The sequence below is a fragment of the Cavia porcellus genome, unplaced genomic scaffold, assembly GCF_034190915.1.
Source record: "Cavia porcellus strain 051 isolate PalLab524CR breed Dunkin Hartley unplaced genomic scaffold, mCavPor4.1 scaffold_5, whole genome shotgun sequence".
NCBI classification, from domain to species: Eukaryota; Metazoa; Chordata; class Mammalia; order Rodentia; family Caviidae; genus Cavia; species Cavia porcellus.
In genome coordinates this window covers 23,613,056-23,755,777 of record NW_026947488.1, presented here as the reverse complement: position 1 = coordinate 23,755,777, position 142,722 = coordinate 23,613,056, and the positions used below count along the sequence as shown (strand labels likewise).

The following is a 142,722-nucleotide window of genomic DNA, read 5'->3' as shown; positions in this document are numbered from 1 at the left end:
AAGCAGGCAGTCGTGAGTTCGATCCCTGGTACCAATTAAAAAAAAAAACACACAGATGAAATTCAAGAATTTTCTTCTTTTATTTTTCTTTTGACTTTCCTTTTTTTCCCGAGTAAGATATTTTTTGTTAAGCAGTTTGAATAGGAGGAGAATACTAGGTTGGTTGTTATTTTAGGGACTGGGGTGTAGCCCAGGAGCACAAGTGCCTGCCTGGCTAACAAAAATAAATAAATAAATAAATAAATAAATAAATAAATATGGAAAGAAAAATAAATTAATAAATAGTTAAGTAATTTGTACTTGTTAATCTTTTATAATTTCAAAGTAGTTGTTTATTTATATTAATGTAAATTTGATCCTTCAGGAGTTTAAGTAAAGTATGTGATTGGGTTCCAATTTTTTCCTACATTTTTAACTTTGTTATTGCCATTATATTTTTCTTCACTGACTCAAAATGCCACCATTTTTATACTCCAAATTCACAAATGCAGACTTCTTAATCTTAGAGTTAGTACCACACCATTTTAATTGTTATAGTTTCATAACATATTTTATTATACCCTAAAGCTTTCTACTTCTCTTCTTTGCATAATTTTTGCTTCCAGAACTTGCCTGGATTCTTCATTGATTTTTTTTTTTTAATGTGAAGTGGAGTCCTGTAGTTAAGAAAATTCAATTGTTATTCAAGTTGGATTACATTACATTTATAAATTAACACAGTGAAAGTTTACATATTTATGGTGATTTCTCTGTATGTCTCAGTACTCTGCCCTGGCACGCTCTCTCACTTTGTTTAAGATTTCTTTTGTGTGCATTTCCAGTGAGTGCTTTAGGAATAAGAAGGACACCTGGATGAATAGAAGGATCTAAATATGCATAAATATATGGACTGATATAGATAATATATGGAAAATATAGAAAAATGTCAACTGTAGAATCAGGGTGGCAGCTATATGGTATTCTCTGTACAACTATTTCAACTTTTGTGTAGTAAAACTTTTTTACAACACGATATTGAGGGAAGAGAAAAGATTTAGCAGTTTTCTTTCAAGCCAGGCACAGCAGCACGTGCCTGTAGACTTGGGGGCAGATCTGGCGGGATCTCAGCCCAGGAGACCATCGGAGGCAGTATGCCGAGACCCCACCCGAAGATAAATATACAAACAAATAAAAAGGAAAAAGAAAAAAATTTCTTCTTACAGATTTTACTTGCTTCTCACTGAGTCAACTTCTTGTTATTTTTATGATAATGAAGCTTCTTCTTCTGTATTCTAATTGGTGCTTTATAAATATGAGGCCTGGTTATTTCTATATTTTGCTTTATTTTTTGGTCCTAGGACTAGAGTCCAGGGCATGCTAATGTGTGCTCTATCATTTAGTTACGCCCCCAGCTCAGTTTCTGTATTTTAACTTTCATAGCTACCCGCTTTATTGAGTTTCTATTGCTCATAATAGTTTCTCACTTGATTCTCCCTCCCTGCAACCCAGCTAAGTGAATGGTTATCTGAAGCAAGGTTATCCTTCTCGTTTCTTTTTAATCTGTGTACTTTTTAATTGTTCCTTTCTCTTGTCTAATTGCACTGGGCATTATCTCCATGGCAATGTTAAATGACAGAACTGCTAGAAGACATTTTTGTCTTGCCTTTAACTTTAACATAAACGCTTCCTTTGTTCCCAGTGCTGGCTTTTGAGTACATGTCCACTGTCTCCTGCGACTGGTTAAGGAGACTCAAAGCTTATCAAGGAGGCTCCCAGATCCGTCACTGTGAACGGTCTACTTAAAGTTGACATCATCCAAGCCAGGTCCCAGGAATATGTCCATACTCCTGCCCCAAACTCACCCCATCCTGACCCATCCCCATCTCCACCCCCCCCCCCAAAGGAAATAATTCTGGACTGGCACGAAGGGTTATTCTTTAGTCCCTTTTAGGTTTAGCTCTAAAAGCCAACAGATAATATACTTAAATCACAGGCCTTGAGGGCTGACAGATAGTCCTGACAATTGCTCGCTAAGGACTGGCTAGGAGGTGTCGGTTAAACTGGCGATAGCCAATGAGAAGCCCGGGAACACCCCCTGGAGGAAAGAGGAGTCCCTCCTGGGAAAGTCTCTTGACTCTTAAAAGGAGACACAAGGAAGACCGCCTCTCTTTCTTGGGGTCTGAGCACGTGAGGCTGGGGATTTCTCCATCACTGGGGCTCCATGAGGAAGCTGTTGACCCCTGTGGGAGGCAGAGATGATCAATGGGAAAAGCCTGGGACTCTGAAGACACAGATGAGCTAGTGGCCTAGCCAGACATAGAGCCACCGCTACCCCTGGACTGCTGCCACAGATAAGAAATCGCTCACAGTCAAGGCCACGTGGGTCAGTCATCTCCTTGCACCTGAGAACACCTTCTGGAATCCACTGGAGGGCTCCAGCTTGACATGACTACAGCTGTCGTGGGTGTAAGTGCCATTTTGCCTCATGATGACCTTGACATGCACTCCAAACCGCATGGAACAAACACAGTCATTGAGTCAGTCCACTGAGTGTTTTGTGCTGGCCACTGGTGCCAGGCTCCTGTAGATCTTAACATATTGATGGTTTAGAGAAAGCCCAGGTACACTCTACTTGGCCAAGCCCCACCAGCTGAGCATGTAAACTCCTTCCTCCTGTTCTGGGGTGTGGGATGCACCCCAGAACAATCTTGTTGATCCCTACAACATGCTTCTGTTCCTAAGTCACTAATAAGTTACAGTCCTAAATTTGTCTGCCCTTCTCTTCAGTGTCAGCATTTTCTGCATTTGGTGACTCAGGTGTTTCTGAACACTCACCGTGCTGGTTTTTTGTCTCATTGTGTTCCCCACACTTTGTCCTTGCTATTGCTGGGTGACACGGGGAAACCAGCCAGCTCCATCTTCCTACTGAGATTGGTCAGATCTTTGCTCAGGGTCAGACCTCTTCAGGTGTTTTGACTTGAATTCAGAGGCAGGGTTCCTATTCACCCCAACACGTGTGTCTGTCTGGGGCAGTGGCTTTCACACTGTAGAATGCACCAGTACGTTTTGTTTTAACCAATGAATATGATAACATTAGCTTATTGGAATACTAACACCTGGGCCCCACCCCAGAGTTTCTGATTCAGTAAGACTGGAACAGAGCCCAGTAATTTACACTTCCAAAAAAATTTTCCCATGATGGTGATGGTAACTGGCCTTGCACACTAAAGTTTGAGAATCATGAGCCAAGGACCCATGAGAACGTAATTCCCCAAAATGAAATCACTACTCAAGGGGAGCAGAGCAAAACTATCACCTCCCTCAATGCATTATTGCATCCCAAATTAAAAGCACTGAATTCTATCTCAACCAAAATCTAAAGCCTGTTTCATACATATGGCTCCCAAATCCTCTCCCTGGTCTATCTTGGGGAAGCATCACTTGCTCAGTGTTTATGGTGCATCAAATCAGGGACAGCATTTAGCCTTCATAGCAATCTCTTTCTGAGGAAAATGACATTCAGAGAAATATAAAGGAAAAACTTAATCAAGGTCACCCAGCTGGTAAATCAAGAGGGGCCCAGGGTTTGAATCTGGGTTACAACCCCCCCCCCCACTAAGAGGACTGCTGCTTAACAGCCTCTATTAATCAGCTGCCCTTTGGGGCTCAAGACAAATTTACCTGATTGTGCCTCATCTAGTTCATTTTTCTCATTTGTCCACAAGGTCCCAGACTCCTTGAGTCCCCCTTATCTCCTCCATCTGTAACAGCTCTTTTGGGGTCCTCAGCCTTGTTCTCAAACAAGAGCAGGCTCTGCTTGCTGAGTTCCATTTAGTATCTGCAAGTGTTAACTGTGGGCACATTTTAATAAAGGCCATTTTCTAGGCTGTATCTACATAAATGTTCCAATTTAATATGCAAATCTGCTGCAAGTGATTTAGGGTGTGCTGGGCCTTTATTGTTCTGGTTGCAGTTATGTTGATTTAGCCCATAGCTGTATGGTTAATAATTCAGGAAGCAACCTTATTTTTAATCTCCTTTTGTCTTCATGCTTCATCCTTTCCACATTAAGGACTTAGGCCTGCATGAAGTTGTGGTTTAATAAACAATCAATGTTTGAATAAGTGTAGCTGCAAAAGAACTGCATCCAAATGCCAGGGAAGGCTTTAAATTCATGATTTTCAAAAACTTCTTGGAAGAATTCTTGCTTTTATTATAAGTATATTGACCTCCTTTATCCTTACCAGTGCTTTTTGTATTATATTTTATCTTATCAGATGTTTACATTGTTAGACCAGGTTTCTTTTTAAGTAGTATTCTCCTGGGATATCTTTTTATATCCATTTTCAACATTTGCTGTGTCATTATCTTGGGTATATCTCATACAGAGGTCACTGTTGACTTTGATTTTTTTAAAGAAAAATTTCATCTCATAGTCTCTACTTTTAGTAGGTAAGTCTAATCCATTTACATTTATTGTGATTAATGATTTATTTGCACTTCTTTTTTAAAAATTTTATTTAAGGGCTGGGGATTTAGCTCAGCGGCATAAGCACCTGCCTTGCAAGCAGGTGGTCGTGAGTTCGATCCCTGGTACCGAGAAAAATGAAAAAGACAAAAAAAAAAAAAAATATGACTAAAAATTTTATTTAAAGAAAGACTAAACAAAACGGAAAATGGGTAGAAATAATACATATGTGCAGAGAAAAAATGAACTAAGAAATCACTAGTTGATGTTTACATACTGTCCTTTTACAAATAGTTGTTCAAGATACAAAAGTGGAACATATAAAGTGAGAATTCAAACAGCAAGACTGCAAGCAGTTCTGTTCAACTGTCCAACAAAAACTTAGTAATATGGTTGTCAATCCTATACACTTAAACATACATGCAGTTATCCATATGTTCAATTATGTTGAGATTGAACAAACCCAAGCAGGCTAATATCACTCTGAACAAAGAATAATACTATTGCTGGGTTTCACATTATGCCACTTCAGGATCAGCACTGGGTACTTTAGTGTCTCTTTTTCTTCAAAGTATCTGTTCATTTCATCATGTGTCATAAGATCAGTTCTCATAAACTGTTTATAGATTCTACACATGCATGAGTCTTAACATGTATTTCTATCCTTCCTATATTAGAGGGAGAAACAAAACAAAATCAAGACAAAACAAAACATATTCCTATAAACACATGAAATGAAAAAGAAATATAAGACAAGAAGTTGTACAAGGAGTTCTACCATGGTTCCTGTGTTGTCTCTTGTTATCTTCAATAGAATTGGCCGTATCATTAGACATAGTAAAATTGAATATATCAGTACATAACAGTATTAATAAAAACACAACTTTGTATATAGTATAAAACTTCAAAAATAGGCAGTTTCAAACCAGAATGTGTATCACAGAGTCTTGTCATCTTCAGTGTAGTTGCCTATACTCTCAGACTTGATACTATCAATCATATCAGTTTTGAATAAAATCTGTCAATACCAAACAGCAATCAAACAAACCAGTTTTAACTAAGATCAATCATGATAAAACAGTATAAGTCATACTGGGCTCCAGATTAAGATAATAGGAAATTAAAGATGATTATTGTGCTATATCCTGATGTTTTTGCCCTCAAGTCTAATGCAAGTAGACAAACTGGGACACAATAAAATCTATCTAAGCAGAGTGGTGCAAGTAATGTGGGATTTAAACCCTGAAACATTATTAACAATATCTTTTTTAAGACTCTCCTTCCCCTTTACTTCCCCAGGGTACACTGTTCATTTTTGGGTCTCACCAAGACCCTTGGTTTTCAGTTGGGGGGAGGCAACCTGCTATTTACCTAAGTGGTTCCAAACCTTCTCCCTCCTGGATTAGACCTCTAATTGTATTCCTTTACCTATTAAAGCTCATCTTTCCAACCTTATCCACAAATACTGGTCTAGTTGCCCATATTACTCTCTGGTTCTCTGTCACACAGAGCATGGTTTTCTCATATTTGATTTTCAGTCCATGTACTTTTTCATGTTAATTATATTTCTTTTCTTTCTTTTTTTTTTTTTTTTGTCTTTTTCATTTTTACCAGTACCAGGGATCGAACTCACGACTGCCTGCTTGCAAGGCAGGTGCTTATGCCGCTGAGCTAAATCCCCAGGCCCTAATTATATTTCTATAAATAGCATCTCAATGGACCCTGCCTCCTGATCTACTCCACATGTGGTTCTTTTTTTAAAATTTAGTATATCAAGGACATCTATATTAGAGATTATAACCAACCTTCTCTGCCTCATTTCTGTTATGCTCTTTTTTTTGCCATCAGTTGTCTACTTATCTTCTTCATTCTGTTTTCTGCTCCATTCATTGAGGCCTCTCTGCCACTGTTCCTGGAATCCTAGTACTTTTCTCTCGCTCTAGAATGCCCTGCAGTATTCTCTGTAGACTTGAGTTGGTGGTTGCGAATTTCCCAAGTTCCTCTTTGTCTTGGAAGCGTCTTTTTTCTCCATTAATTTCTAGGGATATTTTAGCAGGGTATATCAATCTGGGTTGGAGGTTATCTTCTTTCAGGGCGTGGAATATTTCGCTCCAGGCTCTTCTTGACTTGATGGTTTGTGTTGAGAAGTCTGCCATTATTCTGATGGGCCTTCCTTTATAGGTTATCTGTTTCTTGTCTGTAACAGCTTTTAATATTCTGTTCTTATATTGAATTTCTGGGATCTTGATTATTGTATGCCTGGGTGTAGCTGTGTTTTGGTTGTAGGTGGCTGGAGTTCTGTATGCCTCATACATCTGAATGTCATTTCCTTTTCCTATGTTTGGGAAGTTTTCCTTAATTATTTCTGTGAATAGTCTTTGTAGTTCCTTTGTTTGTATCCCTGCTTCTTCATTCACATTCTTTATTCCCAAGTTGTAGATCCTCTTGTCGTCTTCTAGCCTTTGTATTATTACTGTTTGTTTCCTTGTTACTTTTTTTTAATTCACATTGTTGGTCATTATTTCCTTGTTATTTTAAAAAAGTTTTTCCTTTCATAATCGCACATTGCAGAATTGTCCTCCAGTTTGGATAATCTATCCTTAGTTTCTTTCAAGCTGATTTCCTGGTAATCTCTTTGAATCTGCTTCATGTATTCTATATTTTCTTTATATTCTTCATCAAATGGTTCTCTCCTTTGTTTGAGTTCCTCCCTCCTGTTTGTGTCATCTTGAGGGGTGCTTAGCATCTCTTTTATAATCTTCTTATATCTTGCTTTATTTGGCTAAATATTACACTTTTGAACTCATCTATGAAGTCCCAAAGATAACTCTTTATGTCCAGTGGTTCCATGTCTGATATTGCATGTTTGCTGTTCTCATTCTCCTTTGTATTTACCTGTTCTGAGTCAATGTTCTCCAGGTTGGGACCTGGGGACCTTTTGTTGTTGCTTCCTCTTCCCATATTTTGTTTTTTTCCAGGAGGCCCCAGTTTCTTTCTTTGTTGGTTATAATTCTTCTGAAGCACGCTGGCTAGGTGATCCTTCCCACTGCAGGCTACTAGTGAGTTGCATACGCTGCCCCCTCTCCTCCAGATCAGTCAAGCTGCTGTGGCCTGCACTGTATTACTGTGTACCGCCTCCCCTCCAGGTCAGTCAAACTTCTGAGGCTTCACTGTGTTAGTGTGCACTGCTGCTGTAGGGAATTGATTTCGGATAACCTATTGGGTCTCAGCCAGGTAGTGTGACCCAGGCCTAGCTCTCTCCACCAATCCTGTTCAGGAAGAGAACAACTGACTGAAGTCACTGGTGCCTCTTGTACTTGTCAGTCCTTCCCAGTCCCAGAATGTCATCTGCTGGAGCCCCCCTTTCTGTGGAATGGCTCCACTCCCGTCACTCACTACAGGTCGATGCAGGCTCGCCGCTAGCTCGGCTGTCTGTTCGCTTCACTGACTCCCGACCTCAGTGTGACGGCATCTCCAGTGAGTCGAAGCGGCGGGATCTCGGACGGCTCAGCAAGTTGCCCGCTGTGGTGGGAACACTGAACCTTCAGCTATCCCAATAATAGCCCTGGGACTGTATGTTTGATTGGCTCTTCTCACCTTAGCTTCTTCTTGGGATGAGAGAATTCATCTCCCTCTGTTTGGGGCTCCCCACCCTGTATTATGTTGAATTCTAAGTTGACTATCTCAGGGAGCTTCTGGAGCCAGCTGTTATCCATCTGCCATCTTTGCTCTGCCCCTATTTTCTACCACCTTATTATGTGTATGTTCTATCATTAGGAGATTCTCAGGGGAAGAAGGACTATGAAAGTTACTTTCTCCTTTCTTAATTTTGGAAGGATCTGCTTTATTGCCCCTTCCTTTTACATCTCCTCTGATACACCTCTTTTAGGGGTTTCACTTAAAGTTTTAACAGATACTTAACTATATATTTCTGCAACATCATGGTTTCTTAGTATCTCCATTTTCCTCCTAACAAGACACAACATAACTACCAACTGAACTGGCCAGTTACTTCTCATCTTCTCCATTATTGTCTAGAGTTTTACTTGTACTATTTATCAGTAAGATAAATCTATAGGCCCAGCAATGTAGGTCAGTGGTACAATGCTTGCCTAACTTGTGTAAGGCCTTGGGTTCCATTCCTAGTACCACAAAAGTAAATTAATAAACAGCCAGAAATTAATTCTATTTACCAATATATTTGATTAATTTCTGTACTTAATGTTTTCTTTCACTTGTCCTTCTGCTGAAGTACATGCTTTAGTAATCTTTTCAGTGAAGATACGAGTGATAAATTCTCTTAATCCATGTAGTGCATAAATGCCTGTAATTTGCATTCCTTCACTGTCCACTTGTCTCTATATGGAGTAATAAGTAGTTTTCCCTCTTTGCATGTTCAGGATATTATTTCTTTCTAAATATCATCCATGGCTGCTAATGAGAAACCTGCTTTCAATTCAACTGGCATTTCTTTGTAGGCAATTTGTCTTTATTCTCTTGTAACACTGAGATTTATCTCTTCGCTATTGATATTCTGCCCTATTATCACCATGTTGTGGTTGAAATTTACTTCCCATTATCCTCTTTGGCACATGGCATATGTTTTCCATCTGAGCATTGACTTTTTGATTCTGAAATAATTTCAGCCACCATGTTTTAATTACAGTATCATATAATCTCCGTTATATCCTGTAGTCTATCCACCTAGAATTTTTACTACACATTGGAACCTTCCAATTTCATCACCATTAGTTAACTGATTTTTAAGATTTTTCTGTCTCACTGTTCTGCTTTCTGGGTGAATTACTCAGGAAAATCTTTCAATTCACTAATTGTTTCTTCAACTGTATTTAATATGTTTATCCTACTTACTTCAATGATATGCTTTATTTTCCACATCCCTCATTGTTTCTTTTTTGAATAGTTATTTCTTTATTGTTTCATAACTTCTCTCTTTTTATGTCATTCCTTCTTTTACCTTTGTTCAGTTCTTAAGTTTGTTTTAAAGTTAGTTCCCAAATGCCCTATTACCTGAGCTTTCTCCAAGTGAATTCATCGGTTAAGTGCTAAGATTGACTATCTTTCTTGATATCCATTGTATTCATGCGCTTTAGAATTTGAGTATGCTGGTTGATTTGAAGAGAAACATTTCTGTCCTTTAGCTTTCTCTGCACTTGCCTAAACCCAGCCCCTTGGGATCCCAGTTTGAGAGCAGGTTGTTTTGGCAGCTCAGGATTCCTGGTCTTTAGGATATCAGAGATGTCACAGGTACAGTTAATTGGTTAGGGTGGCTTGCTCCAGTCCCAGGTGCCAGACCCGTGCCTGCTCCCTCTGGCTACCTAAGATATGGTTTCAAAATGAGTCTAATGCTAGATGTCCAGCTATGTTAGTTCCTCATTTACTTTATAGGATTTGAATTTCTGATAATGGTTGACGGTTTCCAGATTTGCAGCTTGGAAGACTTGGGGTTACATCCCTCTTTTATTTGCATGTTTCTATTCCATTTCATTGCTTTTTAATCCTTATTTATGCATAGATTTTTTAGAATTTAAAAGATAAAATTATCTTTATTATAGAGTAAGACAGAGATTATTTTCCCCCATTAATTCATACTTTAAAAAAAAAGCATTGGTCTTGTTGAAGTATAATTCACATGTGAAAAGTCACCAATTTAAGTGCATAATTCAATGATTTTTGAGACTATAACCACCATTACAATCAAGCAAAGAATATTTTCCTCACCTCTGAAAGCTTCCTTTGTTCCCCTTACACTCATTCCTTTCTCCAGCCCCAGACAACCACCAATCTGCCCTGGATAGATTTGTTTACATTTCCAAGAATTTCATATAAATGGAGTCATACAGGATGGAGGCCTTTGTGTTTGGCTTCTTTCACTGAGCACAGTGAGTCTGAGATTCCTCATGTCGCTGTGGATACCCATGGTTCTTTCCCTTTTTGAGTAGTATTCTGTTGTAGGAATGTATCACAGATTGTTTATCCATTCTGCTATTGATGGACATTTGAATTATTCCCAGTTCAGGGCCATTTTATACAAATCTTCCTTGAGCATTCATATAGAAGTGTTTTATGTGGACGTTTTTCATTTCTCCTGGGTAAACACTGAGAGCAGGATTGTGGGGGGTAAGATACATGTACATTTAACTTCATCACAAACTTCCATGCTGTTTGCAGAAGGCGGCACCATTTTGCATTCTCATCCACAATGGATGGAAGTCCCCGCCGACCAGCAAAGGTTATTTTTTAAAGCATGAGCTCAGTGCCATCTTCACTGGAGGTGACTGTAAAGCCCTTCAGGACAAAGTGCCAGGAATGGCAATGAAGGCTCTGCGAGGCACAGACTCCACGCATTCTGTTGCTTGCTGTGTCCGCAACGCCTGGCACAGGGCTTGGCTCTCGGCACCCGCTCAGCAAAGGAGTCTGTGAATAAAAGATTTGTCTCTAGCAGACATTACCAGCTTTTAAGTGTTGGGTCAAAGGCGGGACTTACTCCATCTCAGCTTGTCAAAGGAAGTTTTGAGGGTCCTGTTTTCTCATTCCCCAAATTTCATGAGATGCTTTGTTTTGAGCTAGCTGGAAATTTTAACCATTTATTGCAACAGCTACTGACTCTCAGTCTGGATGATTGTGCTGCTTTCCCACACTGGGTCTGTGCTTTATCCAGCAGGAATGAGAAAAAGAACACAGGAGCCCTCTTTAGGGATATCTGCCTGAAGTTCAGATTATTTTAGTTTATCTGTGCAGAACTGACTCACATGGCGGGAACCTGGAAGATGTGGCCTTTATCCCGAGCAGCTGTGTGCCTGGATGAAGACTAAGGGGTATTCCACGTAGAAGAGGTGGAGATGGGTGCCTGCGGTACTGCCTTGAGCCTGGACTATATTATTATGCTGTACTGTTCAGAAAATGCTCATTCTTCAACTCTGGGGAGAATACTTTCAATTCACCCGTGGTGTCCAACCCTTGGCAACCTTGTGTGAAGAGGAATTGTCTTGGGCTGCATATGAAATATATAATATAGTTAATGTATGAAAATAGCCCAACCTCCTTTTGGGGGGGCTGTTTTGTTTTTTTGAAACAGGATCTATGTATTCCAGGCTGGCTATGAAATCATGGTGATCTTCCTGCCTCAGTCTCCCAAATGCTGTGATTATTAGCATGCACCTTCATGCCTGTCCTAATATATATTCTTTTTATTATAAGATCATACTATTTATTTTAACATATAAAAAATGGGGCTGTGAGTTGGACATAACCTCAGTGAGAGCGTACCACACCAAAGAAAACCAGGCTGCTGGGAACAGGAGCTGTGTCTCATCCCTGCCCTAGACTCCCTAGGCCAGCACTGTGACTCCTTTCTAGGGGTTCTGTACACCAGCTACAGAGGCAGAGAGCAGTGGAAGGGTGGGATCAGCAGGTGGGCATATCGGGCAGTCCTCCCCAGGACTCTAGCTGCTGCCTTCTGGGTGGCTTATTTAAGGAAGGGCCGAAGGTCCTATAGCTAAGGTGCTACATCACTTACTAAATTTGGGCTCAAACCTGTGATCTCTGTGGCTCTGTCTTGCAGGGTTGAGAGTACAGGTATGTGACACCACAGCCAGCCACGCGGGCGTCTTGTTTTAAGGATGTTTCACTGCGGTTTTCTCCTGAAGCAGACACTCGAACAAAGACTTGAGAGCAAGTAGTTTATTTGGAAGGCAATCCCAGGAGGCAGCTGTCGAGAAGTTGGGGAGAGACAGGCAAAGTCTGTACAGTCAAAGGGTTACATCTCTGTGCACAGGAGAGGCTCAAGCCTATCAAGAATTCTGGGGCCCTGAATAGAGTTTGCAGCTCAAAGACACCTTGCCCAAGGGATTGGGGAGCTGGAGTTTACTCTCATCAGTCATTGGCTGAGGGCTGTTTCCAATTCCTGCTTCATTCTCAGCAGACAGAAAGCCCCCCTCAGCTGTGGAGTCCCATCCGTGGTGTAAGGCCTGAGAGTGTGGGCTGGGCTGAGACTTACACACTTGGCTCCCAGTCCCTGCACTCCCCTGCACCTTGCACACTTTTCACACTGGTCTGTTCCTTCTTCCTCAGACCTACCGGCTCTCTCCCCACACAGAGCCTTGGCTTGTACTGTTCCACCTGAACCACTCTCTACTTTTTCCCTTCCCCCTTCATCTGTTGAGTCTTGTGCAGTCTTCAGATCATGGCTCAAGATATCCTCTAGATGAGCTTCTCTGAGGGACCCCCACCCCACCCCAGGACAAGATCAAGCCCTGCTATTGCATATTGTCCAAGTTCCCTGTCTGACAAGCGTGTTACTATGTTTGTGAATCAAGTTGATCAATGCTGTGTTCCCCATCAGACTGAGAAGGGATCTTGCTTGTGTAGTTCAGTAACTCACAGTAGGTGTTCAATAAATATGTATTGAATAGTTGAATGAATGAATGAAATCCAGCCAGATTGGCTAAAACTTCCAATAGCCAGAGAATCTCCCAGTTAAAGATCCCAGGAAGAGGAGGCTAATTAGCAATTCATTAGGATCCATTTTCAAGTCTGTAGTCAATGCTAATCACTTGTTTGTTTAAAACAGGAAGTTTTGCACTCATTAAATTCATTAGTAAATGAAAATGTTTCTAGGGAATTCTGGCCTCCCAGACAGAAGTGTAATCTCAAGGACTGTACCCTCTTTTGTGTACCCGTCCCAGGATTTGGCGAGCAGGTGCCCAAAAGCTAGAAATGCCCAAGGAGGCTGCAACCAAGTCCTCCCTTAGTCTGCTAAGGAACCCGCCCTCTGAGTTCAATTTTTGTCTCTGTTAAATGGACATGATATTCAGTCTCATGGGTCGTGAAGATCACAGGGAGCTGTCGGATCCTCAGCTCCCACCTTGATGTTGACCTCCCAGACAGCTGGTGGGGGGTCTAAGTTGAGAATGTAGCTACCTGGCAGCCCACTGGTAATTTAGCCACTGCCTTGATCTCTACTGCTCTTGCTAAAACGGAGGCTCCCCTCACTCTATAAGTAGCTCACGTCGTGTTCTCCTTCGCCTCAAATCAGCTCACTCATCTGCACAGCAAGAGTAACTGGATAACCAACACTGCCTGCTTTTGCACACGTGGGAACCGAGCTTGGAGAGAACAGGTGCTTACCCAACTCCTCCCCACACTGAGCTGCTGCCAGGAGCTCAGTCACCCATGTCACCCTTGAGGCAGACATGGTTGCCTTCCAATGCTGTGCACCATCAAGTGGGTCTGCTCTTTCCTGGTCTCATTTTAACCTGTACTCCAGCGGGAACAGAACTGCTATCTCTGAGTGATAACTACCAGCTTCAGTGCCCAGGGCTTTGCATGCATTAACTCACTGAGTCCCTCAGTAACTCCACGGGGGCGAGCTTCTATTATTATTCCCATCTTATGGAAACCTGACTTGTAAAAGGTCATGTGGGTGGTAGATGTGGTAAATGGCAAAGCCAGGGTTCAACCATAGATCCAAAAGGAGCCCTAAAGCAAAGCTCCAGAGAATAAATTCCCCATGGCAATGCTACACTGAGCAGCACTGATTCCTCAGACACCCATGTTGTGTCCACCAAAAGTAGGGTACAGGCCCAGCCTTCAGGACATGGCACACAGCAGCCTCTCTTCCCCAGGCCTGGCCTTGTCTTCACCTGCATTGCCCACTGCTCCCACCGCACCCCAACATGAGCGACACCCCAAGTGTTATATTATTACTGGAGTTTTAAGGCAAAAGTATCAGTTTTATGGATCTGACAGCCCTGGCTCAGTTTAGTCCCTCAACTAAATCATGGATGAGCAGCAGTGAAGGATGGAACAGAAGCTTTACTCAGCAAGGCCAGGAAGAACAAAAAAAGAGGTTCAAGATCTCTCTTTGAGGGGCTGATAAAAACTCTGGGGCTTTATAGGAAAGGGGAACAAATCCAAGGTCAGGGGTTTGCAGAGCTAGAGCACAGGTGAGCCTAGTCCAGCAGTGGTCCCATTGAGCCGTGTCGCAGGTCTGGTTCCACGAGTCGCTCCAGAGAAGTCCTTAGGGCTTGAGTGGCAATTTAGTTCCCAAGAGATGACTGTCCCTGCTAAGCAGGGTGACCTCATCATGGGGTGTTTTGTCTGTGATTCAGCTGGAATTCAAGGTGACTTCAGGTTTAGGACAGTAACTGAAGAATTCTAGGCACCACTCCAGTGTTCTGGAGTGTAAAAGCTGGCATCTAGATGTCCCTGAAAATCCTAAAAATTACTTTAGTTATTCTTAGCTTGTGTCTACAGTCTTGAAGGGGGATGAGATAGACCATGTAAATTTAGGGCTAACATATTGTATGTTACTGGTTTTTAGATAGAGACTCTTTAAGAGATTAACAGGCCTGTGTGCAAAGCTGAGCAGGGATCTGATTCAAAGTTTTTGGTAGTAGTGGAAACTGATACAAAATAAAAGCAGAGATGCCAAGCTCCATCCAGCTTTTAGTCACCACGGGCATCTGCAGGCCTAGCTTCCAAGTCCCTGCTAGAGTGGGCACCTTGTACCCGCTTTTCTCTCTGCACTCAGATCCCCACTCACTCCTGAAAGGCAGATGCTGCAACGCAGCCTTGATGGCCTCTCCTCCATGAAGCTCCCGGTTTCCTTTCAGTTCAACTTCTGTGCTGCCTTAGTTCCTTTTCTCGATGCTGAGACAAAATACCTGGCACCCATAAGTTAAGGGAGGAAAGCTTTCGTTAGCTCACAGTTTGTAGAGGTTTCAGTCATAGTCGGCTAGCTCCAAGGCAAGGTGGCATGGAGACAGGCACCAGAGAGGAGAAACAGGTCATGGCAGGCAGAAGGTAGCAAAGCAAGCAAGGGACCCTAGCAGCTTCTTTCTGTCCTTTTTATATGCTGTCTAGGGTACCAGGGTTGGGGTGGCCCCACATCAATCAGTGGGCTGATTTAGTAATCACCTACCTGAAGTCTAACATTGCACCATGAACCAATCACACATTCTAGATTCAGCCACCTCAGGACAAGCCCCACCTATCACTGTGAGTCTTTGGGAAGACATTCAGACACAGGCCATAACACGTGCTTCATCGTCCCTCTTGGATAGCACTCCCTTCTTCAAGGCACTCGGTCCTTCGGAGCATTTCCCAGGAACCAGCCAGCACAGGAGCCTAGCACTCTGTCGGTCGGGTTCTCACCATACTCTCAGAAAGTACTGGTGTGTGTGTGTGTTTCTGGGGATAAAACCAAGGCCCTAGTGCATGGTAGGCAAGTGCTCTGCAACTGAGCCATACCTTCAGCCCAGGAGGTTCTGGTTTTATTCTTATGTCATGTAGGCTCAGCATGGTGGAGACTTGCCCGAGGCTTTATTTACAGCATGGTCAGCATTCAAACCCAGGGCACCTATCTCCAGAGTCTTCAATGAGCTGCTGTGTGTCTCCTCCCAATGCAGACTTCTGGCGCTGTCTCCTTCCCAACTCTCTGAGCCTTGCTTCTAGGAGGCAGCATTACATGTTTTTGTGTCTGGTCAGGTACATATGAAGCCTTTAAAATCACTTGTGAATTAAAATTTCCAACTAGGAGACTTCGACTCCCCTTCTATAAACAGGTGCAATTGATATGTGATGTTAGGAGCTTCGTCTTCATGCTTAGGTCACCCTCGGGTTCTGGCACCTGCGAAGTCAGCAACCAAAGACACAAGCGGTGGCCTGTCCGCGGTACTGAAGACGAGGGCCCGTGTACCCTTGGAGGAAGCAAAGGCTAAAGCAGCCTCAGAGGGAGCTGCTGCTCGGGCTGGGCCAGAGGGCGAAGTGCGGTGCTCTAAGAGCACCGGCCAAAGCCCTGACTCAGCTTGGGCAGTCGGGAAAATCTCGGCGGTGAGCTGTCTCTCCAGGGCACAGGCGAGCTGCGTGAGGGTGGGAGGTCATTTCCCGCATTTCAGGGGCTATGGGGTGGCGGCCTGCGCAGGATAAAGCACATACTCCCCAGCCCTTTGCTTAATCCGAGTGAGCACTGCCTCCCTGCCCAGCAGCTCTAGTTCCTCTTGAGAAATGCAAAGCATGAGAAGGACATGACTTTAGGCCCCTAACACTAACGTGAGCTTCCCATAGAATTACAGACTCACAACGCCCTCCCATCCTAATGACAAGTTACACATGCATTCGGTAAAAAGAAAAAAAAAATGGGAGTAAATACAGGGTACCTTGCTAAAAGACTTCTCATCACCAATGCTGTTCCCATTCTTAGAGGCTGCCACTTGGGTGTCCTTAAAGAAGAAGCTGCACATAAAGAACCCTCCTTCTGCATAAGCAGCATGACTGTTCCACCCACTATTTCGTTTAATACTGTTTCTTGGAGCGGTTCAGAGCCAGCCTTGTTCTTTTCAAAGGCTACATGGTACACTACACGAGTTTGTGAGGCTCTCATTCAGGCAGTTTCTCTGGATGGACTTTTAGGTTATTTCCAGACTTTTATTAATGCAAACAATGAATCAACAAACACTTTTTTCATCTTTGCACAAGGACAAGTCAAGCCCTCAAAGCAGGATGGCCAAGTTGAAGGGTACGTGCATTTCACACTCGCACGGTTACTGCCAAGCTCTTCATTGTAACGCTGCACAGCGTGCACCACTGCCATTCAACTAACCCACCCCATTCTCCCTCAAACCCTTCTCTTACTTAAAAAATTTTTGTGTTTAAGTTAAGGCAGTGCATCACAGCCCTATTTCTCCATTTTTGATGTACCACTCCTCAGTAGAATTCAGCAGAATTTCTGTTAGGCAGGGGGGCAGAGGGAACGTTTCCATGTCTTTTGGGTGGATGGCTAAATCCTATGCCCGGCTTGTTTCCTATCTTTTGCTTTCAGTCTAGGAGATAGTAATGTAAAAAACACACAGCCGAAAGCCTAGCATGTACAGTCATTCAATATTTGTGAGGTTTTGTAAATTAGGAACAACATAGCTTATGCACCTCTGTGTGTGTGCCCTGCCCAACTGATCTCCAAAAAGTATGTACCAATTTACACAACTGCTTCCCACACCACCAACACTGTACTACTGGATCACAGATGTTTTGGGGGTACAACGATGCTTGGAGACTGCTCCACACTCTTTACCTGGAGGCTGGAGATGGGGCAACTGAGTCTCAGGGAGGAAAAGGGAGTACCTAAGGTCATCTCTGAACTGTGCCACAGTCTGGTTCCTATTTCTGGCCTCCTCCAGGGACAGGGCCACTGCTCAGGACAGGAGAGCAATGAGTGGGGCCCACGGGGGTAAGGAAGGATACCCAGGATGGGGCTAATGGGAGGCAGATGCCCCCAGGTTTGCCTCCACTGCACACCTGAGCCTCGGAGAATGCAGTGCTTTATTTCAAGAAACTTCTGACTCTTTCCTGTTACTTCTGCTCCAGCCACCTCCCCCCAGTCTCCCCTTGGAAACAGCCTTAGAGATTCTGAAAGGTGCTTTCCTTACTTCTGAGCTTGCCTGTGTGGGAGGAAGCTGAGGACGTGAGGGTACTGATTGAGAGAGCAGGTTGAGACCCCGGGAGCTGTTGTGCAAAAAGAATGGCAAATTACACAAGGAGGGGAGAGGGAAGGGGGTGGCGCAGGCAGCCATTCATCAGTGCTTTTTAACCCTTTCCTGCTGCAGTTCAGCCAGTCCCGATGCTGGGCTATGGCTACTGTGAGACAATTTCATTAACAGTAGGTGCTGAATGCTTTGAAGTGCGGAGGGCACGGCTCCTTCCTCGTCCTTTGCAGACAGGCTTTGTACTCCGGGTAGAACTGTCGGAAAAGGTAGAACAGCTCCTAATCGAGGAGATGATTCCTGTGGGAAATCAGGCTGCTTTTCAAGCATAATTTGAAAAGCCGCAGCCTCCAAACTTCAGGGGTGGTGGGGCGGGGGGTGCAGAGAGAAGAATGCCATTTATAAAGCAATCAACCCTTCGACAAGAGTTCACCATCATTCAGAATTATTTTCCGAAATTTGGCCTCTATTCCTTACACTGGAGGAAAGGCAACGCGGGCACTTGGCTTCTAATCAAGCCTGCTGCAAAGGACTGGGGTGAGCCACACAAAGGGAGAGGGACTCTGCATTGTTCATCACAGCTGGAGCTGCAGAAAATCATTTCCAGGGCTCCTGCACTCTCCTGATGGAGCCAGAGGAAGCCTCATCAGACGTTCCATTCATCTCACTTCTTACTTTTAAACTTTAAAGCACATATTTATGTGCCTCAAGTTGCTCATGAACCACGGCATGTCAAACAGTTTGGGGTTGATGGAAGAGGTACATTTTCTCGTCCTGGGACTTTCAGAAACACAATTTCATTGCCAGTCTCTCTCCCTTCCAATTTCTCCCATACGAGATGAATATTCCTAAAATGCTTTCACTACATTACCTGTTCAAGAACCTTCTAAGACTAACTTCTTGAGCTTTTAAGGCTGAGACCCTCCATAAATCTGGTTTCAGCACAGAAAGGGCTCAACATACACCCCCACCCCCAGACTGTCAGGCCACAAAAGCAGGCTGGTGACCACCAATCCTCTCTCCTCCCTACCCTGGCATCTTTGTTTTTTTTTTTTTTCTTCCTGGTAGCAAAATACAGAGCTTCCTTTTGGGGCAACCATATCACAATGACTCTTTCTCCATATGGTTAGGGTGAGCTGGCCCTTACTCCAGGCCTGCCCATGGAATGCTGTCCATCGGGATTTGTCTTTGGGGCAGGGAACAGGAAGCAAACCACAGATCTGTTTTTGTTGGGCCTATGAGCTAAAAATCCTTTTCACATTTTCTAGAAAAAAAAAAAAAAGAAAAAAGAAAAAAAAATCAAACTTGACACAGAGACCCACGCCCTGCAAAGCTGAACAGATCCCCTGTCTGCTGCTTTCCAGGGCATGTCTGCTGGCAACCCTTGTAGACAGACGATGCTTGGTTTGAAGCTGGACAAAGAGCAGGCTGAGTTGACGGAAGCAGATCCTGGAAATTTAGCTGGTGCTGCCAGGAGGAGCACACTCTCCTTGGTGTTTTTCTTTTCGGAGACAGGTCTTACCACGTTGCTCAGCCTGGTCTGAAACTCCCTGGACCCTCCCTTACATGTGTTGAATTGAAAGAATACACTCCTGGAACTGCTGCGGGTTTGCCATCGTTGATGCTTTATCAAGAGAGGTTGCAGGAGAATGAAGGCGACCAGGGAAGGTGGGATCGAAAGACAGGCAGGAGCCACGAAGAATAGACACCTACCAGACAGGCCTGCGTGCCTTAACTCAGGAGTCTGGAACGCCCTTAAGCCTCGCTGCCTGCCAAGTCTACCTGTCCTCCAGGAGTTCACCTCCTCCTAGAGGACTTCTTTGATTCACTCATTACTGTGAGTTGCCTTAGCTCCTGAGTGAGTCGAGCTGAGAGTTAACTATAAACTTCCTCAGCTAAATTGGAGGAACATGCGCTTCCTTGATAAAGCCACAGGCAATGATCTGGGAAGGAGGCAGAGCCCCAGGCACTGAGATAGTTGCTTTATAGACATTACAGCATTTATTCCTCCGGATGCAGCTGTTCGAAGAAGCAAAGACAGTAACTCCATTTTCAGGGACGGGACAATCAATCTCGAGTAAAATGACTTGCCCAAGGCTATGCAGTCGACAGAGGTAGAGTCAGAAAGCAACCCCAGCTCTGATGATCTCCAAACCATTCGTGCTTTCACAGTATGGAGGCTTCTAAGGATTGCAGCTGACCCTTTCTCACCACTGTCACAGGACGCCCTGGAGCCGGCTCTACACCTTCCTGAATCCTCCAGGAACCTTCTACTGCCTGCAGAGCACAGCTCAACTATCCCCACCTGACATTCAGCATGTTTTGGCTTCTACCCATTCATCCTTTACCTACCCTGAAGTCCAGCCACAGCCATACTCATGCCTCCCCCAACTGGAGGGAGGAAGCAGCCCTCCCGTCCCAGAAAATTGAAAGAGAGGAAGGAGGACTGTGAGACGCCTGTTAAGAAGGCCTGGACTGAGTCAGCTAAACAGGCTCAAAATTAAAGCTGTCTCCATATATTTGGAGAGGTGCTCTAATTAGTTTTTTTTTTTTTTCTAAATCAAATGCAACAATCTGGCTTCAGGAATAGGGAAGCAACTCAGGACACCTTAACTCTTTAAGGAGAGGTGGGACACCAAGGCAAAGCCAGCTGTGCTCATGACCTCCTGGAGTGCTTTCCTAGGGCCTGTTTGTCAGGATGTGTGAGTGTATTTGCCCTTGCAGCTCATAACACCACCACGGCCTGCCACACCCAGCCATCGTGAGAAGGCAGCTTGCTTTGATCTTGAAGGGAACAGCTATGTAATGCTTGACAAGTCAGGCCACCTCTCTGACTTGTTTTCTCATTTGTCAGGGCCAAGCGATTGAATTAGCCAATCACTTTGTGTCCCCAGTGGAGTTAGGAACAATGCTGTGAATCTCTCAGTTAGAGGCACTTTTCCTCCCTTCCCAAAGGAGATCATCCTGGAACTTCAAAGCTGGGAGAGCTAAATGAAAGCACATGCTTGGCTGGGGGATGTCTTAGTTTGGGGCCACTTAGGGTCACAGGTAGTCTCTGTAGTGCCCCCTTGTGTGACACAAGGAGAGGAGCTCTGAGAGGGTCCTCATTTCAGCCCATGCCTGTTGGTAACTAGGACCCCAAAGATTAGGACTGCTCCATCTGGTCGAATTTCTCTGCTTTTCTAGCTGGGAAACAGAAGCCCAAAGAGAAGAGAGGCCTCCAACAGCTCACTGGCAGAGTGAGGATGCCACCAACTAGACCAGAGCTGGACATCCCACTATCCTGGCAAGGCAGGCCCTTCCAGGAAATCATCAGACCTCTCCAGAACTAGCTGGAGATCCTTAACCCAGTATGTCCATATGCTGACCACCTTCAGGGTTTTTTTCAGAGCTTGGGAATTATCTATGCTACTGGAAGACTTGTTTAGCTGACGTCTTAATCCTTGAGCATCTGGTGAAGCGTTACCGTTACCGTTCTCGGGATTCTGCAGACTGTGTGTGTGTGTGTGTGTGTGTGTGTGTGTGTGTGTGTCAGTGTGGCTATGTGCTTACATTTGCATAATCATCATGTTAAACTCCTCAGAAAAAAGTCAAGAATCCTTTTCTACACAAACAATAGTTACAGGATAGCACATGGTTGAAGAAGGGAAAGTTCCCTTTACATGAGCACTGTGGTTAAATGTAAGCCGCATGGTGGAATTAGAAGAGCAGTATCGAGCAAACCCAAAAGAGCAGACGGAGATACAGAACACTCTAACGGCTGCTAATGCCACTACCTCCTGAGAGGAGGGACAGGATCCAGGAAGGACCAGGTCGAAACAGAACCAAGAAAAAAACCCAAATCTGACTCAAGATTTTTGCTCTGTATCCCAATTTACAGCAGATACAGGTGACAGGAAAAACCCATGAAATGACCCTCCAGGGATGCCATCAGTAAATCCGGACAGTGAGAAATATTGTAAGATAAATGGCCTTGTTTCCTCACCAAAAAATTTACAAGGAAAAGAGAATCTGTAAATTCACCAAGATTTATTAAGGGACCCATTAATACCAGCAATGTGCATAACTTAATTTTGATCCTGATTCAAACATGCTGGGAAAAATGAGGCACTGACTTAATATTTGACAATGCTAAAGGATCATCATTAGCTTTCAAAAAGTATTATGATGGTATTGTGGTTATACATTTTCAAGAGTTTGAGAGAGAGAGGTGTGTTAGCACACACCAATACTCCCAGCTCCCAGCTCAGGCTGAGGCAGGAGGATCACAAGTCTGCAGACAGCCTGCACAACTCAGCAAAATCTGTGTCAAAAAAAGGCCCAGGGATATAGCTCAGTAGTGCGCTTGGCCCAGCACAGTGAGGCTCTGGGTTCAGATCTTAGAATTGTAAAATACAAATAAAACCATGCCTAAAAGTTTGGATAAGAAATCTAGAATTTGCTTGAAGACAATGCAGGAGGGTGGAGGGATAAGCAAATAAGCAGTGGTCTAAATGGAGCAGGACTAGCCACAAGTTATTAGCCAGTGAAGCCAGGATATGGGTATACAGGCTTCTTTATATACCCATGGTAACCAATTAAGAAATTAATCTCCTACTTAAAAGATATCTGAAAAATTGCTGTGAGTGGTTGCCATAGGGAAGGAAACCAGATGGCTGGGAAATGGGGAGGGAAGACGTATTTTTCACTGTTTTCTGTTCTGCCCTGGATTTTCTTTGTTACTCATTCAAGTTCTTTGTTACTCATTTAAGAACATAAACTCATTTAAAAATATCACCCCATTTAAATAATAAACTTCAAAGTGAGTTCTTGAACACACTTTTTATTCAAGAAGTATCTTTACTTCATTTTCTTCCAAAGAACAGGTCAAGTACAACAAATTAGCTCCATTTTACTATTAGAAGGGATCGATGTCTGGATGGAGAGGGACCCACCTTATGTACTTGTGATGGCAGGGCTACATTCTTAAGGTTCTTAGATGTGTGACACTTAAACACGGTCTGGACACACCCAGCGCTCAGGTTGGCTCCACTGATCCCTAATCAAGCAGGGGTGTGTGTGTGTGTATGCTATGAGGCAGGTAGGGCCAATGAGATGGTATGCTAAGGAGTTAAACCCTTAGAGCCCTGAGACAATGTCATCTGAAAACTGGAGGAATGAAATATAAATAACAGTCAGCTACTTTCCTTCAATCCAATTTCCAAGCAGTTGTGTGATCGATCAATCGATTGGCTGTCTAATTCACCTTCACATTCATCTCTGCTGCCGGGGTACAGTTGGTCCAACTTCTGGCTGGCAGTGGAGGGTGCTCTTTGCAGGAGGCAGGGCCTGCCCATCAGGCAGGGGTGGGCACTGCAGCTCTTGGAGCAGGTAGAGCACGTTGGCCATGTAGGGGTTCTGCTGCCCAGAGGGCCCCCGCAGGTGCACCCGGTGGAGGCTGGGGTGAGGGGGTGTGAGCTGCAGGGGGCAATAAAGCTCATTCAACAGGAACCAGGTAGAGTCCGGATTTACCTTCATCAAGTGTTGGAAGACGCTGTGGAGAAGGATGGGGAGTGAGTAGGAGAAGTGGAGAGGGAGGGAGGGGGCGAAGGAGGGAGAAAAGCGGGGAGTCGGTGTGGTCGTGTCCTAGAGGTTGTTTACTGAGCCATCTGAGGAGAAATTGATAATAATATCAAATCACTTCAAACACCAGAAGAAACTTACTTTAGCTGCTAAGACAGGCCCATTAGGATGGTCCCAAAGCCTAACGGAAATAGAGGTAAACAGTTTCGTATCCATTGACACAGAGTGAAATAGTAATTAGTCTCGGCAGAACAATATTGACATTAAACAAGCTCTTGGCAAAGGCACAGGTTGAGTTCTGGAGTGTAAAGCTGAGTTTCTGAAAAAAAGAAAAATGGCAAGGCCCACCCTTCACTACTGGCTCAGGAAGAGTGGGGAGCAGAAGGATGCATGCAGAGCCAGATCAGGCCTGGAGTGGGTTTCCTGTCCTGCATGGCACATGGCAAGCCACTCCTCTTCTTTGTCTCAGGTCCTTGTGTGCGCTCCCAGCTCCCAGGTCCCTGCTGAACTCTGTAGCTGGACCATTTCTGGGCACCAAGAGTGATGGGTGGTTGGTGGGTCGGACAGATGCTCATGGCTCCTGCAGGAGGCCCTCTATACAGAGGAATTGGCTTTATTGGGACACTTGTCTCTTGGAAGGGGCTGGAGCAGATGAGCCCCACCCATGATCTTGTGTAGAGGCACAGCACCGTGTCTTACCCACAACACAGACAGAGCACAAGGGCCTGGGGCTACCACACACCTCTAAGGTGAGGTTCTCAATCTTGGCCTGCACTTTGGTGGTCATAATCCTTGTCTCTTATCTGTCCAACTCCTGTTTCTGAACCATCAGTCATGTGCTCAGGGCCACTGTCATGGATGGTCCCACTGCAAACCTCACAGTCCTGGCTGTTCAGTCCCAGGAAGGATGAGACCTGCCACCTCAGCCCACCCATCACCTGCCAGGGGCGCTACCTTTCCCTTTGTCCAGGTGCACTGCCCCTTCTCATTCTGGACACCTTTTCTGCATGTATGAGCTGCATTTTCACTGGCTATCTCTATTCCTCACAACATAAACTCTCTGAGGGCACACAGAAATTACCTGCTGATTAGAGACAGGTTCTTGTCTCACTAGGAATTGGTGATTTATGTTAGGCGGTTCACTAATGACTTAAGACGACTTGCTTTTCTGGCATATTACATCCTGTGAAAGGATCTGGCTGGAGAAGAGGCTGGCAGCTTAGAATCAAGGAACAAGGAACGTTAACAGGATCCATATTATCATGACATAGAATTATCCAACTTGTCTCAGTCTGTTTCCTTATTTTAAAAAAAAGGCAGATGTACATAACTCAGGGTTTTGCTAAGGGATTAAAACACCTATCAAAACCCATGATTCCCTACTAACCAGAATAGTCAGCTCTCTACACCCGAGGATTCTGCTTGTGTATTCAACAAACCATGGATTGATAATATATGAAAGAAAAATGTGTCTGTACTGAACATGTACAGACAGTTTTTTTTTGGTACCAGAGATCGAACTCACAACCACGCGCGTTTGCAAAGCAGGTGTCTGTGCCGCTGAGCTAAATCCCCAGCCCCAGCCTGTTTTTCTTGACTGTATCCTCTAAGCAGTACAGATAACAACTATTTGTGTAGCACTGACACTGCAGCAGGTACTGTAAGAAATCTAGGGATGATTTAAAATATACAGGAGGGTTTTATGCAAATATTATCTTACTTTATATAAGGGACTTGACTACCCTCAGATTTTAATATATGCTATCTGTGAAGGATCCCAGAACCAACCCTCCCCAGACACTGATGGACAGTTGTACACAGGAGCTATTTGATGGATCATACCTTTTTCTTGACAATTATTCCTAGACTCTCTAATATACTTCTGAGCACCTAATAGGAAATTAAATGCTTGCTACACAAAACTAAACATTTGGTTTTTAATTTTGTTGTTCTGAAATTAACGTCCTCAAGGGATTCAGGTCTTACCTCTGTAAAGCTAGTTTTTCTTTCTTCCTTGCATTTCACAGACATATGCTAAGAAGGGAAAGGAAGCAACTGGGGGAGAGGGGGCACTTTGGAAAATTTCCAGGCCTGTTCTGTGCCTACACAATGTTAAATTTTCTTTGCTTAAGATAATCTTGTGTTTATAACCTGTACAGTGGTTGCAGAAGTGATTAGAATATTCTAATTCATCGTTTCCACTCCACCGCAGAAAGGAGATGGGGCCTGCGTGGGAGAGAATTTTTGTTTAAAAACAAAAATATCTTTGATAATTAGAGTGGCAAGGGAAATGATTTAAAAAAAAACCCCACCAGAAATGGGAAGCAGATTTCTATTTACACGTGACAGAGCTGACAGTTTTCCCTAGTGCCAAAGACTGTTAGAATGCAAATGATTTCACTTGATTTCAAGAACTGGAACAATTTCTCAAGCTATCGCACGGCATTCTCGCTTGAAGTATTTTTATCTGGACAACATCCAGCAGAGTGGTACCACAGCCCAGCTCAGTCACAGCTCTGCTCTGCCTTACGTGGCATGAAAACATGGCAATGTTCATTTTCAGAACCCTTTTAAACATGCTGAACGTGGATGTTGTATTCCCTGGCAAAAAAGGAAAGAAGCCACTCTTTACGCTGTAAGATCTCCAAATTAAGTGCTTACAGGAAAGCAAAGGAAAACAACATGTACAAAGTTCACCTTCTCTTATTAAACAGAGCCAAACTCTTGGGAGAATTAATTTGGGTCCTGTTTCTTTGTTCTTAAAGGGATGGACATCCCAGAATGGCAGGCAGGAATGCAAGTTCTTTCCGCCTCTGTGGCTCAAAGCAAATTGTTATGCCTCCTCTTTCTCCAAAACAGGCTGATCACAGTCAACCTACCCTCCTCCCAGGTTTGTTCTCAGGTTCTGAGAAGAGGAAGTACAGGAAACACTTTGAAGTGTATAATGAAAACACTATTCCTTCCAGAGAGAGACAGGGAATCTGTGTGTGTGTCTAAGGAGTAATTATCACTACCAACTCTAGCAGCACCACTGTAACACGGATAATTCTCAGAAATGGAAAAGGGCAAAACATTTGTGTTGTGTCTCGCTCATAATTCCTCCGCACTAACTTGGTGGGGGCTCCAATTCTCAGGCAATGGAGTTCTAACTGGACTTGTTCTTAGGAAGAAATGAATGCGGTCTGCTTTGCCCTCCACACGGCTGAGGTGAGGAGCAAACATTGTGCCGTGCAACCAGATGGCTGGCAGGCACAGCTGCGCATTTGCTCGACACGACCTGCTGAACTCTACATACTGCCAAATTCTGAACCTGGACCTTTGCTGGCTTCTGCCCCTGGGAGCTGTGCCTGAGGACCCAGAAGTCTGATACCACTTTGTTCTGGGGCCAGTTCCTGCACACCCTGTACTGGGATGAGGTATCCCAGGGAGGAGGGGAGCCTAAGGCTTTCTGCATAATTGAAAGCCAGAAGACAAAGGCAGGACCTCTGCTTTCAAGTGACTGGGTAACTGCCTGGAAAATGTTCCTAATGTATCTTGAAACATGGCAGAGATGGCTGTTGAACATGCCAAATGGCCAGTTCCATCTCTTTTCAAACCCAAAGAGAAACACTTTTAAAAAAATATATGTACACTATTTAACTCCTGAACAAAAATTTCTTTCTCCTTCCCCTAGGCCCAAATGAGTGGCTCTGGGGAGCACAGTTATCAAGAGATTACTTGGTCCCCAGAGCAGGGGGAGGCACTCAGCTGTGCCTCATGCCTTCTTGTGTCCTGAGGCGAGTGATTATCTCTCAATAACCTGTAGGGCCGTGTAGCTTAAATGATAACTTGACTTTAAAAAATTTAGAACTCGCCGTTAGGCAGTTTCTAAGCAACCTCTGTTTCCATGGCAAAGAAGCCTGGTGTTTATACTGATTTTTCACTTAAAATGCGGTTTTATTGAATTTTACTTCACGCAGGCAGCCATTTCCCTGCACTTCAGCCTATCTACAATTGATGGCTATCAGTGAGCACCTAATAAACTTCAGATGCCCAATAACAGAAGTGGCTCACTCCTTCAGGATCAGTATTGGGGTGCTCTGAGTGAGCACGCTGGAGGTGAAGTAGCCTGGGGAATAGAAAATGTACTACTGGAATCTGGTCAGCTGGGTCTTATGTCCTCATGGTCCATCAAACATTTACTAGCACTCGGTCCAGCCCAGGCACTGTGCAGGACGTTGGGACACAAAGACAGAAGGTCAAAGGCTCTGGTCTCAGAGTCCTGCCTGGTGTGGAAGGCAGGCAGATCATGGAGGCCCCTGACTCAACATGGCGAGGACAAGAGTGGAGTGGAGGCAGGGAAGGATTCCTGAGGAGCAGACATGGCATGCATGTTTGTAAAGACGGGTTAGAGCGGCCCGGCTCTAGGGGGACTTCCAGCTCTGACGGCCATGGCAGTTTTCCAGCATGAGTGCTAGGTCATCCCCCTGCATCTCCGTCTATATGGCAAAGCCAAAAACAAACCCCTCCACTGCAGAAGTGACTAATACAGAGTATGTCCTCACCATCCCTGTCTAGACAACATCTGCTCAAAGGGAACTCCAGAAAACCGCCAGCCAATCAAGACCCAGCGAAAGCTAAGTAAACTGTAACTGAAATGCAAGGCTTCCAGCTCTCCCAGGTGACAAGCTCTTCTTTTTCTGTCAATTACTTGCTTGAGGGATCTGCTGTTCCTTGTCTCTTTCTGGATTTATAAAATGCCCTCACGAGCTGTCAGAGGTAAATGCCAGTGGTAAAGAAGTTGTGGTTTTGTGATTTATTTGTTTATTTATTTATTTGGGGCTTCTAAAGAAGTTATTCAGGTTGTCTCTGTAGGAACATGATGCAGGCTATTTCTATAGAGGCATGACTAAATGTGATCAGAAAATGAACTCACTTGTTGGAAAGCAGGCATACCTACAAAGCTGCGTCAGCCTGCTTGTTCCCTTTATGGCAGCACAGCCTCCCCATTCCTGTCTTCTCTGGCCACTCTTCTTCCAATATTCTGCACATGCTGTTGTTGAAAATGAGGCCGTGTGTTGCCTCTGAAACAAATGGATGTGCAGGGTGTCTACATGTCCCAGCCAGCAAGCAGTGGAGCTACGTTTCCATACTTGGTAATTTACTCTAATGGGTCTCGGTTCATTGGTTAACCAGTATTTCAAGTCTGTCCTTTCTTGCTATTCAATTTAGCTATCTTCCTCTGCTCGGAGGTCGTTTTTTGTTTCTAAATGTTGGAAATGGAGGATTATGACTGGAAGCAACGATTTGCTCTCCAAATAAATACTACCAATTACCTTTGCAGCTATATGTACTTGTTAGGCTTAACTATATTTACCTGTTCAGAACCATTCATCTATCGATCTAACTCCAACATGCATACTCACAGAGACCTGTATTAAAAACATTTAAATGCACTGAGGATGGGATTTAAAACCATAAACACCAGTAGAAGCGCGTGATGCTAATAGTGCCCCTAAAGTACCAAAGACAAAGTATCATAAATGCAGTGGAATGATTCCATTGCTTTGTGCATATTTAAAAGGATATGGCACTGAGGCCCAATCTGTTACAGACAATTCAAAAATAAGCCAGGACCTAGCAGGGTTTAAATCCCACTGGTTGGGATTTAAAAGCAGCCCTTTCCATCTGGCCATCTTTCCCATCCCCAGGCCTCTGTAGGCCTAGGTCCCATGACAGTGCTGTTGGGCACAGATTTCACAGTGGCCTTTTGTGTAGACTGACTTAGGCCTTGGCACAAACTGGTTACACTCCTAGGCCACATGCAGGGTTTCCTGCTCCTCTCTGGAAGATAAAGACATCTCGGCAGCTACCTATTTTGCCCCACTCATCCCTGAACTGTTTTCCTGTAACCTGTGCTTTGGCTCTAAGCCAGCAGCCCCCACTGATGGATGCCTGAAGAAATGGCTCTTGGAAATGTACTTCTATATTTACTGCAAGGATGCTAGTCCGAGGATGTTCGTCACAACAGTACCCTGTGCTCTTCTAAGATGACCCATGGAGACATTTTCTTATGATTCAGTAATGACGAATGCTGTGCTTCTTTCTGAAAAGCTTTCTTTTCTTTTTCTATGCTCTCATTCCAGTATTTACTGGAAGCTGTACATCAGATTATATTTCCCTTTTTGCTCTTAGGAAGCACAGAGCCAAGCAAGGTGGCTGGGCTCCTGCCCTGCACTTTAGGTAGCAACATCAATTCTGAGTTCATGCTGCTTTTTCACTTAGTATTTTTCTCTTTTAAAATTTCCTTCATTTATTTCCTTTTTTCCTTGTTGCATAAACTCAGTTTATAAGATGTCCTAAGTCATTTTTGGAATTAAGGAGGAAATTTAACGATTAACAATTAATATCTACTAACTTTTTAAAATTAAAAAGTTAAAAATTTTTACTGAGACTTGTAATAACTGTATTCATTGGAAAGTAGGTATTTTTTTTATTTCAGCCTTGTAGATAAGGAAACAGACTTTGAGAAGTTAATTTACCTAGGCTACGCTGCTACTGAACAGCACTGTGGGGCCTCTAACTTGGTATTCTTCTTTGAAATCTTCATTCCAAAACAGTACTCAGGTTATCATAAGAGACCCAGTAAAAATCTTTGCAATAGGGGCTGAGGGGTAGCTCAGTGGTGGAGTGCATGCCTACATGAGAAGGATGTTGGGTTAACCTCTGTGCACCCCCTCCCCCAGGTATAAGAAAAGACAACTGAGGCCATTTCCATGACTACTCTACTTGGTACTGAGATTGTCACATTCACTTCTGCTTCCTAGTGGCTCTGGACAGATGGCAGACTCGTAAAGGAATGAAATGGCTACCCTGCGTCATACCAAGGCTTTTGCCGATTGAGATCCACTTTGTGCAGGCAGTGTAGTCACTAGGCTCATCTGCCATCAAGAGCATCCTGTTCCCCATGTCCCTGTGCACACATCCCACTGTGTGGTAAAACGGCTGAACCTGGCAGATTATCAGGCATGTGATGACACTAAGGAAGCAGGGAACGAATGGTAGCATCTGATTTAAGTAGTACAGAAGTTTCTGGCTTTAGATCTGAAACCCAGGAATCTACTTTGTAATCTGCATGGCAGATGTCTCTTATCTTTGACACCATGAAATCATGCCTGTGTATGCACAGCGAATGGCTTCACATCTGAATGTATTTTTAGAACAATGGGCCTTGAGAAAAAAAAGCAGCTTGTCAAAAGATAGATAATGGGAAAGCTAACTACTCAGGTCTGGATTTGTCAACTATTAATCAAGTGCCAAAAGGAAAGATATTAGGACTGCCCTCATTTCCATGCTGGGTATGATCCACAGCACTGTAGCCCAACCTCAAACAAACTGCCCACATCACTTAAGGCAATGAGCTGCTCATTTCAAGTCAACTGAACAAATGGATCACCTCTGTGGCTCCTGACCCGTTCAAATATGATAGGCCTATATGTAGGTAAAGAGAAGAGTTGGGCTCTGACAGCGAAGAAATGAATGAGCCTGTGCTAGTCTGTGTTTTTCTGGGATTTGAAGGCACCAGCTGGTTCTTTGATGGGCTGGGATCCTACTGCTAGAAAGGGAGCAGAAGTCTGACAGCAAATGACTGTCAAACCTGTTCCTGACTTCTCACACAAATAGGAGAATGGGCAGAGGTGGCACGATTAACATGAAAAAACCCTCCTGATAGGAAAACCCCTGTCCAGGATTTCGTAAACATGAAGCAGACTTGTAAGACTGTGTACAAGTTCACGTGTGTGTGCAGTGTATGGACAATATATCAGTATATCTTTGGAACCCGAGCTTTATGAGAGCAGAAGTCTTTTCTGTTTCATTTCCTTTATTTGTAATGCCTAGAAAACTACTTGGCACATAGGGGCTCCTTAACCAATCTGCAGAATGGACAAGCACTGAACAGACTTCCTGAATGCATGAGAGCAATTCACCTGCCCTAAGACCTTCAAAGGAGGGCATTATCACCACCTTGAGTTTACAGGGAAGGGAATGAGATGCAAGGAAACTATGCCATTTGCTCAGGGTTACACAGAAATAAGATCTGATCTTATCTAAGACTGTCCAACTCTAAGACTGGTACTTTCAATTTATAATAGATAAAATGAAACATGAATGGATAAAGAAAATGTGGAATTTATATACAATGAATATATCTGCCATAAAGGATATAGCTGAGTCATCTGTAGGAAAATGGACGAGTCTTGAGACCACAATGTTAAGTGAAATAATCAGACACATAAACTTAAGTATTACAATAATTCTTCTTATATGAAAAAACTCAAACTATAAATCATTTAAAGAGCAAAGAAAAAGACAGACAACAGGAAATAGGAAGGTAGATCTTTGTTAAGTAGGAAGACAATCTTGAGATGGAAGAAGGGGAGGAAGGAGGAGGAGAAGGGGAATAAAAAGAATTAAAATATACTATACACATGTACTTATTCCCCACAGTGATTGCACTATGTACTACAAACATATACTAAAAAAAAAACAAAACCAAAAGAACAACAAAAAAGGTGCCTTTTGTGCTCACATACAAGGCTGAGAGAGGAGGCTGAAAAGGCCATGTCCTTCTTCCTTCACATCAAAGATTACAGCAATAAGGCATCCGGGTCTCTGTACATGACCAGAAGGTACACCAGCTGGTCACTACCTGCTGGCACCCTGCATCTGCAGCCGGCTCTAGAGCTGGCAGGTGGAGGTAGGACCAGTAGAGACCAGGCAGTATGAAAACTTTGTTTCTCTTTCATGACATTTATCAGGCATGGGCTTCGTCTTTTTAAAAATAGATGTTGCCTAGTTTTGTTTCCTTTTAGCCCAGTAGCATGATGTAAGACCTCATGGCAAGGCAGGCAGCCTCAGAGGCTAGTAAGAGACTGGCCCAAAATGCGTGGTTCTAAAAGAGCTAAGCCAGGTTGAGAACAATACTGGCTTGAAGAAAAAATAGAAATTTAAGGTGTATGCTCTCATCCCGAATTTCTTTCATTTATAGAAGGGCAAAGCTCTGTGGTCAGAAGGCACGTAACTCTGGACACACACTGCATGCTGGGTGATATCCTGGAGGCTTCTGGGGCCATTTGGGAACTTAAATCAGTTAAATGTACCTCAGCACTGGGCTGAGATGGGGGCGTGGCTGATTAGATCTGTTATTTGTAATTCAGTGCTTACCCTCAGGAACACTGCCTACATATAGCTCCTGATATCTTGACCCCTCCTCCTATACCCCAAGTATGATTTATTTGTTTTTTTATCCATTGAAGTTATTTTGCTACACGGACTTTGGGGGAGCTGTATTTATTTATTTATTTTTTTGCATTGCTAGTTCTAACAGTGACACCTGGTGGTAACAAGCTGCAAGGTTATACCCATCCCCCCTACCAAGTTGCAAGATTTATGCCCCCTCCTTACAAGGCGTATTCACTAGATAAAAGCATTAAACTGGAATGGCATCCCCGTTCTTAGCATTTACAGCCTTGGTTATATCAACCACTCTCTGATCAATTTCCATTTCCAGAGTTTACAGCCTGATGTAAAAGCCTGCCACAAAGGCTATATTTAACATGACAAATTAAAAAAGCAAACACGGTCTTGGTCATTCTTTGCAGCCAAAAAAAGCAAATAAGAGGAAGGAAAAACCCAGGTGTAATGAAAATAAAGAGAAATTTTCATGAAGGTCTCTGGTCATAACTCCCCCAACTCCAGGGGACACTGTCACACCTGCTCCACAGGCCATGGCGCTCATCCACCTCCTCTCAGGAGGCGGAGGCCTCAGAACAGGCCCCTGTCCTCACAGGTTCCTTAGCCAGCCCTCTGGCCGACAGAGGAGCAGGGTAGGGGAAATTAATACCTGAAGGGAGATAAGTCATCTCTAGGCAGCCCTGAATGCCACACTTGGCTTCTGGTAAAACCCAGCTACAAGGTTTGGAGAGGAAGACAAGTAAATAGTTTACAGGGGACTTGCCAAGTAGGCATACAGGCTTTGCCTTGGTAAGGGGTGTGGGATAGGAAGGAAAGAGAACCAAGGACAAACCAGCTGGCCAGTGGGGACTTTATCCCAGGTAGGGCACATGGCTTGCTCAGTATCAGTGACTGCTTCTGTACCAATCAGTCCAGTATCACCTTCTCTGCGCAGTAATGCAGCTCACAAAGATATTAGGTTTCCTACTGTTTCCGCCTTCTTTTCCCACTTAGAGAGCTTATTAATTTCTGAATCAAGATGCCAAATCAGTTCTTGATCAAGGACAACACTCTCTCCCTGCCCCCATTTCAAAACAGTTTGCAGCTGATGTGAGTGTGAAGCAATCAACCTTGCACGTCCTCCCCTGCTCACTCCCTGGCAGAGGGAGGTCATCTGACTCAACCCCCAGTGGATGTGGGGAAGCAAACAAAGGTGCCTCTGCAGTCCAGTGGTCTGGCTGCATGTTCCTCCTCCTGAGGCACCTCGAATACCAACTCAAGATTCTGCAAGGTCCAATTCCGGGTTTAATTGCTTTCAGCCGCAAAAAAGAGAATTAGAAATGAAAAGATAATGAATTGCGAATATTAGTTTGTTTGATGGCTCTAAACTTGAAGGATAGGATGCAGCGGCAGTAAAAAAAAAAAAAAAGAATGGGACAAGAAATTGTGAAAATCAGGTCTTAAAAAAAAAAAAAAAAAAGAAAATCAGGTCTTTATAACCCTTGGTTGTAATAAGCTCCTCAAAGAGTTTACTGGAAGATAAATGCATCATGTTTGTGGGCTGCGCTTTAAATCACCCAACAATGAGCTTTGGGGCACCGCCTAGAGAGAACTGTTTTCTCATAAGCTGGTTATTTAAGGACTAAGAATGCCTGGGGACAAGAAGCTCCTTGGGATGCACCCTGTGTTCCAGAAACCATGACTGATTCTGGGGCTAAGGGGTATGACGAGAAAGGGACAGAAGAAAAAAGGCTACTGGGGAAATCAAGAGTCAAAAATTGCCAAGGCAATAAATCAATTCAAAAATATATTCCCATCACTCCTAGGGAGTACGAGGGTTCTAAGAGAGCAAGCCGCTTTCCTTATTCCACAGTCAGAGCACCTTTCAACTCCTCAGGGAATGAGGTGAATCCTACCACCTGATCCCGCCCAGTGCGGATACTCAGGCCCTGTCTCCAGGCGCCTGGGAAGGAGGGGAACCACTCAGGAACATGGAGCTGGCAGGCCAGACAGCCCTGGCCGGCCCAGAGCAGCTGGGGATGCAGCTCCAGGATGAGGCTGCTCTCAGTTGGAAGGAGAGCTGGAGAAAGGGGGTCAGAGTGCAGTCTGGGGATGTCCTCTGTCAGAGTTCCAGTTTACCACAAAAATCACTTAGTACTCCAGCAACTAAAATAGCTTTTTCTGTTAGAACCATGGTCAACATTCTTGGAAATTAGGATCATATGATTTCAGAATCAGAAAAGGCCCAGATTGGCTGTTACTTTTCTTTGGGCGATAGACTCCTGCTAGGACTGGATGAATGGTATGCATGTCTCCTACCTGGTCTGACTCGCCTAACCCCCAGCTTGCTTGCCAGCAGAAGCACTACTCTCTGCAGGGATTTCAGATCAGCACTTGCAAACACAAGAAAGGAGGTAAGTTAGGATGAGGGGTTTTGCAGGTCCTGGAGACCTAGGGAGGACACCCAAAAATGTACAATGTACACTTCAAAGGACTTAGCTCACTAAGCTGCAAGGCCGGAGAAAACTCTAACCACAGATGTTCACTGGGATCTTCCCACCTACTATCCTCTGCCTTCTCTCCATCTCTAAAAAAGAAACACATTGTCTTTATTCAGGGCAGAAGGTCTTATTGTGTTCTCTGCCTGAACGCAGGCACAATAAATTGCATAGTGAGTTGCCTTAACATAAGCCTGGTGATCTCTGTTGCTTACCTATGTTTTCGTATGGATTCTAGAAAGAGGTGCCTGCTTGAAAATGCATCCAATTTTGCATATACTTTTCTATCAGCTAAGACCATCCACAGAGTTGAGGCTTTGGAGATCGGTAACCCAGTGCTTTCTCTTTACTATGGAGGCCTCCCTAGTGAGGAATGGGACACCAGGGGTGTCAGGAACAGGACCCAGAAGTGGCTTATATACAAGCCAGGAGGGTGCTGGGTTCCCCCAACACATGGTCTTTCTTCTTTTTGTCCCTATAAAATTGTTGTAGATGTTTTAGTAGAGGAAAAGGTTACTAATCAAGGAGAATGCATCTAGTAAAAATACCATCTTCAGAGTTGGCGTAGTTCAAGAAATCATCTTAACCTGGCAAGGAGAGAAAGGGGAGCAGAGATGCCTCAGAGCTGCTCGCCATTAGAAAATCATCTATAATTTAGAGCAAACGTAAAGAGATGCAGGTGATCAAGCAGACGTACCTCCTGGCAGCCTCTTGTAATTTCACGGGCTGTTTGGTGCTGAGGTAAATCAAGCAGGCATCAGCCACTTTATTCAGGTCACCCTCACCTGCAGAGAGGAAAAACAAAACAAGCAATGGCCCTCAGACTTCATTTGGGATAAGCAGTAACCAACTGTTGTCTAGGGAAACTGGAGCAGCTGGGCAACATTCCCTGAGCTCTGTACTCCAGCCTGTGAGTGGGGAAATGCATGATGGATGGATGAATGAGGCCAAAGTAATACTGAAGGAGAAGTCGTGAAAGGAGGGGAGAGGCACGAGCATGGTGAGGCAGGGGGGACAGGATGCAGGGTTTGCATGCAGTTGAGCTGAGTTGATACCTACCTAAGTCTAGTCTTTCACAGAGGGGGCCTAGGCCCTGCAAAACAGCCAGCTGCAACTTGAAGGCCAGTGTGTGCGAGTAAACTGGTCCGGCCCTGGCACTGATGGGAGCCTGGGTAACTAAGGAGCCAGCTAGCTTCGGCAGCACATCTTTGCAGAACCGGTTCCGAAGAAAATCACCACAGCTGCCTCCCAGTGTGCACAAAACCTGCAGAAACAGCCAACTTGCTGACTAAATACCAGCAAGGAAGGAAGAGGGCTAAAGAATGCTTGGTAATTCAATTCCATCTAGGTCTCTACTTGAAAAAAAAGGCAAAACAGAATTACTGCTGTTAATTCCTTGCCCATGGTTGGTGATTCTGACAGTTATGAATTTAGAGGTCTCTGCTCCTAAGGCACAGCTGCTTCTATCCATAAATACAGATTATATGGAGAATAATTCTGAGGAACCTTGAATTGGATGAATAAAATGATTAATACCTTGATTTTCCTCCCTGGCTTTTTTTTTATTAAAAAAAAAAAGGCTTAAAGCAGTTCACATAGATCATCTGTGAAATCTCCCTAACATCCCTTGAGAGGAGACTTGGGCTTTTAATTCTGGCTAGCTGGGCAAACACAAGCACTAAGGCTCAGCAGCTACCCTGTACAGCCATGGATTGGGGTGGAGTGGAGGGGGGTGAGGAGAAAGGAGGGAGGGGGAGGCTGCGGTCTCTGGCTGAGCCCCAGCCAGTCCCTGTAGCTGAAGCCGACTCCACGTTCCTTCTGTTTGACCACACAATCTCTTACGTACATCGCTTTCATTCTATCTTTCACAACAGGCAGTTTCTTTACATGTCTCATTTTAAACTTTCTCTAGCAGAACATATTGAAACGTTTTGCCCTGCTGCACAAGACTGAGTATACAGTAGAGTAGGAATTTCTTTAAAAATTGGGAAGCAAGGCATAACCAGTATGTAGAGCGTTTGCCCACTCTGCAGAGAGGAAGGCACTCGTTTGAAGTCCGTTGGCTGGACTGCACAGGGTGCATACAGCTCTGGGTGTGTGCATGTGGAAAACACAGTTTCAGTTTTGGCACACACATCTCCATATTTTTTCATTTTTCTACACTTGCTATCATTTCAGATTGCCTATTAATTTTCATAAAGGAAAACCGCACATGTGAGGAGGATTTAGTAATACCTCCTTCCTTCCTTCCACACTTGCTATTTCACACATTTTGCTTTGGAAAAAATATTAACAATTTTATGTATTTTGAATGTAAATTGATATTTTGGCCCAGTATATGCTGAAGACTCTTACAGAAAATCAAACTTCTTTTGCCAAGTACATTCATTGGGTCCTCAATTTCATCTTATGTCCCTACATATCTTTATTCTTTGCCTCGGCTTGCTTACCTACTTCTAATTTATGTTAGCCTGCCATGGTAAATGTATCACTGCCGGATTCTGGAAGTGCTTTTTAGAATAAGGAAGGACAGAAATAAATAAGCTACAATACATGTGCTAATATGAACCAAACTAAGAGAGAAAAACACTTTACATCTCTACAGGGCTTTTAGCTTTCCAAAGCACTTCAGCGGAGTCCCATTTTATCCTTGACAGCACTGCAAGGAGGGTGAGGAGATATTCCTAAGCACCACCTGAAAATGGGTGGTCATGGCTCTGCCCAGCTGTCTGGTGAAGCAGACGGCGTCCAGGGCTAGAATATGGGATGCTTTACCTTGAATGCTGGGCAATGCAATTAACATGAGCATGAACTCAGAAATCTGAGTTCTAATACTTGCTAGCTGTAAGTATTACAGGTACTGAGGTACTTCCTTAACTTCTTGGAGCCTGTTTCCTCCTCTACTGAAAATGGACACAACATACTCATCTAGCACAGCTGTGAGATGAGCTTGTGTGTGGGGAAATGCCAAGTTCTCTTCCTGGCACACAGAAGATGTTCAATAAATGCTGGTAGCCTTTGCTTTTCTAGTTCCTGATTCAAATGCAATAGGAAAGTAACTTTTATTTTCTTTTTTGAGCTTTTCTTACTTTTCCCTAAGGTCTTTTCCTCCAGGTCTGTGACATTACAATCAGATAAGGAGATGCAATGCAAAGAAGCCCAGTGAGCTCTGTGTTTATGACGTCTATCCCAATGCTGGACAGTGCGGTATCAATGCAGTACCTTGAAGGCTCTGAGGACTGCCAGGGGGTCATCATTTGTGAGTCGGTGCACAAGTGAGGGCCAGGTCCGATGAACCAATGGAAGCAGCTGGTTCTTATGTGACTGCAGAACAACTACACATAAACCCAGCACATCTAAAACCTGAAACAAAAGACATGATTTCAGCAGACAGTAATAGTTTGAAACTAGGTACCTGGGATCACGTCACTACTTAAAAAATAAGAATGAGCAAGGCATTGACTGAGTAACTAGTTACAGGCCAGGGTGACACATAAGGATAAAATACACATGCTTCCTTGCCTTTAAGGTACTTATGATAAAGACCCTAATTAGGTAATATTCAAATAAAGAGATTACCACTTACATATGTTGAGAAGGAAAATAAAGGTGAAATGCAAAGAAACTAAGGGAAGGAGCTAAAGCATAGGACTGTTGTGATGGCTTCTCTGGGGAGTAGCTTCTACAAGACATGCAGGATTAGGGACTGGGGATTTAGCTCAATGGCATAAGCACCTGCCTTGCAAGCAGGCGGTCATGAGTTCGATCCCCAGTACCAATAAAAAAAAAAAAAAAAGACACACAGGATGAGCGGATGCACAGTGTGAACTGACATGGGGTGTGTGTGTCATGGTTTATGTCTGTGGCCCCCAGGCCTCATGAGTTTGCATTTTGCATTTGTTATTCATTCATTGTCTAGTGCTTGGATTGATGGTGTCAGTGCTCCACTCACAAAGGGGTGGAGCCAAGATGTGATGTAATGGCAGGAGGGGGGTGTGTCTTGCTTTTTGCTGGTTCCCGCTTTGCTGTTTGCAGCTTTCATGAACTGCGGCCCAGCCATGCTGGCCTGCCTTGGAGCCAACTGAATGTGGACTGAAACCTCCAAAAACTGTAAGAAATAAACCTTTCCTTTCCCAACTTTGGGCTTTAGGTATTTTGTCTCAGCGACGAGTAAAAAGTAACTAAGACAGAATTTGGTACCGAGAGTGGGGTCGTTTGCTGTGACTATATCTGACCATGTTTTTCGAGAGGCTTTGGAAATGGTTTGTGAGCAGACTTTGGAAAGATTCGGACAGTCACCTGGATGCATAGAGCTGGAGCAGCTTAGGCTGTTCTGTAGAGGAAATTCTGGTCAGAGCTCCAGAGACCAGAAGGCTGATAGAAAGCCTCATGGTAAAGACCAGGCTTGGGAGGTTTCTGCTGGGAAGAAGGACTGCATTGGTTGTTGGACTCCCCATCATGTGTGTTATGGCTTGGCAGAAAGTTTGTCTACATTTTGCTCCTGCCCAGAGACTTTGCCTGAGACTGAGACAAAGGGCAATGGTAATCTTGAAAAAGAAATTAAAAAGCAATCAAACATTGAGGCTGTGGCATGGCTATTGTTGGGGGCTTTCAGCCAGCTTTATGTTTCCAATCAAGAGCAAAGAGCCTAGCAGGATAATTTCCAATACTGTGAGTTTGGCCAGAAGGAAAATTCCAGGAAGGCTGTGGATTATAAAGACAGAGTTGAGATTTTGATTCCTGAGGGGAAACAGAGATAAGAAAGGGCATCCCAGGAAGCGGGTCCCCACCCTTTGCAGCCTCACTGCAAAGGTGAAACAATTTGCTCAGAGGAAAAAGCTGCACAGCGCCATGCTCCAGAATGGCAACAGAGGCCGCGTGAGGTTCCAGAATGGCGGCAATGTAGAAAAGCTTTTTCTCACAATCAGGCAAACATAGCCCTGCGATCCAGGCAACCGACCCCTACAGCCAAGAGAGAGAAAAGCCTGGCTACTGGCTCCAGCAGACCTTGGTGGTATCCACAAGGTGCTGATTTTAGATGCAAGGAAAATGCACAAATTCTGAGGGTAAGACGGCTTCCACTTCGATTGCAAAGGGCCTGGGAGGCCAAGCAGTGTGCCCCTGGGAGGGCAATTTGTGAAGACGTAAAGGTGAAGCCTAAGGTGCAGTGGAGACCCCAGAAGTTTGGAAAAGCCAGGAACGTGGGTGATCCAAGGAAAGCTGCAAAAAGCAAGCAGAGAGGATTTAAGAGAGAAGCTGCGGGAGCTGATATCCCTGGAAGTGCAGGGGTGGAATCACTCAAGCCTTTTGGAGCTTGTAACCAGATTGCTTCAGATGCTGAGCATGGAACTCTAGGACTTAATGTTCGTCCTGCTGGATGTTGGACTTGCTTTGTTTCCAATACTTTATATTCCCCTGTTTGTAACTTTTGGAATGGTAATGTTTATCTTGTGCCTTTGCATTTCAGAAATGTTTAACCTTATTTCATTTGTACAGGCGGTTACAGTTAAGAGTTTGCCATAGATCTTGGAGGAGACTTGGGACTTGGACTTTTTAGCAATGTTGAAATTTTGGACTTTGGTAACTCTTAGAGGTGGACTAAATGTCTTTTGTATAAATGATGTACATGAGTCCTGGGGATAGGGGTGGAATGTCATGGTTTATGTTTGTGGCCCCCAGGCCTCATGAGTTTGCATTGTGCATTTGTTATTCGTTCATTGTCCAGTGCTTGGATTGATGGTGTCAGTGCTCCACTCACAAAGGGGTGGAGCCAAGATGTGATGTAATGGCAGGAGGGAGGTGTGTCTTGCTTTTTGCTGGTTCCCGCTTTGTTGTTTGCAGCCGCCATGAACTGCACCCCAGCCATGCCTGCCTGCCTTGGAGTCAACTGAATGTGGACTGAAACCTCCAAAAACTGTAAGAAATAAACCTTTCCTTTCCCAACTTTGGGCTTTAGGTATTTTGTCTCAGCGACAAGTAAAAAGTAACTAAGACAGGGTGAGACAGGGCTGAGCCTGGATGGGGTTATGTTGGGTCTTTTTATTTTGCACTAAGTCAGTGGGAAGTCACCCAAATGAGAAGTGATGTGACATGATATGATTCATGTTTTAAGAAGGTCTTTCTGGCTGCTGAGAGGAGAAGGGACTTCAAGAGGGAGACAGAAATGAGGCAGCCCTCCTGCAGGCCACAGCACATGTCTACATGACAGGAGCAAAGTGACGTGGCTGCATGATGTTGCGGGAGATCGAAAAATGAAAGGACCTGAGATCTGTTTTGAGATGAAATGACTTAAATGTGGCATGAATGGATATGGGGGGGGTGAGTGTCAAGTGGGTGAGTGTCAAGTGTCAAGGCACAGCAAATGAAGGGAGGCAGTGTCATGGAATGAGGTGCAACTGATGGAAGAGTTAAAAGCAGAAGGGCTGGGTAAGATTCGAGTCCTGTGACTGCTACCTGGAGAGGCCAAGCAGGCAGCTGAGGTACAGGCCAACCTCCCAAGAAAGGTTTGGGCTGGCCAACACATAAACTGACTTTTCACCTTCCTTGAGGATTTATTTCCAGGTATCTCACATCCTGAAGCGCACTGAACCTATCTATATCGTAGGTAGTGGTGATATGACTACCGATGCAGGCTTCACAAGGACGACCTAGCCTTCCCAGGGTATGTGAGGGGCACACTGGAGTCAGAAAGGAAGAGTGAAGTCTGCCAACACGAAGCTTTACTGGGAGGTTTCTATGCACTGGTCTATGCAGATGGGAACAGAAACGCTAACCAGAAGAGCCCCTTTCCTTGGGAGATGACTCATAGGCAGGGAAATAAGAGAATGTTCAGCAGTACTGTGAAGAGCAGAGCAGTGTCCTGAAAGTGGCTTGGATACCACCGGCTGACATTAATTTGAATTTGTCACTAACTGGACAAGCTGTACTAGATGTTGCCGATTCAACGGTGCACATTTTCCCCTCCGCTTACTCTTCTCCCTGCCTGTGTCCCTTTGCATGGCTGGCTCCTCAACCTTTAGAAATGTTACCACCTTGGAGAGGTCTTCTAAGACCACCTAGTCTAAATCAGAATGTAAGCTCTGTCTTGTTCATGGTTTGCTAAAGAGAACAAAAGGTAATTGAAATATATGGTTAATGTTTAAATTTTTAAAAATTTATTATAGTAAGAGACACATTGCCATGAACCCCTCTCAAAATATTCCTCCTCTCTTCAAAAACACCCCATCATTTTTTCCATTTTCTGAAGTGGTTCTGGAATTCCTCAAACCAAACCAAACCAAACCAAACCAAAAAACCAGTGCTATCCAATGGAAAGGTGGGCTAAAAAAAAATTGTAGTGTGTCTTCATCCACTTTATATCCCAGATCTGGTACCAAGAGACTTCTGGCTCTTCTCCAAGGTCAAAATGACCAGGAAAATACACATTTTTAATTGATTCAGGACATGGAGGCATCCACAATGGCACAACTAAAGACATAAAAGACTTCTAGAAGTGATTCAGAAAGCAACAGGAATGATGGGGTAACTATGTTCAAAGCAAGGCTAAATATTTTGAGGAGTAATAATGGCAATGTGTCTTTTACTAATTACTATCTTCTATCATCTGAGCACCTGCTCAGTACCTTCACAGTATTAACCTGATGTGGATGTGTGTTTTTGAGTTGCCTTTCTTCCCATAACAGACAAGAAGTTCCACAAAGATAGGGATCCTGCCTGCAGCATTTCCTTCTACAAGCCCTTCTGCTTGGCTTGCAGAAATCTTCAACAGCACTTAGTGAATGAATGAGTGCATATACCATACCTTCTGCTATTTTGTCTTTGTAACCAATGATCTGTGAGGCACGTATCCTCATCTCCACTTTACATGTAAAGATGCTAAGGCTTAACATGGTGAACTAACTTTACTAGGATCACATGGCTAGTAAGGGGCAGGACAAAGACTTAAACTTAGTTTTGTGGGGTTTTTTTTGACGAGGTGGGGGGGTAACTGGGGATTGAACTCATGATCTTACGCTTGCCAGGCAGGGGCTTATCCCTCTGAGCCAAATACCTGGCCCAGTAGGTAGTTCAGGCTTGGCTTGAACTCATTATGTAGTCCAGGATGGCCTTGAACTCAGCAATTCTCTTGTCTCAGCCTCCCGAGTGCTCGAATTACAGGTGTAATCTTTGGCTCAAAGATTTGAATTTAGGTTTGTGGGTCTGACTCCAGTACTGATGTTCTTAATGACTACCAGGCAGTTCTGAGTTTGATCCCCGGTACCGATAAAAAAAAGAAAAAGACAAAAAAAAAAAAATTTAAGGGGGCTGGGGATTTAGCTCAGCGGCATAAGCGCCTGCCTTGCAAGCAGGCAGTCATGAGTTCGATCCCTGGACCAATAAAAACGAAAAAGACCAAAAAAAAAAAAAAAAAAAAAAAGACTACCGCTGCCACAAAACCCATGTAACAAGGAAGATCTTAAAGGCTATTTAGGAGTTTGCTAAATGTTATCAATCAGGTACCTATATTAAAGCCTTGTATTTAACGAGCATTCAAAAAGTGCTTGCTGAACGGAACAGATGTCTCTGGAAGACTAAACAAGCTCTGCAGTGCAAACCTGAGGCCTGAGATGATCTGTGGATCAGTGTTTCCTACCGTGGCCCCCATCCCTGAGCAAGGCAATGTGCTCCTATGGCCACTGATGAGTAACTAAGTTGTTTCTCCCTCCTCCTTAGGGATGGGGAGGAAGGCAGTTTTTCCTTTGGACATAAGGTCACTGGAGCATTTCTGAAAAACCTGGCCCCTACTACCATTTTACCACACTGGCATGTTACTGAGTCACTGTGTCTTTGAAGCCCTTGTTGATGGGGTGCTTGCTCAGCAAACTGCTGCAAATGAGAAAGTGATATCATGAAAAATGGTGGGGTTTTTCCTAGGATGAAAATAGAAATAGAGACAGAGATAAGGGTTGATAGGGAAGAATGACTACCTCCAACTATTAAAATCTGCATTCTGCATTAAGTCAGCACAGATAATGACTTCTTTCAAAGCATATATTTTCTTTCCCCCGGACAGTCAATATATCTCAAAACTTAAGTGTTTTTTCATCAAAATCAGCTCCCTTTTGGCATCTGAGTCGGTAAAGGAAGACGTAAAAGTGTCATCTCACAGATAAACTCCTCTTTATGCATTCTCCTGGCCACCACACATGATCAGGAGATATGGAAAGCTGCATGTTCACCCGTGTAGTCACTGCCAAGTGGACCACACTTAGTCTTGCTGCTGTATGACTGCAAAGAAGGGAATGCAACTGACCTTCAGGCGGATCTTTAGGTTTTTATCTGACAACAAGTGGATGCAGCGTTCCATCACGTCTTTGGCTATCTGGATCTGCACTGGCAGTGGTGGCTCTGTATCTGGAAGTGTGTCATTCTCATCCAATTTTGGAGGGACTGATAGTTCTGCAAGAAGAGCATAACTGGTAACAGTATTTTATGAGAGGTGTTCCAACCCAGCTTGATCCTGAGCTCCTGGTTTAAGAACAGGACTGAGAAGAAAATGTCTAGGAAAGGATTTTAAGGAAACCATCTGAAATTTGGGCCAAGCTGTACAAGTCCAGATGTTTATGGCAGCAATAGCTGTACCAGCTACAAATTGGGAAGAACTGTCTTCTATGGCTGAATGTGTCCCCTTCCAAAATTCTAGTGTTGAAATATCCAATGTGACAGCAGCAGGAGTTGGAACAGGTAAGAGATTCTTAGCCACAGAGCTGTTCCCCATGTGAATGGGATCAAGGCCTCAATAAAAGCTTGCTTACTCTTCTGCCTTCTACCATTGGGAACACAATGCTCCTCCCTAGAGAGAACACAGTAAAAACATACCATTTGGAAGCAGAGATCAACCCTTACCAGGTAACTGAAACTGCCAGCACCTTAATCTTAAAATTCGCAGCCTCAGAAGTGTGAGAAAATAAACTTCTGTTCTTTATAAATTATCCAGTCTTAGCTACTTTGTTCTCTATTCCCTCAAAGGGTACACAGTCCACTGAAAGGGAAATGGGTATATAAATTATGGTACATCCATTAAATGGTAGTTATAAGGTTCCTAAATTCATATGCTTAGTTAGGGTTTTAATGACAAGATAAAATGCTTATGAAATTATATTGTGTTGAAAAGAAAAAATGTGGTACAAAATTGCATATGCAGTATGAGTATTATATAAATTTTTACATAGGAAGAAGTATAATACAATGTCAACAGTGACAGGAGTATAAGATAATATATGATTTAAAATTTTTTCCTATACTTTTGGTCTTTTCTAAATTTCAACTAATGAATACTTAAAATAGAAATATATTAAGGAAAAAAAAACATACAAAGGGCAGAGTTCTAGTTTGGAATCCTGAGGTTGGGTCCTTCCTCAACTAGCTTTTTTCCAACTTCCATGCTTTTCTTACACTTCATCCTCTGACATGTGTCTTCTTTGCCAGCCTTTAACATCTTTTGGTGGCCAGTATTAAGCCTCATTCATCTTTGTATGAGACAGGAGACCAGGGCAGCCTGGTATAGTGCAAAGCAAATAAGGCTTGGTCAGAGATCAATACAAGTTTGATCTCCACAACCTATAAGCAACTTCTCCTGCATTACCTCATCTGGCTAGAATACACTAAGTATATGTCTCATCTCCTTGTGGAGAGGATTAAATGTGAAGAATAATGCAGCAATTACCATTTTCTCACCACCCAGAGAACTGTGTTGTATGAGATAGATATAAGCTTGTAACTTTAAAAGCACCAGAAAGACAAGAGCTATATGAAACCCAGGCCTAAAACTATCTTGAAAAATTTTCCTCTGCTTATATCCCCTATCGCTGTCCCTAAACCCTTAATTACCAGCTGTGCTCATTTCTACTGAGCTGAGTGTTGTTCCCTTAATTTTTTTCTCATTTTAGTTTCCTTTGCTGGAAAAACAGAATCTTACAATAGAGGCTGCACCTGTCTCTAACAGGTGCTGAAAAGATAAAGAGAAAATGCATTTGCAGAATGCTTGGATTTCTTGGAGAAAAGGATCTCAGATATAGAAGGTACTTTTGTGTGGTTAAAACACTCACATCAATCCAATATCAAGCCAAACATTCTCTATAATGCCAAGAACATGGTTTATATTTGATGAATGATAATTATATGAATGACAGAGCTATGTTTTTTTTTTTTCCTAGAGAAAGATTTGTCATTTGAAATTTACCAATTGCAGAATGTTATTTGAGAGATGTGGATTTTGATTTTGGAAGAGGGTTTGATTCATTGAGTCTGCTTTGAGCCAACATTCACAAGAAACAGAACGTCCTGGGCCAGGAATATAGCTCAGTGGCATAATTGCTTGCCTGGCAAATGTGAGGTTGTGAGTTTGAATCCTGGTTAAAAAAAAAAAAATCTGGTTGTGTCACAAAACAAACCTGAGAATAAAAAACCCAACAGATTTCTAATCAAGAAAATTCTGTCTGTGGGGACAGTAATGACTCAACTGTACATCAATCATTATTTAGACCTGTGATGCTTCACTGCTATTTAGAAACAATTGATTGTAGTTAATGCAACAATTTACTTGTCTTTGTTACTCTTCTTGTTGCTGAGACAAAATACCCACCACATACAAATTAAGTGAGGAAAGGCTTATTTAGCTTTCAGTTTGTAGAGGTTTCAGTCCATAATCAACTGGATCCAAGGCTGGGCAGCCTGGTAGAGGGGCATTGCAGAGAACAATTCATGGCACCCACGAGGTAGCAAAAGCAACAAGGGAGCTTAACAGCATCTTTCTGCCCTTCTTATCTTATCCAGGCTACTTAAGGGGAATAGCACTTACACCCTTAATCCTAGTGCTCTTGCGCCTAGCATTGTACAATGAATCAATTCCAGTGCCATACACTCTAGATTCAGTCACCTCTGAAAAAGCCCCACCTATGACTGCATGAGGCTTTGAAGGCACATATAGACACAAGCCATACAACACTACTATCCTATTATCCTGAAAGTATGGCTTTAGTTCACTAGAATCTGAGAGTACAGATTGGGGGTGGGGGAGAAAAAAAAAAAAAGAAATCTGCTCAATTTCAACCTAACAAACTAATTTGGGACTCAGTTCAATTTAGGATAGTTCTGGGACCACCAAGCTCATTATGACTTGGCATTTTATACTTGCAGAGGAGATTCTAATAATTTATTAATCCTTCCCTGACCTGAAGCTCCAGATTGAGTCTGTGAATAAAACAAGAGGCCAGAGCTGCTACTAGCCTGAACTCTTTTCCTTTATCATATAAATGGGTAAGAAAAACACTGGAATCTCTTCTTAGCAATAAATAAATAGACAAAGCATATTAATAAACAATGAGCCTAAGGCCAGAAAAAAGAAAATAAGTATGTAGAAGCCAAGTGTGGTGCTGAATGCCTGTAATCCCAGGGGTCCAGGGGTGCTGAGGCAGGACTGCTAGGAGTTCAAGGCCAGCCTGGGCTACAAAGTGAGTTTGAGGCCAGTATGAACTACAAAACAAGGTCCCATCTCAAAAAAAAAAAAAAAAAAAAAAAAAGCATGCAGAAATAGAAACAGGTTCGATTTTGCCAGTAATTATAAAAATGCAAAGTAAGATAATGAGAGTAATTTTTTAAATTTGTAATTTAGGAAATGTAAAATTGGTAATTTTACTTTTACCTTGATTTCACCAAGGTTGTGGTGAAACCAGTATTAATCCTGTTCTGCTGAAGGGAAGGTATAAATCAATACCACCTTATTAGAAGGCAATTTTGCACACAATAAATATTGTTCCTATCCTTGATCTACAAATCTCACTTTTGGAAATTTATAAAGAAATATGCCAGGGGCTGGGGATTTAGCTCAGTGGCAAAAGCACCTGTCTGCCAAGCGCTAGGTTGTGAGTTTGATTCCCAGTACCAAAAAAAAAAAAAAAAAAAAAAAAAAAAAAAGCCAGGAGGAGGAAAAGCTCCCACGGACAGGATAATCCACTGCAGCACTGTTTCCTATAGTGAAAGCTAGAAGCAACAAAAACTTCCTGAGGGAGAGTACATACTTAGTAACAACTATTAAATCACTAATTATGAAACTGCTAGAGCAACGTGGAGCATTGTTTATAACCAGACACAAAAAGTATGATGCTATGGCTGGGCTGCAGAGAGCTGGGGGTGTAGCTCAATGGTAGTGAGCTTGCCGACAGCGTTAGGCCCTTGTTCCATCCCCAGCACCACACAACAAAACAAAACAAAACTATGACTGCAATTATGTAAAGACAGCTTTACACCAAAAAAGAATGGAAAAATATTACACAAAAAATGAGAATGGCTATGTCAGCACAGTGGGATTGAGTGACTTTTTGAAATTTTTGAACTTTCTGGAATGATGCTTCCCTGTTTTTATAAGTCTATTTTAAAAAGAAAGAAATAACTAAAACAAAATAAATAATAATTACCTTCATCACTGTCAAAATCCATGACATTTCCCTCTGCCACATCCTTCTCTCTAAGGTAGTCCAGCACAAACCGTTCAATGTCTTCAGCTGTACTGTTACTCCCAAGAGTTTGGTGCAAACAACTTCCCTCCTTTAAACTTTGATCTTGGGGTTGCTCAATGTAACTTGTTTCTGGGAACCACTGGGCTGTAGATAAAATGTTAAAATGATCACCTTGCTCATTAATAACCAGCATTAGTGCTTTATAAACAGAACAAGCTCTTTGCCACGGCCTGTGTGGCCTCTACACCATCTACTCTGCTTCATCTTCGAATTCATCTTCTACTTTAGCTACCTGATTATTTACTATCTTTTAGCTCCTCGAATGTACTGAGAATTTTCCTGCCTCCAAAGTTTACATATGCTGTACTTGCCTTTCTGAAGTGTTTCCCCCCTTCATTTATAACTAGCTAACTGGAAATTACTTTTCATGTCTCAGTACAATTAATTAGACCTTGCCCAGTAAGCCATCCTTTCAGTCCTGCGCCTAACTTAGGCAAGGTCGCGCTACACAGTACTAAGCTCATTCCTTTCCTATTAACTCATTACAGTTTGTAGCTGTACATTTTTTTTTTTTTTTTGTCTTTTTCATTTTTATCGGTACCGGGAATGGAACTCACAACCGCCTGCTTGTAAGGCAGGTGCTTATGCTGCTGAGCTAAATCCCCAGCCCCTGTAGCTGTACATTTTGTGTATACTTCTTGGCACTTTAATCTTCCATTAGACTCTATACTTCAACATACTCAGCATAGTATGAGTGCTCAAATTATATGCTGAATTAAAAAATACATGAGATTGGAGAATAGGTAAAGTGGCAAATTCTGAGTACAGGATATCTACTCATTTAGTGGAAGACAGACTACAGAACTTTAAGAATGGACAGTCGCATGCTATATTTCTAATATAAAATGTTTCAGAAAGCTAGCCATATTCTCTCCAAAGCTCTCCCTTTGGTGATGTTCTAATACCTTTGATATGTCATCACAGAATAAGCTTTAAACATTGCAGACTCAAGTGGTTTTCACATTGTGCCTTGAGGGGTCTCAGGGATCTCCACCGGGAGGATAGAAAGAGGCAGCAGGCAAAGGGGGAGAGGGTGTCCCAGAGTCTCTATTCCTAATATAGCAGCTCTAATTCAACTGTTCCTGTATCCTGGGTCCTTTCAAAACTTCATTTCAAGAATGGCTTTCAATACTTAAATTGCTATCCAAATAGAGGGTCCAGCACCCTCTATTTGTAGACAGCAGAGAAAGAGGCTTTGATGATCTTTACCACCTGCTCATCTCCCTCTGTCTCTTCAAGGAGTGTCTGCACAGAGCCAAAGTAATGGCAGATGGGAAATGATGGGGCCAGGCAATTGGGAGTAGCTAAGAACAAATATCTGAGATGAGAGCTTTCAATCCAATATCTGGAGGTTCCTGTACACAGGGATCAATTATGATATTTCTTCAATGCACCATTCCCAGGTGTAAATCAAATACTCAGTGTACTCTAAGGGACCTGTTGCCAGACAGTTAAAAACTGGACCCTGCACTTACATGGCTAGGATTAGACACTGTGTAAAGATCATTTCTAGATTCAGGCTAGGGCCAGACATTAAAATATCTTTGCTCACAAACAGCTTTTAAACATATGAAAAGAAGCTCAACCCCACTTTTAATGTAAATTAAAACTATAATAAGGTGCTGTTTTTCTCTTATTGCATTAGCAAAGATCAAAAGCTTGGTAATGTACAGTATGGGTGAGGGTGTGGCAAACCTGGCACTCTTTCATACTGCTGATGGAGTTTAAATTGGTACAGCCTCTTAGCAGAGTAATTTGATACTCTCAATCAAAATTTAAAATGCAATACCCTTTTAAACCACCGTTTCTTTCAGGAATTTATCCTACTGATACATAGAGGTATGTTAAAAAGACCTGCAAGGATATTCATTGAATTTGTGTGTGTGTGGTGGCAAAAGTCTGGAATCCACCAAAACACCTACCAAGACAGGACTGATTAAGTAAACCATGGTGCAGCCACAGTGAGATATGAAGTAGCCATAAAAAACTCAGTAGCCCTTGATGTACGTGCTATAACCTCACCCCTTATTATTATTATTTTTTTTTTCATTTTTAAGTCTGAGTCTAAGTTGCCCAAGCTATTCTCAAACTTGTAATCCTCCTGCTTCAGCCTTAAGTGGCTAGTATTATAGGCCTGCACCACCATGCTGGGTTACCTGGTGGTTCTTGCTTTCTTAGTTGATACATGTGAAACACTGTGTGCATGATAACTTAATTTCCTTAATCATGCACTGAGCTTTAAGACCTCAGACAATACACTTCCATTTTCATTTTATTTACTTTATTTAAATTTATTTATCTATTTAAAGACAGGGTCTGGCTATATAGTTCAGGCTGGCAGCTGTGATACAACTGGAGGCTATCCTGCCTCAGCCTCCCAAGTGCTAGGATTAGAGGCATGTACCATCATGCTCCACTCATTCTCATTTTAAAAGAGTTCATTAGTTGGACAACTGATCAGTGAGATAACAAACAAATGCCAGTATAAAGTCCTACTTTCATTTGTAAGTGTATCAACTTTACTAATTATAATTACTGTTTATTCAAAATGTAAGTGTATTCTGGGTTATCTCAAAACTTATCGAAGAGCTATTTCCAATTCTGCCTGTTTTCCTAGGACGTTCCAGAGTAAATTTTAACCATCTTGTTTCCTTCTGTAAGACTCTCCTTCCTCAATTTAAAACAAAAAAGCACTATACAGGATTACATAATTTCCTTCAGAGATGACCAAAGACACCAGAATCTAAGGCTATTCAATTTTCAACACTTAAATTGAGGCATTTCCCAAGAGGAGGCATTTCATAGGCTTTCTGAATTTGTTTAAATCTCAAATTGAAAGGTAGTATAGTTCCTCAAAGCAGTAAGGCTGGTCTGTTTGGTCCATGGAAGTCAGTCTCAGTCTGCTATGCCTCAGTGGCCAGCCAGTCTGAGAAGGGGCTCCATGAGGGCAGGCCCTGGTGAGTCTTCTAAACAGCTGCCTCCTCACTGCCTGTTAGCCATGGTACAGGCTTGTGAGTGACTGCAAAGTTAATTTCAAACTCCTTCCCCTGGCCTGTATGGCCACGCAAGATTTGTCATCTTTTGCAATTTCATCTTGTACCGTTCTCTCTAAAACGATCTCTTTTCCATTCTCCAAGTATCCTCACCCCCTTTCCTTTCCTCAGGGCCTTGGAACCTATGGCTCCCTTTGCCTGAATGTTCTAACAAACTGTAGAAACAATGTGACAGCCCTGTACGCACACAAGGACCTTCTTATTTTTCCTGACCACTTAGTTTAAAGTGGGTATCCTTGTTACTTGTGTGCATCAAGGCATTTATTTCCCTCAGTGCTTATCAGAGTCTGGAGTGAGCTTGTTTAATGATTTGTTTACTTGTTTATTATCTCTCTTGCAGTAGGAAGAAAATTCCCTAAGTTTATTTACCTTGTTCACTGCTGTACCTTATTACTCAGCACAGCATCTGACACATGGCAGGCACTCTTTTTTTTGAATGAGTAAGAGGACATTTGTGCTGTTGTAAATGTTTGGGAGTGAATGAAGAACACTGGAAATAGCATCAGCCACAGGACAGAGCACAGTCCGTGTCCCAGACACCTTCCCTGAGAACCTTTCTTATATATGTTCTTAGCTTTTTTATCTGATGAAATGAGGTAAACGACTTTTCTACCTGTCTCAGAGGCTATTAACAGTACTGAAGTAAATACTGCAGACAGGCTTTTTGAATAAAAGGCACCCAGCTACATAGCTCATTGTTTGATTGTCCAGGTGAGATCCTTTTGCTCACTGAAAATGTTGCCATTCTGATAATGCATTAGCATCTCCACCAGGCACTTAAGAAGAGCAAATGGAAGATGAGAAATGCATATCACGTCACACAACTAGGTTAAAAAGAACTTTGCTCTGTCCAATATAATACATATGGCTACATGTTGCTATATGTGGGTACTAAAATTCAACAAAATTGAAAATTCAATTCCCCAATAGTACTAGGCACATGTAGCTAGTAACTATTGTATTGAACAGAACAGATTTATATAGAGTATTATTATCATCACAGAAAGTTCTGTTGGACAGTACTGTTCTAACCATCTGTGGAATGAATAATTCATGTTATTTCTGTTCTCCATTAGCATAGATACTAACTCTAAGTATCAGCAGCAGCAATCTTGTATATTGGAAAGAATAAAATTGTCATAAATCCTGACTTTATCCCGTATTTTATGACCCTGGCTAAGCAGGATCTCATTGAGCCTTAGCTTTTCTTATTTGTAAAATAAAAATAATGTTGATATTTAGCCCAAAAGGTTTATATCCCTGGCACAAAGTCAGTGCTCAATAAATAGCAGATTATTGAAAGCATAAAAAATAAACAATGGAACCACACCATAATGTGGGACTGAAGAGAAAGCCTTTCAAATATTCTTCACAGCATAACCACAAATGCTAAAAAAACAACTACAATTAGGCAACCTAGGATACTGAGTACTATTCCCCAAATCAACATTAAAAAAAAAAAGGGTTTTCAATGTACCTAATGCTACCAGCAGGGCGTGCAGAACGCTGACAAAGGAAGCAGCTCTCTTATTGTAAAACTGGTCCAGGGTGGCCAAGACATCTTGAACCACATCTGCCACCAAAGGAAGCAGGGTAGCATCTGAGTTTCGCAGCATGACTTCCAAAACCTTTGAGGTATGAGGGTGCAGGGATAGATGGCGGAGATTTAAGGAGATACCATTCACCAAATAGTCTGAATTTTGATTGATCAGGTCTTGCAAGGAATCATAGTCACAAGCAACACAAATATCTACCATGGTGCTGGTAGCCACCTGACTAATGAGCAGGGTTTGATCTCCAGCTTTCTCTAGTACTGGATAGAGGGCAGACATCAAGAGCAAACGAAAGTCTTTTCCTAGTGCGTATGCAAAGCGGCTAATCCCTTCCAACTGAATGCATATTTGCCAGATGTTGCTGTTCATGGAGCAAATAGTGGGACTTGGTTTTGAGAAGGCTGGAAAAGATAAAATTTGGTAGGTGTGTACATCAGATGGGATGGCTTGGATGCCTGGCTGTTTCATCATTAGCTCCTCTCCCTCTTCAGTTTCAACACAGGTAACCAAATACCAGTTTTCTTGGCTAGTGTATACTTCAAGTAAAGATGTTACAATTTCTCTCAGTTCCTCTGGGCTTGCTTTAATATGCTTTTCATGAATATTCTCTACTTCCAGCCCAGCAGCCCCTGTAACCAGTTCATTAAGGATCATGGCAGCTTGCTTCCGGTAAGCCACAGACTCATGGTATAGTTCCACAAAGTGATCCACAAGCAAATAAAGGTTCCCATAATACCCAAGAAGCTGACAAACTTGTTGCAAGAGCAGAAAAACTCTCTCATCAGTGAAGAAGCGGAAATATCTTCTCTGGATCTGGTATCCGTGCCTTGCAGTGGAGGCCCCTGGAGAAGCACTCAGGTCATCAGAATTCCAACTCCGCTCTTCAACAATTTTTATGTCAGTAACATCTAGTTCGAGGACTTGGATGAGTGCTTTGGAAAGTCGCTGGAGATGGGCCACAGAGTTGAGGACAAAGTTTATTTTGGGGCCCAAGAGTTTCAGATAACCAAGTAACAAGGAGAGAGTAGAGAATTTACCCTGATCATCCTGGGAGTTCATGAGACGAGGAAGGGATGTAGCAAGGGAATGCAGGCTTTCTGACAAGATGTCAGTAAAAGCTCTGTTGCCTACCACTACTTTTTGATCTGCAAAGTGTCTCAGAACATTATTGCACTGGGCTTGGACTTCAGGACTCTCATCATTTATGAGGCCCACTAAAGCCTTCAGGAGGGGACCAGCAGAAGCAACCAGAGATTGATTGCATTTCAAAAGAAGGTCCTCCACAAGGCCCACCAGCTCGAGCCTGACCTTCCAGTGTGGGTGAACCAAAACACATTCAATTATCTTCTTAATAAGGATCGCCAACTTGTCACCAGTATTTTTTACCCATTCTCCTTCTCTGTGAACCATCAGCTCTGCAATTCTTTGCTCAACTGCAGGCTTTGGTTGGACCTTTGAGATTCTTCCGAGCTGTTCATCAGCCAAAACAAAGCCCACTGTCTTGTAAAAGATCCTTAGGGAATATACTACAATGCTGTGACCTTGTTTAAAGTCTCCTCTGATAACCTTGGTCAGTGCAGTTGAGATTCCAGGTAAAAAAGAAGCAAACAAATCCCCCAGCTGCTGTTGCTCAAGCTCATCTAAAGACCTAGGATGGTCTTGACAATCGCACTGAAAGAGCAGAACCTGTAAACATTTTAAGGCAGCAATTTTAATTTGCTTTGATTTCTCCTGTTCTGCCAAGCTTAACAGTAAAGATACAGCAAATCCTAAACGAGGCAGAATGGAGGGCTCATAAAAGGCCAGAATGATGTCGCCATAAGCTGAGTGCATTAAGGTGTTAAGTCCCTGGATCACTGCCAATTTCAATTCCTCTGACGCAGCAGCAGGTTTCTGGGAGTTGGGTGAGTATAAACACGCAGAGAGTTCGGAAAAGAGTTCCTGAAGAAGCTCTTGCTCTTTCACACATGTTGAAGACAGGACAAACGTGAGGCATTCCACCACACTTTGGACCAAGCGCTCTCGTTTGGGACCTGGGGTCTTCAAGGTAAATCGTAAGGGGAAGAGGATGTACTGCTGAAGTTCCTGAAGTGCAGCATCACTCACAGCTTGTAACTGTGTGTGCAAATGTTCCACATTCTCCACCGTCTGTGTCTTCGTGAGCTGAACACAGACTGGACGTAGGACGCCGAAGGCCTCCTGCGGAGTATCAAATACTGCCATTGTGCAATAGCCTTCTTCTCACTGAGGAAACATCCTGCAGGCTGAGGAAAGATACTTCATTAAAGAGGGTCAAACTCAAAGCAAATACAAAGTGAACTTTCACTCGTTCATTCAGTTGACATTTATGGGGGCCACGTGCCAGCCACTGCCTAAAGTCTTAGGAGAGCAAAGAAACCAAATGACATGGTTCCTATCCTTCAGGACCTCCATTCTAATGAAGGAAGTGCACGCAGAATTACGAAACAGGCTCCAAATGATTAGGATAGGCCTAAGCTTAGAGGTCCTATGTGAGTATGGAAGAGTTACATACCTGGGAAAGCCAGGACAGGTTCCACAAGAAGATGCTTACACCTTAATTTGGGGGAGAAATGAACAGGAATCTATGGGCTATTTAAGGAATTTAGAGCCTGTGGTAGTGAGAAAAGATTTTATCTTTTAAAGCTGAAGTATACATTGAATAAGATGTACTACCTTAATGTAGAGCTCAATGAATTTTTATTCATGACTAGACCCATGTGCACTGCCCAAAGCAAGACACAGAATACTTCTAGCACCTGAAAAGACTTCCTCAAGCCCTTCTGTAATTAATTCTCATTTCCTCCAGACTTCTGATTTGCATCCCTACAGATCCTTTTGCTTGTTACTGTCATTGAGACATTTTAAGATATGGAGGGGGTGATATGATCAACTTTATGCACTGAAAAGATGCCCTGTTAGCCAGTAGGATGGACGAAGGATCAGCACGAGAAAGATCAAAAGCAAGTGTCCAGAGAAGTGGGAGAACTATGAGCACACACTATCACAGAAATCATGGGAGAAGAGGTTCTAGCAGGAGGGAAAGATGGATGGCAGGACAGGTAGGTGAAGAAGACAGGTTTATAGGTAAATAAGGAAGATAAACAATATAACGCTTAAGTCTTTTCTCTGTGAGGGGAAATTCAGTCATGGACCAATAGTGGACATGATGGGGTGTAAACACAAGGCTTGATGAGAGAACTAAGTCTCAAACATTCCCTTTGGGGAAGCAGAGCATCCTGGGAAGACATAAAAAGTATGGCCCAAGGGTACTGAGGATTGAGCAGAAGCTAGAGACCATAAATGTGTACAACTGTAAAATGCACTGGATAGAGACTTAGATATCAATTAGTGTGGTCATGCTCTCTTTTTTCCTCACGTTGCTGGGCATTTCTGAAAAGATGATGACCACAGTGCGATCTGGCTGTCTCTACTCACAATACAAAGAGCACTCCTGAACCCAGTGGCTATGACCAGACGTATTTGCAAGTGTGGGCTGAGGCTGAGACTTCATCAATCCTGAGAAGGGCACTGCTGGTCTCTGTGAAGTTTCTTGGGGGGAAATCTCCTGGTCTCTGTGGTTCCAGGAAGCAAGGGAAGGGAAGATGCTCAAAATGTGCATTATAGGTTAGGAAAATGCCTGGCATGGATGCCATGAAGCCTGGCTAAGGAGTAATGACACCCATGGGCACCACATATTGATAGTCCAGAGGCTCCTGTTGTCCCCTGCCTGAGGGACTGGTTGGATTTATGAGCAGGAATGGAAGGTAACTGCTTAGAGGGACCCTATAGTAAGAGGGAAGAAAAACATTTCGGAACTCTTTGAGGTAGTAAATCTTAGATTAATGGAACCACTAAAAGAGATGACAATTTAAATTAAAATACGGGCAATTAAAGAAGCTCAATTATAAGACAAAGATAGTTGTTAGAACTGAAACTATGATTTTTGATCCATGTGTGGTGGCACATGTAATCCCAGCACTCAGGAGGCTGGGCCCGGAGGGTTGAGGCCTGCCTGAGCTCCCTAGTGAATTCAAGGCCATCCTGAACCATATAGGTGAGATCCTGTCTCAAAACAAACAAACAAACAAGCAAACAAAGACAAAAACCAAATACAAAAACCAAAACCAAAAAAACCCACAATATCGCCCTGCAATCTTCTACATCAAGGAAGTTTAACTGATGAAATAATGGCAAAAAGAAGATGGCTAACTGCTGAGACCCAGTAAGCAGAAGATCTAGCAGAGCCATTTTAAAACTCTGAGCAGAAATAGAAAATGTGAGACTTAAAGGACAGAGGCAGGAAAACAGCACGTGAGTAACTGGGAATCTGAAAGGAGAAAAAGGAACACAAGGAGGACTGAAGTAAACAAATACCTGAAACATTTCCCTTAGCAGCAAAAAGAGTTACCTGGATATTGAAAGTCCAAAGGTAGCTATGTAGTCACATTCTGATAAAATTCCTGAATGAAAAAAAAAAAATCATACATACTGGGGCTGGGGATATTGCTTAGTGGCAAAGTGCCTACCTGCCTGGCATGTGTAAGGTTGTTAGTTTGATCCCCTGTACTAAAAAAAATAAATTTTTAAAAATCATACATATTGGGGCTGGGGATTTAGCTCAGCGGAATAAGTGCCTGCCTGGCAAGTGTGAGGTTGTGAGTTCGATCCCCTGTACCGCAAAAAAAAAAAAAAAAAAAAAAAAAAATCATATATGTTTTTAGGAAGAAACAACTTACAAAAGAAAATTAGATCAGCTTTGAACTCATGTGCAACCAATAGATGTTAAAAGTCTGGAACAGAACCTACTAACTGTAAATAAAGGACTATGGCCCCCAAACCTTACATCCAGCTATGATATTTTCCTTCAAGATAGAAGAACAATATGCAAAGATTGAGAAGAAGTATCATCTATATAACCCACCAGAGGAGGATACTTGAAGAAAGGAATCTGTTCAAACAAAACAGAGATCTAAATGAGAAAGGTAACAATGACAATTTCTTTTAGCATTGAAAACTTTCCTTGCATAAAATGTTTAAGTGGAAGTCTTGATATATAAAATAGACAAAGTCAGAGGGTCTCTTTGTTAAAGCTGGGGTGAGAGCAATGGTCCACATCTGTTATTCACCTCTGGAATTTCATAATGGTAACTTTGGAATCCCCTGAGGAGTAGATCATAACTAAGCTCTCAGACTGTATGACAAAAACTGTTAAAAGTTAACGAAATAGGAACACATAGCATTCTAAGATGAACTCATCTGCTTCTTCTACTGTATTTCCTTTATGGTCTTTACTTAAGCTAAAAGCCTCTGAATTTTTGTCTTTCGCTCCCATTTTAACCCCACTATTCCCTGTCTTATATCAATTCTATTCTTTCAACATTGTTTTTAAATCCCCTGAGAACGATAATCCTGTATTCCATGTTGGGCCAACTGCAACAGCTTCCTTTCTGATCCCTCTGGTATGCCTGCCCTTCTAGAATCCACATTTCACACTGACACTGAAGTAATCTTTCTAAAACAAAGTCTGGTCATTATTCTCTACGTTTAAATTTTAACTGCTTTCCACACAGATACCTTTTTACCATGGCTTACAGGGCTCTTTACTTTCAGCCCTATGTCCATCTCTTGCCAATCTTACTGTTATAGTTTTGCTGCTGAACTCTAAAATTGCAACCATACAGAATTATAAAACTTGAAACTTCCTAAACAAGTGCTGCTAGTTCATGTTTTCTCTTACCATAGTAAGCGCCTCTGTTACAGTATTGAACATATATTATTACTATATATTGTGTTTAATTTATCTATCTTGGTTACTTTTCTCTCATTGCTGAAACAAAATGCCTGATGCCCAAAATGAAGGAATGTGGCTAAGCAGTAAACATCATGGCAGTCGCAAGCAACAAGAGCAAAAAGGGCAAAAAGGGGAGGGCATGCCTCTTTTCTCCCTTACATTGTATGCAAACTACTGGTCCCTGGGCCGGTGTAACACTCACACCACCAATCCTAGCACTAGACAACAAAATCAGTCACAAACTCTAGACTCAGCCACTCTGGAAAGGCCTCCCCCATGACCACATGAGGTTTTGGGGAGACATCCAAACACAAACCATAACACTACCTTAGACTGGAACTCTTTGAGGGCAAGGGCAGTCCCACATCCAGAAGCATGAAGAATAGCTGGCACCTGACAAGCATCCAAGAACATCTGTATAGAATTCTGCTTTCAAATAGAATATAGTAGAGTGTAGTAGGTCAACATTTCTGCTGATGGTTAGAAAAATCCAAATAATTTACAAAAAACATTTCTGAAAGCATCTAATACTTCTGGAAGCAATATGAGCCAGATGGACCAATATTTAGGGAAGTGAAGAATATTCAGAGTGAATCAACAATCAATAGGTGTGTCCCCCCTCCATTGGTACATTTGTTGATTCTGCACATAAGCTCCGGATCATGACTGTCACTGGGGAAAGAGAAGCCATAATGGTGTAAGAAAATAAAAAATATCAAATGTACACTCCAGAATGCAGAAATATAACATCTACTATAAGGGACTTAGCAGAAGGCAAGATTAATGATTTGGAAGACAGATCAATAAAAAAATACCCAAGCCAAGCATGATAGTGCAGGCCTGTAATCCCAGCACTTGGCAAGCTGAGGCAGGAAGATCACAGCAAGTTTGAGGACAATGTGGGCTATAAAGTGAGTTCAAAGCCAGCCTAAAGTACACAGCAAGACCCTGTCTCAAAAAATGAACGAAGAAAAACTCAAACTCAAAGGAAGGAAAGAAAGATGGTAAATACAAACGATAAAAGACAAGTGGAATACACAGACAGGCTTCATTTGAAATAAGTTCCAGAAGATAGAGCATTAATGCTGAAGCAATATTAAAATGTCCAAAGTAAATGAAAGATAGCAACCCAGAGATTCAAGAAACTCAACAAAATCTAAGTTACTTGTTATGGATTAAGAACGGGTGGTCAACTTAACACCAGCTGGATTATATCAGCATGGCATTGCTCCACCTGAGGAAAGTTGCCAGCATAAATAGGTGGAGAAGAAGGGAGGTGTGAAGGGTTGAAGTGTTAAGGCGTTGTAGCATTGTGGGTTCTTCTGTGAGTTGCTGTCTGAGCTGTTGGTTCTTCTGGAGAAGCTTTGGTCCTCACATTGAGCACTGCTTCCTGGCTCTGGAGGGGAAGACATGTGCTGCTTGGTCTCCAGGATGAACTTGTCACACTGCTTCCCGGCATGCACCCGACTGTGCTTGTTGTCGGAGGAGCTTGGGGCCTCCATGTTGCTGAGGACGGCTGTGGTGCCTTTCAGGATAGCCCTGGTCTTCGTTGTGAGTGTGACTTCTTGGCTCCAGCATAGAACACTCATCCCACCAGCACAGCTCCTTCAGCCTGCTGGCATAGACTTTCTGGCTTCCACCACTGACCCTTGGGTCATCCTGGCACGGATCCATAAAAGAGACTGGCAAGAGTCCTTGTGGGCTCTGGGCCTCCAGTTGGACTCGTGGGAGGCATTGTCCTGAGCTCTGGGTTTTTATCTGGACTCATGTGGGACATGTGCTGTGGGGTTTAGGCTCTTGACTATGTCTTTGGTGTTGTGGATAGATTTCCTGCATTTTCCTGTGTTAACTCCCAGTGACCATTATAAAAATATTATAAACTCCATGTCGTGAACCTAATTGTTCTCTGTGTACAACTCCTGACTACAACATTACTCAATTAAAAAAAAAAAAAAGAACAGATATATTATAGTCAGGTAAATGACTTCTCAAGAGAAATGACAAAATCCAGAAGTCATGAAAATGTAGTCATAAATTGGTACTCAACCAATTTTGATGTGAAAATTTTGTCTAGTATTCATTTGTTTGGCACTCCACACACAAGCTAGAATTTTTTAATGTCAATTGCCTTGTGACTTCTTACCCTTTCCAGCCAAACCGATTTGCTTAGTACTCATCACCTTTGGTACTCACACTTTATGGAACCAATTAATGACAAACACTGAGGTGTCACTGTATCTTTAAGGCATCAGAGGAAAATAGCAATCTTGAGTTTTATACCCTACAAGAATGCCTTCCAAAAATCTGAAGTATGGCTGAGGATGTAGTTCAGTAGTGGAATACTTTTGCCTAAGCATGTGTGAGCCCGTAGGTTCCATCCTCAGCACTGCAAAAAAACAGGGATTTTTTTTTTTTTTTTTTTTTTTGGTACTGGGGATCGAACTCACAACCTTGAGCTTGCCAGGCAGATGCTTATGCTGCTGAGCTAAATCCCTGGCCCTGAGCTACAAAAAAGAAGATAAAGTAAAACTGTTTTAAGATAAAAACAAAACAAAACAGAAATTCATTGTTATCAGAGCTATACTAAAGGAAAAGATAAAATAAGAAAATGAATCTAGATGCATGGAAATGTTGGCAGGAATGAAGAAAATGGCACAGGTCAATACAAAAGTATTAACTGTACAAAATAATAACTATTATGCCCCTTGTAATATAAGTAAATGTAAAGTTAAAATGCAATGGAATAAAAATGCACAAAAGGCAGGTAGGGGAAAGAGCTAAGTGTTCTAAGAGTCTGATAGTGTTAAAATAATTTAAATAATAATCAGGAAGTGTTAAAATAATTTGTTTTAGACTGCAGCATGTCAAGATGTTAAATACATATTGAAATCTGTTGATAATTATAAAGGAATATCTAGTTAAGTTCATAGGGCAGTAAAAATGGAATTTTTTATTTTAGAGAGAAAAACAATGATACAAAATCTCAAAACAAGGTAGCAGGAGGGTAACAATAGTTAATATGTTGCACATTTATCTTCAAATTAGTTGCTAATATTACAAGATACAGGCATGAAAAATTGATCAAACAATAGAAATACAAACCTTGTTTTTCAGTGAACTAATAGAAATTAGTAGTATAACTATCTTAACTATCATATATGTATATATTTATTTTTCCTTTTCTCTTCCTTCTTTTCTTTCTCCCATCCCAGTTTCTCTTTCCTTTTGATCAGTTTCTTCCTGTTTCACAATATTTATTATACATTTTGGATCTTACTCTTTTGACTTCTTGTAGTAAGGAGACAATATGATGTTTACACATGTCTGCCTAACTTGTTTCACTTATGAGTATGGCCTCATGTTGCATACACGTACCTATAAAATTCTCAAGTTTATCCTTCTTTATTGCTAAGTAGTATTCCACTGTATAAAAACACATCCTTTTTATCCATTCCTTGGTTGATGGGCATTTGGGTTGTTTCTGAGATTTAGCTATTTCAAACTGTGCTGCTATAAACATGGGTACACATATATCACTGTGGTGAGTTTTTAATTCTTCTGGGAAAATAAACACAAACAGTAACTGGGTCAAATGTAACCACTAATTCTAGTTTTTTGAGGAATCTGCAAACTGATTTCCACAATGGTTGTACCAGCCTATCCTTCTGTTAACAATGGAGAAAGGTTCTTTTTCTTCCACAGCCCTGACAGAGTTTGTTATTGGTAGATTATCTTGATGGTAGCCTTTCTCAGTGTTGTTTTAATCTGTATTTCTTGAATGACCAGAGATGTTGAATATTTTTTCAAATATTTGTTATTTGTATTTCTTCATCTGAGAAGTGCATATTCATCTCAGATGCTTGTTTTTGGACTCGATCTTTGAATTTGGAGGGTCTGAATTTTTCAATTCTTTGAATGTTCTAGATAGAAGTGCTTTGTCTGAGGGTTAGTTGGCTAAAATTTCTTCCTAGGCTGTGGGTTGTCTTTTTACTTTGTTGATGCTTTCTTTTGAAGTGCAAAAACTTTTTAATTAAAAAGATAGGATTCCAGCTATTGATTCTTTGAAGTACTTCCCATGCAGTTTGGGTTTTATGAAGTCTCTGCCTACACCTATGTCTTCAACATTTCTTCTTACTTTCTTTTCCAGTAGATTTAGTGTTTCTGCCTTAATATTTGATCACTGGTCCTTTATGACTTTAGTGCACTATATGGATATGAATCTAGTTTTACTCTTTGACATGTAGACAGTGAGTTTTTCCAGGACCATTATATTAAAGATGCTACCTTTTTTCCAGTGAACATATTTGGCTGAGTATGTCTGTAGTTGTGTCTATATCTTCTAATGTGTTCCACTGATCCTCAGGTCTATTTTTTTTTTTTTTTTTGCCAGTACCATGCTAATTTTATCACAGTAGCTTTGTAATATAATTTCAAGTCAGGGATTGTGATGCCTCTTGCCTTGCCTTTGTTGCCCAGAATTGCTTTTATTATTCAAGGTCTCTTCTGGTTCTAAATGAATTTTAGGAATGCTCTCTCTAGTTCTGTGAGGTATGCTAATGGTATTTTGATGGGGATTGCATTAAACTTATATAACAATTTCAAGAGTATGGACATTTTCACTATGTTGGTTTTTCTATCCATGAGCAAGGGATACGTTTCCATTTTCTGATATCCTCCTCAATTTCCTTCTAAAATGGAATATTTTTGATTAATCCAAAAGGCAAAAATGAAGGAAAAGCAAAACTAATAGGCCAAATAGAAAACAAACAGTAATAGGGGCTGGGGATTTAGCTCAGCGGCATAAGTGCGTGCCTTGCAAGCAAGCAGTCGTGAGTTTGATCCCTAGTACCGATAAAAACGAAAAAGACAAAAAAAAAAAAAAAAAAAGAAAACAGTAAGATAGGTAGAAGTCCAATTAGAACAGTGATTACATTACTTCAGAGTTTCTTAACAGTAGCACTACTGACATTTTAGATAAAACATTCATATCAAATACTTAAATAGAATATATGAGATTAAAAAATAAACTGTTAAGAAAATGGTAAACAATAGAAATATGAAAAAAGACTTACACAGCTCACAGCAAAAGCTATCCAGATTAAAAATGTCAATCATTAGAGAAACACAATTAAAAACCACAATAAAAAACCATTAAACATCCACCAAAAGTGCTAAATTAAAAAGAAGAAGAAGAGGAGGAAGAGGAAGCAGCAGCAGCAGCAGCCGCAGCAGTCAGGTGCAGTGGCACAGCCCTATAATCACAGCACCTGGGAGGCTAAAGCAGGAGGATTGTTGCAAGTTTGACCAGCCTGGGCTACATAGTGAGTTCAAGGCTCTCCTGAACTGCATTTCAAGACCTTGTCTTAACCAGAAAAACCAAAAACCAAGGAAAGAAAAAAACTGGTATTGGCAAGGATATGAAGCCATTAGAACTCCCACTTACTGCTCTAGGAGTATATATTGGTACAATTCTTTTGGAACTCTGGCAGTAGCTGTTATTCTAAAGGTGAATGTGTATGCATGCCCTATGGTCTAGTCACTCCACTCTTTGATGTGTGTCCAACAGAATTGTTTTTCCAAAAGAATACATCTGGAATACACTATCTACAATCACCCAAAAATAGAAACTACCCAAATGCCCATTTACAGCAGAATGGATAAACTGTGGTATATTTTCTCATGGAATGCTATTGACTGTAGATGTAGATTTATCACAGAGAGCGAAAGAATGTGTTAAGGCTCAGAAATACATAAACCAGATTTCTGTAAGGAAGACAATATAACACACTGCTACTTTGATATAACCATAAAAGGCAATCATATAGCTTTATGAGCTGACCATGAAATTATGCTTGTGTGACAATATGTCAATTACAGAAGAAATTGTTTAGAGATTCAGAACCTTAAGAGCCTTCTCAATTCTACTCTTCTAAAGTGCAACCCTGATTATTTAAAGTAGTGTTTCTGCAAAGTTTAATGTTTATAAAACTAACAGTGACAGGAGCATTCTAGCTCAAAAAGTGTTATGGGATGAGGCACGCAGAACAAAATCATTCTCTAGGTGAACAGAGAAAATGACCAAGAGACAGTAAGTGAAGACAGTAAGTGAATAAACATAAGCATGCATACACTGTTCTTCCCAGCTCCTGGCCATCTAACCCTAGTTTAGGGGACACCCACTGTGGTCCTGAGAAGGAGACACTGCCGAGGTGGCAGAAGAGATCTGCAGTTAGGAAATATGAATAAACTCATTCCCTTGGCAAGTGCTTTCCCCTACTTTCTACCTCTTTCTGTCTTGTTACAGAAATGAGCTATTTAAAATCCCTGGGCCATGGTTTACAGGTGATGAAGACAAAAGAAACACTGTGCAGGATAAAGTGTTATACTTAAAAACACTTAAGAGGATAAGATGACAGTTCACAAGGTACTTACTGTATTATAAAGCAAGAAGTGTGGGAGAGAAGTACAGAAAGAATACCGACAGAGCTCGGTAGTTAGGAATGATGTGAACTGGGATGGGAAGACCACAAGGCTGTGAGAAGGCTGCTCCAGGGAAAAGGCCATTACAAGCACAGGTCAGAGGGAGAGAAGGCATGGCACCTAGTCCAAACCTAAAAAAGGCAAAGAAGCCACTGTAGCACAGAAGCTGGGTAATATTCTGACAGATCCTGTCTCCTCCGCTTTCCACTTGTCGTTCGCACACATGTCCTTATGGCTTGCTCCCCTTCTCTTTCAGGGATTTGCTTCTGAGGGACTTATTACAAACTGCCCCCCTACCCTGGAGGGGTATCTCCTAGGTCATTTTCTGCCTTTTAAAAATTTCCCTCACAGTACTGAGCACCAGCTGTCAAAACAGATTATCTACCTGTTTATTTTCTCTCTTCACTGGAATATAGGTTCTAGGAGGCAGAGATCTTTGACTGATTTGTTTACTGCTTCTAGCATAGAATATGTATTTAATAAATGCATACTGAATTAATAGGTATATTCTAAGATCTGGTTTTTTTATTGGTAGAACTTTTATATCAGCTATACCTGGACTGGATTCTGGGTAAAAACTGCCATTATTTTTCTTCTCTTGGGGTCAGTTATTCTTAGAATAGGTAGTTCATCCATTAAGGAAAGATCTTATTATATTCACTTTTGGGGGCAATCACAGTTCTAGATTTTGGCTGTAGCCTATTTAAAATCCCTGGGCCATGGTATACAGGTGATAGCCCACTTTTAGGTTTCTAAGACAGAGATGGGCAAAGCATGAGAAGAGGAATTTTATGACCTGGTTCTAGTCCTGATTCTTGCAGTATCTGGCTAGGGGATTTCCATAAATTTTAGCTTCTTTAACAAAAAATAAATTTGATAAGATGATGTATAAAACTTCCAAGTCTGAATGATCTGCCTATGGAAAGGAAGACTGGGCTTTGACCCCACAGAATGGAATTCACAACTACTGAAACAAATTATTAGGGAGAAGTTATTTTGTTGTTGTTCAAAATATCCACATGACAGTATTTCATTTATAAATCCCGCATTCACAAACTGAGTAGCTCAAGTTGCAGAGATTAAGTGATGTTCACATGATGAACAAGTGTCAGACATGGAATTCATCTCCAGCCTGACTCACTCCAAAGGCTGCATGTACTTTTTCCACTACACAGAACTTCCTGGCTGTTTACCAGAAACTAGGAGAACAGTTAAGTATAGATTCCTGGGTTTCAAACCAGAGCTACTGAATCAGAACCTATTTTGGAGCAAGTGGGTATGTTTGGGAATCCATGATTTTAAAAGTTCACAAGATCAGTCTTATGACAGTCAGGAACAGGAATCCTGTAAGATGTAATAGTCTACCTACACAGAGAAGTATTTCTCATTCAGCACTTCATGTGGCAGTAACAGTCAAAGCATGCTGTAAGGCTGTTTCCTTTGCTTAAAATGATGAATTTACTTGCCTTTCTCCCCAATCTTATGGTGCAACTTTTAGTGTTGTCACCTTACTTGCTATTTTTCTGCATCTGATAACGTCTGCCAAGCACTTCCCACTCACTTGTGTTTAATAAACAAGTAAAACAAGGTGGATAAACATTAAGCTTTCAGTATACTCTGAAGACTTTCTGCTTCCTACTCTTCTTTCTTCCTAGAAAGGCTTCCTTAGCATATACTACGTGCCATACACAGGGCTAAGCTCCTGAAAAAGGAATGGATACAAAAAGTTCCTAAATTAAGCCGGATGTAGTGGCATACTCTTGAGTGTTGATGGAGCCTGAGTGAGGAATCAGGGCTTCTACCTCCACTTAGCAGTAATGATACAGACTCCCCTTCTCCGACACTACAAGTGGGTTAGAGAAAGCCAGGAAAAACAGAAGACCGGAATATGATTTAGAGACTCAGAATACAATACAAAAATGTCCAAGTTTCAGTAAAAACATCACTCATCATACTAAGAACAAGGAAACGCTCAAACTGAATGAAAAAGACAATTTCAAGACATGGCAACAGTGAGATGACAAAGATGTTAGAATCATCTGATAAAAATATTAAAGTAGCTATGATTAATTTTTCTCACACACAATTATGAGCATGCTTCAAATGAAGGAACAGAAAGCCTTACAAAAAAATTTAAAGAATTTGGAACCAACAAAGTTCATCACAAAAAATTCAATGGATGTGTTCAATAGCTGAATAAAGGGAACAGAGGAAACCATTTGTGGGCTGGAAACTAGAATAAAAAAAATTACTCAATCCGAACATCAGAGAGAAAACACACTGAGAGGGAGAAAAAAAATCCAAACACCCAGAACCCCAGGACCAATCGGACTATCACAAAAGATCTAAGAGTCTCAGAAGAAGAGAGAGAAGGCAGGGCTGAGCAAATACTCAAAGAAATAATGGCTGAAATCTGCCAAACTTGACATGAAAAATCTCTATATTCAAAAAGTCAAGTGAATCTGCAATAATATAAACTAACGGAAATTTACAATAAGGCACGTCATTAAATTTCTGGAAATTAATGACAAAAGAAATTCCTCAAAGCAGTCAGAGAAAAAAATACTTCACCTACAGGGGAAAAAACAATTTATGTGACAGTAGATTTTTCATGAGAAACCATGTAGGCCAGAAGGAAGTTAGTCACACAATAATTATCAAGTGGTGAAAAGAAAATGAACTGTCAACACAGAATCCTATACCCAGCAAAAGTGTTTATCAAACGAAAAGAAAACCAAGACATTTTCAGGTGAAAGAAAAGAATGGCTGAAGAAATTTCTCTAAATAGAAAGGAAATGATGAGAGAGAGAGAGAGAGAGAGGCAGTGGGAGAGACACTTTGGATCATCAAGGAGGAAGGACATGGTAAGCAAAAACACTTTTTAAGTACAAAAGGCTTTTCTTATCCTCTTGAGATTTATAAACTGCACTAGACAGTTGAAGCAAAAATTATAACAATGATATGGTTCTAAATGTGCAGCAAGCTGGACATGGTGGCTCACGCCTGTAATCTCAGCACTCGGGAGACTGAGGCAGGAGGACTGTCGCAAGTTTGAGACTAGCCTGGGCTACAAAGTGAACTCAAGGCCAGCCTGAACTGCACAGTGAGACCCTGTCTCAAAAGACAAAAACAAAAATAAAAACAAACCAAACAACAACAACAGTGCATTAATGAAATCTTACAGACAACTATAAATAGGGGAAGAGATACTGTACTTTATTAGAACTGAGAAAGATAAGGTATATACATATAAGATAATGCCTGCAGGGATGCTGAACCTTTTAGAGCTTTCAATGTACAAACAGCCTGATGCAGCTTGTGTACCACAAGTTAGCCACCACTGACCTCGAGGAACCACAAAATGTTACAGGGATACACTGAAATTCATTGTAAGTAAACCAAATGGAATTCTACATGATATTCAAGTAACCCACAGAAAGGTTATGAAGAAAAAGAAAACAGAGAAATAAGTAATAAGCAGAAAAAATCCAAAATGGCAGATATAAACTTTATTATATCAATAATTATATTCAATATAAAAGGTCTAAAACACCAAATAAAAAAAGAGATCATTACAGTAGATTTAAAAACATAACTATGGGGCTGGGGATTTAGCTCAGCGGCATAAGCACCTGCCTTGCAAGCAGGCAGTCGTGAGTTCGATCACTGGTACCGGTAAAAACAAAAAAGACCAAAAAAAAAAAAAAAAACACAAAACAAAACAAAACATAACTATATACTGTCCACAAAGAAACTCACTTAACAATATAGGTAGGCAGAAGGTAAAAGGACAGAAAAAGATAGTTTCATATCAACATTAATCAGAGGAAAACAGGCACTGTGTCAGTATCAGATAGAGATTCTGAGCAAAGAATGTTACCAACAACAGAGAGGGACATTATATAATAATTAAAAGATAATTCTAGTAAGATACAGCAATCCTGAAAGTATATGCATAAAACAGCTGTAATATTTGTGACACAAAAGTGGAAAGAATTCAATGAAGTACACAAATGCACAAGTATGACTTCAACATTCCTCTCAATAATAGAACATGTATTATGATTGAACATATTCTGGACCATAAAACAAACCTTAAAAAATTTAAAATAATTAAAATATACACAGCATGTTCTACAACCACAATGGAATCTAGCTTGTAATCACTAACAGAGATAACAAAAGAATCCTCAAATAGCCAGTAGCTAAATGACACATTTCTAATTAATCTGTTATAAAAGGCCTTATAGAATCAAACACCCATGGAAATGAATGAAAATGAAAATATAACATTCTGTTAAAATCCATGGTGGAGTGGATTAACTAACAGTCAAGTGGGGACAACCAGCTGAAATGAGTTAGCATGGGTCTGGGCAAGACAGACCTACCCAAGGATTGCTGCCATCGCATAAAAGGAGAACTGGAGGGGAAAATGGTACGCTGTGGATTTTCCTGGAGAATACTGGGAATTTAGCTCAGCGACATAAGAACCTGCTTGCCAAGTGCAAGTTTGATCCCTACTACAAAAAAAAAAAAAAAAAAAAAAAAAGAAGAAGAAGAAATGGAGAGATTTTCCTGGAGAAGCTTGCTGCTTGTTTTGCTGATACAAATATCTGTGGAGGACCTCTGAGATTGTTCCCAGGGAAAGAAGACAATATGCCTCCATTTTGAGTCACCTTTGTCCTACTTCTGTGTACTGATATGCACAGAGCTGGCTAGGAAAAGGCCTTACCCCCTTGACTGGTTTTAAGCAATGCAAATGAGTCCAGCCCAGGCAGAGGCACCAATACGTAGCCCCTCTACGGGGATTTAGCTCAGCGGCATAAGCGCCTGCCTTGCAAGCAGCCAGTCGTGAGTTCGATCCCTGGTACCGATAAAAATGAAAAAGACAAAAAAAAAAAAAAAAAAAAAAAAAAAAAAAAAAAAAAAAAAAAGAGAGACTGCACTGTCGTCAGGTGTTGGCTGGGATCTGTATCAGGGATCTGCACTGGGAAAGATACAGAGGCAGAGAGCTCCCAGGGCAACAAAGCTAGACATTAGACCCAAAACACAAGATGAATCCCAAACTGTGTCATGCGGATTCCTCCAAATTTAGCGGCTATTCAGAATTTACGACTCTCTGCATACCTCTCTCTGCATATTGTGTCTCCTACCTAAGGCAGACAATCCTCACCTACTTCCTACCATTCTCACACTGAGCCACTCTCTTCTCCACAAATTAATAAAACAAGTTCTGCCCTGCTTCGTGGTCTTTGTTCTAATTAGGCTTTGTTCCCACTGGACTTAGGACCCCCTTGATTCCCCACAACTGCAGATATGTCTTTGTCTCTCTTTGGTTGCACTGGAAATGGTAGACTGGAATTAACTCTTGAGGATTCTAATAACTTGTCCCTGGGATTACATTTTATAAACTCCTCCGGCCACAGTGAGGTCTGGACAGACTCCTATAAACAACCACAGCTGTCCTCACTGTCAGTGGTCCTCACTGTAGCCAGCGAAGAGTGCTGTTCTCTTTTGGGGAGCTCTTGTTTTTGCCTTGAGCATTGTTTCTTGCCTTCTGTGCAAATTTCTCAGTATTGTGGCATAGCTCCTTCACCCCACTAGCGCAGACTTTCTAGCTTCCACTGCTGGCCTTTGGGCTTTCCCAGTGCAGATCCTTGATACAGATTGGCATGAGATGTTACTCTGAGCTCTAGCCTTTGGTCAGACTCAGTAGAGGACACTGCTGTGGGATCCAGGACCTTGGCTGGATTGCTTGGGTCTCTTAACATGTAGACAGATCTCTTGCACTGTTCTGCATTTAACTTTTTGAGTGAAAATTATAAAATAATCCTATAAATTATGTGTTCTGTGTTAAATCTATTCCTTTAAACCACTGACCAAGACACATGGCTATTGCATAGGTAAGATGAGAGGTAAATTTACAGTACTAAGTGATCTCTTAGAAAAAAGGAAAAAGTCTTAAATAAAAAACATCAACTTCTACCTTCCACAAACCTAGAAAATGCAAAATAAATCTAAAGCAAGCAGAACAAAAGAAATAATACAGAAAAAAGTAATGAAATCAGAAGATAAAATCAGTGAAACAAAAAAACTTTTTAAAAAAAATATCAATAAAATAGACAAACTTCTAGCAAGACTGATGTGAGAGAGACGAATGAGAAAGGTCAGGAAAAAGGAAGATCATAAATTACCAGTACCAGTAATAAATGGTAGAGTGCCACAGACCTTGCAGACATCAAACCACAATATGCAGCTGGGCACGGTGGTGTTACACTTGTGGTCCTAGCTCAGTACTCTGGATGGCTGGGGCAAGAGGACAGCAAATTTTAGGCCAGTCAGGGCAATATAGCAACTTATCAAAACCCTGTCTCAAAAACCAAAAAGCAGGGCTGGGGATGTAGCTCAGTGTGAAGGGCCTGGATTCACTCTCCAATTGTTTCCCTTCCCCCAAGATGGGTTTCAAGTGCCTGCTATACCAACTACTTGGGAGGCTGGGGCATAAAGACAAAGTTCAAGGCCAGCTCAAGCAACTTAGTAAGACCCTATCCCAAAACAACAAAAAAGGATATAGCTCAGTAGTACAGTACTTGCCTACTATGCACAAGGCCCAGGATTTGATCAGTAACACTGGAGAAAAACAAAACAAAAACCTCATACACACACAAAAATACACGTAAATTTAGTCTGTTTTCATTACTATAATGAAATACTGCTAGGGCAAGACTACAAAGAGTTTATTTTGCCTACAGTTCTGGAGGTGCAAGGTCTACAGGCTGTATAAGGTGACACCTTTCCCTGCTGGCAGAGTTCCTCTGGTGGCACAGGGCATTGCATGGCAATACACAGAGCAAGAGTGTGTGTGTGTGTCTGGTCACTCTCTCATAAAACCTCTTCATTCATAGGAGTTCCACTCTAATGACTTCTGATCCTAGATCATTTCCAAAGACCTCACTCTACATGTCCCAGTTGGATCAAGTATCTAATCTCTTTACGCCTCACGCTGGGTATTAAATTTCAACACACAAAGCCTTGCAGCACATTTAAATCATACCCAAAACATAATACACACACAAAATGCTTAAAATACAAACTGTCACAACATACTCTACATGAAAGATTATTTGAATAGTCTTATAACTTTTAAGAAAAATGAATTTGTCATTTAAAACTCCATGGGGCTGGGGGAAAAGAGAAAAAAAATCTCTAAAACCAAAATGGTTTCACTGGTAAATTGCACCAAACATTTAAAAAAAAATTCTGCTCAATTTGCTCTAGAAAAAGAAGAGGAAAAAAGACTTTCCAATCCATTTTATGAAATTAGTACTACCCTGGCACCAAGACTAAAGACAATACAAAAATCAGACAAAATACAGAAGTATTTCCTTCATGAAAATACATGCAAAAATTCTAAACAAAATATCTGGAAATGTAACTCCGCTGTATGTAAAAAGAATTATATACCATAACAAAGAGAGATCATTCCAGGGATGCAAGCCTGGCTCAACATCTGAAAATCAACCAGTGTAATTAATATTTAAAAGCCCGAGAATAAAAGGCACATACTGTTTTTGGGGAGAGTTGTATATTTTTATTTTAAAGAGGGAAAAACAAAACAAAACAAAGGTACATCGTCTTACTACTGCCATCTCTCAGGTCTCTAGACAATGATATATTCTAGACTCAGTCTATCTGTACTTATTTCTCCTTATGACTCCCACATTTCTGTCTCTAACCCAGATCTCTCCTTTGAATTTCAGACTGACAAACCCAATTACCTATTATATATTTATACAGTTGGCCCTTTATTATCTGTAGTTCTCACGCCCACAGTCAAATAACCACATGAGAGAAAAACTCTTTAACTCTACTGAATGTATACAACTTCTTTTCCTTGTCATTGCTCGTAAAAAACACATATAACTATTTACACTGTATTGGGTGTTTTAAATAACCTAGAGATAATTAAAGTTTACAAGAGGATGTGTGTAGGATATATGTAAATACAATGTCATTTTATATAGGAGACTTGTGTGGGTTTTATATCTGTGGCTTATGTTTCTGTGTCCTAGAATCAGTGATATTGAGTGATAACTGTAGTTGGACAGGCATTTCTAACCAGACACATTTGAATTCAAATCAAGCCAGCTTTTTGTAAATCAGTAAATGGCAACTCCATTCTTAAAACTGCTTAGGCTAATACCTTTAGGGCCTTCTAAACTCTTGTCTTCTTTTCACAAACCATATCCAACTTGTTAGCAAATCTTGCTTTCTCTTCCTCTAAAATTTCCATAAAAATCTGTCTTCTTTTCAATACCTCCTCTGATACAACCCTGGTCTAAGTCACCCTTTTATCTGGGTTATTAAAACAACTTATAAACTGGCTTTCCCGTCTTCCTTGGACCATCATGATTTTCTGCTTAACAGCCACAATCTTCTCTTTTGCACCAAATTCATAATTATTTTTTTGTTTTTTTTATTGGTACGAGGGATCAAACTCACGACTGCCTGCTTGCAAGGTAGGCACTTATGCCGCTGCGCTAAATCCCCAGCCCCCAAACCATAATTCATTCAGAGGAACAGCCAAGTCTGTGTAATTGTCTCCAAGTGATGTAGTCTCCCACTACTCTCTAAGCTCGTTTCAAATCACTCTAATCTTACTATCCTTTTTTCTGTTCCTCAAAAATGCTTCTCTTATAAGTAAGAAAGGTTATGATCTGTTCTGATTTCTTATAGTGTTTTGCTCAAATGTTACCTTATCAGTGAGGCTTCCTCTGACTAGCATAAATGTCAAAGTCCTATCCATCCACAAATAATGCATTGATTTTTATGCAATTTAGCACTTAGCACTTTCTGATTCATTTTATTCTTGCATATTGGTTTTTATACCCCCTCCCCAATAAATTTCCAAGGATAGCATTTTGTATGTTTGCCTAGGATAGTGCTTCAGATATAGGTGCTCAAAAATTATTTGATGAATAAATGAATGAACCATTGGCTCAGAAGTAACTATGAGACTTCTAGGAAGATGGTGGAATGGTGAACAGCAGAGAAACAGCCTCTTCCAGATTTACTATCCAGACACTGGAATATAGCAATGTGAGCATGAAAAGGAAGTGGGTCCCTGGGACTCAACAAAGAACTGAAGCGAGAATTGAAGTCCATGAGGAGAGTGAAAAGAGAGGCCTCAAGGAAGAAGGTGGCAAGTGAGCTTTCTCCCTGAGCCTAACTCACTGTGTGGCAGGGGCCACACAAACCTGTAGACCCCGGTGACTACCAGCATCTCCAGATGTCACCACAGAGAAATGTAACAGTGGAATACAGCAGTGGGAACAATGGACTGCAATGGCTGGTAATTTATTTGCATTCTGATGCTCCCAACGAGGGCAACTGGCTGGTGGCCATCTTGGAGAGGGGCCAACTGAGCTTAGAGTAGCTTCCAGTGATGGGGGAGGTGGAGCCAAGTTAAAACCAGCAGGTCAAAGAGCTATTGGCAGGAGGTACACAGTTTTGTAGGCTGAACAGATCAGGTTCCACCCCAATAGCCAGAAACAAAAGTGAACATCAATGGAACTAAAGGTGATACATACTGGAATTATCCACTACCACAAGGTACATCTATGGTTGGCTTGCTGGGATTAATAACACAGATCTGGGTTCTGTCTGCCCACTCTGCCTACTAGTGACAGCAGAGAAATGTCCTGAAGTACTTTTTTTTCTTGATTGTTTTTGTTTCTTTAATGGATATTGTTTCTAGTTTTTTGTTGCTGTTCTGTTATTTCTTCCTTCTCTTTTTTGCTTGTCTTTTTCACCAGTTTCCCAAAATTCACGTAATACTTTGTCCTAGTTTTGCTTCTAATATTGTCCCCTTCTTCTATTTGTTTTATTCTCCCAACCCTCTCTCCCCTACCCGCCCCCCCAAGACTGTGATTGCCTACGGGTCATAAACAATACTACAGCCAGTGCCAAAGAACAAGGGCCTCGGCCAAATAGGCAGCAACTTCTCATCCTCAAAAAACTGCAGAGGCAGGATCTTGCAACAGACTCAAAACCCAAAAGCCTAGTATATCTGGAAGACACCCCTGAGAAGTATTCATTTCTGAAGAGCTCTTGATACTAGCAACAGAGGTACCTGCCACAAACAATTTACAAATATCAACATAGGAATTCAGCTAAAATACATACAGACAGACAGACAGATGACACTAAGCAAGATACACCCCCGGACACTCAGCTCACCAAAGGCAAACCCAGGGGGCAATGAGTTGAAACAATTCAAAAGCCACACACGTGGATGCTCTGAAGTACCAACAGTGGAAGTAATAAAGCAGATGAATGAGGTGCTAGGAAAAAAAAATCAAATCAGAAATAATTTCTTACATAACTACAGAGGTAGTGACCATAATGAAAGATATGCTTAGTGACTTTAGAGAAGATATAGATTAAAAAAAAGAGGTGCTTAGGAAAATGATGGAAACTATGCATGTCCAACATCAGAAAGAAGCAGAGTCCATGAAACATATTCAAAAAAGATATTCAGGAGATTAAAAATCTGATTAACAGTATACACAGCAGAATGAGCCAATGTGAGGACCAAATATCAGATATGGAATCCAGGAATGCAGTTGCTGATTATGAACAGAGATTTCTTAAAAATAACAAGGGACCACAAAAAAACAAAACAAAACAAACCCCAACAACAGTAACTTCTAGATGATGCAAAGAAGAATAATATAAGAATCAAAAATCAAAAGAAACAGACTGTCAGAATAGATCAAGAGGCAAAGCCAACAATATGCTGCACAAGAGACACATTTATCAAAAAGAAATTCATACACTGAGGGTCAAAGGGTGGGAAACAATACTCCATGTGACAGCAACCTGGAAAAAGTAGGGGTAGCTATTTTATTTCCAGACAAAGTGAGTTTCAAATGAAGACAAATTAAGAGAGAAAAAGAAGATCACTATATCCTTGTAAAAGCAATCCAAGAGGAAGAGATAACAATGATAAATATATATGTATCAAATACCAGTATACCAAACTATGTAAAAGAAATATTACTGGACATAAAAATCCAATAAGCACTAATACAATTGTAACAGGGGACTTCCAGACTCCATTGTCATAAACAGATCAACTGGACAAAAAAGAAAGAAAGAAATGTAAAAACTGAACCAAACTTTAGAAAAAATGGACTTAGTAGACGTCTATAGTGTTCTATAGCATCAGAATACACATTCTTTTCAGATGTACATGGGACACTCTTCAAAAGAGACCACATAAAGCTCATAGAACATGTTTAAGTAAATGCAAAGGAACTGAAATTATCCCATGCATATTATCAGACCATAGTGCAATGAAATAGGAAATAAATGGCAAAAGAAACTACAAGAACTTCATAAACACATGGAAATTAAGTAACACCCTCCTGAACAACCAATGGCTCACAGATGGAATAAAGAATAAATTAGTTTCTACAATTCAACAATAATGACAATATGACTAAGTGGAACTTATGGGATGCAATGAAAGCAGTCCTAACAGGGAAATTTATAGCAGAAAAAGAGTGAGCTCAAATGAAAAAACTAATGTTGAATTTCAAGCTTCTAGAAAAAGAAGACCAAATTAAGCCTAATCATTGAGGAAATTATAAAGATCAGAGCAGAAATTAATGCAATGGAGACTAACAAAACAATACAAAAAATCACAATGAGTTGAAGAGTTGGTTCTTTGAAAGATTAAATAAAACTGGCAAACCCTTAGCCAACTTTATCCCCCCCCCCAAAAAAAAGTTAGGCATCAAAAGGGTGAAATCACAACAGATCCTGAGGAAATCCAGAAGATCATCAATACCTCCTTTGAGAATTTGTATTCTAATAAAATAAAAAACAGTGAAAAAATGGATAGATTTCTGCATACATATGAATTACCAAAGCTGAATCAAGAAGATATAAAAATTTGAAATAAACCAGTATCAGTCCATGAAACTGAAGATGTAAGTAAAAACCCACCAACAAAGAAAAGCTCAGGCCCTAACAGATTCACTGCTGAATTTTGCAAGAAATTTAGAGAAGACCTAATGTCATTACTTCTCAAATTCTTTAATAAAGTTGAAAGGGAAGCAGTTTCCCAAATTCATTCCTGGAAGCAAGCCTTACCCCAATACCAAAATCAGAGAAATATCTAACCAAAAAAGAGAACTACAGGCTAACCTAACCTCCCTGATGAACACAGACACAAAAATCCTCAATAAAATACTGGCAAACAGAATGTTAACAAATCATCAAGATGATTATACACCATGACCAAGTAGGATTCATCCCAAGGACCCATGGGTGGTTCAACACATGCAAAGTAGTAAATTTTTAAAAAAAATTTTTTTTATTTAAAGAAAAGGAAACAAAAAAATACATGGAGATAAAAAAAGGGTAGAAATAATACAAAATTACAGAAAAATAAACGGTAAGAAATCGCTGGTTGATAAGTTACATATTGTCATCTTAGAAATAGCTGTTCAGGTTACAAAATTAAAGTACGTAAAATGATATTCAAATAGTGATACTGCCAACAGTTCTGCTCAATGATCGAACAAAAACTCAGTAATATGGTTATCTGTCCTATACACTTGTTTTACATCTCAAAGAGGGTAAGATTAAACATATCAAAACAGAACAAAACAGTTAAAAAACAATTTAAAGAAATACAGATTTCAAAGCAAGTCCACTGTAGATCTTCACTGTCTATCTAACTGTCTCTAGTTTCTTACAAATAGTTGTCCCCATCTTCACCCACATTATATACATATTGCATATTATAGAACTAATCAAATCATTACAGGATGATGAAGGCTTTTTAGGTCTTCAAGATCTAACATTGGGGAAGGCAATAATTACTATTGCATCTCTCATTCTCTTCGTAGTAGCCGTCCCCATCTTTACATATGCTGAAATTGAACTTTAGAGACTAGACTAATATCATTCTGAACAGTGAATAATAGTATTGCTAGAATTTATATCATACTGCTACAAAATTAGCATTGGGTTTCTTAGTGTCTTTTCTTCAGGGCATCTGTTCATTACATCTTGCATTATATAATCTGTTTCCGTAAATAAATTAAAAAAAAATCTCATGTGTGAATTTCTACATATGTATCTATCCTCTCTGTATTATAGGGAAAAACAAATCATAACAAGACAGCAAAACAAATTTCTAGAAAAACATGCAATGGATAAGACATATAAGACCACAATATAGGTGATCTTCCGTAGCTACTATGTTTTCTCTTGTTATTTTCAATAGATTTGTCCACATCATCGGCTTAATATAGTTAAACATAGTATTACTTATTTTTATAAAAACACAACTTTGAAAGCATTGTAGGATTTGAGAGCTGTTAATAATTAATACCAGTATGGATATCCTTTACATCTTGTCATCTTCAGAGTATTTGCCTCTACTTTTAGGGTTGATACTAACAAGCATACCAAATTCAAATAAAATCAGCCAAGGCAAACCCATGGTCTTATGAATCGGATTCAATTAAGATCAGTCATAGTAAGACAATGTAAGTAATACAGGATTTCAATTTAAGTTAATAGGAAAGTAAGAATAGTTACAATGGTATAACCTGCTATTTTTGGGTCAGATGTCTGTGCCCTCAAATCTAACATGAGTGGACAGACCAGAACAAATTAAATTCAAACTAAATATGATGATAAGACCTCTGTGTCTTTTAAAGCCTGATACACTATTAACAATGATCTCTGCCTTTTTTATAGTGTTTCAGAGCTGTCTATACTAAAGACTATAGCTTACTGTCTCTGCCTCATGTCTGCTACTCCACTTTTCTGCTATAATTTGTCCACCTTATTCCCTCATTCCACTGTCTGCCCCATTCATTGAGGCCTCTCTGCCACTGTTGCTGGAATCCTGGTATCCCTTCCTCTCTTTCTCTGGAATGTCCTTCAGCACTCTCTGTACGGTTGGATTGGTGGCCATGAACTCCCACAGTTCCTCCTTGTCTTGGAAGCATCTTATTTCTCCATTAATTTTGAGAGAGAGTTTTGATGGGTATATGAGTCTTGGTTGCATATTATTTTCTTTCAGGACTTGGAATATTTCTCCCCATTCCCTTCTTGACTTAAGAGTTTGTGTTGATAAGTCTGCTGTTATTTTGATAATTTTCCCGTTGTAGGTAATCTGCTTCTTTTCTCTGGCTGCTTTTAATATTCTATTCTTTTGGTGGATTTCTGGAATCTTGATTATTATATGTCTAGGTGTAGATCTGTTTTGGTTGTAGGTAGCTGGTGCTCTGTATGCCTCTTTTATCTGGATATCATTTCTTTTTGCTATACATAGGAAATTTTGCTTTAATATATCTGTGAATATTCTTTGTATTTCATTTTTGGTTGCTCCTGCTTCCTCATTCACATTCTTTATTCTTAAGTTATGTATCCTTTTGTCATCTTCTAGTCTTTGAATTCTAGTCTTTGAATTTCTGGTTCGTTGTTATTTTTAAGAGATTTTTTCTTTCACGATCATATGTCATCAATCTCTCTTCAAGTTTCAGAAGGCTGGCTTTAGTTTCTGTCAGGGCATTTTGCCAGTCTTCAATGGAGTTTTTAGTTTCCTGGTAATCTCTTTGGATCTGTTTCATGTATTCTAAGTTATGTTTAAATTCTTCTTCAGAAGTTTCTCTTTCTTTTCTGATTTCCTCAGTTCTTCCATCTGTGTTCTCTTGGGCAGGGCTTGTCATTTCTTTAATTTCTTTATATCTTGGATCAGGAGTACAGCTTTAAATTCATCTATGAGGTCGTGGAGGTATTTTTTAATTTCAGCTGATGCTGTGTCCAGTATTACTGTGCTTGTTCTCTTCAGTGTTTACTTCTCCTGGGCTTATTTTCTCATGTTGGGCAGCTGGAGATTTTTTAAAATTTTTATCTCTTGTCATGTTTTTGGTTTTTTTTTTTTTTTTTTTTTTAAATTGGTACCAGGGATTGAACTCACAGCTGCCTGCTTGCAAAGCAGGTGCTTATGCCACTGAGCTAAATCCCCAGCAATGTTTTTGGTTTCTTTCAGACTGGAGTGTCCTGGGGGTCTCTGGCCCTCTCCGTATTGCTTAGGGCCTTTCAGAAGCGTGCTGACCTGAGTTTTTGCTGTCTTCCCCAATTTGCTGTTATCTGGGATAGGCAGGGATGCAGTGACGGTGCAGGCTAGCCTCCAGTCTCTGTGCCAATCAATCGTAAATTAGGCTGTACTTTCTGGATGTCACAGAGTTGTGACTATTTTGTATCTGCTTATTGGGCCCCAAGCAGAGGCTTGGTTCAGCCCCAGCAGATCCTGCCAGTTCTCTCTGTGCCAGAAGCAGCTGACTAATGTCACCGTGGCACAGGGTTCTGCCCCAATCCCAGCTGTTCTCTTCCAGACCTCTCTGTGCCAGGAGCACCAGGACAGCGGGTCCGCTCAATTCCAAGATGTCTTCCACTAGTTCTCTGTATGACACTGAAGCCAACATGGCGCCAGGCTCTGCCCAATTTCAAGATGTCCTCCACCAGACCTCTCTATGCCAGGGGCAACTAGGTGATGTCACCGAGCCGTAGGTTCTGCCCAACTCTAAGATGTCTTCTGCCAGACTCTCTGTGTTATTGATGTCACCGTGGTGGCGGGCTCTGCCCTATTCCAAAATGTTCTCTGGCCAACCACAGCAGCCCCGGGACCCAGGCCCTAGTACTCACCAGGGCTCGGTGCAGGTCTTCCTCTTGAGTCTACTGCACACTACACTGTTTGCCTTCACTGCGTTCCCGGCACAGCATGGAAAGGTCAGAAAACTGCACAGCATTCGGCTTCGGCGCTCCAGAGCTTTTCACAGTCTCCTCTGGTGCAGTTTTTCAACGTCTAGATCAGCATCCTGCTTCTTCAGAAAACTGTGGCGCCCAGCTCCAGCGCCCAGGCGCATGGTCCTCTCCACGCCCTCCTCCGGCGCGGCCAGGTGGCTCCAGCTGCTCCACGGCCCAAAGTAGTAAATGTTATACATCATATTAACAGAGCCAAGGATGAAAACCTTATGATTACCTCAATAGATGCAGGAAAAAGTATTTGACAAAGTCCAACGTCTATTTATGATAAAATCCAATAGAAAACTGGAATATGTAGTCTTTATCTCAATTTGATAGAAGCCATCTATGACAAGCCAACAGCCAATATCATATTAAATGGACAAAAGCTGAAAGCTTTCTATTGGGTCCTGACCTAAATCCTCGATCTTCCAAACAAGTGTACAGTGGAGGTTAAATAAAAAGAGACAAATTGTATGATTTTTTTAAGGCTCCAGGAGGGTCAAAACACTTTAGTTGAGCTCCCGACTCTGAGGGCTATGAAGAAGAGTTCTCTGGATTAGCCCACTTTTTTTAGGACCAAAGACAAAAGGTGGAGAAATTGAGGAAAGCTCAAGAAATGAGCAGGACCTTGGGAGTTACTTTAAAGACTTCTCTAAGCAGTAAATTAAACCAATTTAGGAGAACCATCCTATCTCCAAGATAACATTTATGGTAGGTCTGAGATTGCAGGAGTGAGATGCCTACAACTGCAGTCTCTAGCTACTTAGTTAGTGTTGGAGCCAAGGTGTCTTTAGCTGTGGCCTTATCTTTACCTTTGAGGTATCTCTGGCCTCATAGGCCACTACAGGCCTCAGCCAGGACCAGTGATTCATAGAGGTTTACTTACTACGTATCAGCACCCATTGCTAGGCAAGGGGCCCGAGGCCTAGGACAGACTCACAGATAAACATAGAAAGCCAATTAGTAAAATTTAAATCCTGCTTAGAGCTGCTTCATAGTGGTCTCCAAAAAGCTTTTACTCTATAATCAGGAAAAAGTCAAGGATATTCATTGTGACCACTCTTATTTGATATAATTCTGAAAATGTTAGCCAGAGCAATTAGACAAGAAAAAGAAAGAAAAGGAATAAGAACAGGAAAGATGGACGTTAAATCATCATTATTCACAGATGACATGATAGTCTACATAGAGGACCCTAAAAACTCCATCAAGGACTTCTCGATTTAATAACCAAATTCAGTAGCATAGCTAGATACAAAGTCAATACTCAAAAATCAATAGCATTCCTATACACAAATAACAAATTCACTGAGAGAGAAATTATGGAAACAGTACATTTCATAGTAGCATCCAAAAAAATGAAATACCTAGGAATCAATCTAATGAAGGAAGTAAAAGACCTTTACATTGAAAACTATAGAACTCTAAAAAAGGAGATTCATGAGGATATCAAAAAATGGAAAGATATCTCTGGTTCTTGAACAGGAAGATCCAATATAGTGAAAATGGCCAATACTTCCAAAATTGTTATATAGATTTAATGCAATATCAATCAAAATATCAATAGCATATCTCACAGAGTTAGAGAAAACAATCCTAAAATTCATTTGAAACTAGAAGAGACCTACAATAGCAAAAGTAATTCTGGGCAATAAAGACAAGGCAGGTGGCAACACAATCTCTGACCTGAAATTATATTACCAAGCTGCTGTAATAAAAACAGCATGGTAGGCTGGGGATTTAGCTCAGTGGCATAAGCACCTGCTTGGCAAGCACAAGGTTTTGAGTTCAACTCCCAGTACAACTAGATCTGAGGGTCAGTGGAAGCATGCAAATACAATTGCAAATGTGTTCTGCCACCTTAGCTTTGACAAAGAAGACAAACACCTTCACTGGAAGAAAGATAGTCTCTTTAATAAATGATACTAGAGAAAATGGTTTTTCACATGCCAAAGACTAAAACTAGACCCTGATCTTTCGCTGTGCACTAAATTAAAATTGAAATGGATAAAAGATCTAAATATTAAAAACACTAAATCTGCTGGAATATAAAATAAGTAGAACTCTTGAAGACACTGGTGTAGGCAAAGACTTTACAAATAAAATCCCAAGCACACAGGAAATATCACAAAGAATCAACAACTGGCCTCTCATCATATTGAAAAGTTTTTGTACAGCAAAAGAAACCACCAACAAAGTGAAGAGAGAACCCAAAGTGTGGGGAAAAAATTTTTGCCAGCTGTTTTCCGACAAAGGACTAATATCTAGAATACATAAAAAACTTTAAAAAATCAGACCCTCCCCAATTTAAAGACTGAAATACAAAAACAGGTATCTAAAATACATACTTCTCAGATGGAGAAGTAAAAATGGGAAAAAAATATGAAAAAATGTTCAGCATCACTGGTCATTTGAGAGATGCAAATTAAAACAATGCTGAGATTCCACCTCACTTCAGAAAGAATGACTATTATTAAGAAATAAACCAATAACAAATACTGGCTGGGCTGTGAAAAGGAACCTTTCTCAACTGTTGGTCAGAGTTTAAAATGGTTCTACCACTGTAGAAATCAGTGTGGAAATTCCTCAAAAACTAAAATTGAAGTTCCATCCAACTCAGCTAATTCCCTTCTTGGTATCTTCCCAAAAGAATAAAAAGCATCATACCACTGCAATATATGCACACCCATGTTTACAGCACCAGTTTGTAAAAGCTAAGTGTTGGAAACTGCCCAAATGGCCATCAACTGATGAATGGATAAAGAAGATGTGGGTTGTTTTTTTTAATACAATGGAGAACTACTTTGCCATAAAGAAGGTAAGCCTGAACTATTTCTAGCTAAATGAATGCACTTTGAGCCCATACTCTTTTTCAATAGTTTTTTTTTTTTTTAATTGGTACTGGGGATCGAACTCACGACCATGCGCTTGCAAGGCAGGTGCTTATGCCGCTGAGCTAAATCCCCAGCCTCTGAGCCCATACTCTTAAGTGAAATAAATTGGACATACATTCTAAAAACTACTTTGTTTCTCTAGTGTGAGAAAGCAAAAGTGTAAATAAGAACCAAAATGTATAACAGATATTGGTAAATGGGAAGAAAATGTTAAAGTGAGAAGAACAAGGTGGGGGGAGAATAGATAAGAATAGAAAGAAAAAATGGAAACAAAGCTCTTGTAAATAAGGAGGGAAAGAAGGGAAGAGGAATGGGAAAAAAGCAAAATATATCATGTACATGTACAAATTCTCTATGATGAATATTATCATTATGTATATCTAAAATTTACTAGTAAAACAAAAAACACACACAAAAGAGTAGTTATACATAAATTACTGATCCATGTTTCATGTTTTCTCATCTTCAAATAGTGGTAAGACCCATTGCATAGGACTGTGGTAAGAACTACATAAAAGAATGTAGCTGGGGACACACCAGTAATCCCAGCACTTAGGAGCTTGAGACAAGAGGATTGCCCAGTTTGAGGCCTGCCTGAGCTACCTGGTGAGTTCAATGCCAGCATGAATTACATAGCAAGACCTGTCTTTAAAAAAAAAAACAAAAACAACAAAAAAAACATGTATGGAGGGCTGGAGATTAGCTTAGCAACATAAGTGCTTGCCTGGCAAGCGCATGATAGTTTGATACATGGTACCAAAAAATAAAAGAAAAAAAGTATGGAATGTGGTGAACACGTATACTTGGCATAAAGTATTAAGTATATGAGAATGTTACTTAATACTGAAAAATGGTATTAGAGGTGTATTTGTCAAAGCCCTAGCTTACAATTATGACTAGAAATTGACTGCGATTTTAGCCTATTAGCCTCTAAATCAAATGCGAATCAGATGCGAGCAAAAATGATGGCTTGCATGAGGTATCTTCCTTAAATCTCAGTTATGTGATCTTGGGTAGGTCACTAACCTATGAGCATCAGTTTCCTCATTTGTTAAAAGGAAACAATAACATTTCCTCATTTGTTAAAAGGAATCTATTTCGGGATTTAGCTCAGCGGCATAAGCGCCTGCCTTGCAAGCAGGCAGTCGTGAGTTCGATCCCAGGTACCGATAAAAAGGAAAAAGACAAAAAAAAAAAAAAAAAAAAAAAAGGAATCTATTTCATAACCTTAGTTATGAGCATTAAATGAGGTATCATGTGGAAAGTGTCTAGCACATAGCATTCTATGTTAGCTATGGTTATGATGATTCTAGTATGGATAAAGGAGAAAATAGTCTAAACAAAGAATGACAATATAAGGCCCCGGGATATAGCTCAGAGGCACAGCGCTTGTCTGGCAAACGCGAGAAGTTGTCAGTTCAATTCCTGATACACATAAAAAAGTTTCCAAAGCAGGGGCAGGCCTATAAATAAGTTCAACAGAAATCAGGAAGTTTTAGAATTCTGTAATGTCTATGAAAAGCCACCTACCACTATATTCATAGCAGTTAGTGTTGATTTAACATCAGACATTTAAAACTCTCCGAGAAAAAGATAAGGGTTTAGTCTCACATGGTACTTCTTAAGAAAAGTTCACGGTCGTAGAAGGAGAGCAAAAGCTAATGTAATTCCCTGAATGAAGTAACCAAGAGCCAAAAGCACAGAAGTGCGTCTCCGACTGCACGGCAACAAATTAAACATAATAGGATATTAAAGGGTGCTTCTGGAGGCCAAGCAGGAGGGGAATCGTGTCTGTAGAGAGAATGACAGCTAAGGGGTGGACGTGTGAAAAGGGCACATGGGTGCCTCGGAAGGTGCTGGGGGGGGGGTGGCAGCTCAAGAGCAGGATACGCATGTATAGAGGAAAAGTGTGGGCTGGGGCCTGCCCCGTGAGGGAGGAAGCTTCCCTCTCATACTAACGGCATGATCTCTCAGGCTCAGTGTCCCCTCAGGATTCCCCTCTAACAGCACCCAGCTGCTGGGAGGTTTCTTGTTCCCGCCACTTGTCTCTTACCTCGTCTTCCAGTTTTCCCTCACTCTCCCGCCTCCTGCCTCTCGCCGGAAGTGACGCTCTAAGTAGCGCGCCATACCGCGCCAGAAAGGTTCCGCGGGAGCGAGAGAAAGGGTTTCGGTGAGGTCCACTGCGCCGGCGTGCCGGCTGGAGCGGTCAAAGCGCCTTCCGGGCCTGAGAAACTGAGCTTTGTTTGTGTCTCGCTGTTTGGAAGTGCACCCAGCACGGATCAGATAGGCCACCGCTTTCTAAGCAACGTTTTCCTACAGCTCCGTCTTCTCTTGGTGCCGGCTACTCGGGCCCTTGCCCTTTGACCTCACTCCGGCGGCGGGGTGAGAGGTCGGGTGGCCATCTTGTGGCGGGGACGCGGGTGGCTGTTACTGCAGAGACCCATCCCCTCCCCCGCCTTGCACTTCTGACGATCTGTCAGTTGGTAAAGAGGCCCGCAATCTGTCAGGTGAGGCCCGGGACTTGTGCGGTAGCTCTTCTTTTCACATTGGGCGGCCCAGGCCGCTCCTTGCTGGGCCTCTCCGCCGCCACTATGTCCTCCTTCTCCGAGTCGGCGCTGGAGAAGAAGCTCTCGGAGCTGAGCAACTCTCAGCAGAGCGTGCAGACTCTATCCCTATGGCTCATCCACCATCGCAAGCACGCAGGACCCATCGTCTCTGTGTGGCACCGCGAGCTCCGCAAAGGTAAACATCCCCTCCTACTCCCCTGAGCGCTCCCGCTCCCCAGACCTTTATGGTTCCTTAGTTGAGCTTTGCATTTCAGGCTCGCCCTTCTGATACCGGAGACAGTGTTATCTCCCCCTTTTTGGAGTAAGAAACACACCCGTGAAAGGCCGGTCGGAGTGCTGGGGTCCGGGGTTCAGATGCCCAGCCTTGCAGACTTTCCCCCCCGCAGCCTCCTCCTGACACTTGCGGTTACTATTGTGTTTGCCGCATCTGGCGCCCATGCTGGCCCTCGGCGCCAGTTCGTTCGGCTTTTGGAGTTTTGGAGTAAAAGCCAGAGGGCCCTGGAGTCAAAGGGCTTAGATCCGCTCTGGCTCAGCCGCAGCTGACTGATACTGGGCCTGTTTCTTCACCTCCCTGGATGGTTGCTTGGTCGTTGTGTAAAACAGAGTCGAGGATGGCTGCCTCTTACGAAGCCTTGGACTCTGCCAGTCACCACACTTAGACCTTTGTGTACACACACTCACACTCGGACCTCCGCTCAGCATATAAACTGGGTAGCGTTATGCACCTGCCATTGAGTTCAGGCCCTGTTCAGGGTGACAGACATTCATGGGATTGAGCCTGTTTTGTGCAAGGCACCCTTTGGACACAATAGCAGGCTGCCTCTGACAATGGCCTGGAAGTCAAGGCTGACTTTGATACTTACTGACCGCAGTGGTCTTAGCCCGGCAGACCCTTAGTTACATTTTCTACAAAACGGAGATGGTAACAGATGCAAACTGTACCTTCAGTGTGTTCCAGGTGCAGTGCTAATGTCATTTTTTAAATTCTCGGAACCTTCTGAAGTAGGAATTTTGCAGATGGAGAAAATCGGAGAGTCAGATAAACAAATCGTGGTGAGAAATAAACAGGGTAATCCAAATGAACATGTAACATGCTGTCCACGCACAGTGTAGGCATTCAATCCTGCTGAGATGAGACTGTTGATCACTGGATGTGAGGCCTGGTTTTGTGCCTTCAGATTGCTTACAGTCTGGTGGAGACAGGCAGACACCTACACCGGCTGATATCCTGAGGAGTTTCGTGGTAGAAGGCTGAAGAAATGAAGCTCAAAGGTTTTCTAGACAGGCTGTATGCAGTGGGCCCTTTATAGTGTAGGAAGTGACTTTACATGTGTTTCTCTACTATCTCTGATGCCACCCTATTTTACAGATAAGAAAACTGAACTGGCTAAGTGGTATCTTCAAGTCCTGTGGACTGCTGAGGCTTGGACTACCTCAGGCTGTTAGATGCTCCATGTCAGGACTGATTCAGTAGATCCAATTTTAGTTGTCTAGTGGAGACCCCTGATCATAATGTTTTATATGGAGACAGGGATCTCTCTGCTCTCTGGGCATTTGGGGGTGGCGGGTAGAGCCTGAGCTCCTAGAACCTCCTTCATGTATGTGCCCCACTATGCCATTCAGATATTTGTGACATGTCTGAGGTCTGAAAAAAGTGCAAATTGCCTGTTTACAGAATCTTATCAGATAGGATCTCTTTGATTATCTAGAGACTGCCAAAGCTCATCTCAAATGTCACTTACCTTTTTGATTCCTCACTTTACCCTTGAGTTACTGAAAACTACAGTTAGATGTCTCTTTTGTCAAATGGCTCCAAGCTCAAACTTTCCACTACTCCAACAGCAAAGTTTGAAAAGCAATCTGCTTGGTATTCATAACTTTGCTCCATAGTCTAATAAAAAATCCGATTTGAAAAAAAGCTGTATGGGCCAAGAGTGAGTTTCACTGGGGACCCAAAGGGGTGATGCTTCAGTGTAAGGACTGCTTTCACACAGACAGCATGTAACGCAGCTTGTGTTAGTGCACTAAAACGTTCATCGTGGTGCTTTTTCTTTTTCGGTGCTTTATTTATGTAAAATATCGTAACTATGGTTGCAAAGAAAGTTAGTGATATGAATTATAAAGCAAAGAAGAAGACTGAGAATGGTGAGAGCTAAGGAAAGAAATCATTGTGAAATTTGTTGAACTCATGAAAGAGCAAATTTATAAGTGTCATGTTTGGGCCCCAGGACCAATTATTTGCTTTTCCATTATTTCTTGTGGGAAAAATATGTTCAGTTCTTAAACTTTTCCGTGTTTGAACATGAGTTTGGAATGAATTGAGTTGAACATCCAGGGTATTACTACGATAGAGTATATTGATTAATGAAGTTCCTTTTCCAAAATTTCATGTTGTAAATGGGCTGATACTGTTTCCATTTATAGATAAGAAGATAAAGATAGAGAGTAAGTGACTCGTTCAGGGGCATATACATGGGACATGAGCCCAGGGCTGACAGATGCCAAAACTTGTACCTTTTCAAGAATCTAGGACCTCAGTGAACTTACGAAGTCAAGCTGCTCATATCTGATAATAAATAAATCTATCATGCTTTTGTTTACTCGAATTAGTTACTGCCTACCAACCCATTATACCAGCTTAGCATTTTATTCTTAGTTGTTTTTAGATTGTGGGTTTTTTTTTGTCTTTTTGAGACAGGATCTCTCTATGTAGTTCAGGCTGGCCTTGAGCTCACTTTGTAGCTCTGGCTGGTCTCGAATGTGCAGCAATACTCCTGCCTCACTCTCCCGAGTGCTGGGATTACAGGCATGAGCCACCATGCCCGGCAATTAGATTGTGTTTTGAGGCAGAAATTTGATTTTCTGTTTTGCAGCATTTGACATAGTACCTGTTACGTAGTTTAAAAAGTTTAGAAGTGAAATTTTGGTTTCTGATTTTCATGTTTGAGTAAAAGATCTAAACAGCACTGCTTAATACCGACTTTTTGTAGCAGTTACAGTGTTTTATATCTATACTTTTCAACCAGGTGCCACATGGGGCTTTTGAGCACTTAAAGTATGTGATTAGGAAACTAAAGTTTTAAATAAATATAAAGAAATTTCAATTTCTAGGTTTACTGCCCACAAGTCAAGTGTCAGTAGCATATGTAGCTAATGGCTACCATTTCAGCACTGTGGTACTGGAATTCTTTTTCGGCATCAAGTTGCATCTTCCTCTGATTTCCAGGCTTCTTTCATGAATTGAAGATGCCCTTGCACTACAGTGGAAAACAATTTTGGGCCCTAATGTTCAAATTGTCTAGCCCCTTAGGTTCTAGCACATTGAAAAGTAGGCCCTTGTATCTACAAGTGAAGTCATTTTCCCTAAGATGTTCACTGAGTTACTATTAAAATGCTTGTGAGATGTACAGGAGTTACTTTTTCTCACTTAGATACTACTTTCTTCTGTCCCTTATGTGTTTTATTTCCATTCTCTAGAAATTATTCATAATTTATTCCTTTGGGCTCTGTTCAGAGTACAGTTTCTGCCTTCTTTATAGAATAGTTTGGTGAACATTGCTCTTAAACAGTCTTAGATGTGTAATTGTATTGTGTATATAGACCTGGACTCCAGTTACTGGGCTGATCTCAGGGGCTCTCTACTTCTGAAGTACACTCAGTTGCTCCCCTCCAGTTTTTTGAGACGAAGTCTCCCTGAGTGGTCCAGGCTGACCCTGACCTCGTGACCCTCCTGCCTTTACCTCCTCAGTAACTGGGATTACAGGCAGAGTGCCACCATACCCATTTGTAAAAATTACTTTTAAGATTTTTTTAGATGTCAAAACCAGCCAAACAGGTGAAAAATTTTGCTTACCCAGTTGTTTAAACTTTGCTCAGCTAGTTGTACCAGTTTGGAATTGACTCGGGTAGAGAGGGTGATAGAATCTACATTGTCCTATTGGAAAGTCATCTGAACAAGTTTTGCCCAGGGTTACAGTAGAGGGATGTGTCTATGTATTATTGTTGACTCTGTGTGTCCATGCTTTACACACACAGTGCTTATATTGACCATTTATGGTATTGAACATAGAGGGATATGAGTTTTTATTCTAACTAAACTCCTATGGTTAAGTTTAGAGGTGTTGAAAATTAATTGGCATTGTAGAGAGTGAAAACCTTTGTTCTCCTGGTAGATATATTTGTAATGAAAAATGCATTAGGTCTCGAATGTCCAAATTGACATTTTATATTGTGAATTACAAATTATTATTATTTTTTGATACTGGGGGTCAAACTCATGACCTCACACTTGTCAGGCAGGTGCTTACTCTGCTAAGCTAAATCCCAGCCCATGGATTTTTTTTTTTTTTAATAAAAAGTATATGGGCTTTCTGAAGCTCTACATAGTGAAATTTGTCGTATTCAAATTCTCATTTATTTTTGAATCCACTAACTTTCATATTATAGACTTGGTTGCTTTTACTTACTGCACTTAAAATAATGCCTTTTGCCATAGTCATACTTTTGTAGCAGTAGTATGGCTTTATGACTGTGGACACTTATTCTTGCTTTTGTGTAATAATTAGAACTTAAAAATAGCTCCAGGTTTCTGATATTCTTATCAGTTCACCATCTGAACTGGGTTATTACCAAGTTAGTACAATTCGGGATATTCATGATTAATTTTATGAGCATTTTAAGACATCAGTTTAAACTGTAATGTGCTTTGAAAATCTTGTTTTTAATTTGGGTTATTCTCCTGTAGTTATATTTTAAAATGTCATATCTCATGCCTGCTCTGTGCATTTCAAAAGTAGTAGAGAATTTCTGAGAGCCATAGAGCCATAGAGTCATTCAGGTGTGTAAAGTTGATATAGAGCTTATTTGAGTTTTTTTTAGGTACTTTCGCATTGGAGAAGACTTAGTGTTTTGAAATATCTAATAAAGTTCATATTTATTTTAAAAGAAAAATGGGACCACAAATGGTAGTGATATAACTTTATAGTTGAGAAGTTATGTGCATAAAAGCCATGAAAGTAATGTTCCCCCAAACAACAGTAATTCAGGCATGTTGCATGAGGTTTTTATGGCTTAATATATGGTACCATACAGAATAATAGGAAATGCTACATTTTGTATATATAACAGAGAAGAATTACGGCTTTTGTAGGAGCCATAATTTTGCATATCTAGATTTTAGAGGTGTGTGTGTGTGTGTAAATTTTCAAGAACAATGTAGCATTAATGCATGTTTATATTTGAGGTGAACATCCTTGGTGCATCTAGAGATTCCTTTGGCTTGAAGAGTTGATATCATTGACTGATTGTGGATACTGGAGTGCCAAAGATAGATTCTCAATTTAGGAGCATAAATTATAAGTAACCATATTTTAAAATTGAAACCCAACTCAATCTTTCATTCTGGAATATTTGATAGTGAAGAGTACGTTACAGATACTCATTTTTGCAGGAGAATAAATGAAAGCCTTCGTTTTAACATTAATATTGATAGTTTATCCTTCAGGAATTTTCTCTGGATTATCTTCATTCAATTATTATGGTTAAAATAGCAGAAATAAAGCTCGGCTAAAATAGATAATATTTGTCTTAATGTTCTTTAGGAATGGTCTAGTGCAAAAGAATTGTGTATTAAGAATTTCTTTGGTGTAAACTAAATTTTCTTCTGTTCTTTTTTTCAGCCAAATCAAATAGAAAGCTTACTTTTCTGTACTTAGCAAATGATGTGATCCAAAACAGTAAAAGGAAAGGACCTGAATTCACTAGAGAATTTGAATCTGTCCTTGTGGATGCCTTTTCTCATGTTGCCAGGTATGCTGTCTGGTTTTTGTTTATATTTTAGTATCTTTTCCACCTTTTTTTGTTCATTGCTTTTTTGTGGTAGCCTCTGTAAGTTAGTAACTTTGTACATTACAGAAGGTGTTACAGAGGCCAAATTGTGGTTTTATGTTTCACTGTTTCCTTAAGAACTATCTCAGGCTTATAAACATTTTGCTACATTAAAGAGATTCAGCCTAATACTGGAAGCACATCTTTGCCCTTATTTATTGAAATTATTTCTTGAGTGTGATTTTTTTTCCTCCCTTTTTTTGGCTGAATTCTCTTATTTATGATCAAGAAAACAAAGTTCAGTTGCATGAGGAAGCTTCTTGATAACATATCTTCAGTAGTGGAAATTGTTTATGTCTTGTTTATTTTTTTCTAGATGTCTAGTTTACTAAAAATAATAGCTTTATTGTAAGTGCAAAAATAATAATTCCTGCAGAAAAGTAGATATTCTGTCCAAACTGCATTAAGTCTATTACTACTGTGCTTTATGGCAGACATACAAGTAATATAGAAAGCATATGTTGGATGAAAAGTATTGTAAATCATTTTTATTTAAGATAACTGTTTTCAGTAGACACAAGTTAGGTTCCCAGGAAGAGCAAAGAAATACCTTTTTTTTTTGGTAAGCTATTTATAAATAAACTTATAAAAATGCACACTTTGCAAAAGAAAATTGGGAAGAGTGAAAGGAGACTGGTGGGTTACATGAAATTTATTCTAGCGTCTAAGATGTAAGTGAAGGGCCTTAAATGTGGAATTAGGTGTTTCCTGAAGAATTTGAAAAGTTTCAAGGCAAAAAATTAGAATTCCAAAACATAAAAAGAATATTTAGCTTTCTAGAGATGGAAAAAAATTTTAACTACATAGCTCCTCTTTTATTTTTTTGATGTATATACACACTGAAGTAGCAAAATTTGTTTTTAACTTGAAGAAATTACTGAATCCTTGTAATAGAGTCAGCTTCAGAACATACTACAAGAGTAGCTATCTGAAACCAGAGACAGAGATTTGTTTTGAAGAGATTTAGGTTACAGTTTTTAAGACACTGGCCATGCCTTGAATACTGTGTCAGTGATCCTTGCATGTGTTATTTAACTTTTTTAACCCAAGTTTCCTAATTAGTTAAAAGGGGATGATGCCCTGTCTCATTTGAGTTAGTGTGTTGAAAAGTATGTAGTATGCCGTCTGAGCCACATTCTTTGTTTCCTTATGTGAATATATTAATTATAAACTCCATTATGGGAAGGACCATTTCCTTTTTATCCCTTATTATTTGCCAGGCATCTAGTAAACTATCTGGTGCAGAGTTGCTGGGTTACCTAGCTTTATGGAATACCATTTACATAATCCTGATGTAAATGGTACCAAGACCTGACAACATTGTGCTCTGCCCGAGTACAGAGTAGGGATTCAGTAAATATCTTTTGAATGAGTTAATTAAAACTGACTGATGAGGGAGAGATTTGATTTAGGAAATGGACTGAAGTAATTTCCTATAGGAACAGTTAAAAAAACCCACATATTTAAAAATTGATCAATAATATTTAGCTGCCTTTAATCAGAAAAGGATAAATAGAAAGGATTGGGATGCTGGGCTTGGTGGTGCATGCCTGTAATCCCAGCACCCCAGGAAGCTGAGGCACAAGGAGCTCTATAACTTTGAGGTCAGTCTGGGCTCTACAATAAGTTCAAGGCAAGTGTGAACCACATAGTGAGACCCTGTCGCAAAAGAGCCAAGAAAAAAAAAAAAAGTAAGAGGCAGGAGAAAAGGACAGGTAATATTAGGTTTAAAAATCACTTTTCTACTTGGAAATACCCTAAAACCTATATAGGAGACACTGTGAGAACATCTTCTCAGATTCAACCTGGTCTTTCTCAGTAAAAAATAGCTATTAATTCCTGTTTTGCAATCTTGTAACTTTTTAAAGGTCCTGTTTGGGTATTGTATTCAGGACGTCTATGCTTCTAAGCTTCTTTTTCACCCCATTATTAGAACAGAGAGTTTAACATCTACTTTAGTCACAGTGTACCTTATCAACTAAGAGTATCCTAAGGTATGCTGTCTTTGCCTTTTCTTTTGCCAGCTGAGGAACAAAGACAGTTGACTCATCTTTATGATAATTCTCTACTGTCATTCCCAAACAAAAATCTTTCAGTTCAAGGAAAGTAGTCATGTTCAGAAGCAGATTTGCTTTGAAGAGCAATTTAATGGACCAGGTTGAGAAAATGCTAACCACAGAAGTGCCTTGTTTTCTTTTGTTTGGAGGTACATAGCATTTTTCATTCAACATATACAATATTTGAATGCCTACTACTGATCCTGATAATAGGGCCACAGCATAGAACAAGACAGGCAGAGGATCATGAAATGAACAAGTCACTGTGAGAGAGAGATGATATGGACATAGGAAAAAAAATATTGATGCTTTAGAGTGGGATCTCTTCTCACAGTATGATTAAGGAGGGCCTCAGGAAGTGACATTTGAGATAATCATGCAAAATAGGAACAGAACCTAAGGTAAAAATAATCTTGGCATCATAATAGAAACAGAGTGAAAACCAGTATGGTTAGAGCACAGTGAGCCAGGGGAGAAGTGGTACCCAAATAAAATCAGAGAGGTGGACAGCTACCAGTCAAGTATGCCCTGTAAACCTTAGGAGAGAGTTAGGATTTTATTCTGATAGGGTGTCCACGAAGAGTTTTAAGCCAAGGAATGATATAGTCCAGCATACATTTTACAAAGATTCTTCTTTAAAAATGGGTTGGTATGGAGAATGGATTTGTGAAAGCTGGTGACAGGAGAGACATGAGTTTGGAGAGTGTTGCTGTAGAACTGGTTACAGTTGACAGTGGCTAGAAATCAAGCAGCAAGAAGATAGCTTCCTTTTGTTGGTTGGATTTTTCTTTTCTCTGCATTTATATAAAATTTACAGGAGTGTAGGACTTGGGTAGACTAATAGTGAAGGAAAAGAAATTAAAGATGATTTTTGATGTAAATGGGTGGCTGATGGTGCTGTAACTGAACTGAAAAATAGGGAAAAGATTTGGTGAAGGAAATGAGTTTTGTTTAGGGGATGTTAAGTCTCAGGTGGCTAGTAGATATTCTAGGGTGTGATGCAGATAGGCAGGTGAATGAAACAATTTTAAGCTCCGTAGAAACTTATTTTCTGGAGACATAAATTTGGAAGTTACCATATACATTATATTTATTGTTGTGTGTGGGTCTGCAAGATATCTCCCACACATGGTGCCCCCCAGCCAGGAACACATAGCTGTGATTTACTATAGCTGAAGGATCCAAAGCAAAATCAGCAAAGGAAAAAGGGCATGTGGTAAAGAACACAAGGCATAACCTTTTAAGGGTTTCCTCCCAGGGGAGTCACACAAATAGAATTAATTTCTCCAGCTTTGAATTGTGACAGCAAGTATCAGATGAAGTCCAACAGTGTAGCTTATTAGAGACTCAGCACCCAGAATTTTTGTTGAGATTGGTCATGTAGACCGTCATGTATAGTAGTTCCAGGCTCACAGAAAGAAAGCAGGTATTCATTTGGGATCATATTGTTTGCACAGTTTACCCAAAGTTAAACATCACCCCCCCCTCCAACAGTTAGGAAATGACAGGAATATTCCTGCAGTCCCAAGATCCTAGATGTTAACCAAGTTGTTAACAGGCTTTTCTAAGGGGAGCAGGCCTCCAGCATTGTATGTTAACTCTTCCTGAGCAGTTGTAAAGGAGCATTTTGATCCAGCTTTACATGAGACATTATCGGAAGTATTACCATACTTACAAAGAGTACCTGCTCTTAGTGGGCCTACCATAGGGATAAGACAGACATACAAGTTTACAGTGATGATATTAAGAAAGTATCATAGGGCCGGAGGTTTAGCTCAGCAGCACAAGTGCCTGCCTGGCAAGTGCAAGGTTGTGTTTGATTCCTGGTACGGAAAAAACCCAACAAAACAAAACAAAAACAAATGGTCTGGGGATTTAGATCAGTGGCGTAAGCTCCTGCCTTGCAAGCACACAGTCATGAGTTCGATCCCCGGTACCGATTAAAAAAAAAAAAATGTCATAGAGCTAGCTACATAAAGAAAACTCCCCGGAGCCTTGCTTGGCAAGGCCTCAGATGTCCTGTCGACTTCAAATAGTAATTCTGTTTGTGTGTATGTCATATACTTCTTTACTTTTATGGTCGTTTTTGTTATCTGTATTAGAAAAGTGAGTTTAGTTGGAACTGACATGCAAATGAGGTATTTGATATAATAGTTGTGTAGGTAATTTTTATCATCTTCTAGTTTATTTAAAGATTGATGGCATTTTTGTAGTCTCTTCTCATTTAAAGATTTCTTGATGTAAAATGAAATTAGTGTAACCTGAAAAGATGGTCCCATTTTATAAAATTGCTTTATTGCTTTAACTGTGTCTAATTCCAGGTGCTAATGTGACTTCCATTTCATGGGACCTTATTCGAAAACCTCGTCAGTAAAAAGATTTAAATATTTTTCCTATAACTTTTGAAAGTTATCTAAGCAAAACTTTGCTTTGCTATAATATTCGAGGAAATACATTCTCAGTTATGTTCACTAATTAGAGCCCTGTTTAGCTTTAGCTTTTAATAGTGAAAATATTTGAAGATGTTCTGAGATTCCAATAAGATTGAGCAGTACTGTCCACTGATCATAGTGTGGCTGAAACTACGCTGAAAACCAGTCTTATCTGCAGTCCCAAATGCCCCCAGGAATGATGGATGTGGGTGAGTGGGTATCATGCCCCCACCCTCTCCACCCCTAATGGCTGAATAAGAGTCTCTTCTGATGATTGTTTTCTCTTTCTTTTAAGTGAACAGAATCTTCATAGAACAGATTTCACGTAAAAAGCACTACCCAGTCGATTAGCTTCTGCTTAGTTGTGATTTTATTATGTTAGACAAGACTTTATTTTTCTAAATCATACATTTGGTCACACTGCCTGCCGACCACATGCTTAGTATGGCCTTGCAGCCTTCTCTAATCTGATCCCAATCCATCCTTGAAGATTTTTCTGCTGTTTCTGTATATACCTTATGTATTTCAGCTACTTGAATTACAACTTCCCCTTTTTCTTTGTCTTATTCCGTTTTAGGGTTTCCGTTCATAGTAGAGGCAATACTAAGAGCAAAGGTAGATACCCAAGAAAGAGCAAGTTCTGACTGGAAGAGATGTATGGCTGAGTGTTGCTAGAATGTGAACCCGCAGATGGGGTTGAATAAAGGAAATGAGATAAGAGACCTGATGGGTTATTGGGTTCAAGTCCTAGAAGTCAGGGAGTGGACCTTATTCTTTGCATTCCAAGCATTGTATTCCATAAACCTCGATTGCTTGAGCTGGTAAATACTCATTTGATTTCTGACATGCTTGACCTTGATGCAGAAAGGTGATCCTTGAAATGTAATGAACTGATTGGCCATGTAAAAATTTTCAAAAATGAGAACAGTTAAGCAAACCATTTGTGCTCGTTGTAGGACATCCAGCAGTCATGGAAAAGATAAATCCCTGCCTTTGTGGCAATACATTCAAAAGGAAAGAGTGTGAATATGTAAACTGTATAGAGATCAGGAAAGGACTCTAAAAGGTAGTGTGGGACTAAGCATACACTTGAAGGAGGAGTAGAAATGAGCCATGTGACCACCTGGAGTAAAGCAAATTTTAAGTAAAAAAGAAAGCGTGGGTAGAAGATAAAGCCCAAGAACCAGTGGGCTGGGTTGAAAAAAGTCTTGAAGGCTTTATAATAAAGATTTTCACTTTTAATGGGGAGAAATATGATCTGTTTAACACAGCAGGTAGAAGTAGAATTGAGAGTAGCTATAGGAGGACTAGAGGAAAAGCAAGGAGCCCAGTAATGAAGCTATCGTAATCCAGTAAGGAGACGATAGTGACCTGGGCTGGGTTAATAGCAGAGGAAGAGGCAAGGAAAATTCATTTTGTGGAACTCATTTTTGAAGGTAGAATAAAGTGTCATATTAGATATGTCTTTGAACCCTACAAATTAACTATTTATAGAAGGGTTCCTCTTTTTTCCTTACCTTAAATTTTGACTTCAAAAATAAAAGTTTGATTAAGAAAAGGATAAATTTTTATATTTGTTGATTTAGTCTTTTGATCCCAGTTTAGTGACATATACCACTAATAATTCATAAGTCATACTGTAGCCAGGCCAACCTAAAACCTTATTTCATACTGAGTGTTAGCCTGAGCTTTACAAAATGTGCTGTCAGGATTGAGCATGTATAGGATTCTCATCTGATTGAATTCGATGTGGTTTCTTCTTAAAGTTTCTATTAAAGATGCTTGACTTAGGTCATAGATGTTGAAGTAGTTTTTCTTAAAATTTCTCAATATAAGATCATTGATATCCTTACAACCTCACTAAACAAGAACAATTCATAGGAACACACTGGGATGTGAGTAAATTTGGTGTCTGCTCAGAAAGTCTTTCCCCATTCTTTTACTTACTGTGTAACATACTGGATAGGCAGCAGATGTACACTGAGTGCTAATCATATTCCATGCCAGGAAGAATATTACCAAGCTTCTTTGAGATATAAAATACAAGAGGACAGCATTATTTGTGGTGTGTTCTAGGATGTCAACCAACACCTCTGTGAACATGGAGCATAGAAATAGTGTTAAAATAATTACAAAGTAAAGTTGAGATCAGTCTTGGCATATATGCATGTAGAGGTGTTGGTGTGTTAGTGTGATGAATTTCCCATTTTAAACATTTGTGCTTTTTAAATTTTCTTTTTAATTCTTAAAAGTATTTTTTTAATTTTCACTGGAATGTTTGGCACTATGTTTCAATAAGGGTTTCCAAAAAGGCAAGCTGTCACCATTAATATGATCAATTTTTGATTATTCTCTGTAAAAACCAATCATTGGCTTTTTCCAGTACTTGCCTCATCTTTCAGAGAGGAACACGTTTTATGCTCTGATATTATTCCTCTGTATTCCCCACCCATCACAGGAAAGGTCAGTTTCTGGTCAAGTTTTATGGTATCCAAGTAACACAATATGTGCCTTACTTTTCCTTCTGTTTTTAAATATGCAAATCATTTAGCCAGTTGTTGATTTCTTTTTTTTTTTTTTTTTAAAAGTAAATCTGTCCTAATTAAAAACAGAAGATCTTAAGCTTACATATATCTTTTCATCTTTTCTGGGCAGAGAGGCAGATGAAGGCTGTAAAAAACCCTTAGAAAGATTGCTGAACATCTGGCAAGAAAGAAGTGTGTATGGCGGCGAGTTCATACAGCAGCTGAAGCTGTCTATGGAGGACTCCAAGAGCCCTCCCCCCAAAGGTAGAAACATCACCACATGTTTACAGCTCTTGGTCTTTGCCTACTTTTGAATCAAATATGAAAAGCTGCAGTGGGGGTGCTGTGAACTACGAGCAATTTTATGATTCTTCAGAGAAAGATGATCATGAATGATGGTGAGAACTTACGTAGTGCTCGTGGTGTGCGAGCCTGGTTCTAGTACTCCTGCTCTTCATTCTCTCCCTAACTTTTGCTGTGTGTTCTCCTCAGCTTTCTTCTGTCTTTCAAAGATTTTTCTGCACAAGGGAAATGAACAAAGTTCCTCAGCATTATGGTTAACTAGGAAATAGCCTGTTAAGATTTTGTCCTACTCCTGCCATTAACTACTGCAGTTTTATGGAAGGATCTTTTTTTTTTTAAGTCAGTACCGGGGATTGAACTCACAACCGCCTGCTTGCAAGGCCAGTGCAAATGCCGCTGAGCTAAATCCTCAGCCCACTACTGCAGTTTTAGATAAGCCCTTCTAGAACTTGGTTTCATTAAATATCATTTTGGTTTTGGAACATATTCTTGTTGTGATTGTCAGATTGTGTCCTAAAATTCATTTTGATCTTTACTGGCCCCAGGATGTCTTGGGAAGTATGCATGTATATATGAATTTTACCAAGTTCTTCATAAGAGCTTTCAATTTTCAATTTTTCCTCTAAAGAATATGTTATTCGACATTTGACTTATGATTGGTTGTGATCCAATTCTAGTTGGCATAAATTTCTGAGCTGTAGATCGGATCTGACTGCTAAATACTCATTACGTGGAGGATCAAGTTGGAGTAAGAAAAGCTGTACTAGTAGTATTGAGGATCCTTTCTTATCTAGCCTGCTTTTTAGATTCTTCTCCTGCCATTTCCTTACTGACACTCTGTTCTTTGGCCACACTGAATTGCCATGCCCTCTGGATGCTCTGTGGGCAGCCCTACCCCTGTACATGCTCTTACCTCTGCCTGAGATGTCCCTCTGCCCCTTCACTGTGTGAATGCATTCTGCAAGAGGGTTGCTCTTGCTCTGATAGCTCTCTTGCTTGTCTGGGCACAGGGAACCATTCCCTTCTTGTTTATTAGTACTGTGTTCATACCTCTGCTGTAGAGCATACCATGATTAGTAGATGTGACAATATTGTTAATTCAGCAGTGCTTTACTGTGTACCTTTGTGATCTCTTCTAGGTCTAAAATTACATGCATTTTGCAGTAATTTTCCTGAAAAACTGAAGGTTAGAGGCTAAGATTGATAAGTATTTTTGGACTGTGGGTCATTGTTGTTTTACTTGGGAGTTCCTGGAAAATAATTCTAGGGTCATTCTGATGGTTGCTTTTGAAAAACAAGATGTTTCCTACTTTGGATTCTAATAGTACTGAAATTGTGTCCTTTGAAGGTGTTTGTTCTGTATAGCTTTCGGAATTATCCAGCATTCTTTTGTGTACTCTGCTTTACAGTTCATTTAGTAAACAGTGCTGAATTTTAAAAGTACCTTTGGGAAGCAGGTGAACTCTGAAAAGGGATGCTTGAAGCCAGTGTTGAATTTCAATTCAAGCATTTGCTGAACAGGTGCTCTGAGTAAACAGCTAAGTTAGGTGCAGAGCAAGAGAGGAATGAGAAATAGTTCTGCACTCAGGGAGCTGTCACCCAAATGAGAGAATTTGTGGCAGTATTGAAAGTAGTTCTAGGGGCTGGAGATTTAGCTCAGCAGCATAAGCGCCTGCCTTGCAAGCAGGCAGTTGTGAGTTCGATCCCCGGTACCGATAAAAAGGAAAAAGACAAAAAAAAAAAAAAAAAAGAAAGTAGTTCTGTTGGATTTCTAAATTTTGTTTCGTTTTGTTTTGAGGGTCTAGACAGACAGTCATAATGGACGCAGAATCTATGGAGATTAATGTTAATCTGAAGATAGTTTCTTTTTTGCTAGTCTTTAAGATGAAAACATATCAAGAGGTCCTAGCATGTATATTGGTTTTAGCTCACTGTCTTCCTACTGTCTTCTCTGGACTTGAGTTACTACAGTACTATAGTCCTTTCAAAATACCGATGATGAGATCTCCAAGAAATTATTCTCATTTGAATAGTCCATTATATTCCAGCTTTGATTCCTGGATAATTCTTTATCTTCAAGCTATTTCATAGAGTTTATGTTCGAAATAAAATTTTTCCTGCGGAACTTTGACAGTTCTTGTAACATGAGTCCATGGATGAGCCCAGGAATTTTGTTTTAGAACCGTAGATGTCTTGAGTTTTTTTATACTGTTAGTGCAAAGCCCCGGTATTCTAAAGTTGCTTGTCTGTTCTTGGGAATATTAAAGCTATTGCTTGATTGGATGGAAATTTATTAGTTACTTGAATCATACATGAATCATATAGTATTATGTGGTTGTGAAAAGCTCTAGAAAAGAAAGGAAGTGAACATAGGAACCAGCATTTATTAAGTACCAGTTGTAAACTAGCTTGTATTATTTTAGACCTTTTACAATTAGTTTTTGGGCTTAGTATTTTCATATGTCAGGTAAAGATAGTAAGGCTCAAAAAGGTATAGTAATTTTGTTTAAGGAGCTATAGTTAATGAGTGCTGATTTCAAACCTTGGTCTGTATGCTTTAAGGGTGATGTTCTTTGCATTGTACTTTTTCCCAAAAGCACATGGATTTATTTAATGGATTTGAATTAGTATGAATTGATGGGTAGGTATCCCAAATTGCCTGAGCCTCAGTTAAGTTTACACATTCAAATTTCCAGAGTATGAATCCCAGCTCTGTCACTTCTAAAGCTTTGTGACCTTGTCTCCATGTTTGACCTTTTTAAACCTCAGGTCTTCATTGTATAATGTGGCTGTTATTAATAATATCTCAGAGTTGTGATGAGGATTATTTGACATAATGCAGCTAAGATAGCAGTGGAGATATGATTTAGAGTCTCTATATATGAGTCAGCACAAGTAGGAGCAGATTCAGTTTCCTGGATTTTGTGCAAGGCTGGAGATGATGGTCATTAAGAGCTTGAGCTCTCAGCCCAGCCGCCCTAGGTTCTAGTATGGATTTAGTTGCTCTGTTCAGTGAGACGATGTGGGCAGATTGCTTTATAAAACCGTCCCTCAAGTGTTAGCCCTTTTTTGTTGCAGCCTCTTTTCTTCTCACAAGTAAAATTTAATGTACTTTTAAAAAACTTTATTTTGCAGGGAGGAGACAATCAGGGAACTATTGATGACAGTATTATCTGATTCTTTTTCTAAAAGTAATACAAAATCTCAAGTGTTAGTTTTTGTTTTGTTTTTAAATCCTAGAAATTTTCAAGTGTATTCTCATGAAGATCCAGGTTTGTAGGTAGATGGTTATGCTTTGTGATGTGAGTTAAGAGACTTCAGGCCAGCTTTTTGCCTTAAGATTAATTTCATAGTCTGCCATAATATTGGAATTTCTATCACAAGGTCTGTGAGAGATATACCATACCCTTATGTAACTCAGATTACTTGAAAGTTAGCTGAATACAAGGCCTCCTGGAGAAACAGGGACAAGCTGGATGATAGAAAGGAAGCTGAAGGGCTGTGAATTTAGCTCAGCAGTGTAAGTGTCTGCCTGAAAAGTGGGAGGCCCAGTATGAAAAAAAAAGAAGCTGGACAATATGAAGGTGAAGAACATTGACCACCTGCGGGGTTTGCCCTTCCTGGAAACAGTGTTTGAGTGAATAAAAAAGGAAGCCTAAGTCTAGGGTCATAATTGATAGTGGAAAACATTTTCAGTTTCAGTGCAGGGAGTTGAGAATATAGCTAAGTAGTGGAGTACTTGGACCATGCATGAAGTCCTGGGTTCGATCCCCAGCACCACCAAAAAAATTTTGGAAAATGTAAACTATGTAATAGACTGGCTATGGTGGTACATGCTACTTGGGAAGCTTAGTTGCAATTTCAAGTCCAACCTGGGCAACTTACCAAGACTTTGTTTCAAAATTAACAATGGAAAGTGCTCTGGGTGTAGGTCAGTGATGGAGCACTTGCTCAGCATGTGCAGGACTGTGGGTTTGATCCCAAGCATTGCAAACAAACAAACAAACAAAATTCTAGTGTAAGAATGTAACCAACAGATTTGCTAGGTATTTTTAGTGTTGTCTAACCCAGCTGAGAATTCTGGGCCTAATGCTGGCTAGCTTTGAAGTAATGATTTCACTTTTTGACGTAGCACAAGGACTTTCCCAAGCCTTGTGACTCCTCTCCCTTCAGGACATTGCCTACTCTGGTCAGAAGTAAAAGAATGAGAAACTTCCTCTCACAGAAGAAAGTTTACCAGCAACCCACTTCATTTCCTGTATAAAAACCAAAACGCCATCTCAGGATCCCCTGGTTGCTGATCTCAGGCCTCCTGTTGCCAAAATTCAGTGATCAGTAGGATCCTGAGATAGTAGTTTGGTTTTTATAAGTTACAGTAATTTCTGTGTGAAAGTCTGGAAACTGAAGGATTTCAAGTTATAATTTACTGTGTTTGACAATTTATTGAGCAGTCACGTATGTCCTTAGAAGCAAACAATAATTTTAAATTTTATTTTGATCTTTGTTCACATCCTAATGGCCACTCTTTTGATGCTATAGTGACTGAATGTGGGTCAGTGGCTTTATGTGGGTCACACCGCAGGCAGAACATTAAGCAGCTACTGTGTGCAAAGTACTATTGGGTATTTCATATGAAAACTATACCCTAATATGTTATCCATTTAAAAAAATAAGGCAGTCTTTGCTTTGCCTAGTAATACAAGGCTAAAGATGACTGTGCAAGCTGAAACTATATAAAGTGAACTTAGGAATCAATGGAGAAAATTACAATTGTTTTGTGATTTTTTTGGGGGGGTCAGAATTAAAAACTCACTGTTGTTTATAAATGTGTAGTAAAACAAAAGAATAAGACAGTTTATTGTGTAATAACATAATTAGAAATATTGAAGATTAAAGTGGTTTTTTTTTTTTTTTTTGTACCAAATTTATCAAAGAGTACCTTGAACAACACTTGCCTTCTAGTTACTAGAGCACCTGATACAGAGCAAGGATCCTTTCTGGGCTTTAGTGAATAACCCCACTTCCAGGGTTTATCCTCGGCACTCTCAGTGTTGTAAAATATCCCTGAGTGTTCCTCTGGCCTGAAGTTTTTGCCAACATCTCTTACAATAGGACCTGGCCATTCTTTTCATTACTACCACTGCTCTTCAGGAGGTTCTTGTGACTGAGGCTCACCTTCCTTGGGACTTCATTTCTGTGCCCCTGGAATTTCAGTTCCACCTTTTGCTTTTATTGTAGTTTCTTTGTGGCACTTTGATCTTTATGGCCAGCTCCCTATTTCTTTTATTCACTTTTATTAATTATTATATAGATTTACCCCTGCAAAATGCGGAAGCATGTCTACATGCTTTGCTGTCTGTATGTGAACCAAGTACAGTACCCTTGTGCAGTACCCTTGAAGAAGTGATGTGATTGGCCACTGACCACAATTTGGAGGCTGAAATATTAGAGAAATTTGTACTTTATCCAAGAATATAAAATTAATATGCATGATAACTGAAATTTGAGCTTTGTTGGACTAATACTTAACAACGGTAACTAATCCATGCATATTAGAATCATGCAAAGCAAGAACTACTGGTATTATAATATTGTTTTTTTAGTAGAAGAAACAAAAAAATTAAGAAAAAAATTTTTCTAATTTTTAGCTGGGCATGATGGCATATGCTGTAATCCCAGCACTCAAGAGGCTGAGGCAGGAGGATCGCTGTGAGTTCAACTGAATAGTGACCCTGTGTCAAAAAGACAAAAAAAAAAAAAAAGATTTATGCTGTTGACTGTTGACTTGGGTTTCTTCTTTTTTTTTTTTCCCCATCAGTACCAGGGATCGAACTCACAACTGCCTGCTTGCAAGGCAGGCGCTTATGCCGCTGAGCTAAATCCCCAGCCCCTAGTTAACTTGGATTTCACATTATAGTTTGGTCAGTTAATGTATAAGGTAGAAAATAAGAAGTACATACTTGACTCCAGAAGAAACCATTTCAGTGAAAAGAATATATTCTATATAAGTTATTCTTTGTGTAACTTGCAAATTTCTGAAGGGTGCCTGGTGTTCCCCTTTTTTTTTGACAGATGAGAGGGTACTTGTATTGTGCTTAATAATTTCAGCTCAGTGGAAAAGCACAGGTTTTGGAGGCATGCCTTTAAATTGAGTTTTTACCCTCCCCAGGCTTTTTGTTTCCTCTCCTGGGAAGTGAGATACTCTATCTTAAAAGTATTGGAAAGTTTAAATGTAAATAGGCTATTGCAGTGCCTTATACATGTTAGGTGTATAGAACTTCTTTACTTTCTAAACCAAAATCTACCATTTCAGTTTCCCATAGTTTGCCATTTATTTATTATTATCCAATTTGATGCAATAGAAATAATTTTAGATGTAGCACATTTGTCATAATATAAAAACATAAAGGTACAGATAATAAAAGGTAACCCATGAGCCTCAAGTGGTTAAATTAAAAATAGTAAGTTATGTAATTTCTCCCAGTGGTATCAATCATATTTTTCAGTAAAGGTTATTTTTTATCTTAAGGTATAATTAGCATTTTTTATTTTTAAAGGAGTACTTTAAAAGATATTTGTACAATATTTAGAATCTGGGACATAGTTTTATTGATGAATTATCTCATGTATTTTCCGAAATGATCTTTGGAAGCCATAAAATACCTAATTTTATGTGTAGTATGTTCTCAATAAATCCTTGTACACATTGGCTCACCTCATTATATTGTCTAATGGGTTTCTTAACATTTTACTTCTAGTGATTTTTTTCTTTAAAGATAATGGTGTTTTTAATTAAATATGATAACTTGGTGTGTTTTGCTTTTAGATTGTTGTTTTCAGTAGTGTTTCTCCAGTCAGTTTGAGATGACAGACCAAGACCTTTTTGACTCTTCAGTTAAGTAAGAAACTACAACTAACTTCAAATAACTGGCATAAAGGTTAATGTTAGGTTATCTCTGAAAATGAACACCCCTCTGCTCTGTTTTTACATGTGTTCCATTGTATGTAGCATTTGAGTTCCAAGTGTGGGATATGAGAATCAAATGTATCATTTTCCTTTCTTTTAGCAACAGAAGAGAAGAAATCCCTAAAGCGAACTTTTCAGCAAATACAGGAGGAGGAGGATGATGACTACCCTGGAAGCTACTCTCCCCAAGATCCTTCTGCAGGACCTCTCTTGGTATGTTTGCCTCCTAGAGAATAGGGCAAAGTGGCTTGAAGTGACCGGTAGTTGAAGATGGTGGCCACAAGGTGGCGTCGGTGACCAGTGGTATGGAAGCTCCAGAAGTGGGAGCTCTTCTGCTGCAAGAGCCACCCAGAGAAGCTTGCGTGCCTTGACTTAGGGATGGGTTTACCTTTTATAAAGTTCTTAGATTTTTTTTCTTCCACTGTTAAAAATAGTTTTTTGTGAGAGGGGTGATACTTTTAGTTTTCCGCTTTGGCTTGGCTCGAGTAGCTTGGTACTTACTTTTTATTTTTCTTTTTTAGTACTGGGAATCAAACCCAAGACCTTGCACTTACAAGACAGGCACTGTGCCACTGAGCTGTAGCCCCAATCCTTGGTGGTTTACTTCTATACTCCCAGTTTTATAAGTAAACAGCTCATTAGTATCTAAGGATAGACTCTGTGCTAATAGCAAGGTTGCTACACTGTAACCTGTTTAAACAGTAAAACACTATCTTTAATCATGTGCTTATATGATTTAGATTTTTATTAGGCAAGTTATCTTATAAAGTCTGTGGTTGTCTTATTTTGTCTCCTTATAGTCAAAGAAAATGAGGCTCAAGAAAATAGGCTGAATAACTTGGCCTGATGTCTTAACTTGAATCCAAGTCTGTCTGACTTCAGAGCCCGTTCCCTTTTCACTGGCTTGCACTGTCTCCTCTTATTTTTACCTCTTACAAATAGATGGTTTAAAGCCTCTGAAAATAGAAGCCTGTCTGGTTTGTATCGTGTGAAAATGATGGTTAGGCTGGGAATTAATGGACAGGAGTTTTGGGCCACATATCTGTACCTCAAAACTTTAAAAGAGAATAGCTTGGATTATCATCTTCCAGGGTAACCGAATTAACCATCTGTAGTCATTATGAACTGGCTTACCTGTCAGCATTCTGCTTTTTTTCTGACAATGTAATTAATCTGTTTTGATACTGGTGCATGCAGAATATGCATTCTTTATTTGCCTTCCTTGATTTTCCCCCTTTGTAGTTAATTTTACACATTTAATACAGAGGAGGTGATAATCATTTCATAAAGTAAACCCAAGAATTTAATAAGACAACACGTACTATATATATGTGTGCATGTGTTTTCATTACATGAAGTTTTATTCATATTGTGTTATAGATCTAGAAAATTAATTTTGTACATTCCCTTACAGTCTATGTCATTGACTTCTATATAAGTTCTGGAAGTAAGAACAATTTTTATTAAAAATCAGGAAGGGCCATTTTAAAATTTACTTTCGCCTCATTTAACTCCAGCAAAATTTCTTTGAATTGTGTGTCTTAATGAATGTCATTGTGTTTTCATTTTATGCTCTTCTAGACTGAAGAACTAATCAAAGCTTTGCAGGATCTTGAAAATGCTGCATCAGGGGATGCAACTGTTCGACAGAAAATTGCTTCTCTGCCCCAAGAAGTGCAAGATGTTTCTCTACTGGAAAAAATAACAGGTAGGAAGCTAGAGTCTAGGTAAAAGCAGGACTGATGTGTAGTTCCTCTGTAGGGCATTAAACCTTAGGATATGCTGATGCCTACAGGCATAACTTTATGTGTGATGCTTTGCCACCTTGTGATTTGCAAATGAATCACATGTAGAAGAAACACTTGGAATAGCCAAAGCTTGAGAAACAATTCTAAGAATTATTGTAGAAATGCCGATATATCACAACTTGTGGCACCTTAAATTTTGTTGGTAACGCAGTACAAAGTATGTCCATGTGGAGCAGTGTGGTTAGGGAGGAATCAGGCATTAAACTCCTGACTTTCTAAAAGAAAATAATTTATGATACAGGGCCTTGTGATTTATGCTCTGTACATTGGCAAGCCTATAGATGATTCAGTATTGAGAATTCCAAGTGTATACTTGGTCATGTCATGTTGCCCTAATGTTGACTAACTCCCAGTTAAACAGGGAAACTGACAACTATTCCTGCTTTCTGCATGGGAAGTTAAAGGGAAGGAATGAAGTAAGACTGTACTTTTGATGGTCTTTGAGGACTACTGCCTGTATATCCCCATGTTACATACAAAGAGATCAAGACATGTGAGAAGTTTGGTGTCTTGCCCAAAGCCATATAGGCAGTGGTATTGAGATTCCAACCCAGGCTGTGAGGTCTGTGCTCTTTCTATTGTAAAAGCACGGGCTTTTCATTCCACTATCTTGCAGAGGACACTATTCCATACCCCTGCCCCCAGTTTCTTGATTTGGCTGCTTCTCTAAATTTTTCCATATTCACTTAAAGAAATCAAGGCTACTCAAGAAGTACTTCCTTCATGCAACAAGTTATCTGAGGCTCACTGTACCCTTTGTCCCACCCATATTCCCACAGGGGTTAAGTACCAAGGAGTTTGAAATGATCTTTGAGCAGAAAACCAAAGAAATTAGGAACAGGTCGTGATACTTAGGAAAGGAATTACCAAAAGGCAGTACAGAGAAAGACCTGAAGGCTACATGTGCTTAGTGGGACAACACAGTGCAACAGAGAAGCCTTTGAAATTGCATGAGAGGCATCTATCTGTCCATCTGTCTGTCTATCTGCCTTTTTGAGAGATGGTTTTGTTATGCAGTTCAGGCTAGCCTTGAACTCACTTTGTAGCCCAGGCTACCCTCAAACTTGTAGCAGTCCCCTGCTGCAGCCTCCTGAGTGCTGATGAGAAGCATTTTACCACTCTTCATGTCTCCCTTCAGCCTAACTTTTGAGTCCTCATTATTTGTGCTCAGTATCTGCCCTCCCATATACACCATCAGCATCTTTTTCCTAACTGTAGCTGTCTGACAAAACCCTGATACTGGTTAGATCCATCTTTTAAAAAATCATTATTAAAGGGCTATTTATTTATCTGTATGTGGCACTGGGAATTGAACCTAGGGGCTTCACACTGACCTCTACCTCCTGCCTTTTAAAAATTCTTTTGGAAACAGGCTCAAACTTGCTCTCCTCTGCCTCAACCTTCCACGATGCTGGCTGGTATTACACCAGCACCAGCACACCTGGCTACTTATTTATTTACTGTGGTGCTGAGCATTGACCCAGGGCCACACGTAGATCAAACACTGCACTATTGACTACTCCCCAACCTATTTTTACTTTTAAATTGTGTACAAAATACGTAATAAAAAAGTATACGGTTCAGTGGTTTAAGTACTTTTACACTGTTGTGCAACCAGTTTCCAGAACTCTGTCTTGTGAAACTGAAACAGTATACTCACAATAACTAAACAATAGCTCATGTCTTATCTTTCTTACCTGTTGACAACCACCAGTCTGATATCCAGCTTTATTTCTCCTTTCTGTTCTTGTGCAAGAGAATGTTGCTAGGGAAAGTAGTTTATAAGCCCTAGCCTCACACTTCTCTGGAGGAACATGCTTTATTCTAAACCTTTCCTGTAAATTAAATTTGCCTACTTAAGGGTGACCTGAACTACAAAGTAAGACTGTCTCGAAAAAAGAGGGAGAAGGAGACAGGTGAAACAGAAGATGCCCTTCACTTCTGTATCTTTCATCTCTTCATTCTAACGGATCATTCTAAATAGTGTAGATGTGTAGAGTGTGCTAGAGCTTTAATCCAGGGCCATGAATATGCTGTATACTTGCTCTACCACTGTGCCATCCCCAACCCCATAACATTTTGCATTTTTTTCTCCCACATAGGAAAAAAAGTTCTTTGTTGTATATCCTTCTCTAGTCACTGCTTTATTTCTCTGGTTCAAATTCCCTCTGTCTGTCTCTATTTCTATCTTTCTGTCTGTCTCTATTTCTATCTCTCTGTCTCCTTGTCTTTCTCTCCTTCTATTCCCCTCTTCCCTTTCCTCTCTTTCTCTCTTTTCTCCCAGTCTCCTGTCTCCCTTTCCTTCTCTCTTTTCTTTTGAGACAGTGTCTTGCTTTGTAGCCCAGGCTGGCTTTGAACTCTTGATCATTCTGCCTTAGCCCTCTGAGAGCTGGAATTACAGGCATGCAGCCTGTACCCCCTTTTCTGTTCCTTTTAACACAACATCCTGAATGGATTACCTTGGCTGCCTCCACTTCCTGCCCATCTCTTTTCTTGATTCTACCTTACTGAACTTGCCCTTATCAAAGTTGCTTATGACTTTCATTGCCAGAGTCAATGGTGAATTCTCTGTACTTATTTTGACTTGACCCCTGGTAGCATTTGATCTGTTGATTATTTCTTCTGTCTGAAAATATGTTCTTTGCTTAATTTGGTAGATATAATAATATTCCCTCCTCAAAAGCCTGAGTCCACATTGCCAGAACCTTGAATATGTTATCTTACCTGGCAAAAAGAACTTGGCAGATGTGATTGGGTTTATGATCCAGAGTTAGAAAATTCTAGATTGTTCAGGTGGACCCAGTAATCAGAGGGTTCTTATAAAAGAGAAGGAGATAACTTTGGAAGCAGAGGTTGCAGGATGTGCTTCAGGTATGGAAGAAGGGGCTGAGATAACAAATAATACATTTATAATATTTTAAACCACTAATTTTGTGGGTTTTTTAGGCAGCAGTACCAAACTAGGACCCTATATTTTTCTAGCTTTCCTCCTATCTCTCTGGCAGCATCTTTTCTACTTCTTGGTGCTTTTTTTTCACTTCTTTTTGCCCTCTAAATGTTCTGTAGCTAGTTTCATGGAGCGCTCTATCCAATTTGTTGATGTGAAACAGTTTTTTTATGCTAGTAATGCCCTAATTTATGTCCTGATTGTTGACCTTGCCTTTTTACTTGAGCCCCTTATATCCACCCTTAGTTGAATGTTTGAAGCTTAACCTGTCCCAAACTGAACTTCTGAGCTTCCCTCTGAAAATAATTTTCCTCATGGTTTTCACCATTTCAGTAAATTCACCCCATTCCTGTTGATTGGGACCAAAACTAGTACTTGACATCTGTACAAGTCACAAGTCACTATCGTGCTCCTTGGAATAACTGCAATAGCTTCTTTTCCTTCCTTGTCTGCCACTTCTTTGTCTCTCATTCCCAGTCATCATCCTGTTCTTAACATTATGATAATCAGAGTGACTTTCTTAAATCAAAGTTGGATCACATCTCATCTTGCTCAGAACACCCCAACAGGTCAACCCCACCCTCCAGCCCCATTCACCCAGAGTAAAAGCCAGAAGCCTTCATGGCCTACACAGTCCGGCTGCTGTTGCGTCGTGGGCTTCACTGCTTTCCCTGTGCTCACTGTCAGATCCTCTGGGCTTCTTACCAGGCACCAGGCGTCCCCCCTGTCAGGGCCTTTGGGTTGGTGCTGTTCAGTGATCTTCCCCTTCCTTCAGGCCCTTGTTTATATATGTCACTCCACTGATGCCTGCCCTGACCACCATATTGAAAATTGCATCCCCCACCATCCCAATGACCCATTTCTTCTCCTCTGTACACTGTACTGTGTATTTGGTTTCTTTTCATATCTGAGACTGTAAACTCAAGAGCAGAGAGTATATATACTTTTTGTTCCCTGCACTCTCCAAGAACCTAGGTACTCAGAAGGTGCTCAGGTATTTGTTAGGTAGAATCAGAGGTTATCAGTAGAGGGTTGGTGGGTTTGAAAGCCTGAGTAGAGTCAATTTAGTAACGCGGCAGAGAGGAAGTGGCTACACTGAATATATACAGTTTGTTGTAGAAGGAGAGCAGGGAAATAGCTAGAGAGTGCTAGATACTAGTTGGTTGGCATAGCTGTAGATTTGCTTCTCTACTTCTTGAGGGAAAGAGGAACCGATGTTGCAGGGGTGACTTGAGGTGTGCCAGAAGCTAAGTCTCTGCCAGCTTGAGGGAGTAGGATGCCCATGCACAGGTGAGCAGCTGTCTGCAAGAGGCTCACTGCTGCGCCTCTGCCTCAGGGAGGGCCGACCCCTGGAGCATAGCCGCAGGTAAGTGCCCTGAAATCTTGCTTCTGCATTTGGAGTGGATTTTCTTTGTAACTCAGTGAAGTATAAAAAGTCATTTTTCTGGATTTCAATTATTTGTGTAAATAATTGACTTGTTTGTATAACTTTTTGTGGGTGAAAATTGACTTTTTAAAAATATTAAAAATTAAGTGTTTTTGGGCCAGGGATTTAGCTCAGTGGCATAAGTGCCTGCCTGACAAATGCAAGGTCATGAGTTCACTCTCCGGTCCCAAAAAAAAAAACAATTAAGTGTTTTCTTTGCTGTTTTTTGCCTGTTAAGCATCCTAATATATTAACCATTTAAGAAAAAAAAAGATTAATGAGGGAATAACAAAGTTAAAATCAGTCTACCCATACATACACACTTTTGTAGTTTTAGTCTCGCTACGATCCATACATAATTTTAGCACTTTTTTATAGATACAGATCCTCCTTTTGTTTCTTCTCATTTCCTTGTGCTGAACCTTTGTTCACCACTTCCCAAAGTATGACTCGTAGCCATTAATTGGATATATTGTCCAGTGGATAACTGGACTTTTTTGAACACTTTTTTGAAGTTGTACATAGTAAACGGAAGCACTGTTTTATGAAACATTACTGTTGTTTTTATGTTTATAAACAATGTGTTTCTGTAGCAGGTCATGATTAAAAAACACTTGAAAGCCTCTGTTCTTTACCAAACCCTTTATTTTGCTGAATGTAGAAAGGGAGCTTATACCCAGGCTCAAGGCTTACACTGTTTTATTTTATTTTTATTTTTTTGGTACCAGGGATCGAACTCCTGACCTCATGCTTTCCAGGCAGGCACTTAACACCACTGAGCTAAATCCCCAGGCCTAAGGCTTACACTGTTAAGGAAGTAGAGTCCTCTAAGTCCGTCTCTTTGAGTCCCAGATCAGCTGACTGCATGTTGAACCTGTCATGTTGCTTTTACTTATTTTTGTTTCAGTTTACAGAGCAAGCAAGGAAAACTTGCTTTTTTATTTCAGAGGAATGTAAAAAGTATATTAACAAAATAATACGAACAAAAGCATTTGAACTGCACAGTGGCAAGAAAAATCATTTCATGGATGACTTTAAATATCTTTCTGTTTTGTTTGTACAGCTTTTACAGGAATAGACATTTAAAAGTATTAGCCAGATTTCCCTCCCTATACAGTTGCCTCACTTCAGGTAATTCAGAGTGAAAGCCTTTGGGTTTCTTAGCCAGCCAACTCATTGTCCACAGGTCCTGGCTCATTCTTTGCTATGATAGGAGAGAAACGGTAAGCCTCCCCCAGAAATGCTTGCAATTGTACCTGTGTGATTTTCATTTTTGTCTCTATTTTTTGGTCTCATTTATACTTAGACAAAGAGGCAGCTGAACGTCTTTCAAAAACAGTAGATGAAGCATGTCTGTTACTAGCAGAGTATAACGGGCGCCTGGCAGCAGAACTGGAAGACCGGCGCCAGCTGGCTCGGATGTTGGTGGAGTACACCCAGAATCAGAAAGATGTTTTGTCAGAAAAGGAGAAAAAGCTAGAAGTGAGTACATTGCAAAACAGACTCAGATTCCCCAGATTTCTCTTTCTATAGCCCACATTAACAATTTTTTAGTGCATTAATTAACATGTTTTTCTTTTATAAATTGATGAGATCGGAACACCCATTAGAAATTATAAACATTTGAGCCTAGTTAAAAATTAAAGTCATGTTTTTGTATGTCCAGAAAAAAGCAAATTGGATTGTAGAAAATAGTGAACTCTTAATACAGTACTTAGGATTTTAATATTGAGTTAGTTTTACCTTACATTAAAAACAAAGTGCACGTCAAAGTGCAGAAAGAATGCTTTTTTGGTGATATACAGGAAGTGCTTTAAAATTTCTATTGTGGTGTTCTGAGATTTATTTCTGACTTGTATCAGTTCTAATTTATCTGCCTCTAAGCTCTTTCTGTGTCAACTTTAAAGTGTTACAATAATGTTTAAGGAGCCTGATTTTTTTGCTGTTGAGAAGGAACATATTTTGGCCCTGAGTTGAGGGCATGAGTCTAAGGGCTCTTCGGAGGGATTCGGAACCATTTGTTACTATATATTGTTTGGCTCTTTGATTAGTACCTGGTTTAGCTTCAGTGCCTAGTTCACTCATGGTGAATCTTTGAGAGCTTTCAGTAATACAAACAGCCTGCCACGGCATGCGTGCTTTAAGTTTGCTATCACTGGCCTAGTCTTTTTGGATGACAGACAGCAGAGTGGACATTTGAGGATTTTTGCTTGTCCCATGCTACTAAGCTTCCTTTTTATGAATTGTTTACTGTTTTCTTTTTAAAAGATACGTGGAAGAATCTTAGCCAGTTGTTCTGTGAAGGGAGGACAGATCTGAGTTGAAGAATCAGTCACATTCTGTTATAAGAAACACTTTCTTAAAGCCCAGTAAAGGAACAGCAAAGTCACCCTTCCCTCAAACTCGGGCACTTGTTTTCTGGCTCTGAAGGAGGGAACACTGCGTTAGCTCAGACTGAGATTGTAGTATTTATTGGTCATCCCACACAGTCATTGAGCACTGTATTTTTCTTGTGTCTTTTCCTGCACTTATTTATTTATTTATTTTATCGGTACTGGGGATCGAACTCATGACCGCCTGCTTGCAAGGCAGGTGCTTATGCCACTGAGCTAAATCCCCAGCCCATACCTACCTGCACTTATTATGGGTTGGGTGGTGGTGGTAGGGCCTTCATGTTTGTACCCAGCTTGACTATAGAAGATTGGAAACAGCGATAAAAATGCTTGGATTTCTGGCACTGACCAGAAGTCCTAAAGGGAGTTTCATAGGCAGTACCAGACGGTCATTTATCTGAAATGCTCATCTTTCACTGAGGAAGCATTTTCAGCACTGTACCCTGGGATTAATAAGAGAGTATAATTAATGATTCTGGTTGTAAGTCACCATGCCATCTGTTGAACTGCCCCTCAGCGACACATTAAGGGCTTCCTCTGATCTGTCAGACATTGATTATCATGAGCAGCTGTTATTGAGTGGGACATGGCAAGCTACCATAGAGGACAGAGTCTTTGAGAAGGAGACTGTTGGTAGAGCTGTTAAGTGTTTGTTTTGTCATCGTCCCTCACTTTCCTATTTCTTCAAGAATCATTTTGGCTTCTGTAGAACCAGTGGTTTACTGTGTACCATGCGAGGTGACTGAGGCATTGAAATGGAACAGAGATTTGGCTGTGTTTTGTACTTTTCCACTCACACTCCTCTGCTAGTTCATTCACTGGAGTGGCACTGCAATCCCCGTGGTTAAGAAGAATAGAAAGGCCTCAGCACTGCAAAACCCAGGATATGAACTAAAGATTCCTGTCCCAAACCATGTCTTTCAGCCACTTGGACAGAAACATTTATTATAAAAATAGAGCAAAATTAGGTGCCTTTTAGAAAATAAATGGTTAGATAAAACATGAGCTGTTAAGAGATGGCTATAGTTCTTTATCGGTGCTTGTTGGAAATGTGGACTGTCTATTCAGAATCTTGCTTTCTCTCACTTCTCATTATCAGATGGTCTTATTACATTGTATCTTTGTGGTGGTGGTAACACCTGATGTGCAACCTGAAAGGTGTTATTGATATTATGAATTTCTCCAAATCCTCCAAAAGTCCCTTGCTGATAAGAATTCTGCATTGGGTGTACCAGTGGTTTTTAACCTTCCATTTTTGTTGCACAGACCTTATTTTATAACTGCCAAATCAGAATACTAATTAAATCTTTCATTTTTAATCTTCTCATTGCCTTCAGTGTGTAAAAATAAAGAGACTCTTAGGACTCTTTGAAATATGATTTTTCTTGGCGTTCTGTCCCTCCTTTGAGTTTTAATTTGTTAACATTTAGTTGATATTTTCTTTTTTCAATTTTTGTATTCTCTTATGTAACAAGCATATCTTTTCTTTCACTTGAGAATTTTATGTTAGATTTTTGTGGCTCCTAAACCATTTTTGTGGAGATAAGCAGAGTGTTGGTGCAGAGCCTGGAATGTAGAGGGGAGTTAGGGCTCATATGGGAGATTGTGTTTCAAGGAAGTCATTGTGGTATAAACAGCATAGGTAAACACAAAACCATACTAACTGATTGCGCATAATATAGATTAAGGAGACAGTTGGCAAACCTGATTGTGGCTTGGTAAATTCTAAACATCCTTTCAGATAATAAAGCCTTTTTGTAAAAGGAAGCAGCAATTGAAGGAGAGAAGTATATTTATAAAAGGGGAGCAGCCAGATTAGTCCAGACAGGCATGTGAAGAAAGACAAACACAGAGGGTGTGGGAAAGAGGTCTTGGAGACGACCGGTGGGAAATAAGGGTCTTGAAGAGGCTACTTTAACATTCAGAGTCAGCAGCGTCTGTACCAGTCAATAGATGTACAGAAATGAGCAAGACATGCTCCTCAGATCAGATGTTTATTGAAAATATAAGGAAATTATCAAATGCACGGGCTCTTTGTTAAACCATATGATTCAGCAAGACTTCCAAAGTCTGCTAGACTATGTTCATTGATAGCTCTCACAGTGTCAGGAATATATTTCTCAATAAATATTCTGTGATTGAAATTTATCACTTGATGTAACCTTTTCCTGTTAAGAAAATGTTATTTTTAGGTTGCATTATTGGTTTAACAAATCTGATTTGTTGGTTATAAAGAGCGAGTTAGTAAAGGTGACAATTTGATGGAAACTCTTATGGGTTTTCTGTTTTGTTCTACTTCAGGTACAATTGTGGTTCATTTTAAGATAATAGTCTTTTATTTTTATTGTCTTATTTTCCTTCTGCATGTGATGAGTGGCCTTGGCCTGTCACCTTTCCCTTAAACTCAGGGCAAGGTGAAAAAGAAAGCTGCTGAAAATCTGTTTATAATGTCTTGTCATAAACATCAAAAAAATTAAAAATAGAAAATCAGACATGTAGAAATAAGTGCAAATAATAGCCCAGAGATAAGGTATGTAATATGGGGCTCCAGAAGAAGGTTGATAAAAGATTTGGAGTTTGTTTTGTTTTTGTTTGTTGCAGTAGTGAGGATCAAACCAAAACCAAGGGTGCTCTATCATTGAGTTGTATCACTCACCGATCTTTTTTTTTTTTTTTTTTTTTTTTTTGAGTCAGGGTCTCACTGTGTAGACCAGGCTGGTCTTGAACTTGTAATCCTTGGACCTCAGCCTGCTTAGTAGCTAGGATTACAGGCATGCATCTTCATACCTGGCTTTGGTTTGGGTTTCCTCTCCCAACTCCCTTCTTGTTTTTGTGTTTTTGCAACAAGGGGTCTGGCTATGTTCAGTAGAATGGCCTTAATCTCAAGTGCTGGTGTGATTCCTCTGCCTCAGTCTCCCAAGCAGCTGGGATTCCAGGCATGCACTACCATGCCCATCTTGAAGGTTGATTCAGAAAGATAAAGATGAAAAATATCAGAAAAGTCTTTGAACATTGTTTCTTAGAACAAAACAAAGAATTTTTTTGTTAACAGAAGTGACTGTTACCCAAGTAACTGCTCAAGTTCAAAAGCCTTGCCCTGAGTTGGTCAGCCAGAATCTTTGTTATCAGTGTGGGTAGAGCATGATGTGAGTATGATAGTCAAAGCCAAACAGTTAAAGAAGTGGGGCGGTCTATTTGTACAAACATTTAAAAATTTCAGAAAGTGTCAGGTATGTGTAATTTCGCCAGGTATGTGTAACAGTTTTTTGCAGGCTGCTCATGGTGTCTGTCAGTGTTCTACAACTAAAAGGGGGCCAGCCTACTTGTATAGCATATTGAGGCATAATAATTACATGCCATTCAGGGAAGGACTCCAGGAGATAGAAGATGTAATAATCCTAGATACAGATTTGTTCATTGATTGAGGTGAAATTCATATAGCCCTAAATTAACCATCTTAAAGAGTATACATTTCAGTGGCATTTAGCATATTCACAGCATTATCCAACTATCACCTGTAAATGTCTGGCTTCTTTCACTTAGCATGGTCTTATGGTTCAACTGTATACTATAGTGTATCAGTACTTCACTCCTATTTATGGGTGAATCTTAATAATATAAAAGTTACATGGTTCTACCATTTATCTGTGAATTTTTTGTTAATGAACATTTGAATTCTGCTGCTTGATTGTTACTAATGATGTTATTGTAGATGCTCCACTTATGTACAATCTTTTATGTGGGCACATATTTTCATTTGTGTTGGATATTTATATATCTAGGAGTAGAGTTGCTAGATCATATGGTAATCTTGCATTTAACTGCCTTTTTTTTTTTTTTTTTTTTGTCTTGTTGAAACAGGGTCTCACTATGCAATTCAGGCTGGCCTTGAGCTCACTTAGTAGCCCAGGCTGGTCTTAAACTCGCAGTGATCGTCCTGCCTCAGCTTCTCAAGTGCTGGGATAACAGGCATGTGCCTCCATGCCCAGCTGCATTTAACTTCTTAAGGAATCACCAAAATGTTTCCATAGTAGCTACAGTATTTTATATTACCACCAGCAGTGTAAAAGTATTCTAGTTTCTTCACGTGCTTCCCAAAACTTGCTATTATCTTTTTTTTTTTTTTAATGTAGCCAACATGATAAATGTGAAATGGTATCTTATGGTAGTTTTTTTGTTTGTTGTTTCAGTGCCAGGGATTGAAATCCCAACCTTGCGCTTGCCTGGCAGGCACTTATGCCATTGAGCTAAATCTCCAACCCCTCTTATGGTAGTTTTGATATACATTTTATTTTTAATAGGCGAGACTTTAAAACTGTGCATGTCTCTTGCTTTTTTTTTTGGTACTAGGACTCGGACCTTACGCTTGCCAAGCAGGTATTTATGCCACTGAGCTATATCCCTCGCCCTGATACACATTTTCTTAATTATTACGATGTTGCACATTTTTACTTGGGACCATTTGTGTATCTTCATTGGAGATGTGTCTGTTCAAGTCCTTTGCACATTTTTGAACTGGGTTTTGTTGTTACTGAGTCATAAGAGATTGTTATATATTCTGGGTACTGCACATTTCACAGGTACATACTTTACAAATACATTCTCCGACTCTTTAACTTGTCTTTCCTTTTTTCTTGCGTTACTGAAATTTTAACCCAGTGCCTTTGCACTGAACTACAACCCCAGCATTCTTTAAATTTTTTATTTTGAGACAGTGTCTTGCTTAAATGTTCCAGCAGGACTCCCATATAACAGCTGCCTCCAGCCTCAGCTTCAGCTTCCCAGAGTTTAGGGGTCATCGGCATGTACCACCATGTCCAACTTCTGTTTCTTGATAATATCCTTTGCAGCTCAGTTTTATTGTCTTGTTTGTTTTTGGATGAGCTCCAATTTTTTTCTTTTGTTGTTCGTGTTTTTAAGGTCCCATCTAAGAATTCATTGCCAAATTCCAAGTCATAAGATTCATCACAATATTTTCTTTTAGGAACTTTATTATTTGAGCTCTTATATTTAGGTTGTTAATCCATTTTGAGTTAATTTTGTATATGGTATAAGATAAGATACCATTTTCATTTTCCTAAATGTGGATAGCCATCTGTCCTAGCAGCATTTTCCCTCCAACTAAATGCTTCATCCCCTTGTCTAAAATCAAATAGACCCCCCCCCAGATTTAAAGACCTAATTCCAAAGTGGGCATCTAAAACAAATAGACACTTCCCAGAAGTAGAAACAATAAATAAATATGTGAAAAAATGTTCTACATCACCATTCATTTGAGAGATCAAATTAAAACAACACTGAGACTCCATCTCCAGGAAGAATGGCTAGTATCAAGAAACCAACTAATAACAAATGTGGGGCTGTGAGGAGAAAGGAAACCTTCATTGCTGGTGGGAGTGTAGACTACTGCAGCCACTGTGGACATCAGTGTGGAGGTTCCTCAAGAAACTAGGATCGGAGGTCCCATTTGAACCAGCTATTCTCTTTGTTGGTATCTTCCCAAAATAATTAAAAGCATTATATGGAGCAATATATGCACAGCCATGTTTATAGCAGCACAGTTTGTAATAGTTAAATCCTGAAAACAACCCTAATTAATGCTCACCAGTGGACAAGTAAATAAAAAAAAGATGTGAGGTTTTTGACACACTGCAGAATACTGCTCAGCCATAAAGAAGGATGAAGCTGAGGCATTTATAGCTAAATGGATGACCTTGAGACCATACTCTTACGTGAAATAAATCAGACACACGTGTTAATTCTACACTGTCTCGTAGGTATGAGAAACTGAAAATGTAAATACCAACCAAAATATGTAAATAGATATTGTGTAATAGAGATTGCTCAAAAGGAAAGCGAACAGGGTGGGGGGTAAGGGAAGACAAAAATGAGAAAAAAAAAGATAAAATGGTAAAAAAGCTTTGTAAATAAGGAGGGAAAGAGATTGAAGGGAGTGGAGGGGAATGGGAAAAAAAGATCTAAGATATATCATGTATAGGTAAAAGTTTCCTATGATGAATTTGATCATTGTATATATCTAAATTGTACCAAGAAACAAAAAAAAGAAAGCACTTGGCTATAGATATATGAGTTGTTTGGATTTTTACAGTCTGCCATATATGTGTGTGTGCGTGTGTGTGTGTGTGTGTGTGTGTGTGTGTGTATGTATGTACAAATGCAATCAACAAGATCACCATGGCTCAGTCATAAAAACCAGCTTCACTGAGTAAAGTGACACATACAAACCTGGTATAGTCATGAGCTGAATGGACCTGAATGGAACCTTAGAGATCACGTAGTCTGTTTCTAAAGTGATTGAAGAAACAGACTGAGAGGCTGCAGTTAGCTGTATACCAGAAATAGAACCTAGGACAGACACCAGATAACTTTCTGTTAGGTTTGTGTTGTTTTAAAATTTTGTTTCATGAGGTAAACAGAAAAATAATCCTACACAGGAGAGCAGCCAAGTGAAATCACTTAAGCAGTTCCTAAGAAGCTTGTGGAGAAATACCGCATAGGGAGGATGAAGCAGCACGCTGGAGCGAGAGAACACTGTCTTCTCTGTGCCTGTGCACATGCTCTTGCTCTAGTAGGAGAGAGAAATGGCACAGTGAATTAGGGCTGCTTCTGTTTCTCCATGGCTTGGCACCTCCCACTGGGTTGCCCTGACTTCAGACAACACAGTGAGGAAAGGGGAAATGATCTAAAAATCCAACATTACCTTGTGACTCTTCATATTTCTGTTTGCATTAAGTTTATAGCAATTTGAGAAATTATTTAGCTATAGCCAAATGGGTATTAAACCAGACATGGCCTCCTGTCATTTTTGATAGCACTCCCTCTCCTCCCTGCAGAGTGCACATGGTTAGTTTGGTTTCAATGATGGGACAGTCATTAGGTGGAGATAGAGTGCTCAGCTTTGGAGTGAAATCAGCTTTGGAGTGAATTCTCTTTTCTGGTCAAAATCAAAGCCAGCGTCTCATTTGTCTCATTTACTTGTGGTAAATGCAGATGGTCTAATCCTCATTTTAGATAAGAAAACTAAGTTCAGGGTTTATAGAAGTAGCTCAGGATCACTGTGAAACTCAGCAAGGACCAGTACCAGGATCTCCTGACTCGAGTGATCATGATGTTCCTTGGGAGGGGAGAGACCCTGCTTGAAGGTGGCCACACCTGTCCATCAGTCCTCTGTACTTACTGCCCTGCCTTACCATACAGCTGCCCCCTTCCCAGAGTAACGCACTGTCAGCTCCAAGGGCACTGAGAGTGGTTGTTGAAACAGGTCAGTCTGTTGACTCCTGTCAGGCGGCTACGGGGGCTTATACTCACTCATGCCCTTTCTCACGTAATAGGCTGTGGCTTCACCTCCTTTTCATCCCTGCTTTGACATAGAGTCTTTTTTTCCTTCAAGTTTCCTTCCAACACTTAAGGACTTTTGTGAAGTTGATGTGGAATCTGAGTAATGTGAAGTTTGGAGGATGTATACTAGGCCGTTGGGTTCCTCTCGTTTAGTTTAGTCACAGCTGAGGCCAGATTTTCGTCTAGAGTTTCATCTGTTGGGTGTGTATATGTAAGTTCTTTATTATGATATCTGTGATACTTTTTCTCCAGGAAAAAAAAGCCACATTATAATGTACTTCTTATACTTGGTGACCTGGGGACATGATTTGTGAGCTTTTGAGACTTCACTTTGGAGAGAAGTAATGGTTTCAAAGCTTTTCCAGCAAGAATTTCATACTTATAGCTACATTTTTTCATACTGTAGTGTAACTTTTTTTTTTTAACGGTGCTGGCCAAGGACTCTACCAGTGAACTACACCATATCATTGGCATGTTAGATGCTTCTTTGGTCCAGCTGTGCTCATTTTCAGTGGATGTGTACAACACGTAAAGTGCGTGGATGTGTATGCCAGCATCTGGGCCTCTTGCTGCTTCCTGCTGCCAGAACATTCTTACTCACCTAATTCTCAGTTTTCTCTTGGTTCTTTTTTCTGATTATAAACATAACACATCAGAGGAAACTTAGCAAATAAAAATGAAAAAAAAAAACAAACTCATTAGTTCATCTAAGAATTATTTTTTCCTACTCTCCCAGAACTATTTTTAACTTTGGTGTATTTCCTTTTTTTTTTCTCCTCAAATTAAAATGTGTAGGGTTTTCTGTCATGCTTTTTTTTTTCTTAACATTTTTTCCTTTGTTGACCAAATTTTCTAGACATTTTAAATGGTTACTTGAATACCTACCTGTCTGGATAGTCAGTGATCCTCTTGAGCTTCTCTCTCCTGCTCCCCTTTCACTGGGGCTAACTCAGTGTTTGAATCATCCAGAGTTTGTAGTGTGCTTAGCTGTGTGCTGGCCTCTATGTGCACTGACGGTCTTAGGCATTCAGGTCTTTACCGCAGTACGCATTCCTGCGTTAGCAGCTGTCACTCTTTCTCACATCCTTGGGCAGTCTAGTATTTCACCAGTTTTCACATGTAACTCATCCCAAGTTAAAGATTAGTCTGTGTTTCATGAAGGACTAAACACTGAATAGTCAGGCAGATGGGACTCCCTTCTAGCTTTTAAATGATCTTGTTTATATTTGAGACAGCTGTGGGAGAATAGCAGATACTTGTTACATTGACTTGAGTGAGCATCATTTTGAAAGCAGGGTTCAGGTTTTAGAAATTTGACCTGTAGCAGCTGTCTGTTAGATATAGTAGATACATGTTATCTGGAGCAAAGGTCTTTATAAATTTTCCTGCTGTTATTAAGTAGACTTTCTCCTCCCACTTTAAGATGGGATTTTGGAGAAAGTGAAATTGCGTACTTTGCCATCGTCAAAATTATATCTTTGACTTTGTTTTTCTCTATATAAATATGTAGAACTTTGAGTAAGATCAAAAACAGTTTTCCTGGAGTTAGGACAGAAGTTTCCTGGTTATTATTAGTGTCAAAATTGAAACCGTTCAAAATGAAATTTCTCAGCTCCAAAAGGTATGACAGACTATGTAAAAAGAATGTTACCAGCCAGTTTTTTTTTGTTGTTGTTCTTTTCTGTATTTTTAAAGTCCTTTATAATTACACATCTCTGTTTAATTTGTTCAGTAGCTACTTTGAGAATTTTAGGTTGGGGATTTAGCTCAGCGGCATAAGCACCTGCTTGCAAGCAGGCAGTCGTGAGTTCGATCCCCGGTACCAATAAAAAAGAAAAAAAAAGGAATTTTAAAGATAGTAATTTTGCAAATGTCAATTCAACAAAATTGACCAGCATTCCTGAGAGTTTAGGGAGTGGTTATGAATAGATACACCTACTTTTTCTTTATATATCAAGTGTTTTTTAGGGTCTTTTTATGTTATTCATTGTTTCTGTTCTTGCATGTTTTTTGGGAGGGGTGTTGATTTTTTGTTTTGAAACAGGGTCTTGCTACATACTTCAGGCAGGTCTCTGAACTGGCATCCTCCTGTCTCAGGCTCTCGGGTAACTGGGTTACAGGTGTGTGCTGACACACCTGGTCTGTTTCTGTTCTTGTAAGCATAGGCATACTAGGAGTTATTTTTATAAAGAATCCATTTATCCAAGTTGTGATTCAGTACTAATGAGCTCAGTTGCTTGTTTCTGATCTCCAGAGTCCACTAGTCCTTATAGTCTTCCTTCATATCTTCGATATGAAGTTTCATTTATAAAATGATGATTTTACACTCCCACTCCCATAGGGTAACAGATTCCAATTCACGGACTAACCGAATCTGTTAGTTTCTGCTTTTCCTGGTGCCTAAGACGTTTAAGACCAGTATATTTTTCTGTCTGTGGAAAAACCCTCCAGAAGTCTGACTGAAGTTGTCCTCAGTACATAATTTGCCCTGCCTCTCCATTTTTTAAAAATTACTTTCATATGAGCACATTTTCCCACCTTTATGCCTTATTCAGCCACCATCTCACTGCAATGCATCTTGGCATACAAAATTGCATTCCACTGAAGTACTATCAGCGGAGTCCCCCTGTAGCACTGGAGTCACTATAGTCCAAAGTCACTTCTTAAGTCTTTTATCTGCTTTTTTTTTTTTTTTTTTTTTTTTCGTCTTTTTGAGGCAGGGTCTCCCTTTGCAGTTTAGGCTGATCTTGGGCTCACTTCATAGCAAGGAGTTGCAAGGATCCACCTACCTCAGCCTCTCTAGTGCTGGGATTACAAGAGTGTGCCACCACACCCAGCTCTCTGCCCTTTTTAAAAAATCTTTCCATAGCATTTATTATTCCATGTTTTTAATATTTTTACTCTTTGTGGGACTGGAGATCAAACTCATAGCCTACATGTACTGGCCAAGTGCTGTACCACTAAGCTATATCCCGGGCCTTGGACCTCTTGCGTGAGTGATTTATACTTTAACTGGCTTCAGTTATCAACTCTATGCTAATGGTTTACATAACCCACACACTTAAAAGGATGTGATGGAAGAGATCATTTTGTTCCTTTTTACCTATCCATTTATCCTAGCTTTTAAGGAATGGCATTGACATTCATCAAAACTAAATGGTAGACCTCACCCATTCTTTCCTGACTTTTTTCCCCACTCCAAGATCTTTTACTTAGCCTTATTTTGTGCCAGTCACCTTCAGTTTCTCTGCTGAAATTCTTCCAGGTTGACCTCCCCACTGTTTTCCAACAGAGTAGTCACCCATTGTGATTTTTGTCTTCATAGATTTTTCTTAGTACAGATTTTCCTTGTATCTGTTGCCCTTATCACTGTCTCTACGTCTATTGCCTTAGTTCAAACTGTCATCATCTCTTCCCTGAACTCTTTCTATAGCCTCAATACTGACCCTATCTGTTTGCTTCTACGCTGTGTAATCCTAATCCGTCTTCACCAGGCAGCCCCGTGACGCCTTCAAAATGCAGCATTGAGCATGTCATTCTCCTGATGAAACATTGAAATGGCTTATTGTTACTCCCAAATTTTTGTCTGTCTTTCTGTGACTTGGTCTTGTCTACCTCATCATGTTTCTTGCTGTATTCTGTGGCATTTTTCCATACTGGGCCTTGTTTGCTCAAGCTTTATATATAGTATTCCCTTTACCTGCTTGGAATACTATCCTCTTTACTTTCTGTCAGTTACCTTTTTGAGCTAGTTATTTCCTGTTCAAGTCATACAGTATTTCCTTAGGAAAAACTTTCATACCCCTACCCCTATAAAAACAGGTTCTCCCCCTTTTCCTATATATACTGTCTTAGTTCCCTCTCTTCCCTCTAGGGCATCACATAGTTTGTCCTTCTGTTTGCAGATATTATTCCCCTGGATGTATATATAAGTCCGTCTTTATTGTTCCTCTTGCACACCCAGCCCTTTCTCGATGCTTACCGCATTGAGATTTTGGTGTTGGGACAGTGGGAATTTGGCTCATCTCCAGGAAAGGTCAGAGTGTATCTTTGATGAGGACTTATTCCACTTTGAGATCTAGGCTTACTCTATAGACAGGGTTTTTTTCCCCATCTCTGGGCCTGTAGATGGATGGATTTAGACTGTGATACCACCTAGCTTAAAAAATGCTGTGACTTTTTTTCTAATCTTGGGATAGACCAAAAAGAAGGGAGTTGCTAATCAAAGGACCTCCCAAGGCAGTGTCTATTAAATGTGCTAAATTTTAAGGAATATTCAGGGTGATTTGTGGGAAGGACTTGTACTTCATTAATCTTTTTCTTCCACTTTGCAGATCTTCACATATGAATCAGGAAGATTAAGTGTTGCTTATGTAATAGTAGAACAGGGGAAGACAGACTGTTCTTTTCTCCCTCATGTCTGTTAACTCACAGTGCATAGTTTAGTAATACCTGATCTCACCCAAGGCTCACAACACTGCATAGTATAGTCATTGTTTCCATTCCCATCATATATCCCAGGGAGCCCTGTAAGTTGCATGTCACACACCACAGGCAGGGAATAGGATTTGAACTTAGTTTTTCTGACTCAGAGTTTTTCTAGTCTGCCAGAGCCACCTTCCTGCAGTGAGAGGGATGTTTATCTTTTGAGGAGGTTGGGAGCGTGAATTTTCTTTGCTTTTTAATTTGCTGGTGGAAAGGAATTGATGAAATATTACTGTTTATGGGAGATATCTGTGTCCAAAATCAGAGTAGTGATGCACAGGCTGCTTTGCCTAGGCAGACCTGCAAGCGCTTAAAATCATAGTAAGCATTTCCGAGGGTGATTTTGTATTAAAATTGGTTTATTCGTTTCTATTCTGTGTTTCTCAGTTGATCTCCAGGAACATTTTAGTTCAAAGAGGAAAAACAATGTGAATAGTCTGCTGTACGTTCAATGTTTATCTGTACAACATCTAATCCAGTGTTCCACAGTGTTCCATCACTGGCTTTCCAGTCAGTGTGTGAAGTCTTTATTACTTTCATATAGCATACTTTTTTTGATGGTAACTTTAGGAGAAAAATGTGTGAGCATTTTTGAAGGACTGAGGTGTATTTTTTTTTTTTTCCTTTTTATTGGTACCAGGGATCAAACTGACGACTGCCTGCTTGCAAGGCAGGCGCTTATGCCGCTGAGCTAAATCCCCAGCCCCCTGAGGTGTATTTTTAATAAGTACTTTTAAAAGCATTTTATAGACATCTATTTAACTCTATAACTGTATTAAAGTTTGAAAAACTGCCCAGCCCTAAAATTAATTTTTGTTTTATTTGTATTAGTTTGTGTGTAAACATGTAACTTTTAATTTTCCCTTGCTTCTGCAAAACTCTTTATCAGATTGAGAGCAGTAGAAGTTCTCTTACCACCTTTTGTGTAGAGGGTCCTCTGGGAAATAAGAGGTACCCTGAAAACCTTTGCGTTGTCTCAATTTGAAGAAGCCTATGCCCATTTCACTCCTCCCACGGGTGGCTGTATTGCTCCAGAAACATTCCACTACTCATAGCCATGCTGTCATTTTATTCTTCTGGGAAATACATTGTATGTGCCCATGTTACTGGTTTTAGTAATGGAGTTCATGTATCCTCGGCATTAGGATTGGAGCCACAATTTCTTTTTTTCCTTGTATCTTCCCCAGCATCTTACTCAGCATCTCTAGCCATTGTGTGACACCCAGAATGTATCATTTTGACATGGCACAGCTGCCAGTAAGTCATATGGGAGCATGGAGCTGGCTGAGAGAGAGGTTCAGGTCAGTGATGGTTTTTTGTTCCCACATAGATGTCAGAAAGGAAATTAAAAGTGGTATTCTTTGAGTTCAAAGGTTTATATGTCAGTTTTCCAAAAACATAAGTGAATGAGGTGAGTGAGGGAATGAATGAAATTAGGGTTTTAGTAGAGGCAGAGATTTCTAAGTAAAGGGTAGATCAAAAGGGCTGGGTGGTGAATTAAATCATATTTCTATAGGGATCAGCTTCTTTGGATGGGTTCTCTCAGTTCTCTATTCTGTGAAGTAGTTTTGCAAGTTAAAAAAATACACTGTGGTAGGTCACCTTTTAAACAGGGACCTTAATAAACTGTTTTTGTGCATAGTTACCCTTTATCACTACTGATTGGGGTTAGCCAAGCAGTGTGTGGGGTTTTTCTGTCTTTTTTTTTTTTAATGTACCATATGTCCGACTGCACAATAGGGTGTGATAAAGAAAACATGAGTCTTTATACTAAGAGTGGGTCTCAGCAAGTCGAGTCCCTGCCTGTGGAGTTAACACTATCATGTTTTTTTCTTATGTAAATATTTCTTACCAAGGAGGAGAATAAATCTGACAATGTTTGTACTTTCAGTATTTCTTACATGAGTTGTTAGAAGAAACACTTACAATTTTGTTTTGAAAATGAAATCCCAATAGGGAGGTCATTGCACTGTCACCCCTCTCATTTCTATCCCTCTTATCCCAGAGCTCATTGACAGCATGTCAGGTCTGGCTTACTGCTCTTACCATAAAAGGCAAAGAATTTGTAAGCTCTACTCCCTTCAGCAAATTGTCTTGGTGCTCCATGATAGTCTGAGTTCACAGTGTGAGCTATATCCACAGAAAGCAAAGGGAGGTTACAGATACATTTTCTCTGCAAACTTGCAAAAGCTATGAGGCAAGATTCCAAAGCTTTGCCAGGAGCATAAATGATTATCTCAGAACTACACAATGCACCCTATCTTTTACATTTTAAACATTGCTTGGCAGTCAAATAAACCCAGGCACTTTATCATTGGTGCCCCTGCTCTGAGAATTCTGAAATGGTAGCAGCAGCAGCTCTGATGTGACTCATGTGTCATAACTCCCTATGGCACCTCTGGCATGAGCAGGGTTGGATGCAGGAGATGCTATACCTGAAGTATACTTAGTGTTAGCCTCTCAGTCTGAATTAGACCTAAAAAGGGAAAGAGGTAGCAGGGCTCTTGAGTTTGTCATGTCTTCTCTTGCAGAAAGGTAGGTAGCTAGAGGCATAAGTGCCTGAAAACCATGTGAGCCATGGTAGAGAGGAGATGGCTGGTGGGAGAGAAGTAGATAGGCAGGAGTATTGTAGCAGGGCCATGCTGTTGGTCTGTAACGTGGTCCTGAGCTGGCAAATTCCTGACCATGCAGCGCAGCATGCTAGATTAAAGGCTTAGTCTCTGTCGCACACAGTGTAAGATATTCTAAATAAGGATCATATGACCACCTTGCCATATGGCACTTTATATGAACCTGAAGACTCCAAGCAGCCTTATCAGATGAAGCTGGTTTCAGTAGTAGTGCAGAAAGAGGCATGACTTTCTCTTGAGAGTAGGAATTGCTGAGGGCACCGAGTGGAACCTTTTAACATACGTTTTTCACACTTCACCAAGAGGTAGACTGGTGGTATATTAAGATAAACGTCTTGAATTTTCCTGAACTATGTCTACTTTACCTGTCCAGAACCCAAAAGGAAACTTTGGACAGGCAGCTGACAAGAGTACACCCTAACCCAACAGGGGGAGTATAAAAAAGGAGAAAATTGCTGGGGATTTAGCTCAGCGGCATAAGCACCTGCCTTGCAAGCAGGCGGTTGTGAGTTCGATCCCCGGTACCGATTAAAAAAAAGAAAGAAAGAAAGGAGAAAATTAAGAATGGGAGTGTATAGTTCAGTGGTTGAGCACTTGCCTAGCGTATGCAAGGTCCTGGGTTCCTGTAACACAAGGAAGGAGGGAAAGGAAAGAAAAAGATAAAAATCAGAAGAATTAGCAGAAACAAGGGCTGAAGATGTTCTGGGTGATAATATTTATTTAGGTTCACTATTTACTTATTTGTTACTGTTGGTTCATGGCAACATGTATAGGTGACTATCTGGAAAGCTTGAATCTATTTTTTAAAAAGGGAAGAGGTGGAAGATCAGAATAGTCACTACTGAGTCCACGTAGGGCCTATAAAATTACTGTAGCTACAGTCTAATCTACTGATCTCTAGTAAGCTACATCATTAGGTTGTCTCTACCAGGCAGGCATGTTTTAAAGGCAATTGCTCCCTTTATTTGGCTATTTGGGGTATATATTTGGTCACCTTTGCTGATGTATTCAAACTTCTTAGCCTATGGGACTTTTTTTTACTATCTTGATTTTTCATGGTTTTCAGTGATGGGCTGCCTCTCACCCTTTCTGTACTGATTCCTTCTTCCTAGGCTCATGTGCATGTGCTTGTTCTTAAAATAGACATCCTTTGAAAAAATATCTCAGTGGAGGGAGGAAGTATGGGCAGAATCCAGCTGCTTTCAGATTGGCTTGGAAAGGGCTTTCTTGTTTTGTTTTGCACTAAAGATCGAACTCATGACCTCACACTTGCCATGCAGGCACTGTGCTGCTCAGCTATAGCCCCAGCCCCTAAGGGCTTTCTTGTTAAATATATTTCTTTTTACTTAAATGAAGTTTTTTTTTAATGATGTCTAGAATGCAGTATTAGCCTAAGCATCATTCCCCCTCCTCCCTGCCCTGCCTTCTGGGAGAAAGTGGAAAAAATTTTTTTTTTCAATTGCCAGGGTCAGTTATTTGAATTTAAAGTAATGTCTGATCCAGTTAGATACTTTCCCTTTTAACCTGGATGAACTTGATGAGTTAGTTTGATGATCCCTCAAGAGTGAAATGTCATAGATTCTCATTCCAGTTCAGCTCATAAAAGACTGAGTGATTTTCAAATGGTTCTTGATGAATTCCTTCAATTAAGTCTGTATAATTGCCATGGGTAGATGACTCAGAATTGAAGTAGCTTTCATTTGTCAGCTTTGGGCAGAGAATTTGGGACAGGACAAGGAGTAACTGCTTTACCCTTTTTATCCCTAGTATTCAACAGAAGTCTGTTAAATGAATCACACTGGCCTTTATGCCTTATGTTAACTTCATTTGAATGTTTATGTAGGAAGAAACAGAGGAGACCTAGCTTTTATGGCTTGTGTCTAGATATCCCCCCAGAGCCTCCCTCATGTGGTCAGAGTTGGGGCTTTTTCAAAGGTGGCTGAATCTACAGTGTAAGATTAATTTGTGATGCAATGCTAGGAGTAAAGGTGGTGGTTACAAAATCAGTCCACTGATTGGCACCACCCTAATCCCAGTAGCCTAGTTAGAATATAAAGGGGGCAGAAAAAAAGCTACTAAGGCACTTTGCTTGATTTGCTACCTTCTGCCTATAAGAACTGTTTCTCCCTGCAATACCTGTCTGCCATGCCTCATTAGCTAGCTGATTATGGACTGAAACTTCTACAAACTGAGATAAATAAACCTTTCTTCCTTAAACTTTGGGTGTCAGGTATTTTGTCTCAGCAGTGAGAAAAGTAAGCAAATCCGAATTTGGTACCAGAGAAGTGGGGTTGTTGCTATGACTACCTGACCATGTGGTTCAGGAGCCTTTAAAGACTGGCTTGTGGGAAAAGTTTGGTAAGGGTTGGAGTTGCTGGCTGAAAAAGCAGGGCCAGAATGCCTTAGCTGTACTTGATGGGTGATTCTGGTCAGAGCTGAGAAGACCAGAAGGCTTATAGAAATGCTGCCAGTAAAGACCAGACTCCAGAGGTTTCAGCTGGAAAGAAGGACTGCATTGGCTGTTGGACTCCAGACAGTGGTCTGTCTGCATTTTGCTCATGTCCTGAGACTAAAATTAAGGGCAGCAGACTAATCTTGCAGAAAAAATTTAAAGGCAGTCTAGTGTAGTGGCAGTGGCATGGCTACTATTAGGGGCTTTTAGCCAGGTTTATGTTGAGACTTAAAAGCAAAGAATGATTCAAAACCTTGTGAGTTTGGCCAGAGAGAAAGCTCCAGTAAAGTTGCAGCCTGTAAAGATGGAGCAGAGGAGAAGTTGGTTGCTGAAAAGACTAGCAGGAAAAAGCTAAGTATTTCAGAAGACAATAGAAAAGATGGCCTGAGGCTAATACAAGAACCAACAAACTCCAGCCTTCATACCCTCAGAGTTGCAAAGGTGAAAGACTGTTTTGAGAAGAGTCCCAGAACACCATGTTCTAGAATGACACCAGCCTGGAAGTTATTCCTCTGGATTGGGTTCATAGGCACTCCACCACTAATAGCCAAGAAAGAAGGAAATCTCACTACTGCTTCAGCTGAGAGCAGACCTCGGCATCATCCATGTGGTTCTGGTTTTCGGTGCATGCAGAATGCAAGAGTTGTATAGTCAGAAAGGTTTCCACCCAGATTTCAGAAGAACATGTAGGGTGTCAGGCAGTGTGTCCCTGAGAGGACAGTGTGGAAAGCTATGAGTATCCACTGAAGGTGCAGTGGAGACCCCAAAGTGGAGAATCCAGGAATGTAGATTGTGTGAGGAAAACATCAAAGAGGGAGCAGAGCTAGCCCAAGGGATAAACCATGGGGGGTACAAACACTAGCAGTGCTGTAGTAGAGAGCCACACAAGCCCTTTGGAGTTTGCATCTTGGTAAAGATTGCCTTGGACACTGCACATGGAACTGCAAGGCTTAATGTTTGCTTTGCTGGATTTTGGACTTGGTTTGTTCTCATTCCTTTCTGTCTCCCTCTTTGTACCTTTGGGAATAGAAATGTCTATCTTGTGCCATTGAATGCTGAAAGTGATTTTTGTTGTTGTTGTCTTTTTTTTTTTTCACTTGTACAGTGGCTTGCAGCTGAGTTTGCCTTAAATCTCAAAGGAGTCTTTGGACTTGAATTTTTCACTAATGCTGAAACTGTTAGGACTTTGGCAACTCTTACAGATGGAACAAATGCCTTTTACATAAAGGAATATGCATGAATCTTTGGGAGGTCAAAGGTGGGATGTTATGACTTGTGTCTAGTTGGCCCCCCAGAGTCTCATGCACTCATAGGTAGGGCTTTTTCAGAGGTGGCTGAATCTAGAGTGTGTGCTTGATTCTTGGTATGGTGCTAGGATTAAAGGTGCTAAGATAAGGTGAATGATTACTAAATCCATCCATTGATTGATTTGGCACCCCTAGCCCCCAGTGGCCTACATAGATGATAAGAGGGGCAGAAAAAAGCTGCTAAGGTCCCTTGCTTGCTTTTGATGTCTTCTGTATGTAATGAACTGATTGTCTTCTGTGATGCCACCCTGCCTTGGAACCAGCCAACTATGAACTGAAATGTCTGTGAACTCTAAGCCTAATAAACCTCTCTTCCTTTTACTTTGGATGTAGGGTGTTCTGTCTCAGCAATGATAAAACGTGACTGAGGAAGTAGGCATTATAGAATTCAGGTTTGAACTACCAGTTACCAGTTTCAAAGCTACCAGTTTTAAGAATGAAAGGTGACCATTAGCTAAAGGAATATGGGCCTGTACCTGATGTTTGCTTTATATATTGTTAATTCCCTTGACAGACATGCTGGATGCCTACTGTTTACGGGGCTGTGCAGGGCCTTAGTGGGTGCTGGGTGAAGCAGCTGGCTCTGGCCCTATCCCTCTGTAGTTTACTGGTTTGATATGGGAGTTGTTATTAGTAATTTCCATAACTCCTCAAACCTTCCTCCCCTAGTCTGCTTAAGGTGTTTAGCATCAAGAAATATAGATGACATGGAAAAGTCTTAGAACATAGTCCACTCAGTCATTTTCAATGAGGAAAAGAGGGAATGTTTCCCTGGGCATACAACCTGATAGAGATAAAGCCGGCACAAATGTTCCTGGATTTTGATTTTTAGCCAGTGCTTTTGATTCCATTCCTGCAGAAAAGGCTTCAGGCAAGGGCCAAGCCAGGGACCTTCTTATCCGTGCAGTGACTCAAAGGGAAATACAAACCTCAAAGTGTCCGGAAGCTGTGGACCTCACATGACTTTCTAAACAGGTTTATTAGGAGTAACTTTTGCTGGAAGCTAGGGAGAGAAAAAATACAAAAATCTACTCCATTTCTGCCATCATGAGATTCCTACTCTAGGAGAACATAGAAGTGTACCATGTCTAGAGAGAGCAAGAGCAGCCCAGTGCACACCCCATGCAAGGGAGAGCTATGGCACAGAGGCGGGTGAGGTTCAGCCTGGGTGAGAAGAGTCTTTCAGGACTGGGAGAAGGGTCTCTTCCAGGTTGGAGGGGAATCCTGAGCAAATGTCCCATACGGCCAGTGGCCTACACAAAGGAAGTTGGGAAATCATGAGAAACATTTTTGGGCAGCAGCTGATTGAGCAGATCTTGAACTCATAACAGGCTTGGAGATAGTGAAGTATGAGCTTAACCTTCTTAGAGGAATTGCTGGGTAAAGCCATGATTGTGGAAGGTAAACCTGGCTCCATGTTTGAGGAACTGGGATGAGGAGACTTTTAGAAGGCTTCATCAGGGACTTACTGCAACTACTCAGCTGTGTAATAAGGCTCTGGCCACAGAAAGTTATTGCTTTTTGCTTCAAAATCTCAAGTGTCAAGTTGAAACATCAGGTATTTAACCCACTGTTGCTAGGATTATGTTCTGCTGTCCTTGATGAAGTTTATCCCTTGGGAATAAAACTCTAGCATGGTTGTGTATCTGAGTAGGGAGGGCTGATCTGGTGGGGAGAAGAAAGCACGAAGTTGAAAGCAAAGTGGTGGACAGGGAAATCAGCCCCCACAAAGGCTAATTGTGTTCTCTTTTCCTTGTCTCCTTAGGAATATAAACAGAAGCTCGCACGAGTAACACAGGTCCGCAAGGAACTGAAGTCGCATATTCAGAGCTTACCAGACCTCTCACTGCTGCCCAATGTCACAGGGGGCTTGGCCCCGCTGCCCTCTGCAGGTGACCTCTTTTCAACTGATTAGGACAGTTGTTATGCCCCAGATTCCCATCTGTGCCAGAAAGAAGGAGACAAGTCATGGTTGCAGATAACCCTCTGGCCCCTGGTTTTCTCTGGCTTCTGCCTGGCCCTCCACCTCCAGAAAGAACTGTATAGACTCTGATACCTGATTCTCCTCTCCAGCCTTTCGTCTCGAGCACAGTTCAGAATAGTGGCCAAAGGAATCCAGTTTAGATTCATACTTGCAAAAATACAGACCTCCCACTTTATGAGTTCACGCCCCCATTGGTTTTCCATTCTTAACTCTCTTTTTTACACAAGAAGCTATGAAAATCATGGGTAATTCTGGAAGTTTTTGAAAGAATCTTGCCCTTGTGACAGCATGTATCATGGAAACAGCACCTCCTTTCTGAGCTGAACTTGTCTGAGTTAGGCTCCCACTGAGGGGCTTGCTTCGCAGACATTGGCTTTCACATCTACCACCTGCCCCGAAAGGTTGGTGGCATAGTCTTTGGGCAGCTTTGCCATAAAAATGTTTGCCAAATTGCTGACCCTTCCCTGTCATTACTTTTAGCAGTGTATAGTAAAAGGTAATGTTTGTTATGAGCAATCTAAAGAATCTAGCAATGAGATTTCATAGCTGACCTAGAACATAAAGGCACAGTTCAAAGACAAGAGTAATAGTGAACACAAGCACGTAACTTGCTTGGTTCCTGCACACAGCATTCCTCAGGCTGCATTTCTCAAGAGTCTCCCATTGGCAGAGAGTAAATTTCTGAAAACACACCAATTGGCTTTTGTTGGTTGTTAAGGACAGTACTGGTGTCCCCCAAAAGGTAAAGGCACCACATAGAGGTGTGCTGAGTCTGGGCTCTGCATGGCTATGACTGTGACCCTTCCTCTGGGGAGTAGGGTACACTGTCATCAATGCATTAGTGGGCATCCATATGTTCACAACATGGTGACTGAGCTTGGCCATCTCTTGCAGACAGGACACCAAGCACGTCTATCTGTCAGTTCATACCACTGTATGTTGCCACATGAGGAGGAGAAAAAGTATTTGTATCAGATGTTGTTGAAACAGCTCATCACTGGCAGGGGACAGGAAAAGTGAGGGGTATTAATTTGGGATTTTAATTCCATTATCATGCCATCTGACATAAGTAAATAATGTAGTTAGAATTTTTATCTTGCGTATAATAAGGATAAGCCTGCTAATTGTAAATCATTCTAATTTGGCAGGTGAATTTTTGACATTGGAAAGGGCAGAAAACAATTTGTCCCAATAGTGTAATAGGAATGATAGCCCCAAGGCTGAAATCCGGAAGCTATGAAAAGGAATTCAGTGGGAGGGGCTTGAAAATCCATTGTTTAGAGTTGTTATTTTCAGGATCACCAAAAATCACATGTTACTTTACATGTTAAAACATAGCCTGTGTTTTATGAAGTATGACACATCCCTTCCAAAAGCTCTCTTGCCTGCTGTGACATGAGAACAAGGGAGAGTTATAACAGGTACTTGGTTTAACTCTGTAGAACCTAGTAGTGTTGAAGCTACTTTTCAGATATGCATCTGTGTGCTGTTTGCTTATTGACACTGCCTGTTCTGTCACTGTTAAATTGATGAGCCTATGAAGTTTTCCTCCCAAGGCAGTAGGTGACTTCAGTGAAATAGCAAGATAAATTTTAGTATTTGCTGTTTGTGCACATCCCCCGCCCCACATGATGTGCTGCTTTAATCTGCATACATTGGGACGGTGCTTTCACCAAGGAGGCAAAATTTTACTAGCCACAAACCAGCCAGAAGACTGATACTAGCTGTGTTCAGCTAGGTGAAACTATTACAACAGAATGAATTTAGCACACTACTATGTTTTATGTCTTTGACCAGCAACTGGTGTATAATGATTACAGCAAGAGCAAGAAATGAACCTGTAGCAATTATGTAAATGAATGTGTTGGGCTCTTAACACCTGTTACTAGTGGACTTCCTGTGAGGAAGTTAGTTTTGTTTTGTTTTAATGAAATGCTTTTGTTGTTTAAATCTTAATTCTCCTTCCCTCAACTTCCCTTTAAAGTGTGCTTACTTCATTTGTTTAATTTAAACGATCCTTTCTTCTTGTCTGAGAGCAGATCTGGCAGGGTGGGATGGGTGGCTTTTGGTTTTGTGTTGTTTCTTCATAGGGCATCCATAGGCCTCAAAGGACCTTTCCTTTAGGTCATATTCCTCAAAGTCTTCAATCTTCCTCTGTTTTTGTTTTGTTTTTCTTAAAGAATATTTTTAAAGCTTAAATTTGTATATTAATTTAGGACTTTATTTAGAAGTATAGGCTGCCATTGGTGGCAGCAGTATATTCTGAAATGTCTCATAGATATCTATTTTTGAATAAAGATGGTGTTGTTGAACAACATTGTGTGATACTTCTTTTCCCTACCCTGTTCCAGAAAACACGGTGCTTTCTTTGTAAGCAGTGGGTGATTAGTAACCACCAGTGGAGAATGTGCTGTCTGCACAGAATCTTGTCCCTAAGGAGTTTCTGTGACTGTTAGTGACACATAAATACTCTGCACTTACATAGTATTTTCTGGTTCTTTCCAGGGGCTTAATTGGCTTTAATTAGCCAATCCACACAATCCCCAGGAGAGGTGCCTCCATAGCTTGATCTTCATTGTAAAGAAGTGGCAACTGATGTGGAGAGATTCAGTCCTCTTCCTTAGATCACACAGTCAGTCTCGGACAGATTAAAATGTGAAATTTCTTTGATTTCAGTGCTTTTGTTCACACCCCTCGGCCTCCTGAGAGCTATTTGATATTGGCAGTAGAGTGAAAGCTACTCTGAACAGTAAAAAAAAGAAAAGTACAAGATAATTGCAAACCCAAATGGTGTATCTTTTTAATATATTTTCATAGGTTTCCTTCCTCTTTTTCCCTTTTACATTCAGTGAAATCATATTGATTAAAACTCCCAAAATAATAGAAAAATAGTTTGAAATAAGTCTTTTTGAAGCAACTGATAGGTTTGAGAGGATCATGTTAACCTTTCCCACTGCGTGAAGGCAACATTTGCCAGAAGTGTGGTTACCAATTATCTCACAGTGTAAGAAATCTTCCATAGCTATGGTCTGTCAAGATGAACTGCAACTCAAATCAAAGTCCCAGCATTTGAAAACCCATTACTCATGTTCTGCTTTAAAATGTGAAGGTTGAATGTAATATGCAGATCTCAGGAGAGACAATCTCCTTCATGTCCCCAGATTTCATGGCCTAGTTAATGTCTTCACTGCTACCTATAAATAGTAAATCCATAATTCCTCTGATTTAATTAGCACTTCAGGCTACAGAATGACTCTGAGGTCCTCAGAACTGAAGATGAAGCTACCCAAGAGTTCATGAATCTGTCAGAATGCTTAACTTTTGTGATTAAAGCCATTAACTCTGTGTGACCTTCCTAGGCTGGGTACTTCCCTCTCTGGGCCTCAGATTTCTTACCTATATAATGTAGTGCTGTACTAAATTATTTCTAGGTTCTCTGTCAGGCCCCAAAGCTTGTGATTATTGTGTTGCATATGAAGTCTGATAATTCTGGATGACATAGCCTGGGTTCCCAGTAATATTTGCTAGATGAATGAATAGTGTCCCCACTCTGCCAGACACCTTGGAGACTATGGTTGCCCAGACCAGGGAGCTGGGGGGTAAGCACAATAGTTCACTGGGTGCAATCTGTATTTGGTTTGAGATCTTTAAGAAAAAGCCGTTTTCTAACCTGGTTTTGCTGTGCTAACTTTTTTCTAAAATAATTTTTCTGACCAGGCTCATTTCTTACACCTGCTATGTAGGGCTTCCTATTTAAAAATTATTCTTCCACTCTGAGGCACAATTTCAATTAAGAATCCATTATTCTTCTGCACAGTAGGTTGGGACTCATACAGCTTTATGTAGTATTGAAAGCTTGGTTTGTTCAATCTTTTAGACAAAGTTATTTTGTATTAAAAATTCATTCCTACCATGGGTTTGATAAATACTAAAATTAGCAAGTGAGTTAATTTAGCTAATTTTTTTATGAATAAGAGGCAGCTGCAGCAAGTAGTAACTGTTCTGATCTGCCATTGTGATGACCTTGGTGAAGCCACACACCCTCAGCTAAAGTTTTTTATAGGAAATGAGTAGTGTTAATTAGGTGGCCTCTAATGCTCTTTCCTGGTCTTTTCTGTTACGCAGCTTCCAGAGTACTCTGCCTACTGGGCGTTTTACCAGTAAACTCAGTCCCTGAATGTCTTCCATAGATATTTAAATGCTAGTTATTTGTGTAAATTTTCAGTTGTGAAATAAAGCAATTGCAAACTTAACCGCTAGTAAGTTTAAGTGTGATGTTTGTGAAATAGGTTCAGTACCATGTCTGGAAAAATTAAGGGGGCTGAGACTATGTTGAATAATGAGTGTGGGTATTTATATGTAACAAAAGGTTAAATCAATAATTGCTGAGAGGCAGACAGATCCTGTATTCCCATACCACAGGCAGCATTTCCAGGAAGATAGTCAAAAACCTGTAATTCTCTATCCTCCACACTGAGGGTGGGGAGTTAGAGTCAAAGAAGAGGATTTGCCTCTTTGAATAGGGTCAGGTGTATTTGGAGTCTCCCAGTGGAGGGCATTGAATTCCACCAACCCCTTCTCACCAGGCTTTATCAACCAGCAATTTCTTACCGTTTGTTTTTCTGTAAGTTTGTATCATTTCTACCCTTTTTTAAAATCTCCATGTATTCTTTTGTTTCCTTTTCTTTAAATAAAAAATTAAAAAAAAAAAAAAAAAAAAAAAAGAAAAGGACCTCCGTACAACTCAGTGTGCCCTGCAGCTACCCAGTGGACTAGGTCTCCTGCCTGGGGAGGAAAAATTTAAGAATGAGGTTTCAGTCGCTGGCCTAAGTGGTTGGATGAGGTAGCAGGGGAGAGTTGACCAGAGGATGCAGCCTCAAGTCTGTCCGGGAACAGAGTGGGTAAAAGCCTGTGCTGCTCTCAGAATGTGAGCAGGAGGCCAGAGTTCCCTCAAGTAGTGCTGAAAGGAAGGTGCAGAGGCAAGGAGTCAGGAAGGGTGAGGCCCCTGAGGAACCCCTGGTGATGAGGCTGAGGTCAGGATGATTAGGAGAGGGCGTTACTGAGCCAAGTCCAATCAGATCCTGCTAACCACAACACCTCATGTGGAGGATCTCTTGCCCCACTTTCCCTCACCATGTTTTCCCTGGAAGGATCAGAACTCTTGGTGAAAAAAGAGAACCCTCCTTTCGCTGCTACTGGGCGTCTACCTGCAGTGGCCCAGAGAGGCCTCGCCTTCTCATGGAAGCTATTTTCATTATGGACCAATCGCACATTTACATTTCCAAATTGAGACTTGTACCCTAAGAGTGACAGTGGGAATTTGTTTTAATTACAGGATTACCTAGAGAAGTGGAAGCCTGAGTTCTAGAGTGAGGGGATACACTAGCTCCATAAGTAATTTCAAGGGACTCTAGGACACAAAGTTGCTTTGTGATTGGAGCCTCAGGAACTTTCTTGATTTTTGCAACAGTTACATATAATGTGATTTATTTTAGAAATTATTTCACCATTGTACTATTTCTATGTAAAAAGTTCATTTTCTTGGCACTAACTTGTTAATGAGTTCATAAATTATCCTGTGTACATGTGAATTATTTAAAAAAATTTTTAAATACAACATAGATTTATGACTTAAGCTATTTTTAAGCATACAATTCAGTGGCGTTTAGCATACTCACGATGATGTGCAGCTGTCACCACTATCTAGTTCCAAAACATTTTCATCCCCTTCTGGGAAACCCCATACATATTCAGCAGTCACTATCATTATCCTCTACTCCCAGCACCTGGCAACCACCAGTCTGCTTTCCATGAAATGACCTGATTTGGATAGTTAATATAAATGGAATGATACAGTATATGACTTTTGTGTCTAGCTCCTTTCCCCTTAGAATAATGTTTTGAAGCTTGGTTTATCTATGTTATATGTATTAGAATTTCATTCTGTTCAATGGTCAGATAGTACTCTTAACTACATGGGAATGTCACATTTTGTTAATCTATCAGCTGGTGGGCATTTAGGTTGATTCTGCCTGTTTATTGTCAGTAGTTCTGCTGTGAATATTTTTACTTGAGTTGCAGTTTGAACACCTGATTTCAGTTCTTTGTGGTATGTGCCTCAGAGTGAAATTGCTAGACCACATGGCACTTCTATATTTAAGTGATTGGGAGCCAGCAAATTGTTTTCCACAGTCACTGCCCCACTTTCCATTTCCACTAGCAATATATAGTAAGAGAGTTCCAGTTTCTCTTAGGTCATATTTTCTTCTAAGATTATACTTTTAATATATAGAGATTGAAAGATTTTTTTAAGGGAATTGATTCATACGGTAGAGGCTTAGTAAATCTAAAATCTGCTGGAGTAGTCCAGCAGAAGACCCAGGGAAGAGCTGAAGTTTGAGTAAAAGGCAGCCTGCTGACAGAATTCCTTTTTATTTGTAGAGGATGTTAGGTTCATCTATGCTACCACAAACAACAGGCCTATTAAGACGGATAGTTGATTAGATGAGATTATGATTCTGGGGGATAACCTGCTTTACTCCAGATCCACTGATTTAGATTGTAATCTTAACCAAAAATCATCTCCACAAAAATATCCAGAATAATGTTTGACCAGGCAACCTGATCTAGCCAGATTGACTCATAAAAGTAGCCATCACACTTGCTGTTTTTCATTTTAAAAATCGTAACTCTGTAAACATCTTAGAGATCCCTAAAATAACATCACACACTGGGTGGCTTGAAAGAGTACAAAGTGCTGTCCCACAGGTCTGAAGGCTCGAAATCT

At 40.6% G+C, this 142,722-nt stretch overlaps 2 protein-coding genes across 4 annotated transcripts; one reads left to right on the top strand and one right to left on the bottom strand.

Moving 5' to 3' along the window:
- Positions 1-22,751: 22,751 nt before the first annotated feature.
- Tti1 (TELO2 interacting protein 1) lies at positions 22,752-86,629 on the bottom strand. 2 transcript variants are annotated; one of them, XM_063248364.1, is made up of 8 exons: positions 86,461-86,629; positions 53,309-55,648; positions 48,677-48,862; positions 44,515-44,660; positions 38,445-38,585; positions 36,282-36,486; positions 35,920-36,007; positions 22,752-23,597 (listed from the first exon to the last, which is right to left on the bottom strand). In XM_063248364.1, exons 2-8 carry the CDS (start codon positions 55,605-55,607, stop codon positions 23,426-23,428), a joined length of 3,237 nt encoding a protein of 1,078 aa, XP_063104434.1. In that variant the 5' UTR covers positions 55,608-55,648; positions 86,461-86,629; the 3' UTR covers positions 22,752-23,425. The 2 variants fall into 2 exon arrangements, with proteins under 2 accessions (XP_063104434.1, XP_003467697.2); XM_003467649.4 differs by having other exon boundaries at positions 22,752-23,482.
- Positions 86,630-86,965: 336 nt separating this feature from the next.
- Rprd1b (regulation of nuclear pre-mRNA domain containing 1B) lies at positions 86,966-138,250 on the top strand. Of its 2 annotated transcripts, XR_010047391.1 has the most exons (8): positions 86,966-87,149; positions 92,653-92,782; positions 100,005-100,138; positions 107,245-107,357; positions 108,726-108,852; positions 114,632-114,807; positions 128,750-128,863; positions 135,717-135,848. XR_010047391.1 is itself a non-coding variant. In XM_003467650.5 (7 exons), exons 1-7 carry the CDS (start codon positions 86,999-87,001, stop codon positions 135,864-135,866), a joined length of 981 nt encoding a protein of 326 aa, XP_003467698.2. In that variant the 5' UTR covers positions 86,966-86,998; the 3' UTR covers positions 135,867-138,250. The 2 variants fall into 2 exon arrangements, 1 of the variants encoding a protein (XP_003467698.2); XM_003467650.5 differs by lacking the exon at positions 128,750-128,863 and having other exon boundaries at positions 135,717-138,250.
- The last annotated feature ends 4,472 nt before the right edge of the window (positions 138,251-142,722 follow it).

Excerpts from the sequence above, each read along its gene's own strand:
- Rprd1b (XM_003467650.5), top strand. The coding sequence starts at position 86,999 with ATGTCCTCCTTCTCCGAGTCGGCGCTGGAGAAGAAGCTCTCGGAGCTG. Across the intron at positions 100,139-107,244 it reads CAAGAGCCCTCCCCCCAAAG|CAACAGAAGAGAAGAAATCC; the intron begins GTAGAAACATCA and ends CCTTTCTTTTAG. Across the intron at positions 108,853-114,631 it reads TCTACTGGAAAAAATAACAG|ACAAAGAGGCAGCTGAACGT; the intron begins GTAGGAAGCTAG and ends ATTTATACTTAG.
- Tti1 (XM_003467649.4), bottom strand. The coding sequence starts at position 55,607 with ATGGCAGTATTTGATACTCCGCAGGAGGCCTTCGGCGTCCTACGTCCA. Across the intron at positions 38,586-44,514 it reads ACCTAAAGATCCGCCTGAAG|GTTTTAGATGTGCTGGGTTT; the intron begins GTCAGTTGCATT and ends CTTTTGTTTCAG. Across the intron at positions 36,487-38,444 it reads CAGTCCTCAGAGCCTTCAAG|GTTTTGTGCACACTGGGAGG; the intron begins GTACTGCATTGA and ends CTGTTTCTGCAG.